Raw genomic sequence first — 106,611 nt, forward strand, 5'->3', positions numbered from 1 at the left:
CAGATCCCAGCCCAGGACGTGGTCTTTGACAGGCACTGAGAGCAGGGTTAGGTTGCCCCCAGGACCCCTGATGGAGAAGGTGTGGAATGCCCAGAGCGGCCCAAGGTGGCTCTCCCTCCCGTGAGAACCTAGGAGCGCATGTACCTGCAGATGGGATTTCTGGGTACATGGGAGGTACCTGCACAGTGTCCTACGTGGTTCTCTGCCCCTGCCCTTCTTTTTATTGTGGTAAAATACACATGACATAAAGTTGACTGTTTTAACCTTTTTAAAGTCTACGGTGTGGTGGCATTAGGTATATTCTGCTTGTTGTACCACTACCTCCACCATGGAGCCATCTCCACAACTCAAAAGTGGAGGTTGCGTGTGCCTTGTAAAAATCCTCCACCTCTCAAAAGTTCTGGAGATGGTTTGATGGTGGAGGTAGTGGTATGACATTCCTCCCAAACGGAAACTCTGTACGCGTTAAACAGACAGTAACCTCCCATTCCCTTCTGCTTGCTTGTATGATTTTCTCTGTGTGTTTCTCTCTTCCCAACAACTCTGGACTCCATGAGGGCTGTGCTGCGCCAAGCCTATTCACCTCAGAATAAGAAAGAACACACATAATCCACACAAGACCTGGAAGAAGTGGTTGACAAAATAGTTTCATTAAAAAAATGAAAAATATGTAATATTATTTAACCTTTGTTTGAAGACTGGGTCACTTCCTGGACTGATAAATTCTAAATTTAGTGCTGAGACAGTGTCTGGCACACAGCTGGATCCAAAACCTGTTGACAGAATGAATGAAGCATTAATAACTTTGTTGCCCATAATAAAATATTGGCCTTTTATTGAGCCCTTACAAATGCCAGACACTGTTAATACACAGAAGGAAAGATGTCTAGCACTCAATACGTTTCCTTCCCTCCCTCGCTCCTTCCTTTCTTTCTCCCTCCTCTCCCTCGTTCTCTCTTTCTTTCTTTCTTTCTTCTTTTCTTTCTCTCTCTCTCTGTCTTTTTTTTTTTTTGAGATGGAGTTTCGCTCTTGTTACCCAGGCTGGAGTGCAATGGCACGATCTCGGCTCACCGCAACCTCCGCCTCCTGGGTTCAGGCAATTCTCCTGCCTCAGCCTCCTGAGTAGCTGGGATTACAGGCACGCACCACCATGCCCAGCTAATTTTTTGTATTTTTAGTAGAGATGGGGTTTCACCATGTTGACCAGGATGGTCTCGATCTCTTGACCTCGTGATCCACCCGCCTCGGCCTCCCAAAGTGCTGGAATTACAGGCGTGAGCCACCGTGCCCGGTCTCTATCTCTTTCTTGCTTCTGTTTTTCTCTGACACAGGGTCACACTCTGTTGCCTAGGCTGGAGTAACATGATCAGGTTCCTCCCTTCCCACTAATCTTCAAAGATAACTGAGAGTTGTGATGGCCATAAGGCTACCTGCACTTTCTTCCCCCAACCTGCGTTTCCCATTAAGGCTTGTTTTCAACTCTGCAGGTGGGGCTTTCCCCAGACAGACCTTAGGTTTGGTTTCTTATTGGGTTTTTGTGCAATAAGGAAGTTGTCAAGTGAAACTGTTTTTTCTGGAGTAGCTGAGCTAAGCTTCCTATCACTGGAGGAGCGGGCAGGAGCCCGGGGATGGGTGGTAACAGGTGGAGGCAGGTGAGCCAGCCCATGGCTCTCAGGATTGGCTGCCATGAGCTCATCTCCTGGGAGATACAATGTATATATCTTCTGAGACACTCAGAAAATTACCAGCACCAAGTAGTGGCATCTTCTCCCTGGGAGAGCTGGGCATGACTTCTTGTCCAGCACAGCTTCCAGCCCACAGGGAGCAGAGACCGCTGTGTTAGGACACAGAGACCTCTTGTCTGAAGATCCCAGCCCAGGGTGTCCAGGACAGAAGTGACTTCCGTGGTCCAAGGTTAGTTGAACAATATCCTCTCCTTTGGGGGCTGGAGCAGTGGTATCTTGGAGTCCTGAAAGGAGTTTCGTCCTGGGAGTCAATCCAAGACTCCAGCCCCAACTGTGCTTCCAGCGTGCTGGGCCCTCCCAGAGAGGTGGGGGCGGCATGGGGGGATCGGTTTTCTTATCTCTAAAAAGATGAAGCAGGCTTCAATGATATTATCTCAACTGGGTGTTTCTCAAAAAGCTCTGGGCTCACTTGAACTTAAAACTCTGTATTTAAGTCCAACTCAAGTCCCACCACTCTGAGCAAGGAACTTTACTTCTTTGAGCCTCAGTTTTCTTGTCTGTAGGATGGGGCAGCATTACGTAGCTCACCTGCTAGTTTCCCTGTAAGATATTGTAGAGGTCGAGTCATAGACTTTATGTGAAGGTATGTTCCTTCACGTTTATTGAGGGAACCCCCCAATAAATGGGAGGCGTTATTATTACCTGTGGTTGAATTAAGCTCCTATGTTTTAAGGTTTTTGGACGTTAGTCCAAGAATGGGGAGATCTTATGAAAATAACTCATGGCCTACTGCGCTCTCTGATGGGAACTTAGAGGTTGGGGGTGGATTAGAACCCACGGTCCTGACCGACTCCTCATGCAGTGTTGCATTGCCCTTGGTCTTGGACAGAGTCAGGATGGGGTGGGGAGGGTGTGGTGTCTATATGGGCACATGTGATGGTGTGACTCTATGTGCACAGGTCACGGCTGGCATGTATGTGAATGTGGTTATCTCCATCAGTGGCAAATAGCAGATTTCTCCCCTCTAAGTCTGTGCGTAAGTGCGTGCGTGTGTATCTATGCTTATGTGAGGCCATTTGGTGTAGAATAGAGCAGATAGCATTCAAATCGGGAGAAGTAGATTCGAGTGTCAGCTCTCTGCTTTCTGGCTATGAGTCTTTGGGCATGTCTCTTAATGGTTCAGGGCCTCAGTGTCCCACTGTTAGCCTATCTGATTCCTAGCCCCTGGCAAAGATGAAATGTGATCATGAAAATGAAAGGGCTCTCTGGATGCCATGTGGCTGCATGACGGTGAGCTGGTTTGGGTGTGCATGTGCCCCTGTATCATTTGTTTGTTTCATGAACACCGAGAGCCTCCCAGGCTCAGGTCTCACGGAACTTAGACAGGGAGGACCGATGGCAAGTAGTGAGCTTGGTCACATAATTATTTATACTTGGGACAGGAGAAATACAGGGCGTCCTGAGTCCGTGTAGGTCTGTGGTGTGCACAAGTGTGTTCCGGTGACACATGGATGTCTGTGGTGTTGACTGTGGGTCCACACGTGGGTGCCACACACTCCGTCCCTCAGAGTGCTGCTGTGGGTGTGCAGCAGGCTAGCTCTCTGTGAAGTTTCTGTTGTGTGAATAACAGGGTGGAGAAGGGGAGGCTCAGAGTTATCTCCGTGAAAGGCACAGAGCAGTTACAGAGTAACACGGCCAGGTGAACAAATTAGAGAACAGCGTAGAGATGAGATCATCATGCAACTTAGAAAGTACACAAAACACAGGAGCAAGCTTGGGGAAGGCAGGCAAACTTCCTGCTCCAGGGTCAGCTGTGTGAACCTTCTCTGGTTCTTTGTTGTTGTTGCTGGACATGTCACCGGCGAACGTCACGTCTTATCAAAAGGAGTCTTGTGATCTGCAGATCACTCGGTTATTTTGAGCTGATTTGGACTTTGCTCTGACATCCACTTTCGGCCAAGACAGTAACAAGTTTATGAGAGTAGCTGTGTTTCCACACGGTGAGGGCGCGCTGCTGGCTTGGGCTTCCTGGTCTGGGAGCACAGCCTGGGCAGGGTGGGGTTCCCTGGTGGTCGGGCTGAATGTCGTTGAGCACCTGGGACACAAAACAAGAGAAAAGAAGAAAGGAAAGGAAAGTCTTGCTTTGATAACTTCTGGATAGCAGAATTTTATACTTGGAAAGTTTTGAAAGGTTTAATTTTGGCACATGGAGGAAGGGGGATGTTGTTAGGATTAAAAGACAACCTTCCTAGGGCTTAGAGACTTTAAAAGTCTGAGGACACGCCATCCACAGAGGTTCTTCAGGGGTCTTCCTGGGGGGGGTGTGGGTGTGTCTTCCCCGGTCAGCTGCACTCTCAATCCCTGGACCAGAGCTGAAGACAAGCTTTGGAACATTACAGGGGAGGAGCAGTGGGAGCGGGGGAGAGGGAGGAGAGAGCCGGGCTGAGCAGTCACAGCCACCCAGAGAGGAAAGAGGAAAGAAGGAAGTAGGGCTGGTGTCAAATGCTGCAGCACGTTAGGGACACATGGGAAGAGGCCACTGGATTTGGAATTAGAAAGCCTTGGGAGACCCTGGAATCTCTTCACTGGGGAAACTCTTGGAGAGCAGAGGCTGCACATCACCCGGCCCCCTCCCTGCCTCTGGGCTGCAGCAGCAGCTGCGGGGCTCCTGGGCTTAGTTTCTCTCATCTCCCCGAGGGCTCAGAGCACTGGTTATTCCAGGGAGGGGCGGCCAAATCAAGGCAGCTTTCTTGAAAAAACACCAGGGAAAGCATTTGCTGGTGGGATTGTGTTAAGGTACCGGAGTAGCTGAGCTAAGTGAGGAGCAACATGTCCTTGGAATGCGGTAGGAGGATACTGCCACCATCGGCAATGGTGAAAACCGTTTCCATAGCAATGACAGCTTTTTAAGATGACTATGTCTCTCTTCCCATTAACCGGGTAAGGAAGTGCCGGCCCTCTGTGCAATGGGTCCCATGGAGCCAAGTCTGTGCAGACAGAAGAAGGTCTGAGCTGAGCAAGAGTGTCCTGGTTCTGTGGTTTTGTTAACGAACAGCTTCTCTGCCAGTCCCATCCAATGTGCCCTGACCACAGGAACATATGGAAAACGCAGAGAGAACCCTGACACCGTTCAGTAAATATTTCTGGCTCAGCTCACTTTTTTTAATGTGATCTTAAATCACACAGAACTTCAACCTAAATTTATCTTCTCTGAAGACCGTGTGCTTCTGAAGAGAGCAGATGCAGGGGAATGGAACACTGCCGTCATCACTGTGTACTCACATCCTTACTCCTGCGCATTCAGAGAAGACCAGAATATTCCCCCTGGGGGCACAGGCTGCATCTTGTTCATGATTGTATCCCTAGCACCGAGCATAATTTCTGGTGCAGAGTGGGTGCTTATTAAATGTTTGTTGAGCGAAATAAGTGAGAACAAACATAAATATTTTCCTCTATGATTGCTTCTCCTTATCCTACCCCGCATTGTCTTCAGAAACACAACCATAAGGCAACCAGTTTCTGAGTCTTTCAGGAACATTAGTGAATTTCCATGTAAGGTACAGACATGTATTGCTAAAAGTTTCCATGTAGCACAGGTGCTAACGTTAAACGACAAAGAAGGCCTTCCAAATTGCCTGCCTCCTCCCCGGCCTGATTTCTCCTTTCCTCCGAGGTCATCCGCGTGTGGACACCTGGCCCCAGTAGCCTCTGACCTCGGCGACCTGGGGCTGCAGTGCCGTCCGGTTTCCTTCCCACACTGGTGCTTGAAGGAGGGAAGGCATCCCAAATGTTCATGTCACCTTCAAATCTGTATGTTCCCATTTCTTTTCTTCTTTCTCTGTATCTTCTTCACTTTCCTGTGGATCCCACACATAAGAAATTGCAATTATAGATCCTTATTTTTGCCTCTAAGCCGAGCATAGCCATAGAATACATTTTAGAGTACATCCCACACCACTGCGTTACTTGGTGAATGCAGGAGAAAGCTGTAATGACGAGTTAGAGCAGCCAACCTGTGGTCCTACACGGCACAGGACTCTCCAGGGGCTCAGGTTTGGAATTGAAAACCGTATTTTATTTTTCTTTTACCTTCCACTGAAGGGAAGAGGGCTTCTAAACAACTCTAGAAAAAACAACTCTAGAAAAAGCCCCAAGAGTTTTAGATTAAAGATACACAAATCAAGTGCACTGCCCACACCCTAGGCCTACTTGAAATGCCGCCCAGGAGGGGAAGGTTTTTGTTTGTTTTTCAAAATCTTTTTCCATTGGCTGTTGCTTCATTCTGGATGGAGAATGGAAGGGCCCCTGCTGCTCCAAGATGAAACTGACCCGAAAGCACTGATTTCATGCTAACCATACATCCAAAGACACCTTAAGTGTTGTGCCATTTACTAAATGTGCTATGCATCTGTTCCTTTGCTTAATAAGTGCTTATCGAGTGGCAGTGATATGCTGGACATTGTTCTAGACACTCAAAGATAGAAGACCTAGCAAAATAGACATGGAAGCTGGAGAGAGACTTAGACAGTAAACTACTAAACCCATAAAGACACAGCATTGGGCTGGGCGCAGTGGCTCACGCCTGTAATCCCAGCACTTTGGGAGGCCGAGGCAAGTGGATCACGAGGTCAAAAGATTGAGACCATCCTGGTCAACATGGTGAAACCCCGTCTCTACTAAAAATACAAAAAATTAGCTGGGCATGGTGGCGCGTGCCTGTAATCCCAGCTACTCAGGAGGCTGAGGCAGGAGAATTGCCTGAACCCAGGAGACGGAGGTTGCGGTGAACCGAGATCACGCCATTGCACTCCAGCCTGGGTAACAAGAGCGAAACTCCGTCTCAAAAAAAAAAAAAAAAAAGCCACAGCATTGCACACCACCAGGCCATAGGAGGAGAAAGGGTGTGCCGATGGGGAGTGGGCGGGGGCCTCGATGGAAAGGTAACCGTGGAGTAGAGCCCTGAAGGCAGTGAGGGAGCAAACCATGAACAAACTCATTCTTTCCACGAAAGAAGAACGTTCTAGAAAGAGGGATTGGCCAGTGTGAAGGCATGGAGGCAGGCGGGCCTGAAGGACAGCAAGCAGGGCTGTGTGCGTGACGTGGAGTGTGTGAGACATGGTCAGAGGGGTGATGGAGGCTGGAATGTGTGGGGTGTGCCAGCCACTGTAAAGACTTTGAGTGAAAGGGGACCCTTGGAGGAAGGGAAATAACTTTTGTTTTTGTTTTTTGAGACAGAGTCTTGCTCTATCACCAGGTGGCCAGGCTGGAATGCAGTGGTGCAATCTTGGCTCACTGCAACCTCCGCCTCCTGGGTTCAAGCGATTCTCCTGCCTCAGACTCTGGAGTAGCTGAGAGTACGGGCCCAGCTAAGTATAAAATCACTCCCGGCTAAGTTTTGTATTTTTAGCAGAGACGGGGTCTCATCATGTTGGCCAGGATGGTCTTGATCTCTTGACCTCGTGATCCACCTGCCTCAGCCTCCCAAAGTGCTGGGATTATGGGCGTGAGCCACCGCGCCCGGCCTAACTTTCAGTTTATAAGTCCCACAGCTACTAAGTGGAGAAGTTATTGTAAGGAGGGCAAGAGGAGGGCAGAGACATCAGTTAGGAGGTGAGGATAGCAGTTCAGGAGAGTGCAGGTGGGGACCTAGAGACCACAGGAGAGGCTCTACGAGAGTGAGGCCAAAAGGCTCTGCTGATGGTGGATGTGGGAGTAGAAGAAAGAAAGGAGGCTGGCACAGTGGCTTATGCCTGTAATCCCAGCCCTTCGAGAGACCGAGGTGGGTTGATCGCTTGAGCCCAGGAGTTTGAGACTAGCCTGGGCAACACAGCAAGACCCCATATCTATTTTCAATATATATATACTTTTTTTTTAAAGAAAAGTCAGGAGTGACTACATTTTTGGCTTGAGCAGTTAGAAGAAAAGAGTTGCCATTGACAGAGCTGCCTGGTGGAATATTCATGGCAGCCTGTGAGGTAGGGCAGGGCTCAGGGATGTTTCAGAGGAGAACACGGGGCCGGAGTAGGTGCCTGAGTTGCCCAAAGTCCCAAGGCTAGTGAGGGGCAGGACTAGACCTCTGGCTCTGGCTGTATTCATTTTCCATTTGTGCTGTCACAGAAGCCCCCAGACGCAGTGGCTTTGGAACAAGACGAATTAACTCTCATGCCGTTCTGGAGGAGAAGTCCCAAATCAGTCTTGATGGACTAAAACCTACGTGTGGGCAGGGCTGTGTTCCTTTCAGGGGCTCAGGAGGTACAGTTGACCAGCCCTGAGATCTGAGCAGGATCTCCCTGTGGTCCACTTTTATCCTCTGGAAAATGAGAACGATGACCCCCATTCCCCAAGGGTTTTTGGGGGAATTTGCACAAAACAACAGCTTTGAGAAATTGTTGACACGAGGGGTTGACACTACTCACATTAGTAAGCAGAGTGAATGAGCCACTGGGCAGCGCTGGGAGCCAGCTTCAGTGTGCCCAGGAGGCACTGTTTGGCCGGGTGCAGTGGCTCACGCCCGTAATCCCAGCACTTTGGGAGGTTGAAGCGGGTGGATCACCTGAGGTCAAAAGTTCGAGACCAGCTTGGCCAACATGGTGAAACCCCATCTCTACTAAAAATACAAAAATTAGCCGGGCGTGGTGGCATGTACCTGTCATCCAGCTACTCAAGAGGCTGAGGCAGGAGCATCGCTTGAACCCAGGAGGCAGAGGTTGCAGTGAACTGGGGTAGCGCCACTGCACTCCAGCCTGGGCAACAGAGCGAGGCTCCATCTTAAAACAACAACGACAAAAACAAGCAAGCAAACAAAACTAAGGGAGCCGTTTGTTTTGGTTGTAGCCTGATGGAGAATCCAAGGCGCCCGAGGAGGCCCCTGACGGAGAGGAAAGCCAAGTCTTTGGACAGGCCGTCGGCCCCCAGGAAAGACTCAGAGTCGTGGGACTGCCACTGCCTCTCCCTGCCCACTGCCCCCACCAGGAAGGCGCTTCACTGGACAGCCAGGGATTGGGCCAGACATTCGGAGAGCCCAGCTCCGTCTGCAGAGGCTCAGGGCACCACTGCTGCAGCCCTCACTCTGGAGGAGACCGGAGAGTTTCTCCCCAGCGAGCAGAGGCCTCCACAAGACACCAAGAGGGACAAGGCCCAGAGGTGGGCCCAGCAGGGGTGGCTGAAGACCATGCTGAACTTCTTCTTACTGAGGACGGGCCATGAGGAGCCCAGAGAAAAGGCCAGCAGGAGGCCAAGGGGGAAGGAGGACCTCTCCCAGCCTCCAGAGCCCCCAGAGGCACCAGGGGAGCCAGCCCTCAGGAAGAGAGCCCACCACGACAAGAAGGCCAGCCGCAAGAAGCAAGGTCACAAGAAACACATGGCCGAGGTGAATAAGGCAGCTCAAGACCAAGAGGCCGGAGACCAAGAGAATGGGCTATCCAGGACAGCTGCTGCCTTGTGCTCTGGAGAGGCTGAGCTGGGCCCAGCTCACAGGGGTGAGTGGACCTTGCCTGTACCTATGGCAACACCTAGGGTGCGCTAAACTTGCTCCAGGAGCCTCTTCACAGAGGGGACGGGGATAGTCCGGGGAGCTGTCAGGGGCCGTACCACTATGACTTTCTTACTTCCTTCCTTTCTTCCTTCCTTCCTTCCTTCCCTCCCTCACTCCCTTCCTCCTTTCTCTCTTTCTCTCCTCTCCTTCTCTCTTTTTCTCTTTCTTTTTTTCTTTTTTGAGATGGAGTCTTGCCCTGTCCCCCAGGCTGGAGTGCAGTGGCATTATCTTGGCTCTCTGCAACCTCCGCCTCCAGGGTCAAGTGATTCTCCTGTCTTAGCCTCCCAAGTTGCTGGGACTACAGGTATCTGCCACAATGCCTGGTTAATCTTTGTATTTTTTGGTAGAGACAGGGTTTCACCATGTTGACCAGGCTGGTCTTGAACTCCTAGACTCAAGTGATCCACCCGCCATGGCCCCCCAAAGTGCTGGGATTACAGACATAAGCCACTGCGTCTGGCCCACTGTGACAATTCTTTGAGGTGGAATGGCACCATGACTGAGCGCTCCAGGAGAACCACTTGTAGTGCTGCTGTTCCCAAGCTGTGTGGCCAGGGGCAGCAGCTTTCCTCTCTGAGCCTCAACTTTTTTCATGGGTAAAATGAAGATAAATAGCTACTGTCTCATGGAATGGCCACAGCCCACAGGGAAAGAGCTCAGTGCATGGTAGCTGTTATTGCCAAGTACTCTAGTTTCAGGAGCACAGACCTAGGAGAAATGAGAAGGCAGGGATTGGGGTGAGGAGGGAAGCCCTATTGGTTCCTATGTGCTTCTGGGCTGCTGCTTCCAGGCCTTGGTTCTAGATTGGCTCTATCAGGAGTAAACTTGCTGTGTGACCTTGAGCCTGAGCTGCTACCTCTGGAACTTTTGATTTCTCATGTTAGAGACAGAATCGTTGCTTGTTCCTAGGTACCGCAAGGAAAAATGAGCATTCAGACAAAATGTTTTCTCAACAAGGCAATTTTACTTTCTGCAGAAAGGGTACTGTTCATCAGCCATCTTACCATGAGAGTACAATGAACAAAGGAAAGGCAGGCATATTAATTCCTTACACATTAAGTCCTTACTGCTGTGTCTGATCTCCATTGGTTGGAGCTGGGCCTCACAATCTAAACTAAACCCGAATGCTAACAACTTAAAACTTTTCCAAATAGGTAAAGGCAATGGAGAACAAAGGAAAAGAGGAAGTTGCTTGCAAAAGGACACAGAAAAGTAATAACATTCCCAAATAAAGAAGGGGCAGAGGCTGCAAGCTGGGACATGCCTGTGAGCACATCCAGCACAAATATCTTGGTTAAAGTACAAGGACATGGAATGCACTTATTCCCTTATATCTAAAAGCTGCATAGGATAGGGCTTAACAAAGAGTTAGTAGCAAAAAGCAAGAAGGCTTTGAAGAAAGTTAGTCTTTAAAAGAAACTATTATTTCTAACATTTATTATTATTATTCTTTAACAAGAAGGGAAATTTTGAAGAGGAACTTTTTACTTTCTACACATGTAAATGAGGGTGCTGGCTCCCAAGGTGACTTCCAATTCTGCCTTGCAAGGTTTTGGAGCTGAATGCCCACAGGCATCCAGAGCGAGAGGGGGCTCTGCCTTGCAGCACTCAAAACTCAGTGTTTATGATAGGGAGAAGATTGAGGATTTGGAGGGAGGAGCTAGCGAGAGATATGCCTTGGTGGAAGCAGCCTCTTTTCAAATAAAAACCTGAATGGGTTTCTGATTTTTTTTGGTTAAGCCTAGAGTGGGCTGCAGCAGTGCCTGTTGCACTGTGAATTTTGTGCTGTTTTCTCGTGTTGATGAACAAAGTCAGGAGAATGTCACTGACACACGCCCATACACACCCACATACCCATTTGCTTTCATCTCTATTCCAGGTGGGGAAGACTCTGATCGTCAGTCCTTCCTCATCAGAGCAGATGGTGCTGGAGCTTTGGACGTTTCTCCCCACGCCACAGGTCACCAGCAAGAAGAGGAGCTCAGAAAGCCTGACGGTGAGTCAGAATCTCTAGTGACCTTTTTACCTGTGGCTGAGGTGGCTGTTACTGAGTGAGATGGATTATTCTGAATGATCACTGAGACCTTGGATGGTGGCTCTCAAAATACACGCACTGGTCTTTCTTGCCTGTTTTGATGCTTCTGGCCACATCTGCTTATTTTAGAATTTCACAGAAGGGAGGCTGGGGAACTGGAAAGGCTGCTGGCAAATGCTGCCGCCTTCTGTGTTAATGGGATTGGAACTTTTCTTAGTCTTTTAAAATTTATTTTACTTTAAAAATATATAGAAGAGTGAAAAGGATAGTTCAATGCACACTTGTATGCTCACAGTTGTTAAACTCTGCCAGTTTGCTTCATGTATATATCGTTTTGTTGCTGAATCACTTTGGAGTAAATCACGCTTCATCCCTAAATACTTAAACACGTATCTCCAAAAAAGAAGTACAGTCTCATACTAAACCTCAATACCATGAGTGCTCCTAATAAATCGAGGACAATACCCCATTTATCTAATTCTCTGTAAAAAAAAGATGAGCCTATTTTATAATATGTGAAATAAAGGAGCTATGCATGTGTCAAAGAATAACTAAAAGGCATTTAGTTAGTTATTCTGCAGCTAATCGTTTTCTTACATGAGAGATAACCAGCTGGTAGCTGAGTCAGGCAACAAAAGCCAATTTATAAGTGAGAGGGAAGTGAGAGGGAAGTTAGGAGTAAACCCACAGGCAGCCTGGGGACAGGGAATTTGTTTGCATCTCTTTTCATGTCAACTCATCAGCTGGCACCTAGCAGAGGACAGTGTGGGGACACTGTCCTTGAATAGGCTGACGGGTATCAAAGGAAACCATTTCCATTGGAGTGGCTTCTCCGTGCAGATGTGAGGGCGTGGCTGAGGCATCAGCGTGGCAGGCTCTCTCTGTGTCATGCCTGCTGACGTCCTTCTATCTTCCACCTTAGTTAGGCCGGGTATCCACCATTTTCCCCACTGAAATTTTGCAGGTTGGAAGATCAGCATTAGCCTTGCAAAGTGTTTTCAAGCCCAGTCCCTCATTTAATGGCCTGACAGCCTTCTGAGGGAGGCAGAACAAAGATTATGACCCACATTTCGCTGGGAGAAATGAGGGCCCAGAGAAGTTGGGACACTTATTCAAGGTCACACAGCTTACTGAACCCAAAGTAGATCTGTGAAGTTCAAAGGAAATAGGGGGGCACCAGTTGAATGCCTAAAGGGCTGACCTGAAATTTCCTGCATAAAGTGTCACGATTTGGCTTAGTGCCTTCCCTGGCGGATCTTCCAACCTTCTCTCAGAAGGACCTGCCCTGGGATGTGGTGTTTCCCTCCATTGTGTGGCCTAAAGAGTGGTTTAAGAGAACTGTCCGAGATGAGCATTTCGAAGGGGTTGTCTGTGCATGTAGAAAGAATAACCGGGTGCATTTGCTTTCTTCCAGAGGATGCTATCATTCAGATGATAGTGGAATTTCTCAAAAGAGTGGGAGACCAATGGGAAGAAGAGGTGAGGAGCGAACTTGGCAGATCTCCAGGGGCTCTCAGCCTTCTCCTCCTCCTCTGCCAAACTCCACCTGTCCTTGCAGGCCCGGCTCTAGTCCCTTCCTTCCCTGAAGCCTCCTTCTGCAGCTTCAGAACTCAGCCCTCCCTGTGCTCTGAGCTCTGCTGCTCCCCTCACCTGGGGCCATCCTGTCGCTCAGGTGCTCTTCAGTTGCTTTCAGAGAGCTTTCCCCTTCTCCTCAATGTATGAGCCTCACTCAGTTTCTCTCCTGTCCCTCACAGCAATCTCAGGCCTCACAGCCAAAGGTGGTCCTGCCAAACCCAACAGCAGCTGTTAGGAAGAAATCCCAAGAGAAAAAGACAAGCCCCAAGAGAACATTTTCTCTTAAGAAACACGGCTCCGAGGAGGCCAAAAGGGGGGCTGCAGATGTTTCCAGTCAAGAGGCCCGGCCACCCAAGAAGTCCAGCTTTCGGCCCCTGTGTGTCGGCGGCCATCGGCCTTCCATATCTAGCAGCTATGGTGAGCAGGCTCTGCAGTTGCCATAGCAACCCTGCAGCTGCCTCCGGCTCTGCAACCTTCCCTCGGGATGGAATTGGCCACTTTTAAGGCTGTGCTGAGCCTGATCTGACTTTTGCACTCTGCACTGAGTGGCGTGAGGATGACTGTGGGAAGAGAGAGAGAAAGCCAGCAGGTCACCTCCACACTCAAAACCTCAGCCAGGTCTAGGCCACCCCAATAAGCCCTTGATGGAAATGTGTTCCAGGATTCCCCAGCCATCCACATTTCTTGGCTGCCTCGGCTTCTGCCCCCTGGCAGGGAGGGGAGTCATGTGTGTAGGAAGGAGCTGGAGTAGGGGAGGCAGGGGACCTGGGTTCTAGCATATTGTCTCTGTCATTCCCCGTCTTTATGCCTCAGTTTCTTCACCTGTAAAGTGAGACATTTCCCTGCTGCATATCTATAACTCAACCAGTCCTTACAGCCATCAGATGAAGTGCAACTATGATCCCCACCTCACAGGCGAAGGGACTGAGGCTTTGGGAGGTGAAACAATGTGTTCAAGGTCGCATGGCCCATGGATGATGGGGCCAGAGCTAGAAGGAGAAAGGATCAGACAAGTAATTTCTTCCTGGGCATCAGGGAGAACGGGTCATCCTGGTCAGGAGAATTTACATCTTAGAAAGGAGGGAGTGGCGCTTAACACCAAAGAGGGGAATTTCACACCACTTGGGGAGATATTTTCATGCAGGGAGATTCTGGCTGTGATTCATCAATTCATGCCATGGGACCAGGCCTCTACCATTCAACTTGTGGATCAAGTCAAAATGGTAGAGGGAGGAGGACTCCAAGGCAGGGAGGAGAGGGCAGCAAAGTCCAGAAAAGCCACTTCTATGGAAGCACAAAGGGATAAGAGAGCTTGGTCTGGGCCAGTAAATCAGAGACACAGTCCTACCCAGCAGCTGTGTGCCAGCCCCATAAGGCCTTAGTCTGATGTGGCCACGGAATCCACTTTAGAGTCTGTGCTAGCTTCTGTGCATGGTTAACAGGCCCAGATGGACAAATCACACCCCCTTCTTTCATTTTGCTTCTCAGGCTTGGAAGAACCTGAAGTCCAGGACCTATCTACAGAGGCTGGGGCTCCAGGTCCCTGCAAGCTTTCCACCCCACCAGAGAGCCTGGGATCTGGAGAGGAGCTTCAGCCAGACAGAGCCTCAGAATACAGTCAGTACTCCTCTCCTTTTCTCAGACATCCCTTGGAAAACTTCTGCTTTGACTCCACCACTTGCAGAAGAGAAACTGAGCCAGAGAGAGGCAATGGCCTGTCCAGACCTCCCTCTGAGTATAGCAGGCTGGGGAGGCAGCTTGGGTCCCAGAGTCAAGGCCCAAGCCAGGCTGCCTGTCTATACCTCAATAAATGGCAATCGTATTGGTGCTCACCCTGATGAGGCCAATGGGAGGTGAGGGGAGGAAAATGCTCTCCCCACCTCACCAAGGGCTTGCCGATGGGGTGATCTTATGGGCCTGGGTTTGAATCTGAGCTCTGACCCCTTTGAGCCATGTGCACTTGGGCAAGTTACTTCATCTCTGGTCTCAGTTTCTTCATCTGTGAAATGGGACAGCAATGTACCTGCTTTCTAGAACTGTCGGCAGCTCTAAATGAACTTCTGCCTTTATAGCATTTAAGGCAGCCCCTGGTAGTGGCTAATATGTGTTAGCTACCATCTGTTGCTCTTATTGCCATTGTTGGGTGGGCCAGCTTGAGAACAGAGCTCAGAAGTAAAGAGGAGAGGGAAAGGGGTAGGGGCCGTAGCAGGGAAGCTCAGCTAATGGCAGCTGCCATCACTGTAATTACTATTTTATCATTGGCAGAGCCAGGCCTACAATCATGTATATATGATCACCATCACGTCTGAAAAGACCTGGAAAGAGCTCTGCCTCCTACACCCTGCCATTCTGCCTTGTTTGCTTTTCTTTTTTCTTTTTTTTTTTTTTTTGAGATAGTGTCTCACTCTGACACCCAGGCTGGAGTGCAGTGACACCATCTCGGCTCACTGCAACCTCCACCTCCTGGTTCAAGTGATTCTTCCTCCTCAGCCTCCCGAGTAGCTGGGACTACAAGTGTGCACCACCATACCTGGCTAACTTTTGTATTTTTTTTTTTTTCAGTGGAGATGAGGTTTCACCATGTTGGTCAGGATGGTCTCAATCTCTTGACCTCATGATCTGCCTGCCTCAGCCTCCCAAAGTGCTGGGATTACAGGCATGAGCCACCACGCCTGGCCCTTGTTTGCTTTTCATAGAAAATGTGCCTTAAAGGGAAATTCTGCCTGAACAGGAGGAAAGTGCAAGGTGAGGGCACCTGTAGGGAACAGGCCTTTCCAGATGGCTCTGAGGGGCCTCCTCCTGGGTGTCTATTTGGAGGCCCTCATTGGGAAAGTGAACATGTATCCCATGAAACCAGCTCTGCCCTCAGGCCACCTCTGGCAGCTCTTTAGCCCACTGGAGAATCACCCAGGGAGCCAGCTGGGCATAAGGAAATGAAGACTGACCATAGAAGAGCTTTTCTAGCACTGAAGTGTAACCATGCATGTTGATCTTTTTCAGGAGAATTCATTCAGAAGATCATTTCCATGCTCCAAGATGCAGAAGAACAGCGAGGAGAGGAGGTGAGGATGATGCTCCCCACGTAGCCCTGACCTCACTGTAGGCTCCCCAACCCTGCCTGGAAAACAGCTTCGTGCCCCTCCTGCACTTCTGTATCCTGCCAAAGCCCTGCTCCAGTCCCTTTTTTTTGGATATGGAGTCTCGCTCTGTCACCCAGGCTAAAGCACAGTGGCTCGATCACGGCTCACTGCAACCTCCACCTCCTGGGCTCCAGCGATTCTCCTGCCTCAGCCTCCCAAGTAGCTGGGACTACAGGTGTGTGCCACCACACCTGGCTAATTTTTGCATTTTTAGTAGAGACAGGGTTTCACCAGGTTGGTCAGGCTGGTCTCAGACTCCTGACCCCTGGTGATCCGCCCGCCTCGGCCTCTCAAAGTGCTGGGATCATAAGCATGAGCCACTGCACTCAGCCCCAGTCTCTCTGTCTTGAAGCTTCCCCAACCCCCTCCAGACCACACACATTTCTCCAGCACTGAGCATCAGCCACCCTTCTCTGGGCAACACCTGCCAGTCCACCATGGGTCTCTTTCACCAGCTCACCTGAGATCTCCTCAAGGTCAGGGGCCCTGACTCAGTTTCTCTCACCTCCCCCACAGCAGCCTCAAGTCCAGGAGGAAGAGGTGTGTATAGAAAACCTGGCCCCACTCAGCAGAAGGAAATCTCAAGAAAAAAAGTTGAGCTTCAGGAGAGCGTTTTACCATAAGAAACACAGCTCCAAGGAACCCAAGAGAGTGGGGGCAGCAGGGGCTGCCAGCCCAGAGACCCGACGGCCCAAGAGGCCCAGCTTTCTGCCCCTGTGTGTCGGCGGCCATCGGCCCTCCACCTCCAGCAGCCTTGGTGAGCAGGCCTGGTGTTGCCATGGTAACAGAGGCTTCCTCTCAGACAGGGCTGCTGTGAGGCCTGTCTGTTGCCGACAGGCTGGCGTAGTAGGGGACGTCCAGCCCTGACCATTGCTTTCCATGCTGAGCAGAGTGGGGGGTGTGGAAGTGTGGGGAGAGGTGAGGGGCTAGGTGCCAGCAGGACCCCACCCCTAGCAGCCCCTGCTCACAGCGCACGCCCTCCCCACACCCTGCCGCACACAAACTCTTAACAGCTGTGGTGGGGGATCCGTGCAGCTGTGCATCAGAATCACCTGGCCAGTTCATAGAAAAGCACAGAGACCTGGGTTTGATGAAGTAGGATATGGCCTGGGCCTTTTTTTTTTACTACACCAAAGCGCGAGGGCCACCGGTGTACAGTGATTCCCCTGACATCACAGAGTGCCTGCTGGGTGCTACTTTCACAAGTATTATCTCATTTAACCTGCTCGAAACCCTGTGAGGTCAGTCTTATCACTCCCACTTAACAGATGGAGAAAGTGAGGTTCAGACAGGCTAAGTGACCCAGAAAGCCTGGCAGAGTGAAAGGGTTTGTTTGGTGGACGTGTCGGCACACCTGTTTTTACTGCACCCCTCCCAGACTGTGAGGAGGCGGAAATGGTTGGTGGGTGAAGGAGGAGTTAGGTTTCTGGAGAAGGCCAAGAGAGCACCACGAACTCCTCTGAGGCAGAGCCGGGGGCAGGAAACTCACGGAGGAGCCTGGAAACCAGCCCCCGCTTATGCCTGTGCCTCTGAACAGCTTCTTGTCAGGAACTAGATTAGCTCTCTGCAAAACACTCACCAACTCTTTTTTTGCCCTAGATCCAGAAGATCTCGAGTACCAGGAGCCCCAGGAGCCCTCACCTGCAGAAGGGGAGCCTGTTGTGGTCCCAGAAGCACCCTTCCAGGCCAGAGGCCACACACCAGAAGGGGCACCTCAGCTGAGTGGAGTGTGTGAATCCAGTCAGTACCACCCCTGCTCTTACCTGGACAGCTTCCCAGCGCCTCTCCTCCACATGGAGTTCACAGGCAGAAGTGGGGAGGGTTCTGAGAAAGGAATGGGGAAGGCAGCAAGCAAAGACCCCAGGAGACTTTAGGATGGGGTAGGGGGCACAGACTTGGCCTTTAAACTGGGGTGGTTGGGGCAGAGTTGCAGGTAGAGGGCACCTGTCTATTCTGTGGGATGTAATTAACAACCCCCGTTAGTTTGCTTGAATGTTTCTTATGAAATTCCTAGCTTGCTCCAGCTCTCATAAGCAGTGGTGTGCTGGCAGACAGGCTCGCCACTGGGAGAGGGATGCCCTGTTTTGTAGCCTTTGCAGATTTCCATGGCATAAATATTTTTTACCTCGGCTGATTTCAAGCTGCCAACAGTTTATAACAACTAGTCCACAAATTAATTAGCTGGGCATGGTGATGGGAACCTGTAATCCCAGCTACTTGGGAGGCTGAGGCAGGAGAATCACTTGAACCCAGGAGGTGGAAGTTGCAGTGAGATTGCACCCACTGCACTCCAGCCTGGATGACAAAGTGAAACTCTGTCTAAAACAAAACAAAACAACTAGTCTACAAATTTCCTGAATAGTTACAGTGAACTTAGTATGAGCAGGCCCTGGCATACCGCTGCTTAGAACCCAGGTGGCTGGGTGCATTCCCAATGGGTCAGTATCCCTGGCACGTCTCCTCCTTGTATTCTGATGCGTTGCCCCTAGTCCAAACTCCCATTTTTGACTGGGCTACTCTGTAGCCTGGATAAGGGACACTGGGAGGCCTCAGTTTCCCACCTATCAAATAGAGCTGAATGTGGTTACAGGTGAGGCCCAGCAAGCCAGAGTCCCTTCTATTTCTCTAAATGGAACCCAAGCAAAGCTCTCACACTCCAGCTCTAGTTTAAGGCAAGAATTTTCTTGATCCATCATAACTAATGTGTGTGCGGAGTTTTAGAGAGAGAATACTGTCTTTTACAGGTGGATGTGTTGTTGCAGCACTTTGTTTTTGGAAGGGAACTGGGCATCGCCCAGTCAATAGTCACTCAATCCTTTCTTTTCCTTAGAGGAGCTCATCATCCTGAAGCTGGTGGCGCTTCTCCAAGAAGTGGATGGCCAACTGGGGCAGCAGGTGAGCACCACTCAGCCTTCCCCAGGCCAGCCCCAGGGCCTCATCTACCCACAGCTGAGACCTGGGTTCCATCCCCAAGTCTGCACCTCTGGGCAACTTTGAGAATATCCCTTAACCTCTCTGAGCCTCGGTTTCCTCTTTTTCAAAATGAGAGATAATTACCTACTCGACCAAGCTTAGTGCATATGTAGAAAATGCCAGACATGCAGCAGATGAGGGAACTGATTAAAAGAACCCAATGCTCACATGGCCCCCAGCCAGCCAGGACCACTCCATTCCACATCAGCTACTGAAGTCTGGCACCTGTCCTCCATCCCTGGAAGCCTCCTCTGCCCACACCTGGCCTCACCTGTCCGGCTGATTCCATTCCCTGTGGTCTCTGGGTTCACTCTTGGCCTTGCTGTACACGTCAGCGTTCATATGGTCTCCCATTCTTTCAAGCTTGTTGACTCTCCTCCCCTGCTAGACAGTCTGTAACAGAAGGTTCCCCGCCCTTGGAAAACATAGTCTATTTGGAGAGACAGGCACAGATCACGTGTGAAGAGGTCAAGTTAAAGATGAGTAATCAGCATAGCTGATGCTCCGGGTACCTCTCTTCACCATCAGAGTGTACACTGACTCACCCAGCTGCCAGCCCCTGCCTCCTTTTGCCTGAGGACCTAGGGCCATTTTGTAACCCATGTTGGGGACAGAATTAACAGCCTCTACTTCCCCATGAGCAGCCCTCAACCAATGGCTGGTGGGAGTTGCTGGGTAAACCCCAGCTCCCTCGCCTTTATGGGGCATAGCTGAAGAATGTGCTCTCAGCTCGCTCCCAAGGTGCCCTGAGCAGATTAAGTTCCAGTTGCCACCCCCGGGCCGCCTTCCCGTTCTTGTTCCAGGTCTCATTCCCCCATCAGCATTTCCCTGGGTCATTTAATCCATAAAATGCCTGTACCCAAGTCCCTGTGTCTGGGTCTGCCTCTGGGGAATCCATTTAGTTATTAAGAGACAGGAGTTTGTTGGAGGAGGCTTAGAAGGAACTAAAATTCATCCAACATCTACTCTGCACTAAACATTTTATATAAACTCTTTCATTGAATTGCTCCCACCACAACAATCCTGGGGCTGGGTGGATATTTTACATTTGCAGATGTCTAGAGGCTCACACACCTAGTAAGTGCAACTTAAGTGTCCCAATTCTAGACTGTCATACATTGAAATAATAAAGTAAGATAATCTGTGAAATAAGTAGGGGCTAGGGTAGACGAGAAGGCTCTGTGGGCTGTTTGCTTCTGAATTATCTGAGTCTAAAGACCTGTACTTCCACCCTCACCCTCTACTCTGTCCTGCTGCCTTGAACTGGACTTTGCAGAACAGATTCTGAGAGGCTGGGGCAGTGGAGGGATGTAACAAGGGAGCTTATCCCAGGGGTGAGGGGTGTCCCGCCTGGCTGCGTGGAGTTGCGGGGTGGGGGGGATGTTGGCAGGAGGGGTGCTGTCAGTAACACTAATGACCTGCTTTCATTTCTGCTTCCAGATCAGGCGCCACCCCAGCTTTAAGAGGTATTTTTACAAGTTCTCAGACTCCTCCCTCAGCAAGCTGTTAGCCACCCTACGCAGCCAGGTGCCCCACTCCTCTCAGTGGGACAGGAACCTCGCCAGGAGACTCTACCAGTTTGACGTTCGCTTGGCTGACAAATTTGCTGGCAACAACAGCCATGCCATCTGCATCCTCATGGGCCTAAGAGACCACTACAATTGCACCCGCTTCCCAGGCAGGGAGGACCAGCCGGTGAGCGAGGGCAGGGAAGACAATGGCGACGTGGCATGAGTGACAGCAGGCTCACAGCTGGCCTCCAGTGGCATCTACTTATTCTTCTCTCCCCTCCCCTACTCGGTTCAGAATTTTTGGGTCTATCTCAAATGCCACCTCCTCACTGAGGCCTTCTGAGACAATTCTAAACCTTGAAGACCTTCTTCTTTTCTGAAACCTCACTGATTTTGCTCCATAATTAGCATCTTCTTTATTTGGCTCTAGTCTTCAATTACATGTACCTTTCCATGCTTTTTGATAGAATGGCATATTGGACTGGCTACGCTCTCAGCTTGCCTTAGTTATTATATTGTGGGCTCTGTTGCTTGGCTTCTCAATTCTAGGCTGTCATAAAATGTAAACAACAAAGTAAGGTTATCTATCAAATAAGGGGTGGCTGAAGTAGATGAGAAGGTTTCATGAGGGTGTTGGTTCTGAAAGGCTTCCAGGGAGGCGATCACTCAGTGACCTGGCCTTGGTTGCTTAATGAACAGCCTCTCTCCTGCCATCACCTTCACTGTTCTGAGTGCATTCATGCTTTTCCTAATAATTTCCTTTCCCCTAAGTCTCTGAGATATTCCCTTCAGAGATGATAATTGTCACTGGATTTTTGTTTGTTTTTGAGTCAGAGTCTTGCTCTGTCACCCAGGCTGGAGTGCTCTGGTGCAATCACGGTTCACTGCAGACTCAACCTCCCTGGGCTCAGGTGATCCTCCCACCTCAGCCTCTCAAGTAGCTGGGACTACAGGTGCATGCCACCATGACTAGCTAATTAAAAACATTTTTTTTTGTATAGAGTTGGATTCTCCCTATGTTGACCAGGCTGGTTTTGAACTCCTGGCCTCAAGCAATCTTCTCATTTTGGCTTTGCAAAGTGCTGGGATTACAGGCATGAGCCACCACACCTGGCCTGATTTTTTTTTTTCTTTTTTGAGACGGAGTTTTGCTCTCGTTGCTCAGTCTGGGGTGCAATGGCATGATCTCGGCTCATTGCAACTTCTGCCTGCCGGGTTCAAGTGATTTTCCTGCCTCAGCCTCCTGAGCAGCTGGGATTACAGGCATGTGCCACCACATCCAGCTAATTTTTGGGGGTATTTTTAGTAGAGATGGGGTTTCTCCATGTTGGTCAGGCTGGTGTCGACCTCCTGCCCTCAGGTGATCTGCCTGCCTCAGCCTCCCGAAGTGCTGGGACTACAGGCACTCCACCGTGCCCGGCCACCTGGCCTGATTTTTTTTAAAATTATGAGCTCACATATTTTCTGGTGGACTCTGATAAAGATTTCTTCGTCCTTTTCTAATTCGCTTAATGTAACCTGCTTACAAACATTTGATCCAGACCCACAGGGTAGAAGCCACTGCATGAAGGTGTGACTTTAGAGGAATGAAATGCTCTGTTTGCTGGTGTCGGACAAACAGGACCAGAACTTCTACATCCAAGTGGTCGCCTGGGAAACCAGACCCTTTTGCAGTGATGCTACTATCACCCCAAAACACTTCTGTCTTGGAACTACCTTTAGAGGCCATTTGAAAAGTCTCTCAAGAAAGCTGGCTTATTTCATGATAGTTGTATCTTGTCGTTCGAACGCTCTGCTCTACTTTGGCTCATTTTCCTGGTGGGAAATCCTCCCTACCTTAGACTTCTCTCTTCTTGGCCTCACTGGCTTCTCCTAGAGAACAGGAATGTTACAGATAATTCGGCCTCTAGGGCGGGTTAGGTAATAGCTTACAGAGTGATCTGAGTTCTTCATGAAAGATATTACAGAAACATCGGTCTGACATCCTCAGTTGCCCTGACTCCATCTTCTGGTTTTACTAACCATTCATTCATTCATTCAACTGGGAGCTATTGACAGCCTCTTATGTGTTTGGTTGTACAAAGTGCCGTGAGTCACTTTGTACTTGGTTGTACAAAGTGCTGTTTGATGACAAAATTAAATAGCAACCGAATGCCAAATGAGTGGTAGCTGAGGCCCATGAAGCAAGTTGGTCCTGCAAACCTTCCAGGAGGTGGAGGTGCTGATTTTGACCTTTGAGAATGGGAGGCTGCCTGGGGAGAAAAGATCAGGAGAGCAATGTCCCCAGGAGGTGTTGCAAGAACAAAGACCCAGAGACGGAGGCTGGGGTGGGGTGTCGATGGGATGATGGGATGTCTGTTGTTTCCAGAGTGGAACCCATAAACAACTGGGCCATGGCTAACACCTAGGTTCTTTTTCTCTTCCCAGAACATCGCAAGTCCTGAGATTCTAAGTCCAGATTGAAAGCTGTGTCTTGCACTCAAATTCCCTTGAACTAGCCAAACAGTTCGCAGCTTTAGCCAGGAGATCCTGAAGATGCTCTATGACATCCCAATCCTTGCTTTATAAACATGATGGAAGACAAGAGCCGACAACCATTTTGTGTCCATACCCTAGTATCTGAGAAGCACAAAGGACTCTTCCACAAGGCAAGACACAGACGCCATGTCTGGGGAAGTCAGCACTGGCCTGGGAGTGGAGAGACCAGGGCTCCAGCTGCTGAACCTACTCCAGACCTGCTCTGTGACCCTCTACACGTCGCTGCTCCTCTCCAGACTTTGGAGTCTAGGATCTCACCCAGAAGGCCTACTGACATTTTCTCAAATGTTAGTTTTAACTGAGTCTAGTTTTTAAACTAAGTTTTTATTTAATCTCTAACCAGAACATCCACATGTATCCAAACAGATGTGCACTTAAATGTATCCCATCATTTCTTCAGTTGACCAGCAGTTCTTCATGCTCATACGGCTTTGTAGATGCCTCCCAGGAACTCTGCAGGCCCCAGATGGAAAGACCTGGACACTGAGGACACTTGGTCTCTCAGAATCCTTCTAACCCTGTGTTAATGGAGCTGATAACTTGCACCTCTCCCATCTCATGGGGTTGGCTAAGAGTCAGTGAGAAAATGGATGTGAAGAGTTCTGCAAATTACATAGTGCCAGATCCGTGTATGTACTATAGCATCTTCTGAGTAGTTTTCAGGAAGTGGAGGAGAGCTTCAGTGGGCTGGACTGCCATGGATTGTTGCACAGGGGTGCACTGCTCAAGAGCACCATACTCTGGGAGGTGCTATTCACATCCTACACATTGTGGATTTGTAGATTTATGATGACAGTTTTCCAGCTGGTGGCAGTACAATGTCTTGAGAAAGGGAATGTGTTTTTGTATTTGCACAAAGGTGAGGTGTGGGGTGCCAGAGGCTCTGCCTTCTGTATAGCTCAACAGTTTCAACAGCTTGACTCGGGTGTGAAATTTGCCACATGTTCATATCTATGTGCAACATGGACGAAATTGCAGACGGACATCTGGCTCCCGTAGACACTGCCCAGAACATGTGGTCATGGGGGAGAGGGTGTTAAACCTGGATAACAAGTGCGATCTTGTGACAATTAGGGACATGGTATTGCCTTGTTGAACCTGCTGTGGCACCATTGGGTAAGACTAGGGAGGAGGAGCAGCCTAGGGCGGAGAGGCCCTGGGCACTTACATGGGGGGGGCTCCAATCAGAGGCACCAGCTTAGTAAGCTCAACTCAGCCTATCTGGAAAGCCATTTAGTTTTTATTGCTGCTTCTGAGAAGTGGGGGAGAGGCGAGCTATTTGTGGATTTGTTTAGGCAGTGTTCGTGATCTTAGCACCCAAATGTGAAGGATCAGAGTAAGTTATGAAATGAAGGTCAGGAACCTTTTGTACACAGTTTCTTATTTGGAACCATGTTCTTTAAGCTCTATGAATATTTGGTATGTGCTCCTGATGCTGGCATCTGAGTCTCATTTTTGTACTGTGTTATTTGAGCAAATAAATTAACCTGCACAAAGGTGTTGTCTGGGTTATTCACCATGGAGGCAAGACAGATACCCATCTGCCACATCTATGACAGTCTGGTCCTGCAAGGCTGTGGGGGTTGGCCTCCTTGTCACTGCCTGGATCCCTCCAGGTGTCCCATCCTTGGAGTGCCAGCTTGCGGATGCAGTAAAACAGTGTCCTAGGTTAGGTGTCAGGAGACCCGGGTTTTAATTCAGCTGCCCCTAGGCTGGGTGACCCTGGGGACAAGATACTTGCCCTCCAGACCTGACATTCTACAACTCAGTGACTCTCAGTGTGACAGTTCATTGTATGTCCAGGAAAATCGAGAGCAGTACTGATTCTACCTTGCCTCTTACTAGTCCCTGAAATCTGGTGCTTAAATTCTGTCACACAGAGCCAAGATAAAAAATTGTTAGAATACAGCGCTAGGTTTTTCGTCCATAAAACGTGGTCTCCAGGGAGACATTGATGACATCCTTTCTCCTCTCTCAGGTGACACATGAGTGTCTGTTCCTCAGCCCCTTAATGGAGTCTCACCTTAATGCTCCAAGGAGACCAGGAGGAGGCAGCATTATTATCCTCCTCTAACAGATGAGGAAACAGAGGTTCTCAGTGGGGAAGTGCCTTGTTCACGGTCACACAGCCAGATACAGACAGAACCCGGCCCGGACCAGGCTCTGAGAACTCCTATTTCAGTGTCCTTGCCTCCAGTTATGATCTAATCCATTAGTTCATTTATTCAACTAATGTTTATTGAGCACTTACTATGTTCCAGCTCTGATGCTAACTGTGTGGTATAAACAAATGCAAAAGACACAACCCCTGCCCTCAGGATGCTCATGGACCCCACTGGTTATGGAGCTTTTGAGCCAATATGAATGCAGGGCACCATGTTAGGGTGCTGTGGATGAGTGGGGACCCTCAACTCCCACCAGAGATGTTTTCGGGTTTTTTTCCCCCAAGTGCTGGCAAGTATGTAGAGCAACACAGATGGTTTTTACGAGAGCACTGAGGTGTATGGGAGTTCCTGCTGCTTTGCACGGCTGTAAAAAGGTAGGCAAGTGACATCATGACACAATTAACCTAATTCCCTCCCTCTGAGAAGTCAGACGCCTAAGTGGGTGAGTCAAAGATAATGGGGTCAGCTGAGAACTGGTTGAGCTGGAGGTGTTGGCTGGGTTACAGTGGGGGTTGTGCTGTGGGTATCAGTCAGAGGTGCTTGTTTGGAAGAAGAGAGAGCATCCTGGCATTGCCCTGGGCACAAGTGAGGCCTCCCAGTTTCAAAGAAAACAGTGGTTGGCATGTAACAAATAATCCATTCGTGTTGACTGGAAAAAAAAAAAAGAAAAAGGAGAAAGAAGCTAATTCAGGTGCCAGATCTAACACATAAAAATACAGGAGACCCAGTTAAACTTGAATTTCAGATAAATTATAAATAATTGCAATATTGAGGACATAGTTCCACTAAATAATTATTCATTGTTTATCTGAAATTCAAATTTAACAAAATGTCCTCTATTTTATCTGGCAACTCTGAAACTAATGTAAGAACAATTATTTTAATTACCTTCAAACAAGAAAAATAATTAGCCCAAGAGAAGGGAAATATGCAAATGGTTGCATTAATACTTTAATATAACTGACATTAAGAGCCTCTGGGCTCTAAATACAGACTTTGAATTAAAACAATAATTATTATGAAGTTCACATTTTCCTTGGGTCCCACGGAATAAGCATTCCCGGGCTGTGCAGGAAAGGACACCCCCTCTCTCTGGTTCCCAGGCGTCAGGCTTCTGCAAACATGGAGGCTGCTCCTGGAAGAAAGGCCTGTGGCCAGGCGGGCCTCTCCGGTCAGTCTCCCCTCAACTCATACCTGCAGCTGCTTCCTTTGACTGGTCTGGCCACAGATCAACCAGAGTAGTCAGAGGATGCAAGACCCCTGGGACTTTGACCCTTCTCAGGCCTCACAAAGGTACATTTTGTTCCCTGACATGGCTCTGTTAAGTGGGATCCCTCGCAGCCTCTGTGCCCTAACCGCCTGAATCCCCAACCCCACCAGGCTTATATTTGCATATGGCCTCCTCAGGCTCCTAAGACCGGTTAGCATTGTCCTCCACGCATTCACTCTGGGTTTTGCATTTCAGGATTTGGTAAGCAAATGCACCTGAGGCCTGTGGGCAGCTGGGGCTTCCTTGCTGGGCCTGGCCAGGACTGGAGGTTGTCTGCTCTCTGGGGAGCAGTGGGGGGTGAATTATTTTCTGGACAGGTTGGAAAAAATTGAGGCTGAAGTTGTCCTCCCCATGGAACATGGGCTCCTGCCACTGCGGGAGTGAGGGAGTGTGTCGTGGGCTCAGTCCTGCTGGGCCCCCAAGAGCTGTGCACTTGGACGGGATCCTGGGGAGACTAGAAACGATCTGGCCCATCTCAAAGAAGCGAGTTCAGGCCAAGGTTGGGAGGAAGGTCCGTGAGCGCCGGTCAGTGCTGGTGTCCATCAGTCTGTCCAGAGGAGGGAAGTGGAAGGGTTGGAAGGATCGCAGGGAGACTGAGATGCTCACCCTGGAAGGGAAACAGATCCTGGGCGCCATGAGGACTGGCAGTAGGTGTAGCCTCTGGTCCTCTGGTCAGGGGAGTGTGCCTGACAGCAGTGGGGAGCAGACTTGGCCTCGGGGTCCTCAGGTTCTCTCCCGGGCCGTCCCCGGTTCTCTCTCTAGGCTCACAGCTTCCTAGGAAAAGGACAGATTTGTCATTTCTGAGTTCCCCATCTAGGACTTTGCTAACCTTAATTCCGAGGATCTCCCTTACAGGTTCATATGCCTTGGGCAGCCCTGAACAAGTAGCCAGGCCTTTTATAGCCAATGCATGGAAATTGGAACTCTCAAGTTACACCAAAAGCCAGTGAGGGGGTTCATTTTATTACACGAGGGTCCTTTGCTGCTTGCAAATGTAATCTCCAGTGGGAGGTGATAAAAGGATGTTTGAAACATCATCCCATTTATGAAAGTTCAACTGATACTTGGTTTTTTAGGAAGGGGATAGGGCTGGAGTTGTCTCTAGATGGCTGACTACAGTTGTGCAGATTTTGCATTACATAAGGGTATAGTGCCATATAAAGGGGGTAGGCAATTCATAGACTTATGCATGTCTTTGTATGTTCTTTGTAGTTTTCTAGCAGTTGGCAGTCAAGTGTCTTGTTCTAACAAAATCAGTATATTACGACAATTTTCCAGCAGCTAGTAGTCAGGTTCTCCAGGAAGTGGTGCTATTTTCTTAGTACTCAAGGTGCTGCCTGGCTAGTGTTGACCTTGACTGTGACCCGGAAGGGAAAGTCGGGAGAAGAAAAGGAGCTGGATCAATGAGATCCAGGGGTCGCCACAGCATCTCAGAACAGGACAGGCAGTGTCTGCCTTCCAAGGTCATTCTAAGGAATTCCGTACCTCAGGGCAGCTGCATTCCTGGATCCGGCTGGGATGAGGTCTGTAGGTGACCCAAACTGTCTCAGAAGTGGAAAGCAGAGGGAAGTTGAGTGGGCAGGGAGCAGACCTGGATGGGAGAAGCCGAGGAAGCACAGGTGAAAAGAAGGGAGAAAACGGGAGAATCAGAAGACCTCACTTCCAAGCCCTGCCTCCACCTGCTGTGTGACTTTGGGCAAGTTACTTGCCCTCTCTAGGAAATTGGAGGAAGACACTTGCGGAGACCAGAGAAATGCTGGGATGTGGACTTGTACATTCTTGGATACTTTTTAAATCTCCATAATTTTCAAATCTATCATTCTGTTGCCTAGACCCTGCAATGACTCCCCAGCACCACACAGGAAGTCCAACCTCATTGGCCGGTCGTCCAAGGCGGCTTGACCTACCTTCTGCCACATCACCAAGTTCACTTCCAGGCCTCTCCTCTACCTCCCTTGCAACCACAGTTAACTGCTTGCATAGACGATTTCCTTGTTCTGGGCCATCCCATGTTCCTGGAATACCCTCCCATATCCCCCATTCTCAGTCTGACTAACTTCTGCTCATCTTCCTCACTTCCACCGGGGAGCCTTCCTTGAGATCCCCAAGCTAACAGAGTGAATTAGCTGCCTCTCCTCTGTGCTTCTATTCTATAGTAATCCAGTGGTTCTCAAACTCCGGCGTGCATCAGTCGTCTGGTGCATTATGTAAGATACACACTGCTGGGCCTCAGCCCCTGTTTCTGATTCAGTAGGTGTAGCGTGGGCCCAAGAATCTGCATTCCTAACAAGCTTTTAGGAGGAACCATGCGTTCAGATACGTTCTCTCTGCTCCTTTCTTTTGGTGCCCCAGTCCTACACACTGCCCCCGGACCCTCCCAAATGTCCCACACAGGCCTGACATGTCTTTGTTACCTAGAATTCCACAGGATGCTTCCACATTCAGCTTCTCATTTAAGTCCCAAATAACCATGGGTTGAAGGCAGAGTTGATGTTATAAAGAGAAACTGAAACTCCCACTAAGTAAAGTGACTTGCCAGAATGGAGAAACCAGTGCTAACCCCTGTGACTTCTCACTCCCACTCCAGTGCTCCCACCACCCTCGTAGGCCGTATCACTAAGTTGGAACATCAAGACACTGGTGACAGAAAACCTGGATTGGGATCCTGGCTCTGCCACCTACAACCATGTAACTTTGGGCATGTTACTTAACCTCTTTGTGCTGTGGTGCTGGGCACCTAAGTACCATGTAAGTTGGAGCTATTATTATTACATTCTATTGGAATGGGGAAAATTCCATAGAAACTCAAAGAAAAGGATCTCTTATGGTGGAAACTTGGTGTCACAGACTTGGCAGCAATTAGGAGGATTTGGGGGCAGGATGGGGTCCTCCTCCATTTGTAGCCTGTAGGCAGTCTCTCAATTTCTCACTCTGTCTCTTCACTTTGAGGGCAGTGACACAATCCAGAGTCAGATACCACTGAACTCTTACTCTCTTACTGGAGGAGAGCCAAGGCTAGCAGAGGAAAGCGAGGCTGATGCGTACACCCAGCCATGCTCCAGAGGAAGAGCAAGGCTGACATCACTGCTGGTCCTAGAATGAAAGGCCTGGAGCAGACTTGACCCAGCCTGCAGCCTAAGCAGAGCTATCCCAGCCAACACACAGGCCCATGAAAGAGAAACATAAATGTCATTGTAATCCACTGAGATTTGGGGGGTTGTTTGTTATGCAACGTTATCATAGCAGCAATAACTGACTAATGCAGTCTGCATCAGAGTATGAATTTCAACCTCTGATTAAAAAACAACACTGATTCATGCATGGGACATCTGCCCTTGGCTTTTGTTCTAGCATCTCTCTCTGCTTGTCAGCGGGGACATCAGCTGGGGACCAGAAGTTTGTACAGGACTAGCCCATGGATGTGACAGTGGTTGCAGTTTGGGAGGAAATGAGCAGATTTCTCTTCTTCCTGAATCACTCCCCCTTCTCTATCCCTAACACTGAGCTTCTCTTTTCTACCCCCTGCCCCAGCCTTTGGAATTGCTTAGGATCATCAATTGGTAAACTGCCGCCTCCAGGCAGGCTCATCATCTGTTCTGTAAAGGAACGCAGCAGACAACCACCTGCCTGGTGCAGGAGGTGTGACCCAATGACAACAGTGCTTCCCACAGTTTATGAATGTTGTCTTGTTTGTTTTTTATCACAGCCTGCTTCTTTGTAAAGCACCTTCATTCCCAGAAGGTTTGTCAACCAAAGTGGCTCTTACTGAACCGCATAGTTCCCGCTGCTCTGCCGCAGTGGGAAGAGAGCTGGCCCTGGAATCAAGGAACTGGAGGCTGGGCTTGGCTTTTGATAGTGCTCCTAGCCCCAGGGAGGCTCCCCACACCCACCGCAGACCTGCCTAGCTTCCCGCAGCTGAACTTGACCATGAGCTCCTAGGGACAGAGATAAGGTCACTCAAAGGTCAGGGAAGTGTTGGGGCTGGAGATCAAGAATGAATGAGAAGAATCCCAGGGTGGGACTGTTGATCCCATGAACCCAGGGACCTCTAGCTACCGTCCTGCACCCTCCTTTACCCACCTCATACAGAAAAAACATGTGGTTTGTTCCACTTCCTGCAGCAGCTCTGAGACTCTCCTACCATCCTGCTTCCCACCACCCACCAAGTGCATTGCTTAGACTTCTAGGTGTGCCTTTAGTCACCGGGTGAGCCTCTGACCCTTGTCTGTCTGATAAATCCCTGTGCCCATCCAGGGATCCCACTTGGGACAAAACGAACCAGGAAGATGTTGTTCAGAATGATTAGAGCTTTTTCTGAACAACAAAGACTTGAAGTAAATGAAATACTAGTGTGGATCTGTCCCATTGAGAGAATACCATGTTGCCCAGACTCCAACTCCTGGGTTCAAGCGATCCTCCTGCTTCAGCCTCCCAAATAGCTGGAACTACAGGCACATGCCACCACACCTGGCCAATTCAGAGAATACTTTAATAACCCAATGAAATAACTGTAAATAATACTCGGCTTGGGTTTGAATTTGAGGCTGTCATTTTGAATTTGTGAGTGTGTTTATATATATGCATGAGGCTTTAATTAAAATATGATGACTCAGTAAAAAAATTAAAACTTTCTTTAGGTGGGGCTCAAAGTTCATCAAATTCCTAGGTGTTATTCTTACCTTTGTCTAAAGTGAGACTAGGAGTAAACTGTTGAAACTTGGGGATAGAGTTTAATGCATTTTTTCTTTTGCCAAAGTCCAGGAGAGCATTTGGTACTTAGTAGGTCCTCAATAAGTGTTGACTGACTAAATCAAAGACAACATAATATAGTCAAAAAGCTCTAAAAAGCAGGCCAACATTGACAAGGGCCCTGAACTGTATGCTGGCAACAGTTGAGTGGCACGTAGGCACTCTCTTGTCTAGTTTTGTTTTGTTTTGTTTTTTTCAAGATGGAGTTTCACTCCTGTTGCCCAGGTTGGAGTGCAATGGCACAATCTCGGCACACCGCAACCTCCGCCACCCGAGTTCAAGCAATTCTCCTGCCTCAGCCTCCCAAGTAGCTGAGATTACAGGTGCATACCATCATGCCCAGCTAATTTTTGTATTTTTAGTAGAGATAGGGTTTCACCGTGTTAGCCAGGCTGGTCTCAAACTCCTGACCTCAGGTGATCCACCTGCCTCGGCCTCCCAAAGTGCTAGGATTACAGGCGTGCACCACCGCGCCCAGCCTGTCTAGTTTTGTTGTTAAGTAACAACTCTTCAGAAGCTGGGAGGTAGCCAGTTAACCTCTGGGAATCATGTAAACATAATACCTACTTATTGTGAGCTATTATGCATTCTGCACTCTGTGCAGCAACTTACATCGTTGATCACATTAAACACTCACAGCCTTATGAAGTGGTATCATCCCCATTTTACAGGAAAAGGAGGCTCAGGGAGAGCAAGTACTCCAACCATGATCCCTGAGTGGAGTTGTGGCAGAGCAGGATTTTATGTCGGATGTGTCTGTTTCAAAGCCCAATCTCCCCCCGCACTCCCTACTCCCCTCCCTCCTCTCTATGCCTCGGAATCTCCCTGAACACGGTTCCCAAAGATGCTCCTCTCCGTGGGATTTAAGGAACATTAGTCATGCTCACTGCACTTTGCCGCTTGGTTTTTTGGATCGCGGATGTCTTGGGAAGCCTTTTCTGGTGCCACTTGTCTTTTGCTTGTTCTTCTTGAAGACCTTATTCACCCAGTTTGAGTCTTCAGCAGGGCTCTCCCTAGGCAAAGAGATTAAGTAGATGGTTCATGATGGGGCCTGGCCTGGGCCCTCCAATATCGGGGCCTGCTCGGCTTTGCAGGTGGACACACCCAGGCTGTGGTTCTCAACCCTGGCTGAAGGATTTCCCAGCAAACTTTTTAAAAAAATATAGTCAATGAATATTTATCTAAGTGACATCATGCCCATGAGTCAACTGAAACTCAGACTTTTATACAGTTATATGTAAATGCAAAAAAGTTTAAATTATGTGAAAAAAATGCATAACTTATGCCTAAGCTCAAAATTGTTAAATTTATACAAACTCTTTCAAAAAGTTTTACAGTTAAAATTATACTTAATGTGGGAAGCAGGTAAATTTCAATACACTTGATGTGAGAGAGAGTGCAAACATGAAAGAGAATGCCTTGGGCCCTGCTCTCTCAATACCTGCAGCTGTGGTCACGGAGAAACCCATCACTGCCAGAGTGGTCCCAAGGCAGGGAGGGATGAGACGGGGGCTGGAGGTGTGGGGAGAAATACTCTTGACCCCCGCTCTGATCTTCTGTGGTGCCTTCCCCACCGTCAGCACAAACAGCATTCAGCTTGCAAGGGAGCCTGGGTAATGTGGTCCTCAGGGAAGTTTTAAAAAATGCAGATGCCCAGGTCCTCTCACAGTTATTGCAAAGATATAATGGAGCGTAGGTTACACAACCCAGACACTTGATGTGCACAATGAAAAGATTTTCTGGGGACGGTCTACAACCTAGGACTCTCAGGTCATTATCATTCTAATAGAAAATAATTCGGAGTAAGGGAGGCCTTTGATAGAGACCCTCAATTCATTTCATGCAGGAGCTACCGATGGTTGGGAGGTAGGATGCCTGCAGGCCCTCTTGAACTGTTGCATCACCAGAGAGTAAAATATGAGGGCAGGGGAGGCACATTCTCTCACTGCACGCAGAGAAGGAGCATCCCCAGCGTGCAGGAGAAGAGAATATCATCAACGTGGTTGGGCTCCTTCCCCACACATTGCCTAACTGAACAAGAGAAGGTGGCTTTGTGAGATGTAAAGGGGTGGACCTGTAATCACACAATCCCACACACCAGAAAAGGATCCCAGGGTTCCTGGGGCAGGTAAAGTGGTGGAAGATATTGCTCAGCCGGCTCTCTTCTCCCGCTCGAAGGAAAGAACGTGCTCCATGAAGGAGAAACTTACATTACGTAAGGCTTGCTGATGGTTTCCTTCACATGAACCAGAAGCGCGGTGCTTTTTGGATTTGAAGAGTCAAGAGGAGCTACAGCTAAAAGTAAAAACAGAGGAAACAGGAGGGAGATGGGGAGGGGGGATATTAGTCATTTTTGAAAGAGCAATAGTAAGTAAATCAACATGATTAAAAACAGCAAAAAACTCTCTTATCCTCAAATTCTCATCTTTACAACCAGAGTCATGCTGTGAGACTTGGCTGAGATGCAGGCCCACAGCGTCCGTGGAGGCGCTGACTCGGACCCTTGGTGGAACATTAGAAACAGCTTCCAGGGCTGGGTGTGGTGGTTCACACCTTTCATCTCAGCGCTTTGGGAGGTCAATGTGAGCGGATCACTTGAGGCCTGGAGTTCGAGACCAGCCTGGCCAACATGGTGAAACCCCGTCTCTACTAAAACTACAAAAATTAGCCCGGTGTGATGGTGCATTCCTGTAATCTCAGCTACTCGGGAGGCTAAGGTGGGAGAATCACCTGAGCCCCGAAGTTTGAGAGTGCAGTGAGCTGGGAGTGAGATCCTGTCTCAGAAAAAAAAAAGAAGGAAAAGTAAAGAAACAGTAGCTCCCTCACAGAAAGCAGCGTGTTAGGGAAGGTTTTCCGGAAAATCCCCTGGAGGAGCCTGGACTTTCCATCACATGCTTCATGTAATGCTTTTTGCTTTTTTCTTAGAACAGAGTATGAATAGTTTCATGGCCATTGTTCTGAAGCAAGCACCTTGCATGCTTTTAATGAGTATGGGGGTACACAGTATTTGAAGGTTAACATGTAACTATGTATTACATATAAATAAAAGTAATATAAAGTATATGTAGTTATTTTGTTAGCGACCTGTTGTATGCCCCTAGCTCTCCCAAATCTATTCACAATGAGGCTTGTCCATTTGTTTTTGGATTTTCCTAGGGCTTTTAACAATTTTCCTGTTCCCCAATAACACCAATGGCCATCGTTAAATGACTGATACCACTCAACTCTAGGGCGGGGGTGTCCAATCTTTTGGCTTCCCTGGGCCACACTGGAAGAAGATTGTCTTAGGCCACACATAAAATACACTAACAGTAGTGATAGCTGATGAGAGAAAAAAAATTCATAATGTTTAAAGAAAGTTTATGCATTTGTGTTGGACTGCACTCAGAGCCGTCCTGGGCCGCACATGGCTCTTGCAATCCCTGGCTGCGGGTTAGACAAGGTTGCTTTAGGGGGTCTCGCTTAGATGGCCTAGTATGTCACCACTGAGGCTCAGCTGTGCCTATATGGTTTCTTCATCTCAGTACCTGCTATTGACACTAAGGATCAGATAGCGCTTTGCACAGAGACTGTTCTGTGTATTACAGGATATTTTTCAATGTCCCCAGCCTCTAACCACTAGGTGACAACTAAAATGTCTGCAGACATTGCTAAATGTCTCCTGGAGACAAAATCACTCCTAGTGGAGAATCACTAGACTATGCATGCCCTCTCTCCATCCCCTATATGAGTGAGGAATGCCACCTTGGGGCCCAGGATTGCTCAGGTACCTGAAGATGGCTGCCTTCATGCACAGGTGTGATCAATGTAAAACAAATGTTTTGCATTTAACAGGAAGTAAGAGAGCAGTTAAAACACTGTGCCCAATTTTCTGACTCTTTTTTTTTTTTTGAGACGGAGTCTTGCTCTGTCACCCAGGCTGGGGTGCAGTGGCACGATCTCTGCTCACTGCAACCCCTGCCACCCAGGTTCAAATGATCCTCCTGCTTCAGCCTCTTGAGTAGCTGGGACTGCAGGTGCCTGCCACCATGCCTGGCTGAATTTCTGTATTTTTAGTAGAGATAGAGTTTCACCATGTTGGCCAGGCTGGTCTTGAACTCCTGACTGAAAGTGATTTGCCTGCCTTGGCCTCCCAAAATGTTGGGCTCAAAGGCATGAACCAACACCCAATTTTCTTAATGGTCTTTTGTTTTTGTTTCATTAAAAGAGTCAGAGTAAACCTGTTCCAAAGAAAGGGCATCTCCGCCAACTTGGGGCTGATTCCCAAGGAGGACACATTGCTGACCTGTGACGTTTACTATGATGACTATGGAAGTTTGCCTGAGGACCATGAGCCCTCTACAATCTGGCTTCAGTCCCTCATTTGGTCTCTCTCCCTCTGTCCCCATCCAGACCATCCATGGTGGCCATACACACGTCCTCTCCTTCCTAAAGTACCTTGAAAGTACCCTGGACATTCCTGCACTGCACCTGAGTGTCTTAAATAAACTCTGAAGTGCTCTTTCTACTCCATCCAATCCAATTCCATAAACCACGATGGTCAAAATCCTGCCCATTTAAACTCACCTGTCACCTCCAAGAAGCTTTTCATACTCTCCCAGAGAGAAGTAGTCTTATTCTCTACGAATACCCTCCAACACTGTAATACTTTCGATTTTTTTTTTGAAACCGAGTTTCACTCTTGTTGTCCAGGCTGGAATGCAATGGTGCAATCTCAGCTCCCTGCAACCTCTACCTCCTGGGTTCAAGCAATTCTCCTGCCTCAGCCTCCCAAGTAGCTGGGATTACAGGCATGCACCACCATGGCCGGCTAATTTTTTATATTCAGTAGAGACGGGGGTTTCACCATGTTGGTCAGGCTGGCCTTGAACTCCTGATCTCATGTGATCCACCTGCCTTGGCCTCCCAAAGTGATGAGTTTACAGGCATGAGCCACCACACCCAGCCCCTGATTGTATTTTTGAGGTTAGTATCTTTGTTATCTCCTCTGCTGAACAGTTTATCTTTGCAGCCCCTATAGTGGTGCTTCTGAAACCATCTGTAGTGAGGAACCAGTTTTTTAAAAAAATTTCTTTACAGTCTATAACAAACTAGTACTTTTGTGAAATACAATGCAAATGAATTAGTTAAAAAATGGACAAGCAATCAATGTCGTGGCAATCAACCTTAGTGCTATAAATGTTTCTAAATGATTACTCTTAATTTCTGCACTCACTCCATGGTGGGCTAGTAACACACACTTGAGGGCTGGATTGGTCTGCAGACCACTCTGAGTAGCACCACCCAGCACAGCGGCTTTCACAGTCAAAAGCTACTGGCATAGTGGTCCCAAATGTGAGCAGGCAAAAAAATCACCTGGAGAGTTTGTAAAAAAGACAGCTGGGGGCCGGGCGCGGTGGCTCAGCCTGTAATCCCAGCACTTTGGGAGGCCGAGGCAGGCGGATCACGAGGTCAAGAGACTGAGACCATCCTGGCCAACATGGTGAAACTCTGTCTCTACTAAAAAAAAAAATCCATACAAAAAAAATTAGCCGGGCATGGTGGCATGGGCCTGTGGTCACAGGTACTTGGGAGGCTGAGGCAGAAGAATCGCTTGAACACAGGAGGCGGAGGTTGCAGTGAGCCAAGATTGAGCCACTGCACTCCAGCCTCGTGACAGAGCAAGACTCCGTCTAAAAAAAAAAAAAAAAAAAAAAAAGACAGCTGGGTCCCACCTCCAAAGTCGGTGATTTAGTCCGTCTGCGGCAGAAACTGAGATTATAATTTCGGTTATAATCACCACAGTTTGAGAAACACTGCACCAAGGGAATGAACAAATGTCCATTATACTGCCCCCTTGTGGCAGCCTGTCCTCATAATGGACAGAGCCGCTGAAGCTCACTGCAAACTTCACCCATGCACCCCTAAAGCAGCAGTTATCAGCCCTGGTGTCCTGCTCACTTGTCCAGGGGTTCCAGGCATGAGAAAGCTGTAAGAAGCCAGAAGGGTCCATACCTTGGGGCTGTCCTGGGCCTAGTTCCTCCAGAGGTGGCTGAGCAGCAGAGGCTGAAAGAGAACCTTGGGGTGGTGTTTGAGGTGCTCCCACGGCTGAAGTCCCCAGCGATGGCCTGGGTGAAGTGGATGCTTGAGAGTGAGAGGATCTGGGTGGTGATCCAGATGGTTGTACCTGCTGCTGAGGTGACGCAGGTGACCGCCCAGGTGGTGTGGTGGGCAGTGATGAGCTGGGTATGGAGCTGGGTGGCTTGTGCACAGCTGGGAGTGATACAGGTGGCGTGCTAGTTGGAGAAAGTGGTGTTGAAGAGGCCAGTGGCTGTGCAGGTGGCTGCTCAAGTGGTGAAACAGGTGGTTCACATGTGGATTCAGGTGTCTGCACAGGTGAGGACTCAGGCGGACCATGGTCACCCCTTCCCTCCCCTTTGGGAGCCCACTCTGTGTGAGGTTGTGTGCCTCCCTCCAGACTGGCCCGCCGTGCTTGAAGGCTTGGTCGACTGTGTTCAGAGCACTCGTTGCCAAGGGCGAGTTCTATCCGGTAGTACGCTTCCACCCGGGGGAAAATCACTCTCTTGGAGGGAGAATTAAGATAAACAGCATCTAGGAGAAACAACAGCATGGGGTGCTACTCAGCCCTGGCAGGAGCATAACCTTTGCAAAAATGGTTTCTCGAGTTATTTTCCTAAACAGGATCAGTGCTTTTCCAAGGTCTTTCTGTACTTACTTGAATGTACAGTGAGTGAAAACAAACTGATGGTTCCTGGCACTTACGGTGTAGTGTAGGGGAACAGGCGTTACCCACCCAAATTATCTAGAGTTTTGACTGAGGCAAGTGTGGAAGGAGAGGTGTGTGGTGCTGTGAGAGAGGCAGCTCATCTGAGGGAGTGACCGTGAGCAGAGATCTGAAGGGCATGTGGTACAGGATGGTCAGGGCGGGTGGTGAGGCTGCTTCAGCAGAGGGAACAGCACTCACAAAGGCCACAAGTTTGAGGACACACCAGGTGTTGGAGGCCTGAAAGGTCAGTGTGGGGTGGGGGGGACTGTACTGGGGAGGGGCTGAGAAGGCGGCAGGGGCCAGACCACATCAGGGCTGCAGGCAGCAGCTAGGATCCTTGGTTTTCATGGCAAGTATGATTGTAGCATGACTTTTAAGCAGGGGAGGTAAGGTTCTGAGAAGGTCACTGTGACTGTAAGACTCATTGAGAAGGGCAAGAGGGTTGCCTGAGACTGGGAAGCTGAAGCCTCAGTGAGCCATGATCGCACCACTACGCTCCAGCTTGGGTGACAGAGTGAGACCCTGTCTCAAAAAGGGTTGGGGGGAGTGTTTATCTCGACCATATAACAGCACTTAAATAAGAAAACAAACAATTCAATTTTTAAAATGTGTAAAAGAACCAATTGAAAGGGCTCCCAATGGCCAAAGCTGGAACAATTGGAGGAACAAAGTCAAGTGCCAGTGAATAATAACACAAAGTATAACATAACCATCTGAGAGTCCGTACTGCTATAAACACATGATTACATAAGTAAGTAAATCAGGGAACAGAGAGAAAGCTCCTCTGCAGAAGAATTCTAAACAATTTATGTAGACACACCTGGCCCTTTAGGAAGTGGAGTGGAACTTTTCACTCCTTAAGTATGAGCTGTGCGCAGTGACTTTCTTCCCAAAACTACAGTAGGGATAGAGGGACAGTACTTTACAATGGAGAAACCTGACAGATGCTACCTCAGCCAGGCGGTCACGGTCAACATCAGCAGGGATACGTCATGTTGGCAGCACGTGCCCCTGAGGTAACATGATCAGAATGGCACCTGACCTCTGTCGTCTCCTCCCCAAAACTCACAACCCCAGCCCAATCACAAGAAAAGCATCAGACAAACCCCAACGGAGGGACGTTCTACAAAATACCTGACCAATAGTCAACTCTGTCAAGGTCATCAAGAATAAGAAGAGTCTGAGAAACTGTTATAGGCAAGAGGAACCTGAGGAGACGTGACGACTAAATGTAATGTGATCCCTGGGTGCGGGGTCCTGAACAGAAAAAGGAATTAGGTAAAAACTAAGAAAATCTGAATAAGCAATGGCTCTGAGTTAATAATATATCAAGAGTGGCTCATGAGTTATAACAAATGTACCGGATTGTGTACCATGTTATATATATATACCATTCTGCAACATCTAACAAATGTGAGACAAACACCTTGTGCTGTTTTCACAAGTTATCTACAAATCCAAAATGAACTCTAAAAAAACAAAGCTTATTAAAAGTCTAGGTGAGAAATGTGCAAATGAGTGGAATGAATGCTTCGCCAGAGAAGATCCATAATAGGCAGATGAAGAGATGCTCAGTGTCACTAGTCATGAGGGGAATGCAGATTAAAACCATGGTAAGTTACCGACATGCACCTGTTAGAAGGGCTAAAATTAAAAATTCTGAGCATTAATTAAAAAGACCAAAAGTTTTGGAGGAACTGAAATGTTCATCCATTGCTGGTGGGAATGTAACGTGGTACCACTGCTTTGGAAAATGATTTGGCAGTTTATTGAAAAGTCAAACACATATTCTGGTTATCTATCCAAAACAATTGAAATAGGATCTGGAAGAGACACGCATACACCCACGGGCACTGCAGCATTATCCACAACAGCCGGAAGCTATGTCCTTTGTCAGATGGATGGATAAAGAAAATGTGGAACATATTCAGCTTTAAAAAGGAAGAAAACCCTGTCACCTGCTACAACATGGATTAATCTTGAGGCCATTATGTTAAGTGACATAAGCCGGTCACAAAAAGACAAATACTGCATGATTCCATTTGCATGAGGTACCTAGAGCAGTCAAAATCATCGACACAGAAAGTGGAATGGTGGTGGCTGGGGGCTGGAGGAGGAGAAAAGGGGGAGTTGATGATCAACGCATCTAGAGGTTCAGTTTTGCAAGATGAAAAAGTTCTAGAGATCTGTCGCACAGCAATACAAACATAGTTAAGACTACTGAACTGTGTGCTTAACATTTGTTATGTGTTTTTTTTACCACAATTAAAATATTTGTGTATGTTAAACATGCATGCACCGTGCAATCCAGTCATTCCATTCCTAGGTATTTACCCAAGAGAAATGAAGGCATATGTCCACACCAGACTCAGGCATGAGTGTTCATAGCAGCTTTATTCATAATAGCCCAAATCTGGACATAACCAACAGGTGAATGGGTAAATGAGCTGTGGTATATGCATACAGCGGTATATTCAACTCTTTTGGTAAATGAGCTGTGGTCCATCAAGACAGTGGCATGTCCCAGCACTTTGGGAGGCCGAGGTGGGTGGATCACAAGGTCAAGAGATCGAGACCATCCTGGTCAACACGGTGAAACCCCGTCTCTACTAAAAATACAAAAAATTAGCTGGGCATGGTGGCGCGTGCCTGTAGTCCCAGCTACTCAGGAGGCTGAGGCAGGAGAATTGCCTGAACCCAGGAGGCGGAGGTTGCGGTGAGCCGAGATCGCGCCATTGCACTCCAGCCTGGGTAACGAGAGCGAAAACTCCGTCTCAAAAAAAAAAAGACAGTGGCATGGAACGTAAAAAGGAACAAACTATATGTGCAACAACATGGATGCATCTCGGAATAATTATTCAGAGTGAAAGAATTCAGATGTTAAAAAGGGAGTTCACAAATAGTAAATTAAACTATAATGGCAGAACGCAGATCAGGGTTGCTTGGGAATAGCAGGGGGTGAGGGAAGGTGGGAGGGATCATGAAAGGGCATGAGGAAACTTTGGGGAAGGCGGATTATTCACTATCTTGATTGTGGTGATGGTTTCACAGGTGTGCATGCGTGTGTGTGTGAGAGAGAGACTTATCAAACTGTGAGAGGGTAGAAGAGAGTCAGGGAGGAGGGCGGAAGAGAGGTTTGGCCAGGCATGCCTGGATGCCGGATGAATATTTTAGACATGGCATCCTCCGAGCTCCAACCTCACTCAGCGCCCACGTTCACACATCTGTGTGGGGAATGTGGATTTTCAAGCACGCCAGCGTGCACTGCCCTTCCCTTCGGCAGAAGGCTGCTGCCAGGATGGGCTGAGTGTGGAGAGAGTGGCTTGCCTGACAGCAGGAATAATTAAGTGATGTGAGCCCTTGGGAGGGAGGAGAAAGAGGCTGTGAGAATGCGAGCCGAGGAGTGGAGGGTGACACCTTTTGGGGTGGAGCTTCCTGCTGGAGGTGACCCCCCACCCAGAAAGCAGTCTGGCAGGGGCTGGGCGGAATCCCATTTTCCGTTCCCAGATGGCAGGTGGGGAGAAGAGCGTGGCTCTGGAGATCAACTGCAATTTCTCACTGTATGTCAGTGGTTCCTGTTCACATCTGATGCAGGGAGAAAAATCCAGTCCCACTGAATCCAAGAGGACTGAGGTAGTGGAGGTGAAATCTGAGCTGAGAAAGCCGTGCCATACACTGGCAAATTGGAAGAGGAAGCAAAAATAGCTGGTAGTCGGCAGGAGACAATTTCTCCCTTAGGAGTTGTTTCTGTTCCTACTTGGAGTGATTCCAGGGCCATTGAAAAAACTGCCCCCACCCATATCGTGCCTCAGTTTTGGGGGCGGATTCCTGAAGTGCCACCATCAAGTTTCACCCAGCAGTAGGCTGGACTGACCCTGGCTAGGACACAGCGTTTTGACGTTCTCATGAGAGCCACCATTTATTTGAGCATTGTGCTAAGGGCTTGATCTTTAATCTTCAAAATAAAACCATAAGATTCCATGATTAGGCCCCTTTTACAGATGAGGAAACTGAGGCCCCAGGAGATTAGTTACCTGCTCAAGATCACAGAGTTAGTAGGTTTCTGGAGCTAGGATCTAACCTCCCTGTTTTTTTAATAGATTAGGAAAGCCTTAGAGAGGGCAAGTGATGATCCTGAGGGTCATACAGCTTGTGGGGAGCCAGGGGGGCCTAGGGCTACTTGCCTCCAGAGCCCAGGTTTTCTGCATCCTGCTCTCCTGTCTGTCCAGTCTCTCCACCCACCCTTGTTGGGAGAAACACCCAGGAGAAAACAGAGACAGGATAAGGGGAGCTTGGGAAGCAGGAAGGAATTTTGAAGAAGGGAAAAAATAAGTGAACACCTCCTAGGAAGACAATCTCATCCAACCCCTTAATCTCACCGACAGAGTAGTTTTAAAGGTACATACACAAAAAGTTTACCACAGAATTACTCATAATCACCAACATTTGGAGACTCAAAGGAATGATCAAGCAAAATTTTCTGTATAGCTATGATGGAATATTATAAAACTGACAAAAAAGACAGTCATAAAGACACGTGGCAACGAGGAAAAATCTTCCGATGGAACCTTAGGTAAACCCTTTGATCTAGTGATCCCTTTTACTGAAAATAATTGATTCTAAATATCGCAGAGCTTGTGTTGATTTCTTTTTTTAGAGACAAGGTCTCAGTCTGTCGCCCAGAGTGGAGTACAGTGTTGCAGTCATGGCTCACTGCAGCCTTGATCTCAAGTAGCTGGGGCTATTGACACGTGCCGCCATGCCCAGCTAATTGTTTGTTTATTTGTTTTTGAGACAGAATCTCGCTCTGTTGCCCAGGCTGGAGTGCAGTGGTGCAATCTCGGCTCACTGCAAACTCTGCCCCCCAGGTTCAAGTGATTCTCCTGCCTCAGCCTCCTGAGTAGCTGGGATTAAAAGCGCACGCCACTACACCTGGCTGATTTTTTTGTATTTTCAGTAGAGGCGGGTTTTGCCATATTGGCCATGCTGATCTCAGACTCCTGACCTTGTGATTCGCCCACCTCGGCCTCCCAAAGTGCTGGGATTACAGGCGTGAGCCACCGTGCCCGGCCCTAATTATTTAATTTCTTGTAGAGATGGGAGTCTCAGTCACCCAGGCTGGTCTCAAATTCCTGGTTTCAAGCGATCTTCCTGCCTTGGCCTCCTAAAGTGCTGGGATTACAGGCATGAGCTACCACACCCAGTTCTGTTCATTTTTCTTAACAAAGACATTTGCCATGGAGTTAGCACATAAAATACATGTCATTGGAATTGTTTCCTCTACCCTGATAATACACAGAGAATATATAGGCAGAGGGACCAGCATTCCAAACCTACAGAGGGCAAGGGCTCTTCTCTGTGATTTGCTGATTGATAGGTCACTCAAAGTCTTACGCAAATATAAACTGGTCATGTCCAGTTCTACATTAATGAGGTGATTTTACTGGAAAGAGAATCAAGTGGAAGAGAATGAAATGACATGAAAATGGAATTCTCCAGGAAGATCTGAATTCTGGATAGGTCCCCACCCCCATTTCCAGCTCTCCCAGGTGAAGGGTGTCTCCAGGTCACAAATTTGGGGGGAATGCCCCTCCCTTCAGCCCTTCTACTGTTTGAACTTTCCTTACCCTCCAACACTGCCCTTGCCTGGGGCCCCGCGGGTACTTACTCAGCCTCCTCAGGTACAAAACTGCATCCTCGTACCCTCGATAGTAATAATCGTGCAGGATCTGGGGGCAGGAGCATCAGGAGAATGACTAAGGCTGCAGCGATGAAGGGAACCACAGTCCCCCTGACCCAGCGCAGCTACTCCCATTGCTCTTGAACTTTATTTGATGGGCTTTTCAAAACGCACACATCCAGTGCCCCATCCCTCACTATCTGCTAAGAAGAATTGGGGAGCAATTCCTGATCACGCATCCCAGTGATGCTGCGTTCATGAGTGACGCCATTTGTGGCAGATCCTCAGCCTTCCCCGGGCGGGAAAGTGGTGGGTGCTCATGGCAGAACCAGAGGAGGTGCATTGGGGCATATGAAGAGCAGAGTTTGGAGTCTGGGTTCAGGTCTCTGTGCTGCTCCTTATTGGCTGTGTGGCTGTCACCTCTCACAGCCTCAATTTCTTCACCTATAAAATGGGGGCAGTAGTACTCTTGATCACAGAGGATGCTAGAGGATTACATGAGATCTTGCCCGCAAAGCCTTTTCTGTAAAGGGCTGATAGTAAATACTTATTTTGGGCTTTGCTGGCCACATGCAGTCTCTGCCTGATGTTCTTTTTCTCCTTCTTCTTCTTTTTTTCCCCCCCATAACTCCCTAAAAATGGAAAACGCTTTCTTAGCTCACAAGCTGTAAAGAACAAGCCAGAGGCTGGATTTGGCCCGTGGGCTGCAGTTTGCCGACCCTTGCTTTGGTACATGAACTGTGAGTGGAAGAGTTCAGTTAACATTTTTATCAGCACTTCCGACATCATCTTGCTTTACAGGGGAGAATACTGAGGCCGCAAGAGCTTAAGGGACTTGCTCAAGGTCACGTAGCCAGTTAGCAGCAAGGCCAGGATGCAGGTCTAGGAGGAAGTTTAAGGGATCATTTGAGGGGAGGAGACACAGATGGAATTTGAGTGGGCCCCAGTGGCTCTCTGATCCCACTCCTAGTCCTAGCAGGTACCTTCCCCTACTCCCCAGACCCCCCTGCCTCTCACCACCAGGTCCGGGGGGAACAACGCGTGGGTCATCCTGGCGATGTTCTCCAGGGAGAACTGGAAGGAGCAGTTGAACATTCGGAAGTCGTGGAAGATGGCGGGGCAGTCCCGGGGACAGATGTCCTGCTGCCCGCTGAAGGTGGAGATGGTGATGGAGTCGGTCCAGAAGGCACAGGGCTGCATGCCCGTGAAGCCCCCATCGATATACCTCTGTGGGGGGCAGAGTCAGAAATGCTCACCTGGGGCCAGAGTTCTCAGCCCCACTCGGAGTACATGGAAACGGCCCATGGGACATGGCACCAGCTTCAAGGGCCCATCGAGGAAGGGCCAGAAGACCCTTCAGGATAAGCCTGGAGACAGAGGTCCTTGTGGGTGCATGGCGTGCCCCTGGTCACTTGGTGAGTCTGTACTGGCTTCTGGACTCCCAGCCCAGTGCTCTTTCTCTGCAATGATCCTGCCTCCACTACCTTAGTGGTGCTGAGACTGGGGTTCCCAGGGCTCTGTGCGCAGGGGACCCATACTCTGGCTAAAGCAGGAGACGTGCTCCTCTGCCGCAGACCCACCCACCACGTGTTCACCCACGAGCCCCTTCCCTTCGGGGGCTTCTGTTTTCTCACCTATAAATGAAGGATGACAAATACTGAGGCTCTAACTCTCAGGGCTGGCTGCTGTGCAATCCAGGCTCCATCTACTACCTGAAACCTAGTCTCTGGCCCTGACTTTCTCTGCATATAAAATGAAGAGGACGCATGAGCTAGAGCATCACCACTCAGAGTGTGGCCCGCCCACCAGCAGAATGAGCAGCACCTGAGGATGGTTAGGGCCGCAGTGCCCCTGGCCCGGCTGCAGACCACCTGGATCAGAACTTGCATTGTTTGACGAGACCCCAAGTGACTCATGGGCACAGTAAAGTCTGTAAGGCCCTGTCCTAGAGGGCCTCCGAAAAGGTCCTCATCATTTGAGGCTCCAGGTCCCAGCGCTTTAGGGTGCATCTCCTCTGCTCTGTCAAGTCTGGAAAAACCTGCCAAGCCTATGGAGCCTTGATTTGCTGGACTCGGCAATGGGTACGTGGGTCCAGAGAGGAGCCCACTCCAGCTGGAGAAGTTCATCTTAAAGTCCCAGAAAGCCATCTACATTGGGAATTCTGAGTAAAAACACGAGAAACTTTCCAACTCTAGGTCCTCCCACTGCATTCTGAGACCAACCCTGGGTTCCTCCAGGTATGAGTCACAGGGACCCGAGGTCCCCTGGATCCCGGCTCACCCCTCAACACGCCGGAGCACTCACCACACCACGGTAAGTCGGGGGAATGAGGCCGCAGTACACGGGGACGAAGCAGCTGCAGTACAGGGCCTGCGTGGAGAGAACAGGGCTGAGATGCCGGGGCGGGGTTGCAGTGGACACAGCTCACCTGTCAGCCGCTAGCCCACCCACCGCTAGCCTGGACCTCCTTAAACCCTAGGTGAAGGTGGCCCCCTGGGAAGCGGAGCTTCAAGTTCAATTCCTGGCCTGGCCCTCACTAGTTAGGTCCTTGGTAAGCTACTTGGTTCATCTGGCCCTGACGTCCCAGCTTTAAAGTGGGAGGGGGGCTCATTAGCTTCAGGGTCCCTTCTGATGCTGAACTTTCATAAATCCAGTAGGATTCAACTACCATTAATATGTATCAGTCCTGGGCCAGGCCCTGGAAGCAAAGGAGGCTGAGAGGTCCACGCTTGGGAGTACCCTGTGAAGGGGAGTGAGCAAGTGGGTGACAGAGCAGTGGGGTGACAGGGGCTTGGTGGAGATGAGCATGGGCACCGTGACTCCACAGGAGGGGTGCAGGCGTCGGGGGTGGGGATGAAGGGAGGTTCCCTGGCAGGAGGGACTGGGTTTCAGCCACGGGTGAAGTAGGGTGGGAGGGAGAGGGGATCCCAGGCAGAGAGAGCAGCAGGTGCGAAGGCCCAGAGGCCTGGCTTGTGTGTGGTTTGCTAGGGTTGGCATGGTAGGAGTGGAAGGTTGGGGAGAGGGCCAGGGAGAGAACACTGCAGCTATGGGAGATGAAGTCAGAACGGGGGTGGGCGTGAGGAGGCAGATCTGGAAGAGCTGGCTGCTGAAAAACCCAGCGGGCCGTGAGGGGTGGAGGAGGTGTCCATGCCCGCCACCTATTCATCTCTCATCCCCAGGATCACTGCCAGGCAAGTATGGGATGAGGATGGGGTGGGGAAGGCCCTGTATGTGGGGGATGGAAGGAGAGTGGAAATATGGGATGCAGGCCACGCTGCTTAACCCCTTTGTCCTGGAAGACAATGGGACTTATCTGCAGCCCTCTCCAGCAATCATTATTCATAACTAAAATTCATATTAATGAGTTTAGAGCAGTGCACTCAGGATTAGTGTGCACTTTTCTAAGTGAGAACTGATTTGGTGATATCTAAGTGATAAGGGATTTTCAATCCCTTAACAAGAACCACAGGAAGAGAGGGGGCAGAAAGGGGACATGGGGGCCCTCTCCCCTGACCATTCCCACAAACTGGGAGTAATTCAGGGGGAATGCACGGCAGCGCAGCCTGGGAGGCTTTGAAGGAACCCCGGTCCTCTGCACGTCACACCTGGGCCTCTGGGAAGTTCCAGGCTTAGTGCAGAGGGCCGGGCAGGAGAGATGTGAAGGCTGAAGCATTGAGGGTGGCAGTCAAGCCTGGTTCGTCCTGGGCTTCTGTGTCCATCTCATCTAATCCTGCACCTCACACAGAGACACACGGGGGGCATGAAGGAAGGAAGGACTAGGGAAGTGAGGCAGAAGGGTAAGGCAGCAGGCTGGGCTGTGGAGAGAGAGCAGGAGCAGCCCTCCCACGCCCCCTCTCAGCCCTCCCTCCAGGCCCAGCCCCCTTGCCTCGATGAGCTCCTCCTTGGATGTGAACTCTGAAACCACCACACTCTCCCCGTCCGTGAAGCGGGTGAGGCTCACATGGAGCTTCCCCGTGGTGACCTTGTAGGAGTCCTCAGGCAGGACCCTGTACAGAAACTGCCTCATCATCTGCACCATCTTGCAGGACGGGGACAAGGGCCCCAGGAAGGATTTCTTCACCTCGGCCACACCCACGTTGAGGACTCTGAGGTACTCATCTGCGGAGGAAGCAGAGAAGAGGGGGCGGTTGGCGTCACCCAGTGGCCAGGGGCCAAGGGGGTCTCCGCTGGTTTCTCCAACTCATCCCTGAATCCAACAAATGGGGAAACCTAGAATTTGGAACCCGGGAAAACCCCAGGAGTCGGCCTGCTGTCTTGCACATGAGGAAAGCAAGACACTGCGGAAGGAAGTCGCTGGCTCCAGAGAGCCCAGAGCTGGGTGATGGCAGAGCTGGACCCAGGCGTCCTGACCCTTGTCCAGGAGATGCTGCATGACAGACACCTTCATATCAATGGCTAAAGGAACACTTTCACCCAACCCCAAATAGCTTTCCCCAACTTCTTGTCACTCTGCCTGGAAGTCCACTGCCAGACCACATTTTTGGGGTCCTGTATGAGATTTCTATTAAAACACTGGTGCAGTTGGAAGTTGTTCCCAAGTGACGCCCTGGGATACTCGCTTAGTGCCCACTGAGTCTGCGGGCAGGGAGGGGGTGCTGGTGAATCACGAGGAGGAGGTGAACTTTGTCTTGAAACCATTGCATCATCTTTCCTTTATGGCCTTGGTCCAGGTCTGAGAGGGAGACGGGCCTGAGACATGGAGTATGTAAGACTGGCCTGTGCCATGTGCTCAGTGGGCAGATGTGCTATTCAGGGGGTGGCAGGGGAGGATGTAACCTTCCTCACCCCAAGTCCCGAAAATTCCACCAGGTAAGTCTGTCTGGGTTGTAAGTTTAATAAGAAGTGCTAACTCACTTAATTCCCACGACAATACTGGGAGATAGGTATTTCTGTCTCCCTTTTACTGATCAGGACACTGAGGCTCAGATAGGTAATATAACTTTCGTCAGGCAGTTGGTAAGTGGATAAAGTAACATTTTAACCTAGGATGTGTGACCCTAGAGCCTGGGCTCCTTCTAACACACTAAGCCAAGAGCTGAGCCCACACCTGCTTTTTGCTGACCACTGCTCATCTCTACCCTGTGCAAGTCTCTGGGAAAATCAGGAGGGAAAATAGCTCTGAAAAGGATTGCTAACTTTTTGAAACACACGTTTAATTGTAAAATATACTATAATATGCTGTATGAAAGAACTTTTTTTTTTTTTTTTCTGAGGCTGAGTTTCACTCTTGTTACCCAGGCTGCAGTGCAATGGCGCGATCTCGGCTCACCGCAACCTCCGCCTCCTGGGTTCAGGCAATTCTCCTGCCTCAGCCTCCCGAGTAGCTGGGATTACAGGCACGCACCACCATGCCCAGCTAATTTTTGTATTTTTAGTAGAAACAGGGTTTCACCTTGTTGACCAGGATGGTCTCGATCTCTTGACCTCGTGATCCCCCCGCCTCGGCCTCCCAATGTGCTGGGATTACAGGTGTGAGCCACCGCACCCGGCACGAAAGAACTTTCTTATAGTTAGTGTCATGTAGCAATGGCTACGTGGGAAGCTGTGTGGTAATGAGTTTTCTGCCACAACAGGTAACCAGGCAGAGGCTGGACAAGTACCTCTGTCAGAGAGTTTATCAAAAAGATTCCTGCATGAGTGGTAAGGGCTAAGATTCCTTCCAACTTTGAGATTCTGGGATTCTCACAGGCACCTTGCAATATATCTGCGAAGTAACCAGTGTGCCTTACTTGCCTATTTATAAATAGAGCAGATGAGACACGTAGAGGTCAAGTGATTTTCCCAAAGTCACATGGCAATTTGGGGACAAGCCAAAATTAGGGATGCCTTACTCCTCTTGTGTTTTACAATTTACAGATTATTCCACCCCAGTCCTGGAGGTGAGTAAGATAAGAAGCTTCAGCACCATTTTACAGATGCAGACACTGACACAGAGAAAAGCTAAGTGTCTTGCCTGAGGTCAGACAGCCAGGCAGTGATTTTTCTGACTCCAAACCCCACCTTCTTTCCCTGGGGGTTGGACTGATCTCAGGAATGAAAAGGCTGAGCAAGCCCGGGTTGCCATGGGGACAGCCTTTTCTTGCCAACCTTCAAAATCATACCTGCCTATGTGTAGTAGGGACCGCCCTCAGCAATGAAGCATCATAGCTGTCACCCTCCTACAGGGGAGGGTGCTCCTGGGAGGTGGAAAGGCCCTACAGTTTTAGCGAGGCTAGTCTTACCATGTGCCAACAGTGGTAAACAGTGTTTGCCCTCAAGGGAGGGCAGGGGCTAACCCACTCTCAGGTGATGCAGCAACTGCTCATTTGGATACCAAGGTGTTGGGTCAGTGAGGTCTCGCCCATAAGACCAGTTGGGATGGGGAGTCAAGCTGGGACAGGGAATTCTTAATGAGCAGCTTAACACCTGGCAAGGGTTAATGGCTCTTCTCACGATGCCTGGGAGCCAGGAAGTCTGATCTCCCAGCAGGAGCCACTCCTGGGAGGGAAGCAAGGAAATTTGTTCTTTTTTTTTTTGAGATGGAATTTCACTCTTCTTGCCCAGGCTGGTGTGCAGTGGCACCATCTCAGCTCACCACAACCTCCTCATCCTGAGTTCAAGCGATTCTTCTGTCTCAGCTGCCCAAGTAGCTGGGATTACAGACTTGCACCACCACACCCAACTAATTTTTTTTTTTTTTTAGTAGAGATGGGGTTTCACTATGTTGGTCAGGCTGGTCTTGAATTCATGAGCTCAGGTGATCCACCCACCTCCCAAAGTGCCGGGATTACAGGTATGAGCCACCACACTGGCTGGAAATTTGTTCTTATCACAAAAAATCAGACATGCTCATTGTAAAAAAAACTTAAAAATGCAGATAAGCAGAAAGAAAAAAATTAAAATGTCTCGGAGTCCCTCCTCCTAGAGACTAACATTTGGTCTGTCTTCTTAAACTACATATTTTATTTTTATTCACAATTAGGGGTCATACAGTATAAACTATTTGTAACTTGTTTCCTTTCCTTTCTTTCTTTCTTTCTTTTTTTGAGACGGAGTCTGGCTCTGTCACCCAGGCTGGAGTGCAGTGGCTTGATCTCAGCTCATCACAATCTCCGCCTCCCCAGTTCAAGCGATTCTCCTGCCTCAGTCCCAAGCTGGGACTACAGGCTGGTGCCACCACTCCTGGCTAATTTTTTTTTTTTTTTTTTTTTGTATTTTTAGTAGAGATGGGGTTTCACGGTGTTAGCCAGGATGTTCTCCATCTCCTGACCTTGTGATTTGCCCACCTCGGCCTCCCTAAGTGTAGGGATTACAGGCATGAGCCACCACGCCAGGCTGTAACTTTCTTCTTTCACATAATATATTGTGAATGCTTTTCCAGGTCAACAAATATCCACTTATTACCTAATTTATTTTTTCAAATAGAGTTTTGTTCTGTCACCCAGGCTGGAGTGCAGTGATGCCATCATAGATCACTGCACCCTGGAACGCCTGACTCAAGCAATCCTCTTGCCTTAGCTGGAACTATAGGTGTGTGCCACCACACCCAGCTAATTTTTTTATTTTTGTAATAATAGGATCTCGTTATGTTGCCCAGGCTGGTCTTGAACTCCTGGTCCCAAGCAATTCTCCCACTCTGGTCTTCCAAAGTGCTGGGATTACAGGCACAAACCGCTGAATCCAGCCTATAAGCTAATTTTAAAAGCAGTATGGAAAGCTGTTGAAACCAAGAGTGGTTGGCTATTTCATTTGTTTCATTGCTTTTCTGAATAATGATGCAATGAGCAATCTCATGCTAGCTTCTTTGTCCATATTCTTATTTTCCTTAGGATAAATTCCTACAAGTGAGAATGCTAGGTCAAAGGCACACATATTTAAAGTCTTATAATGCTTACTTTAATTGCGGCTTTAGTATATTATGCATCTACTCAACTCTCACCTATTCATGGGTGGGGGCGGGCAACAGGAACAAAGCAGTGGACAAGATAATGGAAACAGTGTCGACATCCCAAAGTACTCACATCGGAAAATGGTGCTGTCTGGAAATTAGCAATGCTCTAGCCAGCCATGTAGCCTGGGAGGAAGAGGGCAGGAGGTTGTCTGTGTCTCTGAATCTAGTTCTGCTGCTGGCTGAAGCCACACACCAAAGGATGCTGTTATCTCTGCATCTTCTTAGTTCTCTCCAGGGGTGTGTGTGTGTGTGTGTATGTGTGTGTGTGTGTGTGTGTGTTTCTGTCTGTCTTCAAAGTCTCTGTCTTTCTCTGTGTCTCTCTTTGTCTCTGTCTATCTCTCTCCTTTCTCTCTCTCCCAGCAACTAATCTTCCGGTTAAACAAATCTATGCTGGTAGAAAGTTAAGTGTTAAGCACAGCAATTGCTGGGTGCTGAGAGAGGGGATAAATTTAGCTTATTTCTTTATGTATTACCATATTTTCCAGCACCTTCTCTCATTTAAAGTCCTCCTTCCGAGCTGCAGGCTGCCAGGCTCTGAGACACAGAGTCCCACACTAACCGTAGCAAGGTTATTAGAAGCAGCACCGCAGACCCACTATGTCCTGATCAGGATACTCAAGGTTGGCTGCTTCCAGCCCCCACCCCACCCTAGACACATCCACTTCTGCTCAGAGGAGGGGATTCTCTTAGGGCATATCTGGTTCTCCTCCTCCTCTCACAATAGCCTACCACTGAGCTTTGCCTATAGAAGGCTCTTCAGAAACCTCCCCTGAGGGCTGGAAATTCCTCCAGGGCAGAGATGGGCCATACTCTGTGTCCATCAAGCTTCCCACAACACTTGGTGGGTGATGAGTGTTTGTTCAGTGTGTAAACAAAGAAATATAAAAACCTGAGAGCAATGGAGATGCCCCCAAGGGGGAGCTACTTTACTTAATTACCCAATAAAAGCTTAAAGCAAGATCATCCCAGAGAGATGGACAGAAAACAAAGTAACAATATTGATTATTGTGGTCAGCTCATCAAGTTTTATGAGCCTCATGTGCCAAGAAAAATAAGTAAATAAGATGCTGGGTCAATGCTGGGTGTGTGTGGTGGTTCATGCCTATAATCCCAGCCATATACAGGCTGAGATGGATGATTGCTTGAGCCCAGGAGTTTGAGACCAGCTCTGGCAATGTAACAAGACACCTGTCTCTACAGGAAAAAATATTCAAAAATTAAGCAAGCATAGGGGCATGCCACTGTAGTCTCAGCTACTCAGGAGGTTGAGGTGGGAGGATCACTTGAGTCTGGGAGGTCGAGGCTGCAGTGAGCCATGATCACACCACTGCACTCCAGCCTGGATGACAGAGTGGAACCCTGCCTCTAAAATATAAAATGTAAAAAGATGTTGAGACTGGAAGATTTTTGAAGGGCACTTGGAAGCTGTATTTCCAATTTCCAGCCACTCAGAGATCTTTCTTTTTTAATTTAATTTAAATTATTTTTAGAGACAGGGTCTCACTCTGTTGCTTAGGCTGGAGTGCAGTGGCACCATCACAGCTCACTGTAGCATTGAACTTCTCAAAGGATCCTCTCACCTCAGCCTCCTGAGTAGCTGCAACTACAGGTGTGTGCGACCATACCGGCTATTTTTTCTTTTAATTTATTTTGTAGAAACAGGGTCTCACTGTATTACCCAGGCTGGTCTCAAACTCCTGGGCTCAAGCAATCCTCCCACTTCAGCCTCCCAAAGTGCTGGGATTATGGGCAGGAGCCACTGTGTCCAGCTGATAAGAGAGTCTTTCTGTAACCACATCCATTTCTTGGAAACAGCTTAGGCTTTGGAGCCAGGCAGATTTGGTTTAAGTCCCAGCTTCACCACAGGCTATCTATATACCACCGGTCACTTAAATAACATTTTTCATCCTCAACTTTGCTGCCTGTAAAATGAGTATAAGAATGCCTACCTTACTGGATTATGATGAGGCAGATAGCTTTTAAAGTGCCTGCACATAGTAAATGCTCAAATATTGGGTATGACAATAATTCCTTATGTGACAAGGTGTTTTGATGTTTCGGACTCTCAGCCTGCTCATCTGAACAGGGGACAGTGAGCCCTGCCCACATTCTTATTAAGACGTGGTCAGGCTCATGTGTGGAATCAAAAGAGCAAAATACAAGTGTGGAGTGAGAAGGTGCACTCCAGTTTCAGAGTCACGTAGGCCTGACTGGGAGCACACTCCCTCTCTTGCCAACTTGGGAGACCCTGCAGGTATAGTAGGGGGAAAGAAGGGCTAGAAAAAGCATCAAAGGAAGGAAAGGGATAATTGGACATGCATTTATTTTGTTTAGGTGGATAATGCGCCCCTCTTCACGAGGGCAAGGATTGTCTCTGTCTTGTTCATTCTTTTGTCCCTAGCACTCAATATAGTGCCTGGAATACGGTCGGCACTTAAGAAATATGCACACAGGCATGAATAATGGATAAATGAATGAACTCCAGAAACTGAAGGGGGATACTGAGGCCCAGTGAGAGAAGTCGCTATGATGACCCAGAGGATAAAAACAGAGGGCTTCTCTTCCCCAACTTCACATGGCCTCTTGCTAAATGAAAAATCCTAGAAAGACGGCAATTGGGGCTGATAATTTAAGCTGCTAAGGATGCCGTTCAAAGGGTGCCAGAATTAGGTCTACAGTGAGGGATGGATCTGCCACGGAGGATGGGACTGTGGGGCCCCAGGCTCAGGGCGCACTGGTAGCCTAGCAACAACCTCGGATTCAACCAATCACCGCGAGGCGCCGCCGCCGCGGGCCCTGCTCCCGGAGCAGCATGCGCGGTGGACCCCTGCGGGAAGCAGGGGGCGCAACAGCCCCCGGGGGGCGGGGCGCCGACGAATGCTCAGAATCCCTACATAAAGCACTGAGAGTTGGCTGCTCCTATCTGGTCCCTAATTGCAGACTGAATGTAATCTGCATTTTCCTGTGGGTTTATCTTGACTACCCGACCCCCATGTAATAATGATAATTGGTATCATCTTAACAACAGTCGTTTCCCTAAGCAGGCTTTCCCACCTATCATCTCAGTTTATCCTCACGGTGACAGCCAGCCTCTGAGGAACAGTGATCCTGGTTTATTTACCATTATATTTCTATGCCCTACACTGCAGGGGCATTGATTGAAAAACAATTTGGCTTGAAGCTACAGTGTCACTACTGGAAGGTTTACAGAGACCCTCTGGGGTAGTGAGTTTTCAGTCAGGGAGCCTTTGTTAAAAAGAAATCTTAAGTGGAAACCCAACATATAAAAACAGCTAAAAACATGGCTGTTCTGGGTTGAAGCTGTTCTGAGACCCTGTCCCATCTCCTCACCCACCTTAGGAAGGTAGCCCCCAAAACACTGCCCTGAAACTCCTAAGATTGGGATCCTAGGTCAGAAATATGAGTCCCAATGAATTCTCACATTTTACAGGTAAGAAATCCTGCCCAGGAAAAAGGTGAGGCTCAATAAATATCAGCCGGATGGATGGTTGGATGGATGGATGGATGGATGGATGGTTGGATGGATGGATGGATAAAGGAAGGACACACCCTAGGACCCAGGCCACACAGTTTTTGTTTGCAGAAATAGAACTAGAATGTATGTGAAGACTCATGTTTTCCTGCTCTGTTCTGAATGCATTATAGGCTTTTGCCAACAGCAAAACAACTCTGACCTATTTAGCACTTCAAACCAAACCAAGCAACGTTTTTAATGGATAATAACAATTCTCCACATAGACCTTCTTCTAACCCAAAGAGTTTACTAAAGATTTAAAAGTTCAGACTGCATTATAGCCAGTTGTCATGGAAACAGAAGTGTCTTCCACTGGTCCATCACCTGTGCTCCTAGCAAGGTATCCACAGGCCTCTTTGACTGCCCCCAGGTAGAGGGCCTGGGGCTTCAGCCCTCACCCCACGATGAGCTTTTCCCCCTGGAAACCAGACACAACCTCCGACATCCCACTGCAGGTTCTTACCGATCACCCTGAGGTGAAACAGGCAGAGGAAATGCATCCAGAAAGTTCTCTGGAAATGATCATGTATTCAGGGCTATTGCCCCTGCTCTTTTCTGTCTCTTTTCTTTGGTGGACCCAGAAGTCCTTTTGGGGTCCTGCTCCAAGGTAGAAATTAATACTGCCCCCCATCTAGGCTGTGGCCTATCCTACCCTACAGATTCTCCTTGCGCTAACTACCAAGGGGACACTAGGAGGATGTCACAGCTGTGAACCCCCTAGCCTTAAGACTCAGCTGGTCTTCAGGTCCAATGAGGTAAATCACAGGCAGTGTGCTTTATCAAGCCTGCTTCTAACCTGTGCTCCCACAGGGATGCATACTAAACTCTGAGTTAGGGCATAGGAGGAGATTCTTTTTTTGTTTTTTCTTTCTTAATTTCTTTAGAGACAGGGTCTCACTACATTGCCCAGGCTGGACTTGAACTCCTGGGCTCAAGTGATCCTCCCGCCTCAGCCTCCTGAGTAGCTGGGGCCACAGGTGTGCCACCATGCCCAGCTGAGGAAATTCTTCCTTACGTGGTGATTTCATGAGGACAGAGTTGGGTTACCCACAGGATTCATGGGTGAACGCCTAACTCAGAAGAACCAAAAAAGTCTGGAGGTTTATTTACCATTTGTTTGCCTGCCTTCTCCCTAGAATTGGAAAAAGAGCTCAAGTGTCTTTCCTGAATTTGAGCCCAAAGTGAAGCAAAGAAAACAATGCTATTTTAATACCGTCTAAGTGAGTTGTTTTAAAAATGGATCCACCAAATGCAGGGTGGAATCCTGGATTGGATTCTGGGACAGAAAGAGACATTAGTAGAAAAACTGGTGAGATTCTAATAAGTCTGCAGTATCGTTAATAGGAATGTACCAATATTGATGTCTCAGTGTTGGCAAATGGACCATGGTTATGTAAGATGTTAAATTAGGGGAAACTGGATGAAGGATATGCAGAATTATCTGTACTATTTTAACAACTTTTCTGGGAATCTGACATTCTTCCAAAATAAAAAGTTTATTATTAAAGTTTTTAAAAACACAGATCAAGCAAGGCTGTTAGAGAGACAGCGCCTGGCACTCACAGGGGCTCAGTTAGCACCTGCTGGTACCAGGGGAATGGATTCACGTTTATCACCTCCGTGAGTTGCTTTCCAAATAAATGTTTCTGCTGCGTAATGAGCACATTCAGAGCTTTACCAGATCTTCCATTCAATGTTCTTCTACTTAAAAGTCCAAGGGATTGTCTGGGGAAAATAAATCTTTATCCATTTGGGTGGAGAGGTTTAAACATGTAAAGCATATTCCTCTGAGTGAGATGGAAGATACTAATTCCAACATGGTAGTGGGAGTTACAGCAACCACACAATGACACCATTTCTACAATATTGTATAATTTTTGTATTTGTCATGCCATTTGATCTCACTTTCTTTCTTTTTTTTTATTTTGGAGACAGAGTTTCACTTTTATTGCCCAGGCTGGAGTGCAATGGCACAATCTAAGCTCAATGCAACCTCCCCACCTCCCGGGTTCCAGTGATTTTCCTGCTCCAGCCCAACCGAATAGCTAGAATTACAAGTGCCTGCCACCATGCCAGGCTAATTTTTTGTATTTTTAGTAGAGACAGGTTTCACCATGTTGGCCAGACTAGTCTCAAACTCCTGACCTCAGGTGATCCACTTGCCTCGGCCTCCCAAAATGCTGGGATTTCAGGCATGAGCCACCGTGCCTGGCCGGATCTCACTTTCTTAACCAATGTATAAATAATTGCTTGACCCCTGGAGATTAACAAGAAAGCTGTCATGCTGCTTGCAAAGCAATTTCTGAAATAATGATTAGAGAGGATGTAGAATATAGACATTTAGAGAAATCCCAGTCTTGGCTCTGTGGTCTAAACCTGGGAAAATTATCTAATCTCTTGAAATCCCTGTTTCCTTGTTTGTAAAGTGAGTATAAATATAGTATCTGCTTCATAGGGTTGTGAGGGGATTAGAGTAAATGGTGCATATGAAGCACTTAGCACGGGACCTGACACGTTCGAAGTGCTTGGTAAACAGCCATTATTCGAATGGCACTAGGTTGTGAATTTGAGCAGAATACCTTTTTACAGAAAGCACTGCCATCTCAGATAATGAGTTTTGAGAGTAATTTTTGATGAAGACATTTTGATTCTGAAAGTGTACCCAGCAACCAGGACTGAAATTCAAGTTACATCTGGATTGTATGTATATGCAACACATACACGTACACACTTACTCACACTCACCCACACACCTGCAACAGGAAAAAAATGGAGGTTCTCATTTATGTTTTAAGGAACAGTGGAGAGACTTCTAGCTCCAGTAGTACAGCTGGCTGAGCGAAAGAGGAACCTCTCCAGCTTCAGAAACAACAGATCAGGTGTCATGTAATTCCAGCACTGTCGGAGGCAAAGGCAGGCCGATTGACTAAGGCCAGGAGTTCAAGACCAGTGTGGGTCACATAGTGAGACCCCATCTCTACAAAAACATTAAAAAATTAGCCAGACATGGTAGCATGTGCTTATAGTCCCAACTACTCAGAAGGCTGAGGCAGGAGGATCGCTGGAGCCCAGGAATTTGAGGTTACAGTGAGCTATGATGGTGCCCTTGCACTCCAGTCTGGGTGATAGAGAGAGACCCTGTCTCAAACAACAACAACAACACAAAGTCCAATATTAAATCAAATATAAAACAAAGTTCTACGATATGGTTGAACTCACAAGAAAGAAAGGAAGAAACAAAGAGGGAACTGAAAGCCAGTGGCCTAAGAAGGAAAGCTGATGATGTGGTCACTGCGGAGACTGTTATCAGACCAGAAACTGGCAGGGACGGGGACTACGTTCTTGGGCTGGGTGAACTGAGACCTCTGCGTAAAGCCAGGACCCTCCAAAGGCTGCTGGACCATTACAAGGTGCCAGTGGATTGTGTCTGCCCAGGAATCTGGGTGAAAAAACACAGTCTCCCATAAAAATGGAAGACCCAAATCTGTATTACATGTGGTTTAGAGCTTGAATTGATACAACCTACAGAGTAATTAACATGAAAAGTGCTCCCAAGTCGGCGATAATCCTAGGGTATTTGGCCAGGGCCAATGCAGATTAGCTGAGATGGGTCCTTCCACTGCCGGGGCCACAGAATTCCCGCAGAAAAACCAAGTCCTTGTGCCAAGGAGCTCACAATTACTGTGAAAAACATGGATCAGATCAGGCTGGATTCCAGTCATCTTTGTTTTAATAAGGTTTAATTCATTCTCTGGGACATTCTTGAGTTTGGAAAGTGCTGCTTTATCTATGCCTTTCTATTTCAAGATACTTTTCATATATTCATGCATTCATTCAAAATTCATTCTTCAAAGACTTATTTTGTGACTAATACTTGCCAAGCACTGGGCCAGGAATGCATCCATGACTTCTTTTGTCTTTCACCATAGTATCCAAGGGATGCGCTTCCAATTACCCAAGTTACAGATGGCAAAACCAAGGACGAGACGGGTCCCTGGCCAGCCAAGAACCCACAGCACTTGGGGGCAGAGTTGGAAGTCCAGCCCCAGCCCTCCTCCTTCCTGGGAACTGTGTTCTCCACCAATCCTGGCCATGTCTCAGTCCTCAACTGAGTGACAAAGATAGATGCATGAGTGACCAAGAAAAGTAGTTCCTAAAGCAAGGTTCTCACAGAAGAAGGCTTGACTCCCCAGTGCCAGCCCCAGGGAACCAGAATACACCTTGAGCCACCTGTCAATGACAATAACTTCAGCCAGCCTCAGCTCCAGCGGCCCAGGAGAATTTCAGTTACTGGGAGGGCAGGAGCTGCCTAAGGTAGCACTGGCCTGGGTGTGGGAGGCCGATCAAAACACTTCAGTGCTCTGTCTACACGGGAGGAGTTGTGCTGGGTCCTGTTGTGCACACATTTGCAGGGCAGGGGGCAAAACACATGGCTCCTCTGGACCTTGGGTGTGTTTTGCAAGGTCCCTTTGAAACCTGTTTCCTGTCTGGAAGGACCAGCCACCTCCCTTTCTGAGAACACAAGCATGTTTGCAGAGGGTGAGGGGAGGGGCAAGTAAACCTGCAGACCCCTCAGCCTGGAACGCTCTTCCCTCAGTGCACGTGGCTCCCTCCCTAGCTTCATCCACCTCACAGGGGCCTTCCCTGGCCAGCCCACCCAAAACTGTGCTCTTTCGTCATTCTCTCATCCTTCCCCTGCTTCATCTTCTCCTTTGAGTACACATGCTGACCTTTTTGTATATGCTCGATTTTCTATGGTGTAATTTCACCAAGAGAATGTCAGCTTCATGAGGGTGGACATCCACTGCTTTGTTCACTGCTGGATCCCCAGGACCTAAAATGAATGAGCGGATGCATGATCTATTTTATCACCACAATTCAGCCAAAATCTGATCTTCAACCTCCTTGTCTGCACCTTGAAGGAACTGGGCTCAAACAGTGATTCTCAAAATTTAAAAAAAAATTACTGAAAGATTTCCTTTAAATAAAATTTTAGAAAGATCCCCCGTGTATAAGAGGGACAACAGCAGGGCTGTATTAGTGCAGCCAGGGCTTCAGATGTGTCCGTCCCCTGCTTTCCCTCCCTGTCTGCAGAACCCTGAGGATCCCTGGAACACAGTTGGGAAACCATTGACCTAAGTGAGGTCCGCTTCCAACTAGTCACTTTCTCCCCCAGGGTCTAAATACAATTATCTGTAAAATGAGGGAGTTGGACTTATGACCTTGACACTGTCACATTCGAACCTTATATCTCATATCCACAACTACAGAAAATTATCCAAGAGCCAGGGAAACTCCAAAATACAAATTGCAAAGACACATTCAGTGTCACGTTGGCCAATAGCCAGCAAACACTAGGAGTTTATTAAGGGGCTCTTGTTTTCTGAGCAGTTTGTGGGAGCCATAGGACCCACAAGATCTCAGATGGGCTCAACCAACCTAGTTGATGAAATGAGACACCACATCTGAAACAGTCAAGACTGTACAAGATCAAGTGCTAGAATGGGTGGAGATTTTACAGGCAAACCAGACAGCATGGAAAAGAGAGATGGAGTGTGGTAAAATGGGATGGTATCTGGGGCGGAGGTTTTCTCTCTGAAAGGAGAGCAGAGGGTCATTCTAGGCAAGAGACACAGTAGGTGCCATGGTGCACTGCCCAGGCCCCCCACTGCAGGACTGAGGCATTCAGTCCTGCCCAGGCCCCCCACTGCCAGGAGGGCAGCTGCTGGTGAACCGGAGCTGAGCCCTTTCCCAGACAACAAACTGGACTGGACTTTGTGATTATTTGTTTGTTTGTTTGTTTTCAGACATAGTCTCACGCTGTCACCCAGCATGGAGCATAATGGCACAATCATAGTTCATTGCAGCCTCAAATTCCTGGGCTCAAGTGATCCTCCCACCTCAGCCTCCTGAGTAGCTGGGACTATAGGCATAAGCCACCACACCTGGCTAATTATTTTATTTTTTGTAGAAAGGGGGTCTCACTTTGTTGCCAAGGCTGGCCTCAAACTTTTGGCTTTAAGCAATTCTCCTGTCCCAGCCTCCCAAAATTCTGGGTTCATAAGCACGAGCCACTGAACCTGGCCAGCTTTGTGATTATGAAGTCATGGTCTTGGTCTCAGGCAGGGGCAGAGTTTCTCCAGTGTCCTCATGTCATTGATTGTGTTATTGTGACAGAGACTGCTGTTTGTCCCCAGTATCCATTCTCCCCTTCTTTCTTAGTAATTAAACCTCCAGTTTTTAGCTGGCCACGTGGCCTTCCAAAATAAAGTCTACATTTCCCAGGCTCTCTTGCAGTCAGGTGTGACCATGTGACTAAATTCCAATCCATGGGATGTAGCTGACAGGAAATGTGTCACCTCCAAGTCCTGCTCTAAAGGGATGCACTGTGCCCTTCCCTTTTCCCTTTCCGACCAGCTGGAGTGCAGACATGGCAGGGGGCCCTCAGACCACAAGAAAGGCAACATCCTTCAACTCCCAATGTCAGTTGACTTGCACTGTTTACCATGCTCTGGAGGCATCACGTTTCCTCACTGTGTGGCTTTGCCGTGTTGTCATGCCATGTCCTTGCTGGAAGCCTTCGTTCCTGCCCAACCTGTCTCTACCTGTCCAACTTCTACGTCAAGAACTGACTAGCTCAAATGCCACTTCCATGAGGTCTTCCATGTTTGGAAGTGTTTTCTCCATCCCTCTGCACTCCTATGCTTTATAATTCCTATTCAATTGGAACTTTCTTTCATTATAAGCATTTGGTAGCTGCCTTTAAGTTTGAGTGGACTGTAAGCACCTTGTAGCAAGACCAGAATTTCATTTTGTGTTATATCTTCATATCCTCTGCAGGGCCTAGTATATGCTCAACTAACACTGGAAGGAAGGGAGGAAGGGAGGAAGGGAGGAAGGAAGGAACAGACTGGCTCACCATGCAGTTTTTTATGGGGAGAAAGGTACCAAGAAGTAGCTTGAGTGGGAGTAGGGGTTTTAAGTCTGCCAAATCAGTATTCTTTGATTAAAAAAAACATTTTATTTTTCAAAATTATGCAAACGTAGCTTTGAGGCACATTTCCAACCCCACTTCCGACAAGACTAGAAATTCTGGATCCCCCAGTGGCAATCATGGAGACCACCCCTCCTAGGTGAATGAATGGATTAATGAAGGTTACCACATCTCTACTGAAAAGCAAGCACTGTGTTAAGTGCTTTTACAAACATTTTCATGTGCCCTGCACTGGCCTGGTCACAGAACTGGGCATACATGCCAGGAGATGCATCCTCTGCTGCCTCAGCTTTCACAGGAACAAAACACAGAATCTCAGGACAGAAAAGCCCCAAGTTGGCTGCAAAAGTAGGGGCATGGCCTTGAGAAGGGCCTCAGAAAATGCTAGCCGGGTGCGGTGGCTCACACCTGTAATCCCAGTACTTTGGGAGGCCGAGGTGGGTGGATTGCTTAAGGTGAGGAGTTGGAAACCAGCCTGACCAACATGGTGAAACCTTGTCTCTGTTAAAAATACAAAAATCAGCTGGATGTGGTGGTGGGTGCCTGTGAGCCCAGCTACTCGGGAGACTGAGACTGGAGAATGTCTTGAAACCAGGAGGCGGAGGTTGCAGTGAGCCGAGATCACACCACTGCATGCCAGCCCGGGCAACAGAGCAAAAGTCTGTCTCACAAAAAAAAAAATAAAGAAAAAAAGAAAATGCCATGGGAAAAAAGTCCCATTTCCCATAGCAATAAAACTACAAGGGAGAAATAAATCTAATAAAACACACAAAATCTTTCCTGAAGGAAAAAAAGACCAGAATAGAAAGATCAACTATATTTATAAATGGGAAGATGCAATTTCAGCTGAAATCCCGGCAGAGCTTTTCACATGGGGCGGGGAAAGGGCCAAGCATAATGGAGGCAATATTTGAAGAAGAAAAGAGGAGGAAGAGGAGGAGGAGACTGCTTGTCATATGTAATGAACCCCTTACTATAAGACTATAATGATTAAAACAGAAATAGACAAATTAGCCAACAGAATGGAAGAGAGACTTGAATATTCCAGAAGCAGCATTTCAGGTAAGTGTGGAGGTAGCCTCTAACAGGCTATCACATGGCAAAACAATAGATCTCTACCTCAACCATCAACAAAGTAAATTCCTGAAGAATTAACCTAAATATGAAAATTTTAAAACTTTTGAAAGACAACATAGAAGAAATCATTGTAATAAGGATATTTTAAAACACAAATTATAAGAAAATGGCCATGCACAGTGATTTACGTGTGTAACCCTTGCACTTTGGGAGGCTGAGGAGGGAGGATTGCTTAAACTCAGGAGTTCAAGACCAACCTGGGCAACATAGTGAGACCCTGACTGTACAAAAAATTTTTTAAAAATTAGCTGGGTTAGCCGGGCTTGGTGGCTCACGCCTGTAATCCCAGCACTTTGGGAGGCCAAGGTGGGCGAATCACGAGGTCAAGAGATCAAGACCATCCTAGCCAACATGGTGAAACCCCGTCTCTACTAAAAATACAAAAAAATTAGCTGGGCGTGGTGGCGTGCACCTGTAGTCCCAGCTACTCGGGAGGCTGAGGCAGGAGACTTGCTTGAACCTGGGAGGCGGAGGTTGCAGTGAGCCGAGGTTGCGCCATTGCACTCCAGCCTGACGCCTGGTGACGGAGTGAGACTCTGTCTGAAAAAAAAAAAAATTAGCTGGGCATGGTGGCATAAGCTGTGGTCCCAGCTACTCAGGAGGCTGATGCAGGAGGATCACTTGAGCCTGGGAGTTTGAGGCTGCAGTGAGCAATGATTGTACCACTGCACTCCAACGTGGGTGACAGAATGAGATGCAGTCTCAAAAAAAAAAAAGAAAAACAAAACAAAACAAAAACCCCAAATTGTAAGAGGAAAAGGTTTGACTGCATTAAAATTAAAATCTTGTGAATAACAAAAGACATCAAAGCAAAATAAAAGACAAGAAACAGAGTGGGCAAAGACAGGTGCATTGTGTATGACTGGCGAATGGTAAGTGTACAGAATATATAAAGAATATTTCTAGGTAGGAAAAAACAGGGAAAGGTGGTGAGCAGGCAAGATACAGAAGAGGAGACGTCTAGTGGTCAGTAAGTACACAGGGATACTAAGCATCTCTGGAATCAGGATAGGTAGATTACATACAGTAGATGAAGTAGAATTTCAAATTCATTCAATTGGCATAAGATTTTCGACGGCGACATCGTGGGGAAATCAGAACTCATATCTGCTGCTTGTGATTAAATTGGTACAACTGCTTTGTAATTTATCAAAGGCATTAAACAAAGTTAATGACACCCATACCCTAGAATGATATACATTCCACGTGAGCAGGGGCGACACAAACAAGGAAGTTTGTAACAACAAAGAAGTTGGTCACATCCATCAATAAAATGGCTAACTGTACTGTGGTATAGGAATACAGAGACTTGAAGAAAAACCAGAGACCTAGCTCTGGTTCCTTTTCAGCTTCTAACTGACGATGGGACTTTTGCTTCTGCATAGAATGCTCTCCCCAAGATATTCTTGGGCTTATTCCCTTACCCGCTTCAGGTCGGTGCACAAATTCCACCTGCTCAGAGAGACTCCCCGACCCAGCCTCCGCACCGCTTAACACTGTATTGTTAAGCAGGGCAATTTAAAGGATAAGAATATAGACTGTGGCCAGACTGGGTTCAAATTCTAGTTTTACCAGGTGATATCTGTATGACTGTAGGCAAGCTATTTAAATTTTCTGTGACTCAGTTTCCTCCTCTGTAAAATGGGGATAATAATAGTTTTCACCTAGAAGAGTTGTTGTGAGGACTGAATGAGTTAATATGCCAGAGGTAGAACAGTGCCTGATATAAAGGAAGTGCTAGTTAAGAGTAACTTCTATGGCTGTTAAAATGAATGAATGAACTAGACTGGAGCGACATTGACAAGTCTCATAAACATGCTGCTGAGTGGACAGAGCGAGTTCCACACATACCTCACCCCTCCCTGGACTTCTGCCATAATTACGAGCAGCCCACAGCCTCGTCCTTGATTATACCCCACTGCTTGATGTCCTTTTCACAGGTTTTAGTTCCCATCACTGCTGTCCATGACCATCACAGCCTGGCCAAGGCAGTTTGCAGTAGTATTCATCAAACTGAATGAGGATGAGTTAAATTAGTTCTGAAAAGTCCTTCCTTCCTTCCTTCCTTCCTTCCTTCCTTCCATCCTTCCTTCCTCCCTCCCTCCCTTCCTTCCTTCTTTCCTTCATTCCTTCCTTCTTTCTCTCATTCTTTCTCTCTCTTTTTCTTTCTCTCTTCTCTTTCTTTCTTTCTTTTCTTCCTTCCTTTCTTTCTTTCTTTTTGAGTTGGGGCCTCCCTATATTGCCCAGATGTGTCTTAAACTCCTGGACCCACACAATCTTCCTGCCTTGGCCTCTCAAAGTGCTGGGATTGTGGTCATGAGCCACTGTGCCCAGATGCTGTATTTTAAGACGACATAAAGACAGAAGAGTGAGGGTAATGGAGCAGATGAGCAGCGAAATTGCCTGGAAAGGGAGACAAAATCCCTTTGCCAGGTGTTTCCAGGGCAGGAATTCTGCGACTCCAGGACAGAGTAGGGAGTGTCACCCCAGCCCCATTCCAAAGGCCTGGAATCCACCGGGGAGAAGCCATTAATGACTACATTCACAGAAGACTGTGCATTACAAAGATCTGGAAAGATCCATGCCAAGCCCTTAGCACTAGCTACAGGAGGGAGGGTGGGATTAGGGGCTGCCAGGTGAATGGAGGCTTTCTTTCTACTCTTTTTTTTTTGAGACAGAGTCTGGCTTTGCCACCCAGGCTGGAGTGTAGTGGCGCTATCTCTCTGCAACCTCTGTCTCTAGGGTTCAAGCAATCTCTCGCCTTAGCCTCCCAAGTAGCTGGGACTATAAGTGTGCACCACCAAGCCTAACTAATTTTTGTATTTCTTTTTTTAGTAGAGAAGGGTTTTCACCATTTGGCCAGGCTGGTCTTGAACTCCTGATCCACCTGTCTCAGCCTCCCAAAGTGCTGGGATTGCAGACATAAGCCACCACGACCGGCCTCTCTCTACTCTTTGTACTTTTACTCTGGACACTTTTGCATTGTTTGAATTTTGTCCAGTGAGAAAAACGTGTTTATTACTTGTGAGATATTAAAAAGAAAAAAATATCTTATACATTAGAGGTACTCAGTGAGTGGGCATTACTATTATTCTTTAAATCAAAGACTTTCCACCCAGCATAGAGGTCCCCAGGCAGGAAGGCACCCTGCTTGGGCTGGGAGGAGGCTCCTGTCTGCAGCCTCTTCCTCACACAGTCCAGCTGGCCCTTCAGCAAGTCTCACTGGCTCCACTTTCAAAGCACATCCTGAATCCAATCTCCTCCCTCATCTAGTTTCTACCTTGCTCCTTCCAACACACTCTGCCCATCAGTCAGAGATCTTAAGAACCCTAATCAGATGGTTGCCATATTCCGAACACTTGCCATGTGCCAGGTACTGTTCTAAGCAGGTATTCATTTTAGCTCAGGTAATCCTATAACCAGGGGTTCCCAAACCCCAGGCCATGGCCCTGGGTCTGTGGCCTGTTACGAACCAGGCCACACAGCAGAGGGTAAGCAGCAGGTGAAGCTTCATCTGTATTTAGGCATCTGTAGATGTCATCTGTATGCAGCAGCTCCCCATCGCTCACATTACCGCCTGAGCTCTGCCTCCTGTGGGACCAGTGGCGGCATTAGATTCTCACAGGAGCCAGAACCCTATTGTGAACTGAGTATGGGTGGGATCTAGGTTGCACGCTCCTTATGAGGATCTAATGACCGATGATCTGTCACCGTCTCCTATCACCCGCAGAGGGGACCATCTACTTGCAGGAAAACAAGCTCAGGTCTCCCACTGATTCTACACTATGGTGAATTGTATAATTATTTCATTATATATTAAAATGTAATGATCATAGAAATAAAGTGCACAACAAATGGAATGCGCTGGAATCATTCCGAAACCATCCCCCACCAACCCTGCTATGTGGAAAAATTGTCTTCCACAAAACCAGTCCCTGGTGTCAAAAAGGCTGGAGACCGCGGCTATAACAAGGCTGGGAATTAGGTGCTATTAGGATCTCCCTTTTCTAGATGGAGAAACAGAGACGCAGAACGTTCAATAACTTGCCTCGGGCCTGCATCATGAAACACGGCAGAGCTGGGATCCCACCTGAGGAGCGCATGCTCTCTGTCCCCTCCCCACCTGCTGTCACAGCCTCCCGTGCTCCTCAGGTGAGATCAGAGCTTGCTACTAAGGCCACATGACCTGGCCCCTGTCCACCTCCCTCCACCTTGCTCCACACCACAGGCTTCATGGCTGCTCCTCCACCAGGAATTCTCCTTCTCAGGAGCTCCCAATAACGTATTCTGTCACTATACCCGGCTCTAGGCTTGAAGGTCACCTCCTCAGAAAGGCTTCCCTCACCACCTTTCTAAAATAGTCCCCATTTTATCCTGCTGTAATTTTATTCATAGGTCGTATCACTTCCCAACCTTACACTAGAAGGTGCCTTGTTTGAACGTTTATGATCTGTTTCTTTGCTCTAGAAGTTCTGCTCCATAAGAACAGGGACTTTGTCCTCACTGCCTAGAATGGAGCCTGGCCCAGTACAGGAGCTCCGTAATGAATGAATGCCCCCTAAGACAGCGCACTAGGCTGCTGGCGCATCTGCTCCCCAGCCAGGATGGTGTTCTCTCTCTGGGTCAGCAGTGCAGCAGTCCTTCCTGCTGAGGCCCCTGGCAGGGCAGAAGGTGAAGTAAGAGCTTCTCTATTCTCTCCCCACCCGTTGCTATTCTTTCATCGCTCTGGGGTCCCTTCCCTCTACCCCTCCAGCCTCAGGGCGTTCATCTTTCCAGCCACCTGGAAATGGTGGGCACATCTGTCTACCTCAGGGTGATAGAGGGTTGAAGAGTGGCCTCTCCCGAGCGTATTCACATTTTAAAAGAGGCCAGACAGGGCAACATTGAACCCCGATGTATGACCGAATGGCCAGGTAGCTTCTTGCAGCACCACATTTGATGTTGGAGGGAGATACTGCCCTTCACTCTCCCAGACGCCAGGAGACAGAGCATCTCACAGGTAAGGGCACTGAGGGAGAGGGACAGGGGTCCAGGCTCACCCTGCAGGTCAGAGACTGGCGCCTGGCAGACCCCAGCCTTTAGATGTCACAGCTGCTGCCGACATACTCCACTCAGCTCTTCCCTTCCCTTCCTGCCACCCAGGCCTGGCTTTGTTCCCCAAAAAATCCCCAGCCTTCTTCAGGCTCATTCTGCCTCCATGGAATCCCCCCAGAGACTTTCCAGGGGACCCAGAACACAGGCCTTACCCTTACCCATTTCAATCCCGCAGATGGCCAGGGCAGCGATCACAGCACCTGCAGATGTCCCTGCGAAGCGATGGGCCGTTTCCAGCATCCGTGGGGCCAGATCCCGCAAGGCGTCCACGGCCCCAGCCTGGTAGAAGGAGAGGAATCCACTGCCGGAGAACGAGATGGAGTGGGGGGTGTCCGGGTCCCCCTTGAACACCTGTTCTTCCATCTCCTCGGCCTCTGGCTTTCCACGGAAGGAGGAACCACCCTTCAGCACTTGCCTGCCCAAGCCTGGGCTGCCGCTCCCTGTAGGAACTCCCTGCCCCGCTTCCCTGCCAGCCTGGAGCCTGGAATGTGGCTGTCCCTACCCGGTCTGCTGGAGCAACCACAGGCTGCTCAGGCGGCTGCCTCGGGCTGTTAAGCTCTGCCAGGAGGCAGCCCCAAAAGTTGGAAAGGGGCCCCAGGACAAGATGCAGAAGGCCTCCCTGGTGTGTGAGCAGGGTCCTGATCCTGTGAGCCCCTCGCCGGCTTCATTTCTTGGCTACATTCATCTCGGGCACGGGCTCCTCAGCCCTCTGCCCATCCGTGGTACACAGAGGCGTGTTCACTGCTCCCCACACAGGGCCATGCCCAAGGAGGCGGGCTCTGCCCAGCCCTCAGCTGCAACATTCAGTTGCAAAACCTCTGTGATGGTTATCGGGCACCTCCCTCCCTGACATGCTGCTTCGGCAGTGAAGGGCTTCCAAGCTCGCCTCCCGTCAGAAGGATGATACTCACGCTGTCTCTTTTGGACGGGTCCCCCAAAAGATATGCCCCTTCTGGGGTCCTTCAGGCCGTGTGGTATGTGTGATGTGTTACACAAGCATTTTTATTTGTTCTTCTTACGGAAGCAACCCTTTGTTTATTCACTTGTTTATTTACATGTTAGCATCGGCCCTGGGTAAAATTGTCGGAGAAGTTTGACTTTGGGGGATCCACCCACCACCGCCTCTGCACCTCTCACTGTCTCTTCTCCTGGGCCCTTCACTGACCCCATGACCTTGGTCAGTGCCTTCTCACCAGGCCCCAAGCCCTCATGCTATCTTCTAAGTGTTCAGGAAGAAATCAACCTGAAATCTAGATCATTGTAAGTGTGTGAGGCTTCGTGTTGTATGCTCCACTTCCCACTTAGAAATGAGAAGTTTGAGATAGCAGTGTTTAACCCCAAGGATGAGCAGCTGGCGAGGTCACCTGTCGGGACGTCGGGGTCAGGGAAGAGAAACGTTTTGGTGAGGGAGGTGGACCAGGGTTAGCTCCAGGGGCCACGATTCCGCCCCCTGAGGAGCCACATAATGTGGTCCTAATGAGGAGGAGGAGTGGTCCTCACACCCGAAAAATGTCCCCTCATGGAGATATCACAAAGAAGGCAAGATTGCCTCTCCCTACTCCCCTCAGAGACCACACAGCAACAGGAGCAGAATCAGAATCAAGACACCAAGACCTCCACCAAGTGCCAATCCAGCTCCAGCCTCTCTGTCAGGATGAGATATCAGTGGCGTTCCCGCCCCTGGGGAGCTCACACCATTCTGGTGGACTCGCTGATCTATATGAGAATTCCACAGGGAGGGCAAGGCCAGGCTTCAATTAGGAAGGAGTTTTCTAGGCCAGGCACAGTGGCTCACGCCTGTAATCCCAGCACTTTGGGAGGCCAAGGCAGGTGGATCATGAGGTCAGGAGTTCAAGACCAGCCTGGCCAAGATGATGAAATCCCATCTGTACTAAAAATACAAAAATTAGCCAGGCATGATAGCACAGGCCTGTAATCCCAGATACTCAGGAGGCTGAGGCAGAAGAATCGCTTGAATCCAGGATGTGGAGGTTGCAGTGAGCCGAGATCACACCACTGCACTCCAACCTGGGTGACAGAGCAAGACTCTGTCTCAAAAAAAAAGAAAAAAAAGGAGGGAGTTTTCTGTCTTGGGTAGGTAATTCCAGGCATATAATTGCCTCAGGTTGAAAAGAGACCTTTAGATTAGATGTGTAACAGATAAAATGTGTGTGTGTGTGTCTGTGTGCGCGCACATATGCGTGTGTGCGTGTGTGTGCAGAGATCTGAGGCATTCTGCTGGGGTGGGGGCGGGTGTGTCAGGGTGGAGTCTAGTCAGCTTTTGGACAGCAGAGACCCTATCCCCTTCCTGGGAGGTCAGGTCAGCTCCAGTGAGTACTTCGTGCCCAGCCCTGTGCTGGGGCCCCGGGGACAGGAGTACATAGAAGCTCCATCCTCAATTCAGACACTTGCAGGCTTCTTGGGAATGAGACAGGCAAATGTGAAATAAGCAGAGAACCATACAAGGCAATCTATAATTAAGTACTAAACGGCGCGGGGCTGAGATTCCTGCCAGAAAAGTTAAGAGGCGGGACCGAGCATGTGGGCTGGAAAATCTGAGGAGCTGTGCCGCGGAGCTGTGGGCTACGGGGCTGGAGGCAGCGGGGAGGAGCAGGCAGGGCACTGGGACCAGGCGCAGCAGGAGCCCCTTACACAGGAGGGGAGGGGTGTCCTGGGGCCTGTTTCACAGGACGAAGGGCTTTGGATGAGAGGCCTTCCAAGTCATGACGTTGGATCCCAGCTCTGCTGTTTACAGGCAGTGTGGCCTTTGCATGATCTCTCTGGACCTCAGTTTTCCTCATCTGTGAAAGGGACAATACTGTCATTCCTGTGCTGCCCAGTAGCTGTAAGGCTAAAGGTAATGGCTGTAGGATGCCTGGCACAGGGCAGGTCTGTGGCTACCAGAGGGTAGTAAGAGTCAAGGCTTCTGGAACAGATGGACCCCAGAGTTAAGGTAGAATAGAGAGGCAGGGTCCAAAGGGGAAGGCTTGATCTACATGAGACATGCAGAGGAGCTTGGAGGGGTCTCAGGCAGCGGAGCCTTAGAAGGAAGATATGACTGAGGCTGGAAGCTGAGGAAGGAGGATGGTGGTGGCCAGGCCAGGGTGGCAGCTGCAGGAAGACAAGTGAATGAAGTTATTGCTGCAGAAGATTCTCAGGGGCAGGGACTGCTTGGATGGGCAGGGTGAGTCATGGCGGAGGCCTCGCTTTTAGCCTGGGGGTAGGGAGGAGTGGGGCTATCTTCAGCACAGTTGAGGAAACTGGGACAGACCTGGGGAAGCTGGGTGGAGGATGATTTTACTTTACAATGCATCTGAGATGACAGCAAGACATTGGCGCTATCCACGGAGGGGGGTGGCGGGGGGATGGCACCAGAAGCAAGGACAGAGACCCCTGCCACTGAGGCAGCAGAGAAGGGCAAGCAGGTGGAGGAGGGCATGGGGTCATGCTGAAGGGAGGACAGCTGTGGACAAGTTTCTTTTTCCGGGTCATCCCAGTGAAACAAAAGCAAGGCCATCTGCTGTACATGGGCTGCAGGCACCTGGGGGTCCTGGGGACCCACCACCCCTTCAGAGATAGCACATCCTGACATGACCTCTGTTGTCCCCACCTCCTCGGACCTGGCTGACTTGTATGAACACACATATGTTTCTGTTCCCTGTGGACGTGGAGACTGCAGTGCCGCACAGCCTCTTCCATGCAAACACGCCAGCCAGAAATCCATGACTGTGCCCAGGAAAGCCGTGGAGGAGCTGCTAACCTGGCCCCTAGTGGCTGGGCCTGGTAGACTGGTCTCCACAGCTGATAAAGGCTGGGGAGCAGCAGGTCTCAGCCTGTCCTCTGCTAGCTGCTAAACTCTTGAGAAGCTTCCTCTCATTCGCCCCCGTTCCTGACCTTCTGCTCATGCCCTAAGAACGTCAAGTAAATGACATCGAGGAAGACTGGATTTCCAGCATTTGACTTTTAGTCATCTCATGATCTTTGCAGGTGTTTTTTAACTACATTAACACTGCTTGTATGACTCATCAGTCCCTGAGGAAATCATGCGCGAGAAACAGATTGCTTATCACACACACTTCCAACAAAACAACCCAAAATGAATTTCTATAGGAACCTGGACTCCCTATAAGTTTAAGACATATGAAGCCGCCTACGATGGATACTGGGGAAAAAGATGCACATTGATTCCAGATTGGCTTTGCCTCATGGGGTATCCCCCTCTGCTTACATCCCGAAAATGTTAATTTAGTGAAGAACTCGGTGGTTTCTTGATTCGGTAGAGTAGGAAGGTCACAACATTACCCATGAATATTCATGCCAAAACAATGTCACTGGAATCTAATTGAGGCCTAACTTCCAGCTTACGGTAAATAAGAAGTACAAACAATCAGACAAATGGGGGTGTGAACAATCAGACAAATGCAGCCCGTGGGAGGCTCGCAGAGACCATTGCTGGCACCAGCAGCCATCTCCAGCCCGCTTGCTCCTTGCCCGCCTGCAGGTAAAGCAGCTGAAAAGCCTGGTCCTTGGTTTCAGCTAAGGGTGAATCATGAGTTCATCAGGCCCCATTCCCCTGGATAATGAGAAGTAACAGGGACTCTGCTGGGTGGCTTCTTAGATTTTCCTCCTTGATAAAAGGAAAAAGGCACATAGGGAGCCCCTTGTAGCCCCATCCCCCTTTCTTCCTGCCAGAGACACTGTCCTGGGAGCACATGGTGTGTGGCTCTATGACAGTTGTTTTTCATCCATCAGGGGAAATGTGGCAGACACACTCAGTGTATTAGTTATCCATTGCTTCATGACAATTTACCCTGAAACATGGCACTTTTTTTTTATTATTGTACTTTAGATCCTGGGGTACATGTGCAGATCATGGAAGATTGTTGCATAGGTACATTCATGGCAAGGTGGTTTGCTGCCACCATCCCCCCATCACCTATACCTGACATTTCTCCCCACGTTATCCCTCCCTCACCCGCCCTCCCACTATCCTTCCCGTAGTACCCCCCCAACAACATGGCACTTTTAAACAATAAGAATATATTATCTCACACCATTTTTGAGGGTCAGGAAACCGCAAACGGCTTACAGGTGGTTCTGACTCTGCATCTCTCAAGGTTTCATTCAGGCTGACAGCCAGGGATGCAGTCATCTCAAGGCTCATTGGAGCTAAAGAACCCACTTCCAAGCTACCCACCTGGTTGCCAGTGGGTATCAGTTCTTGGTCAATGTTGACAAAACTTGCGTGCCTCATGATGTGGGCCTCTCCACTGTGTGGCTCACAACTTGCAGATGACTTTCTTCAGCAAGAGATGAAGAGAGTGAGAGTAAGAACGAGGGAAGGAGAGCATGTGAGCCCAAGACAGAAGCTGTAGTCTTTTATAACCTAATCTCTGATATAATTCCATCTATATTCTGTTGGTCACATAGACCAGCCGTGGTAAAATGCAGGAAAGGTGTGACTACTAGAGGGTGGGTATTACCGAGGGCAAATTCGAAGGCTGGCTAAGGCACCGAAAATCGGATAAGAAAAAGCCTGTGTCCGTGCTGAGATTCTTGTGTGACTGCAACAACCCCCGCCACCATTTGTGTGTGTGCGTCCTGTGATGTCAGGTAACTCAATGTCTTTGTTTTTAGTCACTGTTCACTTGATATTTGTTGTTGAAAACCTCATGGCCAATGCAAGGGCTCTAAAATACTTCTAGAAAAATGTAGCCCTTAATTTAAGAAGAACGAATGAAATATGCCCTTTGCTCTTAGTAAAAACAAAAGAAATACTTTAAGGGATAGATATTTTGTTACTGTAGATAAAATAACTGATTCATAAAAATTCTGAAAAACTTAATTTGAAAATTTGTATTTTTTAAAGAAATTTTTTATCAACTTATTTTTGTTAGAAACCAAGAAGTAGCCAGGCACAGTGGCTCATGCCTGTAATCCCAGCACTTTGGGAGGCAGAGCTGGGTGGATCACCTGAGGTCAGGAATTCAAGATCAGCCTGGACAACATGGTGAAACCCTGTCTCTACTAAAAATACTGAAATCAGCCAGGTGTGGTGGTGACACATGCCTGTAATCCCAGCTACTCGGGAGGCTGAAACAGGAGAATTGCTTGAACCCAAGAGGTGAAAGTTGCAGTGAGCTGAGATTGTGTCACTGCACTCCAGCCTGGGCAAAAGAGTGAGGCTCCCTCAAAAAAAAAAAAAAAAGGTAAAAAAAAAATTTTTTTCTCTTCTCTACCCCTCCTGAAAAATAGAGTAGAGTTCTGATAATTTTTTTTCTTTTCTTTCTTTCTTTCTTTCTTTTTTTTTTTTTGTTTTGAGATGAAGTTTTGCTTTTGTCACCCAGGCTGGAGCCCAATGGCACAATCTCAGCTCACTGCAACCTCTGCTCCCGGGTTCAAGAGATTCTCTGGCCTCAGCCTCTGGAGTAGCTGGGATTACAGGTATGCACCACCACACCCGACAAATTTTTGTATTTTTAGTAGAGATGGGGTTTCACCATGTTAACCAGGTTAGTCACAAACTCCTGACCTCAGGTGATCTGCCCACCTCAGCCTCCCAAAGTGCCTGATTACAGGTGTGAGCCACTGTGCCTGGCCCTGATAACTAATTAAACAATCCTCCAATGTAGCATTGGCTTTTTAAGGTGTGTGACTTAATTTTTGAATCCTTGACCAAACCTATAGACATACCCATGGTGGGGGTAGGAGTGTTTAAATGTTTCCAAAAAGTCAGGAATTTCAAAAGACACAATGTAAGGAGAGAGGAGAAGGTTTGACACAGCTGAGATGGACACAGTTGAGAAGCTTGCTGGTTTCCTGACCTGTTGTTATTTGTAGAACCTTGAGATTATTCATACAGCCTAAATAGTATCTTTTCTCATAATGAAAGAGCTCTAACATAAAGTACCCAAACTGGTACAGCAAGCACTCATGTACCCACCAGCCAGATTGAAGAAATCTTAACATTTTGCTGGGCGCAGTGGCTGACGCCTATAATCCCAACACTTTGGGAGGCCGAGGTGGGCAGATCACCTGAGGTCGAGAGTTCGAGACCAGCCTGACCAACCTGGAGAAACCCCATCTCTACTAAAAAATACAACATTAGCCAGGTGTGGTGGCGCATGCCTGTAATCCCAGCTACTTGGGAAGCTGAAGCAGGAGAATCTCATGAACCTGGGAGGCAGAGGTTGCAGTGAGCTGAGATCGTGCCATTGCACTGCAGCCTGGGCGACAAGAACGAAACTCCGTCTCAAAAACAAACATTTTACTACATTTGGCTCAGTTATTTCTGTGGTTTTAAAGCAATGAGACATCACAAGAAAGGTGAAACCTCCTCAAAATATTTCCTAATCAATGTCACCCTTTACTTTCCCTCCCATGGAACTGTGTTCCAAATTGAAGGGACTCTTTCCCTTCCATGTTTTTATACTTTTAGTACATGAATATGTTTTATAAACAATATATGCTATTGTTTTATAAATCTTTTAAAATTTTTTACATAAACAAATACATTGCATTTATTTTGCAAACTGCTGTTTTTAAGCGGTGTTATGATCCCTGGCTCTAGTCTTTTCCACTTTCCTGCTTTCTGGTGGCCCATTCTGAGACCGTGGGACAGCATATGTATCATTCTCCTCCTGATGGACATTTGGGCTGTTTGCAGTGTCTGGCTGTAACCAGCAATGCCGCAGTGAACACTCTTGTGTACATCCTTCCTTGCCCTGCATGGGAATTTCTCAGGTCACAATGTGGGTTTATCAATGGTACCCACAGGAATTCAGTCAATGGAGGTGACTGAGTTACCACATGGAGAGGCTAGTGCAATTGAAGCGATTTCTATTACAGGTACTTACATTTCTTCACCATGCAGGACCGTATGGGGAAGCCTCAGTTTCGGTCACAGGGCAGAAGGGATGCAGAGGGGGCACAGCTCAGAGGCTTTATGGTGTTTTCTGTGGGAAAGGCAAGGCGAGGCAGAGAAACAGCTTAGGACTGGCTGGTTCAAATCAAGGTGGCAGGGTTGGGCCACAGGGGTGGTCTGTAGTTGACTGGTGCCTGGCCCTGGGTGATTTTGCCTCTAGGAGTGGAAGAGCCAGAGAGAGGAGGTGAATCACAGCATGGGCTCTGGAAGGGCTAGTTTACCTATGAAAGGTGCCACTGCCCCACCCACCCCAGCCCTCTGCTATCTCTAAGAATGGGGTAGCCCTGGGAGGGACAGCCTCATCCCCATCAGCGAGGCCACGAATGCCAAAGCAGCAAGAAGTCACAAAATAAGAAAGCACGGTTAATACAGTGGACACCTCTGCAACTCTCCAAGGAGTTGCTCAAGTGCTCTCTAGAGCGGGTGTGTCAGTTTCCACTCCCACTGAGTGTTTGTAAGAGATCTAATCTAATAACAAGAGAGTCACTTCTCTTGTTATTACCAGATTGAAAATATTTTGCCTGTCTGAGGGGTGAGAAATACCATCTCACTGTTGTTGTTGTTTAATTTATATTTTCCTTACTTCTTGGTGAAGCTAGGCATCATTTCGTATGCTCATTGGTTGTTCCAGTTTCCTTTCTCTGAATGGCTTTTTCCATTTGGGAATACAGGGCAGGGGGTGTTTGTCTTTTTGTTAATAGCATGTAGACTTTGGTACTAATATTGGCTCCGTTGAATACATTGCAAATATCTTCGCCCGCTGTGTGGTTTTTTATTTTTTTATTTTTTTTTTATTAAAATACTGTTTTATTTCACATGTATATTTTTGTCTCCCCACCATTTCCATGTCTGACCACCACTACTATGTCCTATCATAACATTCCATACATACTTAAAACCAAGCAAAGGGTGGAGTTCCATCTTTAAAAACTACAGGCATTTTGGACAACACATTCTTGGCAATGGTATCTGGACAACATTTATCAAACACGGTAGGGAAAATTCTCACTCTGCATCATAAAAAGGACAGCCAGATATCAACTGTTACAGAAATGAAATAAGATGGAAAATTTTTAACAAATTGTTTAAACTATTTTCTTAAAGAGACTTCCTCCACTGCCAGAGATCTTGAATAGCCTCCTGGTCAGTCATCCGGAAGCAATTCTTCACATAATTGATGAACTTGGCTTCCACTTTGGGAAGAGAACCACCTTTTTCTATACTTGCTTGCATTTTTGCTTTAATGTCTTCTACAGAACTAGGTCCTTTTGGTGTTTTAGGAGTTTTTTCCTGTTTTTTTGAAGGATTCTTGTCCTTTTGATCTTGGCGTTGATGGCTTTGAGTCTTTTCCATTCTGATTTGACTTTTGTGAATTTTTGGCTGGAGTATCGCGTATAGATTTCTTCACTGGCATTTTTTCTTCAGTTTCCTCATCATTGAAATCATCATCATCATCATCATCTTCATCATCATCATCTTCATCATCATCATCTTCATCAGTAGCAAATTTTACTTTTTTCTGTGGAACCTTGCTACCACCTCCAGGGGCAGACCGCTTTCCAGACATACTTAAGAGTTTCACATCCTCCTCCTTCTCATCTTCTGACTCTGCATCTTCCTCCACACTAAGTGCTGTCCACTGATATGCACTGGCCCTGAACCACACTTCAATCGTAAGACCACTGGTGGTGTTATTTCAAAGCCCCCAAGGGAAACCGTTGGCTGTACAGACATTTTCAAAGTTGCCAGTGTTACTTTAATTGGACTGCCTTCGTAATTCATTGCCTCTGCTTCAACAATGTGCAACTCATCCTTTGCACCAGCTCCTAAACTGACCGTTCTTAAAGATAACTGGTGCTCATTTTCATCATTATCCACCTTAAAGTGATAATCTTTGTCGGCCTTTAGTTCACAACCAAAAAGATAGTTCTGGGGCCTCAGGGGGCTCATGTCCATGTCCATCGAATCTTCCATCGGGTGGCGACACGCACTTAGGTGGAAGAGAAGGCGGACGGAGATAAACGACCACTGCTCAAAAGAACAGCCGCGCAGGACGGACTCACACCAGGCATGTGGTTTTTTATTTAACATTTTATTTAACATTTGTGTCTTCGGTGATACAAAAGTTTTAAATTTTACTGTAATAAAATGTATTATTCTTTTCTTTCACAGTTTATAGTTTTGTGTTTATGGTTTGCTTTAAAGGCATCAGAATGCTGTCTCATATAAAATAAAATCTTGTTTATTTTAAATGATTTGACCATCGAGCCTAAGCTATTCTTTCAGTCTCCTTTGAAAAGCTGCAGTTGGGTGGGCCGTTTGGCACCATCTATTTAAAAATCAATACTTGCAGGAATTTATCCTACAGAAATACTCATAGGAGGCTTCCAAATATATATGCACAGGATTGTTAAATACAACATCAATTGTAATAGCAAAGATCCAGAAATAACCTAAAAATGTATCAATGGCAAGCTAGTTAAATGAATGCTGGTATAGCCACATAATGCGATTCTCTGCAGCTATTGAAAAGAATAAATAATTGTGGATCTGGATGTGCTCATAGGGAAAGTTCTCTGAGACATATTGGTAAGGAGGAAATAGAACAATAAAAAAACAAGGAGTCAAGCAATATAGTATGCTACCGTTTATGTCTAAAAGGTGGGGAACAGCGTCTCTATATATATGCATGTAACATTTCAGAAATAAAACTGCTGAGGATGGTTACCTCTGAGGAGGGGACTGAGACTTGTGGGTGGAGGGAAACTCATTTTTCACTGCCAGCCTCTTGTGTTGTTTTCATTGTTGCTTCCACTACAGTAAACAAAGAAGAATTGCTGTGGATGGTCACGTTTTCTGTGCGCTGCTATTTGCTTTGGCATTTGGAATATTCTGAGGTGAAGAGGGCCTTTTGTTTCAATAGCTATGAAGAAATTGAATTATTAGAAACGGGGCAGGAGGTTTCATAACATGTGCTGCGTAGCCCGGTCTGGCTGATGAGATGTAGGCTTGCTGTTGTCTGGGGGCCGAGGGCAGAGAGGGAGCAGTGGGGGATGGGAGGGTTGTCTGTGGGACAGAGGTGGGGTGAGACGAGGTGGGGGACAGGGGAAAGTGGGTTGAAGGGGGACAGGTCTGAGCCAGAGAATCAGCCTGGGCTTCTGTAGCCCCAGGACCAACTGTGTGAGGTCTGGGTCACCCCTAGGCTCTCAGTCTCCTTGCCCTGCCTGGCTGCAGGGTTGGAAGAACCTCTGCACCCGCTCCCCAGTGGTGGAGGACAATCCCGATCTCAAAGGTTCTGGCAGGCGATTCTCCCTAGAGGGAAAAAAGCCGTGCGCATCCTGGGAAAATGCTCATCCAATAAATGAGAAATAAAGGCACCCTCAGTTTACCCTTGTTAAAGGAAGAGAAAGGGATCAGGTCAGCACCCATGGAGCAAAGACAAGATGTGCCGCCAGGGATAAGTCACAGGGATGAGTCCAGCTGCCTTTCTCAGGGCGGTACAGTGTGACCACTTAGGGAGCCCAGCTCTCTTAGTTCAAGACACAGGTATGTTAGTTGCTCCTTTGACAGGTTATTTAATATCTCTGTGCCTTCGTTTTCTCATCTAGAAAACGGGAAAATAATTCGACTTGCCTCCTAGGAGTTCATCCTGGCACATGGCAAGTGCTTACAAAGCGTTAACTGATTTTATTCTTTATTTCTCACTTTTGTAAGTTCAGTGCGGCTGGGGCCCTAGGACAGTGCTATGGTCAGTGCATGAAGATTGGAACTATGCCTGAGGTGGACATATGTTCACCAAATTCACAAGTCTGATGAGTAAATTGTAACCTAACTTACTAGTTTACACTGGCCTGAACACGTAGGTAAGCCCATCAACACCTTCCTCCCTTTTCCTCATGTGGCAGCCCAGACTGTACTCAGAGGCTCTTTGGGGGATGGAAACACTTCCGTGACTTATTTACTTCCCTGGCTGTTCCTGCGGTTTGACTGTAAGCCCTTTAGGGGAAGACACTTTGGCACACAGGATTGCCATTCATGGTGGTCAGAAAAATACCTGTTGAATGAGTGATGATCATCGCAGTGCTCTCTGTCATAGCAAAACACTGGAAACAACCAAAGTGTCCAACAACAGGGATCACAAAACTGAGCAATCATTAAAAATGATCATTAAAATGATCATGGCCAAGCTTGGTGGCTCATGCCTGTAATCCCAGCACTTTGGGAAGCTGAGGAGGGAGGACTGCTTGAGCCCAGGAGTTCAAGGCCAACCTGGGAGACATGGTGAAACCTCATCTCTACAAAACACACACACAAAATATTAGCCAGGTGTGGTGGTACATGCCTGTGGTCCCAGCTACTTGGGAGGCTGAGGCAGGAGGATCTCTTGAGCCCGGGAGGTTGAGGCTGCACTGAGCTGTGACGGCACCACTGCATGCACTCCAGGCTGGGCGACAGAGCCCACACCCCACTCCCTGCCCCAGAAAACAATCATATGGAAGATAGAGAAAATGCTTGTGATGTAATCTTAGAAAAACAAAAGAAATTAAAATAATCGAAACAGACCTGGTGTGGATTCATCTGTATGATATTTTAAGTGAAAAAACAAGGTTCAGAAGAGGGTGTATAATATGCTAACATCTGTGTAAAAAAGGGGGCAAAGAACATAAGACTTCACTTGCAGAGATAAGGATAAACTACCTCTGAACGAGCCACAGAGACTGAAGACATTGGTGGCCTTGAGAAAGGGGACCGAGAGATGGGCAGTTGGGAAACATGTCCCTGACAATACTTTTGCAACTTCTGAATGTTGAACCACGTGAATCTGTTTCTGATTCAAAAAATAAATAATTTAAAACACTTTCTGATACATAGCAAAGTAAAATAAATGTACTTTTTCAACATATTTCTCAATTCTAAGGCACATATTTTCCCCCTACATTGTAAGGTTTCTGATATTGAGATGTATCTCACCATCAATGGCATTTTCTATTTTTTATCTTTATTTTTATTTTTTAGGGACAGGGTCATATTCTGTCACCCAGACTGGCATGCAGTGGTGTGTCATAGCTCACTGCAGCCTTGAACAAAGGAGTTTAAGAAAGAGCAGATGAAAACAATTCTGGCCAATAAGACAGAGAATAAATATGTGGAGGAATTCTGAGAAAGATGTCTTTGGTCTTTAAGAAGACACTAACAAAAATTTTGCATTCAGTAGTGGCTGAGTATCTCCCATGGGACCACAAAACTCCCACATGTCAAAATTATAAAAAGCAACTATGAAAGCCCTGGAGAGTGATCAAAAGACATGGATATTGGAGGGGAGTCAATACTTGGATGAAGGGAATAGTAATGAATTAAAAAAAAAGTTTTGTAGGTTTTTGCTGAGGGAAGCCCCTAGTCAGGGACATGTGGGGTGGTTAAAACTAGGATATAAAGCTCACACTTGTACTGGCACGAAAAACCAGAGGACAGAGTTCTGGTGACTACACAGCTGGAAAATAAGGAAGGAAATCCTGGAAAGGAGAAGGAGCCATAAATGAGTAGCCTCAAATTCTGTGTATAGACCCTGCTCAAATCTCTGAACCCCACATGTGTGGGACAGACTCCAAGCTGCACAGCTAAGGCTAAACGATCTAAATTAAGATTTCAGTTCCCAGCCAGGTACAGTGGCTCACACCTGTAATCCAGGCACTTTGGGAGGCTGAGGCAGGAGGATTGCATGAGCCCAGGAGTTCTAGACCAGCCTGGGCAACATAGCAAAACCTTACCTCTACAAAAATAAAATAAAGATTTCAGCTCCTATTCAGCAGAGAGAAGACAGCATTTGCAGTTTGAGAGTTCAGCCAAGTTAACTGCTAGCTAAAACAAATAAGCACAAACAGTAATACTTTTCAGAAGAACAAAAGGAATAGAGAGTCCCTACATTGTATATTCACAACATTCAGGAGATGGTTTAAAGATACTTGACATTAGAAGAAATAGAAAAATGTGACCCATACAAAAGAGAAAAAGGATCAATGGAGAACAACCTGAGATAACCCAGATGTAAAAACTAACAGACAAGAATTTTAAAGCAGATATTAAAACAATTTTCAAGAACATAAATGAGAATATGCTCACAATGAATGAAAAGATGGGAAATCTCAGCAGATGAGCAAAAACTGTAAAAATACCTCAGTAGAAATTCCAGCACTTAAAAATACAACATCTGAAAGAAAAAGACAAGCAATAACCCATTTTTTGCCTTTGGCTATCATCAGGATGTGATGTTTATTTTGCCACAGTCATCTTCCATCATAAGGACAGCCATCCTGAGGACAAGGCCTATGTGCTGTGCCATCTATGGCAGAGCAAGAAGATAGACAGAATCTGAGTCTTTAATCATGTCTCTGAGCCACTGGATTAACTAGAATTTCCCTGCTGCCAGACTTCTTGTATTGGGAGAAAAGTAAAATGCCCTTATTTAAGCAATTTATGTTTGGATTTTATGTTACTAATAGGAGAAAGAAAGCATTGTTAGGGCTCAGAAAATGATACCCTAAAATATGCTGTTTGGGACTTCAAACTGAGAGTACCTGGGGAGCAGCAAATGCAGGGAAGGGTTTTCTCTGAAGGCTTTCTTTGAAGGCTTTACCTAAAGCCTCCTCTGGAATCTTCAGTTCTGTTCAATTGCTGTGAATCCCTTCCCCACATATTTCATCTGCTTGAGGAAACTGATGCATATTGCAAGAGGGAAGACTAGAGTTGACACCACACCCAGAGCCCAGTTGTCCCAGGATATTGTCTGTTCTTTGGAACTATTCATTTCCCCTAAAAATCATTTACTCTTCTAAAATAGCCTATATCCCCTCACTTCCTCTCCCCTACGAAGAGGGTATCTAAGCTTTAATGATCTTGCTCTTCTTTGAGTTTTATGCTTTGTGTGGCTCCCATACATTTGCATGTTAATAAATTGGTATGCTTTTTCTCTTATTAGTCTGTCTGCTGTCTGTTTATTTCAGACAAAATTATCAAACCTCAGAAATGTGGCGGGTAATTTCTTACAGCATCGTAAGTGATAATGCTCTCAAGTAAAGAATTTGGTTTAATTTGTTTAACTCCAGGCTCACCAAATGTATGGGACTACATCTTTTTTTTTTTCTAAGATACGTTGTCCCTATGTTGCCCAGGCTGGTCTCAAACTCCTGAGCTCAAGAAATTCTCCTGCTTTGGCCTCCCAAAGTACTAGGATTACAGGCATAAGCCACCATGCCCGGCTGACTACACCTTTTTAAAGTAAGATCTATTGACATATCAAGCACACTTAGGAAAATCTTGTGTAGATTCTAGTTTCTACCTTAAAAATCTACATTGTTGGGCCAGGCGCAGTGGCTCACGCCTGTAATCCCAGCACTTTGGGAGGCTGAGGCGGGTGGATCACGAGGTCAAGAGATCGAGACCATCCCGGTCAACATGGTGAAACCCCGTCTCTACTAAAAATACAAAAAATTAGCTGGGCATGGTGGCACGTGCCTGTAATCCCAGCTACTTAGGAGGCTGAGGCAGGAGAATTGCCTGAACCCAGGAGGCAGAGGTTGCGGTGAGCCGAGATCGCATCATTGCACTCCAGCCTGGGTAATAAGAGCGAAACTCAGTCTCAAAAAAAAAAAAAAAAAAAAAAATCTACATTGTTCAATTATATCACCTGTAGGCTACTGAAGGCCCAGGCTATTTTGACTATATAATAAATGAGGTACACAAACAACTGGTGACAGGAAGTCTGCTAGGAATCTACTGTTAGAAATTTTCATATTTGCAAATTACTGGAAACCCTTGTTACTCAAAATGTGGTATGTGAACAGCACCATCTCAGCCCAAGCCCAGACCTACTGAATCTAAGATCTGCATTTCAGCAAGACCCCTCAGTGTTTCATATGCATGTTAGAATTTGAGAAGGACTTCTGTAAACTATAAACTGCAATAGAGATGTTAGTGGCACTGTTATTAATGAAAAAGCTATTAATAATCATTTCATAGCCTGCTTTTTCAGAGACCTTCACAGAATCATCTCATTTGGCTTTCACAGCAATGCTGTCAGTTGTTAGGTTTTTTTTTTTTTTTTGAGATGGAGTTTCACTCATGTTGCCCAGGCTGGAGTACAGTGGCACAATCTTGCCTCACTGCAACTTCTGTCTCCTGGGTTCAAGTGATTCTCCTGCCTCAGCCTCCCAGGTAGCTGGGATTACAGGCGTGTGTCACCACACCTGCCTAATTTTGTATTTTTTTTAGTAGAGACAGGGTTTTGCCATATTGGTCAGGCTGGTCTTTTTTTCTTTTTTTTTTTAGACGGAGTCTTGCTCTGTCACCAGGCTGGAGTGCAGTGGCGCAATCTCGGCTCACTGCAACCTCCGCCTCCTGGGTTCAAGCAATTCTTCCGTCTCAGCCTCCCGAGTACCTGGGACTACAGGCGTGTGCCACCAAACCCAGCTAATTTTTGTATTTTCAGTAGAGATGGGGTTTCATCATGGCCAGGATGATCTCGATCTCTTGACCTCATGATCTGCCCACCTCGGCCTTCCAAAGTGCTGGGATTACAGGCGTGAGCCACCACGCCCGGCCCAGGCTGGTCTTAAACTCCTGACCTCAAGTGATCCACCCACCTTGGCCACCCAAAGTGCTGGGATTAGAGGTGTTAGAGTTTTTTAAACCCCTGTTTATAGAAGAGGAAATAAGATTCAGGCAAGTAAAGTGATATATTGTATTGAGTTATGATTCGTCCCGTAGTTGAGAAAGAAGTTGCAATTCATTGTCCAGGTACTATGTCATTGTTTTCAATGATGCAGGCATTTGATACCCAATTAAACTCGGAGGCAAGCCTCTGCCATCCCATTGAACATCCTTTTGTGGTCTCTACTAGGATCGTGCTCCTCTCTCAATGCCCAGGGCTGTCCTGTGCCCCAGAAAGAGAGAAGCGATAATCCAGTTCGTACAACCAGCCACTCCTGTCTGTCTACCAAGGGCTCAGAGAGGTCTCAGCCCCTGAGAGAGGCCTGAATCCAAGGCTCAGAGTTAAGTAGACCCAATGGCCACAATAACAAATTCTTGGTCAAGAAAACCAGGCTAGTCCCTACAGTAGCCTGCAAGGACTTTTAAACTCCAATTAAGATGGCTTTCTTTTCTTTTCTTTTTTTGAGGCAGGGTCTTCCTCTGTTACCTATGCTGGAATACAGTAGTGCAATCATAGCTCACTGCAGCCTTGAACTCATGGGCTCAAGTGATCCTCTGTCTCAGTCTATAGCATAGCTGGGACTATAGACTCACCCCACCACGCCCAGCTAATATTTTAAATTTTTTGTTGAGACACGGTCTCACCATGTTGCCCAGGCTAGTCTTGAGCTCCTGGGTTCATGTACTCCTCCCGCCTCAGCCTCCCAAAATGTTGGGATTACAGGTGTGAGCCACCACACACATCCTAGGATGGCCCATTCTAATCAATTAGGGAACCAAGACCAGGATGGGATTAGGATGTGATTGAAAAGAATTATGATTAATGAGAAAAGAACAGAAGCAATTAGTTTATAAGAAATTTAAGTATTATTTAAAGGTTTACTTTTAAAAACAATTCATGATGCATTCTTTACTTGGCTATTTAATGGTTGGCTAGCTGTTTAATAAAGGGTTGCAATTTTGTTTATTTAAAAGGTGAGAAAACAGATTGCTTTCTAGCTCAGTTAACAGTAGCTACAACTTTAGCTCTGTATTCAGACCATATGACCTTGGAACGGGAGCAGCATACCCTGACTGTAAGGAATCTAAGGTGAGACCAGTGCTGAGGGCTAAGTTCACATGGTGAGAACACAGCCGAAAGATACATTAACTTCTTCCTGTTCGGGTGCCAGTGTTGCATTTTAAATGTTAAGCAAAATTCTCATGCACAATGACAGAACCATTCTGAAAAGCAATTTGCTGTTTATCAAGAACTCTGGCCAGGAGCAGTGACTCACATCTGTAATCCCAGCACTTTGGGAAGCTGAGGCAGGAGGATCACTTGAGGCCAGGAGTTTGAGACCAACCTAGGCAAAATATCAAGACCCAGTCTCTACTAAAAATTATTTAAAAATTAGTTGGGTGTGGTGATGCATGCCTGTAGTTCCAGCTACTTGGGAGGCTAAGGCAGGAGGATTGCTTCAGCCCAGGAATTTGAGGCTACAGTAAGGTATGATTGCACCACTGCACTCTAGCCTGTGTGATAGAATGAGATCCTGTCTTAAAAAAAAAAAAAACTATCAAGAATTATTAACAGTTGTGTCTTAGGTGAGACTTGCTGTTTTCAATATTTCTTTGACTTAGCCCATTTGTGGAAATGTATCCTAATTTCCACAATAATAAGGCATAGGAAAAACTCTAGACAAAAGAGCTCACCGCAGCATTATTTTAACTATTCAAGCATTGTAAACCCACATTAGAGATCACGGGAGTAGTAAAATGTGTATTCACCCAATGCTATGTTGAGTAGCTATATTTTAAATGATGTTGACATTCATAGTATATTTGGTATTGAACTAGATTACCCCTCTATTGTCTTTCTTTTATTTTTAAAGATAGAGTCTCAGTCTGTCACCCAGGCTGGAGTGCAGTGGTGCAATCTCAGCTCACTGCAACCTCTGCCTCCTGGGTTCAAGCAATTTTCCTGCCTCAGCCTCGCGAGTAGCTGGGACTACAGGCACATGCCACCACGCCCTGATAATTTTTTGTATTTTGGTAGAGATGGGGTTTCACCATGTTGCCCAGGCTGGTCTCCAACTCCTGAGCTCAGGCAATCTGCCCACCTCAGCCTCCCAAAGTGCTGGGATTACAGGCATGAGCCACCACGCCCAGCCCTCTATTGCCTTTCTGTCTGTTGGAAACAGTGACTTCCTCTTCAAAGGTTCTGACTGTGCTCTATTCTCAAAACCTAACTTCCTTGTCTCTTTGCCCCTAGTTATAGTAAACAACCTTCCAGCCATTCCCAATCTGTAACCCAAATCCATTCCCAATCTGTAACCCACATCAGTTTCCAATCTGTAAACTACATCTGTTCCCATTCTATAACCTACATCTGTTCGTTATTTGGCACCCTTAGTTGTGAAACTGCTATTTACACTGCTGTAGCCCCCACCCCTGCTCCATTTGAAGTAGCCAATCGGGATCAGCTTAGAGTATGTGGTCTGACCCCAGCCAATGGGGACTCGACACAGTAGCAGGGACTGACTGTGTTAAAGATAAAAACCCCTTCCCTCCTTTGTTCAGTGTGGTCTCACAGTGACCAGAAGAATGAGCAGCACCCTTCTGCAGAAGTAAATTTGCCTTGCTGAGAAATCCTTTATTTGAGTGCTTGTTTTCTTTGCAACTCCAAGCTCTGATTTCTAACGTGTCCAACAGGTGAAAATGGTTGAAATAAAGTTAAAAATGAAAATTGAAAGGCAAAGATTTTTTGTGAAGTACTAGCTATAACATTTGGTCTAAGATATACTAGGAAGGGCTTGCCTAGACATTACTATCTCTTCTATCCACTCAAATCCAAAGCCCAGCTGTGCTTCAAATCCTGCCTTCTCCACAAGTCTTCCCCTGAGTCCTCAGCCCTCCTTTCACAATTTCTACAGCACACTTTGGTCCTCGGATAGGCTGTCCTGTGGAGTTGGTGTCTTCATTAAATACCTGTCTCTTCCCTTGGGCTTCCTGACATCGGTTTTTTGACCCCTGGGTTTTTCGACCCCTTCTGTTGTGCACACACACAGCCCAGCCCCTGAACCCAATCACTCACCAAGTCCTACTGATTCTGCTTCCTGGCTTCCTCACTCCATCCCACCTCTCTGTGCCCTCTGTGAAGGTCTGTGTTGAGGGCTGCCTCATCTCTCACTGTGTTACTGCAGCGATCAATGCTGTCTCTGTTAGGCTGCTTTGGGCTGCAAGTCACAGAAAACTCAATGTGGAGTGGCATACACAACAAGACTATTTGTTTTATCTGGGAGAAAAAAACCCTTTTGAGAAAGCTCTCCAGAAGACTTTCCCTCAGGATCTGCCAGCTCTTATGTTTTCACTGCATTAAAACAACAACTTGCCTGTCTCCCTCAATAGACTATAAACCTTAAAGATGTTTATCTCTTCTTGTGAACCTAATACCTAGAATGGTGCCTAACACTAGTAGACACTTAATAAATATTTGTTGAATGATGTATAAGAGAGGACAAACTCAGCTACAAGGAATAAGGTGCCCAGCTGTCATTGGCTTAAACAAAATAGGTGGTGGTGGTATTTTCACAGAGCAAAAAGTCTAACAGCCAATAACTGCTAGGGTTGGTTTCCCTGCTCAGCCATGTTGCCCAGCACCAAGGCTCTTTCCAGCCTTACACCATGATATTCTCAGCTTTTTGGGCTTTCCTTCCTGTGACGTGCCTCATGATCACAAGACTGCTGCCACAGCTCCAAATAACATACAGTGTTGAAGGTGGGAGAAGCAGAAGGGACCACGGTGGCGGGGGTAGGGCTCTCCTCTTGTGACTGTTGCTTTAGCAGGGAACAAAAGCCTTCCCAGAAGCCACCCAGTAGCTCACATCTCACAGCCAAAGCATGATCACACAGCACAGCAAGGCCAGGAGACAGAATATCTGGATTTCCAATCTCTGTGGCTGGAGATGGCAAGGAAGGGACTGACTGGGAATGGTTCAGGTAGCCAACTGAAAGCATTCACCCAAATGAGGACTACGTGCTTAATAAATAAATATTGGTGGAGGCTCAGATTTTTATGGTCTGGTTCTTTCTTTGTTTGTAATAGCATATAAAGAGCCCTCATCATTGCAATGACTAACCACTATTGAACACATCTTCTGTTCACCCTGAGCTCTGTGCTGAGTAAGTTATGTGAATTTTCTCATTCTATCTTTGCAATCCTATGACAGAGGTAATATCAATCTCTGTTTTACATATGATGATATTGGATCTCAGAGTAGTTAAGCAACTTGCCCAAAACTTACCAGCAAGTAAGTGATGAAACAGGGATGTAAACTCCCGTGGTCAGAGTCCAGGGCCCATGTTCGTATCTTAGAACGTTGGTTAGATCTCAGGGGAACCCAGAGTTTATCAGACACAAACCCTTGACTTCCATGGTGCTGCAGCTGAGGTCCAGAGATGGCTGGTGACCTGCTCAAAGTCATGCCACAAGCCTAGGTCAGAGCCAGGCTCAGAACCCACGAGTCCCCACACCCAGGCCACTGTCTTTTTGTTGTCGTTGTTTTTCTGTCACACTGGGCTGCCTCTATTCGGAAACTCCACATCAGTTCACTCATCTTTAAAAAGACAAAATGCCAAATTTGGAATCCTGTGGACAATTTGGTTAAAAATAGAACTGTATTTGACTTAAGGTTTGGCAAATTAGAACAAGTTGTTTCCTTTTTTGGAGTCGAAACCTGATGATAAGCTGGTTCCAACACTTATTCATCTCAATGGAAACTCCAGTGTGTATCATATTTTTTAGTTCTCAAGAAATAAAAGGAAGAATGTAAGATCAGAACCTCAGCTGGGATGTACTGAGATAACTTCAAACCCCAAGCTCATGACCCAGAAATGCCTTATTAGTAATGCTAAATCATGTCCTGTGTAACACAAGCCTTGGGAAGTCTCTTGGAGGAGAAAGTGTGCAGGTTATACCACCTCCCAGCTGTGGGACCCCACGACTAGGCCCCTGGCGAAAACGAAGCAGCACTCATGGACAGAAGCACCTGGCACGAGTGGGACTCCGTAAGGACCAGAACCCTCTCCCCTTGCCTCTCTAGGGCAGATACGCAGCCAGCACCCAATGCAACAAGCAGAGCCCACCTTGCCCACATCCACCCTGTTCCAGAAGATCAAGTTCTTCTCAATAGGACTCAATCTTTTGGGGGGAAAAGTTTGCTTAAATTGAAAAGTTGGCCGGGTTTATACCTGTAATCCCAGCACTTTGGAAGGCTCAGGTGGGTGGACCACCTGAGCTCAGGAGTTTGAGACTAGCCTGGCCAACATGATGAAACCCTGTCTCTACCAAAAATACAAAAATTAGCTGGGTGTGGTGGCAGGCACCTGTAATCCCAGCTACTGGGGAGGCTGAGACAGGAGAATTTCTTGAACCCAGGAGGCAGAGGTTTTAGTGAGCCGAGATAGAGCCATTGCACTCCAGCCTGGGCAAGAGAGCAAGACTCCATCTCAAAGAAAATAAAAATTGAAGTTATTTTGGTGTGGCATTTAAGACACCTAGAGAGTAAGTATGAGCCCGAGTCAAGCAGGGTTTGAATTTAGGCTCTGTCACTTGCCTAATGTGTGTGGTTATGCAACTGCCTTGTGTCTCAATACAATAGGAGTAATAATAACAAGCCTGTCTCATAGGGTGGTTGGAGGAGTAGATGAGGTGCTACACACAGAGCCCTGAGAACTGCACTGTCGCCCAGGAAGCAAGCTCTGCAGGTTCACCAGAGCCTTGTTGAATCCTTCAATATGTTCTCCACTGCGTTTTTCTTTTTTTCTTTTTTTACCACCTCCCTCCCCACCTCCCACAGCATTGTTCATCTGCGTGTTCAGTGTGGATTACGCCAAACATTATCTCTGCTTCTTTTAAGGGTGTGGACCATCGGGCAAGCAAGTGCATGTGACAACATAGAGAGGGCACAGCACACAGTGGCAGATGAGCTTTGGACTGCAGGCAGATCTGGGTTCCAGTTCCAGCTCTACCAGCAGCACCCATGCATGTGTCCTTCTGTTCTCTGGGCCTCAATTTCCTGTTGTAAAATTCAGAACTTGAAAGAAGTGAGTGGTTAGGCCACTCCTGAGACATCCCAGATAATCACAGCCATCCAAAGGTTGGCTCAGAAGCCTTGAGTAACCAAGACAGCAGGAAGCAACAGTTTAGTAAAGGTTTAGAATCCTGTGATTAGGGCTCGAGAATGAAGAACTCTTCTAAGATCTTCTCCCACACCAAAAAGAGCTAGTTAGGAAAGAATGCTGGCATTCTTTTGGGCAAACTGGAGGATTATTGGGCTTGGCCTCTTCATATCTGCCTCCTCGACCCTCCTCTAGCCCCCTTGGACACAAGGCAACTTCCATCCTCTACTTTTTTTCCAGATACTGTAGTAAACCTGCTCTCAGATCCTCTTCCACATTCAGGGAAAAATTCATTCATCAACTATACACTTCAGTGAATATGCTCGTACTATGTACCAGCTACTCTTTGGGTGCTGGGGCAGAGTAGTGGGGACATAGTCCCTGTCCCCCTGGGGTCAACATGCTGGTGGGGGCAGACAGAGGTAATAAAATAACCAAGTAAGACACACAGTAGAGCAGGCAGAGTCGGTGAAGAGCTGGATCTAACTGGCTTGGGGTTTCGAAAAGCGTGTACAATCCAGCTCAGGCTGCGGAGGGGAAGACATGGACAAGGCAGGGACTAGAATAACTAACCCCGGAATTTAGGCTGGGAAAGGAGGGAGTAGGGATTTGAAAGGGGGTGAGGTCAGTAGACCGTGGGGCCCTGAGGGGGTGAGGGTTCCAAGGCACGTCACGGAAGACAAGATCACTAGGGAGAGGCGGTCAAAGAACTGGGAGGTGAGGCCAGGGTGCCATCGGTGGGCTGGTAAGTGGATGGTGAAACCACCAGGCAGGGGGCAGGAGGAATCGGAGAGAGGACAGGAGATGGGAGCTAAAATCGGCAGGGAGCGCAGAAAGCAGTCACAGCGGTGAGTGTGGGGAGGCTGGTCCTGAGTCTGGGATGGGGCGATGGAGTTTGAGAAGACATATTTAAGAGTACTTCTTAATTTAACATGTGGGAAGAACCCCTTTTGTTTTCATAATTAGAACTACAGAAAGGGACAGAGCTGTTCGTGTCATGAAAAGCAGGCCTCAGCATTACAAGACTGAGAAACACCTGGGAGGATCTTATTTCAACCGCGCTTAAAGCTGTGGGCCAAAGGGATGGAGTCCGAATCGTGCAATTGTGAGTGACTCGCAGCTGGGTGGGAAGGCCTCCAGTTTTTTATGCATGGAGGACCTTCCTGTAGTCTCTGAAATCATACCAAGTAGATCACCACCATTTCAGCCGAGGTTTGGATTACATTAATAATGACAACTTATCAGTACCATAGAACTAATGTAATCGATGGATAGGAGAAGTTAAGAACATGGGACCTGGCCCGGCACGGTGGCTCACACCTCTAATTCCAGCACTTTGGGAGGCTGAAGTGGGTGGATCACTTGAGTTCAAGAGTTCAAGATCAGCCTGGGCAACATGGCCAGGCAACACGTAAAAATATAAAAATTAGCCAGGTGTGGTGGTGGGCACCTGTAATCCCAGCTAGTCTGGAGGCTGAGGTGGGAGAATCGTTTGAACCTGGGAGGTGGAGCGTGCAGTGAACCGTGATTGTGCCAGTGCACTCCAGTCTGAGTGACAGAGTAAGACCTTGTCAAAAAAAAAATCCAAAAACATGGGATCTGTTTAAATCTGGCTCTGCTCCTGCTACTCATTATTCTCATCTGTGCACAGGGGTGATACCAGCCCCTACCCCTCTGTTTCTGAGAAGTAGATGAGCGCATATGTGCACAGAGACCTGCCTGCAGTGTTGTGAGGACTCACAAAATGTTGGCTAGATGTCCTAATCTTTCTCATGTTTGTTGGCAAACAAAAACAGGCTTAGATGGCCCTGTGCCATTGGTATTTCTGTGTGCGGAATAACAGCCAGAATAAAGCTGAAAAGCAGGTCCTTCCTTGACTAATTGCGTTTCAGTAGCCACTGGGAGGCAGTGTTGGGAGGGGGGGACTGGGAGTCACGGGGCCTGGGTTTCCTCCTCAGCCAGTGAGGCCAAGGCCAAATCAGAATGTCCCCAAACCCCTGTTTGTTCACGGTAACGTGGGAGTGACCGTTCCTGCCAGGTCCCCACAAGGCTGTTGTGAGGACCAAATGAGGAAATGCTCCTTGAAGGTAAATGACAACGCCCCAGAAGAGCGGATGCAGCTCCCCTGTGCTGCTGAGTGCCCACCTACTGTGTGCTGGGCACAGGGGCAGAGCCACCCACTTCTCCCTGCAGCAGTGCCCGGAAGGCAGGACCAGCACCCAGATAGCCAGAGCTGAGACAGAGTTTAGGGGCCTGCCAGACAGAACCCCCTCCCCAGGCATGGAAATAAAGGAAAATCTTGAGTTCCTTCAAGGAAATTTCCAGGCACCCTGAGAAGTACATGAACAACATGCTAAGCAAGAAGGTAATAATAGCTTTTTTAAAAAATAGCCAAGGAAGTTAGAGTCACAAAATGCTTGGTTCCCTACTGAAACTTAAGATAACATCTTATCATATGTTCCTGAATTGTTCTTCAGAAACCCAGGCCCCCACCAAATGGAAAATGCCATCCACTGGCATGGTGACCTCAGTTGGGAGCTGAGGACTGAACTCAGCCCACCATTCTTTGTTCAACACTTCTTCCTGAGGGGCTGGAGGAAGTCACACCCTAAGGCCAAAGCTCAACATTCCTTTCTGCTGACCCCAGGTTTTTAGAGAAAGCTTTGCCCCCTTAACCAATCACAAATCAGAGGATCTTTGAATCCACCTATGATCTGCGGGCCCCACTTCAAGATGTCCCACCCTTTTAGGTCAAACCAATGCACAGCCTCCATGTATTGGTTTATGCTTTGCCTGTAAACTCTGCCTCCCTGCATTTAAACACCCTTACCTAGGCCTGGGTAAGGGCATGATGGCTCATGCCTGTAATCCCAGCACTTTGGGAGGCTGAGGGATGGATCACGCGGTCAGGAGACCAAGACCGTCCTGGCTAATACGGTGAAATCCCGCCTCTACTAAAAATACAAAACTTAGCCAGGCGTGGTGGTGGGTGCCTGTAGTCCCAGCTACTCAGAAGGCTGAAGCAGGAGAATTGCTTGAACTCGGGAGGCGGAGGTTGCAGTGAGCTGGGATGGCGCCATTGCACTCCAGCCTGGACAACGGAACAAGACTCCATCTCAAAAAAGCAAACAAACAAAAACACCTTACCTGTGGGCCACGGAGGAGCTCGGGTCTTAAGCATGAGCTGCCCGATTCTCCTTGCTTGGCGCCCTGCAGTAAATGGCCTTTCTTGCTGCAAATCCCAATGTCAGTGCTTGGCTTTGCTGCACCAGGTGGGCAGACCCTAGTTTGGCAACAGAGTCTGTAGGAGAAAGTGCTGTCAGAGGAACATGCTAGAGCAGTCAGATTGTAGAAGAAAGAAGTGTCATTATGGGTAAGTCTGTGAGCAGATTTGAGGACAAGGTCATGAATGGCACCAAGTGTATTCAGCAGCTCCCCTTCTAGGGTGTTTTCTGACTGACGTGCTGCTCATGCCTTCTGCACCGAAGGTCAAGGATGCTCACGCAGAATGGGTTGTAACTGCATAAGGTCAGAAGCCTCCTCTACATCCACCAAATAGAGGATGAGTTGAATATGCAGATGAGAAAGCAGAATAAGGAAAGGCTCTTTATGAACTGATATGGAAAGACTGCCAAGAAGTACTAAGTGAAAAAAACTCAGTGCCAAACAGTACATGTAGGATGCCACCATTTTTTTTTGTCTAAAAAATGGGGAAGAATATCATGGAATATACTCATTTATATATGAATAGAATATTCTAAAGCTAGTTGCAAGAAACTAGTACCCTTACTTGTCTCTAGGAAGGAAAACTGGGAAATAGTATATCCTTTTGTACCCTTTGATTTTGAGACCATGTCAATGCAATATCTAAGAGAGAGGAAGAAGGAGGAGAAGAAGAAGGAGGTGGAAGAAGAAAGGAGAGAAAGAAACACTGTACATGGGCTCTAGAATCAGATAGACTTGTGAATTCCAGCTCCACTACTTCCTAGCTGTGTGATCTTGTCCAAGTTACTCAACCTCTCTGGGGCTCCATCTGTGCAGGAAAGGGGCATGACAATTACATAATGCCTCCAACCCACCTGGACTGTAGGGAGATTGAGACTAATGAGTTCAAAGCTTTTAGCTGGAAATGATTGCTATAGATATTTAACCAGCCCTGGCTTCCCACTCTCCAGACCAGCTTCCAAGCTTCCTGGAGGGCAAATGCAATTCATCTTTTCCTTTCATATGCAATGCCCCAGGCACCAGCCCATGGCAGCCCCTGTGCCTGTGGGATACCACATCAAAGCAGAGTTGGGGGAGGTGAGTGTCTTGAGTCAAATGCAATACCAGCCCCTATGCTTCCTCCCAGAGCAAAGCCCCCTGAAGACTAACTGCTGGGCCCTCTGGTAGTAGGGTCCTGCTCTACTGAACCCCACATTCCTTCATCCCAGGCTGCACCTCCTTCCTCAGATGAAAAGAGCAATTCTCAAACACAAGCTTGCATGTGAATTTCTGGTGCAGTGCCAATTCCTGGGCCCACCCCAGGACCTCATTTTGCCCACTGAGTTCTCTAAGATGGAGCTCTTGCCACCTCTCAGGCTGTAAGTCCCACACCCTTTACAATCCACCTCTCTCCCCAGTTACGCACTGGCTCCCAAGCATATCCAAATCTTTCCTCCCTCATTCTCCATGCTTCTGATTTTGCAGATCTCTCCAAGAATCCTCGCACCACCCCCGACCATGCATTCATGCACATTTTCCCACTTGCCTAAACCACGCCTACCTTGATAGGAGCAGCTCAACCACTCTTCCTCCAGGAAGCCCTCCAATGTGGGCTGCTCTCCAATGGGGGCTCCCCTCTGGCTGATTTTGTGTCTGTCATAGCCTCTTCATAGGTTGTTTGGATTAGAATTATCCTTGATAACAATGAAAGCCCCGACTAGTGAGTGCATGAATGTGAGTGGTTTATTAACATTGGCCCTCATCTGCCCCACACCCCCAACAAGTGTTACTGTCTCTTTTCATAGAGGAAGAAGCTGAGGCTGAGGGATGTCAGAGGGTTTGCCCAGGGCATAGCACATAGTGGGTGGGTTGAGATTTGTCTGCCTTTACCTGGTTGTGTGTGTGTGTGTGTGTGTGTGTGTGTGTGTGTGTGTTACTGCATCCAATTTTGAGACTGAACACTCTCTAAGTGCTGGTCAGTTTATTTTTCTCTCAGGGCCAGGGAAAGTCTAATCCCTCAGTGAATGCTAACTTGGATTCTTGAGATGTGGATCCAGGTTAGTATGCATAAGAAAGCTCTCTGGCAGTGACTTGGGAGGCTGAGTGGGGATGATTGCTTGAGCCTAGGAGTTTGAGACCAGCCAAGGCAGCATAGTGAGACCTCATCTCTACAAAAAATATAAAACTTAGCTGGGCATGGCAGTGAGCACCTGCAGTCCTAGCTACTTGGCAGGCTGAGGCAAGAGGATCACTTGAGTCCAGGAGTTTGAGGCTACAGTGAGCTGTGATCGCACCACTGCTCTTCAGCCTGGGTGACAGAGTGAGACCCTGATTAAAAAAAAAAAAAAAAAAGAGGCTGGGCACGGTGGCTCGTGCCTGTAATCCTAGCACTTTGGGAGGCCAAGGCAGGGGGATCACCTGAGGTTGGGAGTTCAACACCAGCCTGACCAACATGGAGAAACCCTGTTTCTACTAAAAATACAAAATTAGCTGGGCATGGTGGGGCATGCCTGTAATCCCAGCTACTTGGGAGGCTGAGGCAGGAGAATTGCTTGAACCCAGGAGGCAGAGGTGCGGTGAGCCAATACTGCACCATTGCACTCCAACCTGGGCAACAAGAGCAAAACTCTGTCTCAAAAAAAAAAAAGGAAAGAATGAATGGAAGGAAGGAAGGAGAGAGAGGAAGAAAGAAAGAAAGAGAGAGAGAAAGGAAGGGAGGGAGGGAAGAAAGGAAGAGGAAGGAAGAAAAAAGAAAAGAAGAAAAGGTGAGAGAAGTCGGGTAGAGACAATTCCTGAGGAGCTGTGTGGAGGTGGGGGTGGCTCAAAGGGAAGCGATCGGGAGATGAACAACATCATCTGGGAAGAAAGATGGTGTGGTGCAAACAGGACAGGGCGGATACCACTCTGACCCTGGGATGCTCATGGAATTAAGGGAATTTGTTGAAAACAGGCAGGCACAGGGCCAGAGAGGAGCAAACACTATCTTTCCTTTCCTTCTAAACATCTCAGGAGGTTCCTGTGAAAAATCTACGTGTACACACCCCCATGTGCAGCTGCACCCTGCTATCTATACACAAAGTTATGCATTGCAGAATTGACTGTGAAAGGCTGGAGCCCATTCAGTGTCTGTCAATAGGGAACGGGTTAAATCGACCAGGAGATTTTCATGAGGATGGAACACTCTCCAGCCAAGAAAGGAGGAGGAAGTCCTCACTGCTCTGATATGGAATAGTCACCAAGACACATTTTAAGTAAAAAAAAAAAAAAATGCAGCATGCATAATCAGGGAAATGAAAACTAAAACCACGGTGAGTTACAGTTTTACACAGATCCATCTGCAAAATTAAAAAGCTGATAATTGCAGGTGTTGTGAGGAAGTGGAGGGAGGGGAATACTCAAACTACTAGCGGGTGTGTGAATGGTTATAACTACCTTTCAAACCTTTGGCATTATCAACTGAAGTGGACCGTGTACTTTCCCAATGGCCTTGCAAATGCCCTAGAGAAGTTCTTACCCAACCCCCCACTCCCAACACACACCAGAAGAAACAATGAAGAACATTTGCGCCAGCTCTGTTCCAGAAGCCCAAAATTGTAAGCAACCCAAATGTCCTTAAATAGTCCAATGAGGCCAAGCACAGTGGCTCATGCTTGTAATCCCAGCAGGCATGAGCCACTATTTGGGAGGCTGAGGCAGGAGGATTACTGAGGCTGAGAGTTCAAGACCAGCCTGGGCAATACAGTGAGACCTCGTCTCTATAAAAGGAGTTTTAAAAATTAGCCAGGTGTGGTGGTTCATGCTTGTAGTCCCAGCCACTTGGGAGGCTGATGTAGGAGGATTGTTTGAGCCCTGGAGGTTGAGGCTGCAGTGAGCCATGATTGCACCATTGATCTCCAGCCTAGGCAACAGAGTGAGACCCTGCCTCAAATAATAAAATTAAATTAGAAAACAATTATAATTATTATTAATAAAATAGTCCAGTGAAAATAATCATTGTATCTCCATGCAACGGAATTTTCTACAAGAGTGAAAATGAACTAACTCCAGCCATGCATAACAGCACACTGAACTTTAGAACTATAATTATGGGTGGGGTAAAAGCAAGCTGTAGAAAACTATCCTATTCAAAATCAAAAAAAGTGAAGCAGTATATCATATTAATTGATTATATACATTTATGTCTGGTATATACAATGTTTATTATATTTATCTCATTGAGTGTAAAAATATAGCATATTTATTATAATCTATTATAAAGAAGTAGTAAGATTATTTAAAAAACAGGCAGGGCATGGTGGCTCACGCCTGTAATCTCAGCACTTTGGGAGGCCGAGGCGGGTGGATCACCTGAGGTCAGGAGTTCAAGACCAGCCTGGCCAACATGGTGAAACCCTGTCTTTAAATAATAATAATAAATAAATAAATAAATAAAGAGAGGAGATTTAAAAAAACAAAACAAAACAAAACAAAAAAACCCAAAAAGGACAGGATAAGCATAAAATTCATGGTAGTATTTAGGGGAAGAGGAGGTGGAGCTGAAGAAGGGCACATAGAGGACTTTAAAAGCCCAGCTTCTTTGTCTAGAATAGGGTGTGGGTACCCATGCTGTTCTATTGTATTGAGGGTGTTTTAAAAATGTATATATATTCTGGGGCCTGGCGCAGTGGCTCATGCCTGTAATCCCAGCACTTTGGGAGGCTGAGGTGGGCAGATCACGAGGTCAGGAGATCGAGACCATCCTGGCTAACACCATGAAACCCTGCCTCTACTAAAAATACAAAAAATTAGCCAGGCTTGGTGGCACGTGCCTGTGGTCCCAGCTACTGGGGAGGTTGAGGCAGGAGAATCGCTTGGACCTGGGAGGTGGAGGTCACGGTGAGCTGAGATTGCACCACTGCACTCCAGTCTGGGCGACAGAGTGAGACTTCATCTAAAAAAAAAAAAGTATATATATTCTATAACTAATATTTTTGTATCTACTTGATACCTAATTTTATTTTATTTTATTTTTATTTATTTATTTATTTATTTTTTTGAGATGGAGTTTTGCTCTTGTTACCCAGGCTGGAGTGCAATGGCGCGATCTCAGCTCACCGCAACCTCCGCCTCCTGGGTTCAGGCAATTCTCCTGCCTCAGCCTTCTGAGTAGCTGGGATTACAGGCACGCGCCACCGTGCCCAGCTAATTTTTTGTATTTTTTTAGTAGAGACGGGGTTTCACCATGTTGACCAGGATGGTCTCGATCTCTTGACCTCGTGATCCACCTGCCTCGGCCTCCCAAAGTGCTGGGATTACAGGCTTGAGCCACCGCGCCCAGCCTATTTTTATTTTTTTTTAAGACAGGGTTTCACTATGTTGGTCAGGCTGGTCTTGAACTCCCGACCTCAGGTGATCCGCCCACCTTGGCCTCCAAAGTGCTGGGATTACAGGTGTGAGCCACCACGCCCAGACATTATAAGATACTTAATTTTGGCCGGGCGCGGTGGCTCACGCCTGTAATCCCAGCACTTTGGGAGGCCGAGGCAGGTGGATCACGAGGTCAAGAGATCGAGACCATCCTGGTCAACATGGTGAAACCCTGTCTCAACTAAAAATACAAAAAAATTAGCTGGGCACGGTGGCGCGTGCCTGTAATCCCAGCTACTCAGGAGGCTGAGGCAGGAGAATTGCCTGAACCCAGGAGGCGGAGGTTGCGGTGAGCCGAGATCGCTCCATTGCACTCCAGCCTGGGTAACGAGAGCGAAACTCCGTCTCAAAAAAAAAAAAAAAAAAGATACTTAATTTTAAAATTTTAAATGAGGCCTAGAACAGTGTAAAAAGTATGCCACCATTTGTATAGAAGAGGGGGACATGCACATCACTCTTGTGCATAATTAGAGTGTCTCTGGAAAGTTTCACATGCAACTGGTGAAATAGGTTTTCTCTGGGGAGGAAAACTGGTAGGCTGGGGACAAGGAGGGACAATAAATCAATTGAAATTAAAAATCACAAAATTTAAAGAGAAGGAGACAAAGAGGTGAAGGAGGAAGAGTAGGGAGGATGGAGGGGAGAGGCCAAATTCTGGTCCCGGGAGGGACAGGGAGCAGGAAGAGGAGGACTGGCCCGGCTCTGGCTGTCAAAACCTGTGTGTGCCCACAGGCATGAGTGGGGCCAGAAGCCTGCGGGCCGCCCAGGAAAGCCTGCGTCCTCCCTGCACAACTCAGGCTTAGACCCAGATCATGCTCTTGCACCTGAGGATGGGGCCGGCTTCAAATAGTTGCCCTGATTGACCCTGCCTCTGCAATCTTTTGTTTCCAGAGCTTTGCTTCCAAATGAGCCTCCCTCGGATCTTTCTCTGGCCCTGCCTTCTTATCTCCGACCTTCACCCCACCTGTGATCCAGGCGATTCCTCTGAAGTTGCTTCAGAGTCTTCTGAGCCTTCATCCTTGATGACTCCGAAATGTGCGTCTGCGGCACCAAGGTCAGCCAACAGCAAGTAGGCCCTTTTCATCTCCTTTTAAACCTTCCCCTCAAGGACTCAGTGTCCTTGCTGTATTGCCTTATCAAAACCTGCTCACACATCCTTTGTTCACACTGGGATACCAGTCACTTAAAGGGAAACAGGCCCAGTCTAACTGGGGTCACTGCCATATCCCCAAGGATCATGCCCTTGAGAGGTAAAAGCATGAAGCACTAAGGGTAGAATTTTGGGCATCAGCCAGTGGACAAGAACACAATGGACACAATGTGCAGGGGTTCCTTCTGCCCCATCAGTAACCATGACAACTCAGGACACAGGCTGGGGTCTCTATTCAAAAGTGGGTCCCTCAGGCTAGGCACAGTAACTCACACCTGTAATCCCAGCACTTTAGGAAGCCAAGGCCAGTGGATCCCTTGAGCCCAGGAGTTCTTGACCGGCCTGGGCAACATGGCAAAACCCCATCTCTACAAAAAATACCAAAATTAGTCTAGTCGAGCATGGTGGTGCACACGCCTAAGGTCCCAGCTATTTGGGAGGCTGAGGGAGGAGAATCACTTGAGCCCCGGGAGGCAGAGGTTGCAGTGAGCTGTGATCAAGCCACTGCACTCCAGCCTGGGCAACAGAGTGAGACCCTATCTCAAGAAAAAGAAACAACCAGAAAATAAAAAAAGCAACCCTCTTGCAGAAGTGGGTCCCTCGGAGTCCAGTGGTGGAGATGAGGAGGATGAAGTGGGAGAGGTTGTGTTACTCTGAACTAAAAAGGACTGCCCAGTATGACCCTATTTCCCAAACAGCCCATGCAGGGATCTGGGTGGCACCATATTACGGAGGTGGGTTCTAAGAGAAGCCTGCGCTACATAGCCAGGTGCATACATGCCCTGGCATCCAGGACAGGATCAGCAGCGAATCTACTCCAGGGAGCTCTCCCTCCTCACTTCCTCTCAATCAGGGTTCACCAGTTGGAAAGCACCTTGGCAGTTGTTCATAACTCTCCGTCTAGAGCCAGAAAGTGCTGTAAAGGAAGACAGAAGCCTTGCTGCACAGTGGAGCTTACTGGAAGTCATTCAACAAGCAGGTCTGGAGCAAACGTCACAGGCCGGCAGTAAGGTGTGTTGGCAGAGATGTGGAGCAACTACACTCTCACACACTGCCGTCGTGATATGGCTTGGATTTGTGTCCCCACCAAAATCGCATGTTGAATTTTAATTCCCAGTGTTGGAATTAAACGTATATAGCACCCATCTAATTTTAAATGCTATGGAGACTACCAATATTTTAACAAAAAAAAAGGAACCAACAGGCAATGCTTGGTTTAGGCCTGTCCAAGATCCACAGCAAGTGAGAGGGGCTGGGTGGGAGATGATTGGATCATGGCGGGAGGGATTTCCCCCTTGTGGTTCTCACGATCGTGAGAGCTCAGATCTGGTTGTTTAAAAGTGTGTAGCACCTCCCACTTTGTCCCTTCCTCCTGCTCTGGCCATGTAAGACGTGCCTGCTTCTCCTTCCCCTTCCCCTACGATTCCACATTTCCTGAGGCCTCCCCAGCCACGCTCCCTATACACCCTGCAGAACCGTGAGCCAATTAAATCTCTTTTCTTTGCAAATCACTCAGTCTCAGGTATTTCCTTATAGCCATGTGAGATCAGACTAATACAGATGGGAATATAAATTGAACACCAAATGGAAAACTGGCAGAATCCACTAAAGCTAAACATGTATCTGACCTGTAACTTAGTAATTCCACTCCTGGGATATACAAGCACTTATCATGTCCATCAAATGACATGTACAAGAATGTTCACAGCAGTGTTATTTATAATAGCCCCAAACCAGAAATAACCCAATGTCCATCAGCAGGAGAGTGGATACACAATCTGTGGTGTGTCTGCACGACGGAATATTACTCAGCAACAACGAAAAGCAAACTATAGCTACGTGCAAAACAGGGTGGAGCTCAGAGCCATAATGTTAAATGAAAGAAGCCAGACACAAAAGAGCACAGGCTGTGTAATTCCATTTATGTGAAGTTCAAGAACAAGCAACACTAACCCATGGCAATGGAAGTCTGGATGGTAGTTACCCTTGCAGGAGGGTCCTGACTGGGCAGGGTCATGAGGAACCTTCTGGGCCACTGGAAACATTCTGTATTTTGATCTGGGTTGCAATTTCATGGATGGGTACACGTATAAACATTCATAGAGATTAAACCTAAGATTTGTGTGCCAGAGTTACTGTGTGTAAAACTAGATCTAAAAAATAAAAATATTCAAAGTTCAGGCTCTGTTCCTCCTGCTGATGACCTGACTACCCGACTAACTGGTTATGTCCTTAGAGGAGTGTTGTATCTGCTGTGGAGAGACCTTCACTCCTGATGCTGGTGGATGTATTTGAAAGCAGAGGTGGGAAATTCTCAATCAAGAGAAGAATTATATGGCCATATGGTGGCCTCCTCACTCATTAGGTGTTTGTATGTGGAGCAGAATTTAGTCTAGGACTTAATTCCATGGAAATTTACCCCAAGAGAGCAAAGTTGTTGGGATGAAGAGATATAGAACCCATCTAATTTCAGATGCTGTGGAGACTAACAATATTTTAACAAAACAAAGGAACAAACAGGCAATGCTTGGTTTAGGCCTGTCCACGATCCACAGCAAGTGAGAAAAAGCAAGACTTATTTAGGCTGAGGAGGCGTGGGGACTTGCGTTCTAGTTGTACAAAGAACTTCCACAGTGATGTCACAGAGCTAAGAGACTTCTCAACTACCAAGTACAAGAAACTAAAATATATGCTCTACCTAGAAAAACCAAAAGACTATAAGGAATTACATTAAAATGGTAATTTCTGAATAAGGTCAGAATAAGGGTAGTTCTTAATTTCTCCTTTGCACTTAAAAATTATCCCACAGTAGGCTGGGTGTGGTGGCTCACGCCTGTAATCCAAGCACTTTGGAAGGCCGAGGTGGGTGGATCACCTGAGGTCGGGAGTTCAAGACCAGCCTGACCAACATGGAGAAATCTCGTCTCTACTAAAAATACAAAAAAATTAGCTGGGCATGGTGGCACATGCCTGTAATGCCAGCTACTCAGGAGGCTGAGGCAGGAGAATGGTTTGAACCTGGGGGGCGGAGGTTGTGGTGAGCTGAGATCACGCCATTGCACTCCAGCCTGGGCAACAAAAGTGAAACTCTGTCTCAAAACAAACAAACAAACAAAACAAACAAACAAACAAAAATGATCCCACATTACATACAAACAGTCCCCACACATTTTATAATCTTTCATGACCAGTTTCGGTAAAATCTCCTTCAGGTGTCATTCTGGACTGTGAAGCTGAAGGGAAGGGGCTACCCCTGGGCCCTTATGTGGCACTCCCTGCCCACGAGGAACCATCAACGTTGCATCCCCAATATGGCTTCTGTATCCCCCAAAGGGATGAATACCAAACAGAAAAGAAAAAGAAGAAATTGAGACACTGCTTCAGGAGTTCAATTGAATCCAGCCTCTACCATCTAGCCTTACAGGTACCGAGCAAAGGACACAAAATGTTCTTGGAAATAGCACCACAGCCCTTCTGAAATTTGGGGACAATTAGCTTTTTTGATTCTGTGTAGCCTGTGATGGGGGTAGAACTCAGTGGTAGAGAGTTTGACTGCATGTAGTCCATGAGTCCTGACCTTTAAGAGTATGAAAGTTGAAGAGAATACTTAACATATATGTATATACACACACACAGACACACACAGACACACACACACACACTTTTTTTTTCTATCCCCGATTACCTTCTGCCACCCTTGAAGGGAAAAGGCAAACAGAAGGTCACCCCAGGTGCCATCGAAATGGGAAAAGTTCCCTTATTCCCCTCGCTGGGCATGCGATGGGGGTGTGGCTCGATTCAGTGCCCCAGAGCTCAACAGGCAGGTTGTGAGGAGTGTGGGCTCCAACCCCACGGCAGCATCTAAGGTTTGAGTGTTTACAGCTCCCGAAGCCATGGTGGGTGTGTGTTACAATGTGCTCTTTCAGTTAGCCATCTGCAGACAGCTTGTTTTAATCAGTTCAATTAGACCTTCTGCCTTATCACAAGGACAGAGGGCTTTCTGTATCCTGAATTCTTGCCTTGGTGTACCGGAAAAATAGGATCACATGTGGGCTTGGGGGATGGGTGCAAGGTTTTATTGAGTTGAGGTGAATGGGGAGGCCAGAAGGGGGATGGAGTGGGAAGGTAGTCTTCCCCTGGAATTGGGCTACTGGACTCCGACGCCCCCGCCCCCTTCCCACCCCTTGCCGAATTCCATGACGTCCTGCGTGGGTCGATGGCCTGTCAGGCGTCTGCTGGTGACTTTCAGCGTGCTCTTCCATTCCTCTGGACTTCCAGCCCTCTGTGTGTGTGTGCCCACTAGGGTCTTGGGGTTTTTCTAGGCACAGGATTGGGGGTGTGGTGGGCCAGAGTGGTCTTGGCAAATGCAACATTTGGGCTCAAAACCAAGAGTGCCTGTCCTCACCTAGGTTCATGGGCACAGGCCTGAGGGTGGAGCCTTTGCCAGAGACCCCACCCGTCTCTACCCAGCACTTCCCTGCCCCGCTTCCACATCACCAGGGCGGAGCCAGCACTCCCCTCCAGCTCTAGCCCAGCAGTATTTCTCTGGCCCTTCTTCCTCACCAGAGTAAGAAACTTCTGCCCCACCTTTTGGAGAAACCACTTCCCTCCTCCAAAGACCTCCTTCCTTCATCCCAGCCCCAGTAGAGGCCAGATGGCTGCAGCCAGCAGGACCAGAGACCTACTGCAGATACTATGGGAGGCCTGCAGACTCGGGGTAGTCAAGACCCACACCCTCTGTCTCTCCTTCAGCACTGCTCCAAGCCTGGCAGTCTTGCCACTAGCCCCTTCTTCTCTCAAAGTGAAGCTCGGAGCCTAGCCAGTTCAGGAGAGCCTATCTGGCAGGCACATTCACACTCAGGTGCTAATGACATCTAATACATTAATGGAAGCAGCCAAGCTGACCAGGGATTTTGGCAAATGCTTTCAGTGATATTTTTAAACTTGTTAGGAGAATGGGACTCTCTATTCCGAAGTTAGTGTCTCCAACACACGTCCCAATATTACAGTATCATTTTAGACTTGAGCTCATGAATTTTAACACAACATTGATAAAATTCATTGAGGACACTTTTGCCTACCTTGAGTAATATGTAGGTCTGTGAAGAGTAGAAAGGGCTGGGTGCTGAGTTCTGGTCCAGCCCTGCCTTTTCCTACTTTGTGATGCCGAGCGCATCTGACCTGCCTCTCCCCTCCATCTGTGGCATGAGTCGGTGAAGCAAGGGCTGACCTTCCCTGTGAGGCCCGGAGAACAGACCTCTCAGAAGGTGCTGTCTCCACCTCTCCCCCAACACGACTTTAAAGGTAAGGGGCTTTCCTCAGGTCTGTCCTTTGCCTTCCTTGCTCTACCCAGCCATTCTTCTTCCTACCTAGGTGAGCTCCAGTGTGCCCACATTTCTGTCATCTGCTCCCATCTTTCTCTTGAACTCTGGGCTCATCTCCCATCTGCTTGCTGGAGATTTTTCTTACACGTCCCACAGACAACACAAATTCATAAAAAACTACACTTTCTCCTCCCTTCAAAACCCACAGAGATCCCTCCAGCAGTCACCCAGCATCCTGTCTTAACACTCCTGCTTTTTAACTTTGATGTTTAGTTAGTTGCCAAGCTCCAATCAGGTCTCTGCCCTGTTCAAATCTTTCAATGGATGCTACCTGCCACATACGAATGACACCTCCCTTGCCCTGTCTTCAGGGTCCTTTATTACATCATCTCAGAGAGGCCCA

At 47.7% G+C, this 106,611-nt stretch overlaps 2 protein-coding genes and 1 pseudogene across 4 annotated transcripts; 1 reads left to right on the plus strand and 2 right to left on the minus strand.

Annotated features, from left to right (window-relative positions):
* The first annotated feature begins 1,719 nt into the window (after positions 1–1,719).
* Positions 1,720–24,481, plus strand: BNIP5 (BCL2 interacting protein 5). 2 transcript variants are annotated; one of them, XM_021665613.2, is made up of 12 exons: positions 1,720–1,914; positions 8,520–9,163; positions 11,099–11,215; positions 12,669–12,733; positions 13,009–13,246; positions 14,318–14,446; positions 15,830–15,891; positions 16,486–16,726; positions 17,569–17,709; positions 18,800–18,864; positions 20,383–20,637; positions 22,881–24,481. In XM_021665613.2, exons 2-12 carry the CDS (start codon positions 8,524–8,526, stop codon positions 22,914–22,916), a joined length of 1,989 nt encoding a protein of 662 aa, XP_021521288.2. In that variant the 5' UTR covers positions 1,720–1,914; positions 8,520–8,523; the 3' UTR covers positions 22,917–24,481. The 2 variants fall into 2 exon arrangements, with proteins under 2 accessions (XP_021521288.2, XP_021521289.2); XM_021665614.2 differs by having other exon boundaries at positions 16,489–16,726.
* Positions 24,482–26,083: 1,602 nt separating this feature from the next.
* PNPLA1 (patatin like phospholipase domain containing 1) lies at positions 26,084–69,149 on the minus strand. 2 transcript variants are annotated; one of them, XM_021665595.2, is made up of 10 exons: positions 68,491–69,149; positions 47,508–47,740; positions 45,926–45,991; positions 44,639–44,848; positions 43,610–43,670; positions 37,170–37,766; positions 33,386–33,470; positions 32,063–32,188; positions 27,912–28,017; positions 26,084–27,196 (listed from the first exon to the last, which is right to left on the minus strand). In XM_021665595.2, the coding sequence occupies exons 1-10, from the start codon at positions 68,693–68,695 to the stop codon at positions 27,191–27,193; spliced, it is 1,695 nt and encodes a 564-aa protein (XP_021521270.2). In that variant the 5' UTR covers positions 68,696–69,149; the 3' UTR covers positions 26,084–27,190. The 2 variants fall into 2 exon arrangements, with proteins under 2 accessions (XP_021521270.2, XP_021521269.2); XM_021665594.2 differs by having other exon boundaries at positions 26,084–27,200.
* An 8,146-nt stretch (positions 69,150–77,295) lies between these two features.
* On the minus strand, positions 77,296–78,245 carry LOC105723511 (nucleophosmin-like; annotated as a pseudogene).
* Positions 78,246–106,611: the final 28,366 nt, after the last annotated feature.

This window comes from Aotus nancymaae, unplaced genomic scaffold (assembly GCF_030222135.1).
Source record: "Aotus nancymaae isolate 86718 unplaced genomic scaffold, 86718_ANA_hifiasm-v0.15.2.pri h1tg000040l, whole genome shotgun sequence".
Classification (NCBI taxonomy): Eukaryota; Metazoa; Chordata; class Mammalia; order Primates; family Aotidae; genus Aotus; species Aotus nancymaae.

Bases quoted from the DNA above. Each gene is read 5' to 3' on its own strand.
- BNIP5 (XM_021665613.2), top strand. From the start codon at position 8,524: ATGGAGAATCCAAGGCGCCCGAGGAGGCCCCTGACGGAGAGGAAAGCC. The intron at 13,247-14,317 runs GTGAGCAGGCTC...TTTGCTTCTCAG, and splicing joins TTCCATATCTAGCAGCTATG to GCTTGGAAGAACCTGAAGTC. The intron at 18,865-20,382 runs GTGAGCACCACT...TTCTGCTTCCAG, and splicing joins ATGGCCAACTGGGGCAGCAG to ATCAGGCGCCACCCCAGCTT.
- PNPLA1 (XM_021665594.2), bottom strand. From the start codon at position 68,695: ATGGAAGAACAGGTGTTCAAGGGGGACCCGGACACCCCCCACTCCATC. The intron at 45,992-47,507 runs GCAAGGGGGCTG...CTCTCCACGCAG, and splicing joins CCAAGGAGGAGCTCATCGAG to GCCCTGTACTGCAGCTGCTT. The intron at 27,201-27,911 runs GTACGGAATTCC...TCCTTTTCCTAG, and splicing joins AGGAATGCAGCTGCCCTGAG to GAAGCTGTGAGCCTAGAGAG.